Here is a 115,052-nt window from a genome sequence, read left to right as displayed (position 1 = left end):
TGTGAAGTCAAATTTTAGGTTCTCATCCCCATTCAGAGTCACATAATGCTCTATAATAGCCTAGTATCCTGCCGCCATGACATTTAGCCTGTGTTGTACTTGGCTTACAATGGAAAACATCTATTGAGTAAAGTCAATAGCTGTCACAAGCACTGCAGGGGGTCACCCTGTGTTTGTAGATTTGTGTGTGTGTGTGTGTGTGTTGTAAGGATGAGAATTCAGTGGTTGATTGGGCAGAAACCCCTGTGTGTGCGCGCCACTCATTCCTTAATTATCACTCATTATTGAACTTATTTCTAAGAGTCAACCTTATTTTCACCATAAAGAAGGCAGTGATAAGACATTTTTTTCAGCATAAATAACATGTTCTTAAAAGGTCTTTGAAAAGGACACGTTTTTGCAAATTTGAAATAAATATTTAGTTATCAATAGGTTTTTTTCCCCAATATCAATATCTATCACAATAAATTAGATATGTAAACATTACATATAAGATAATAAAATTCCTAAAATAAATAAAAATAAAACCCTTGACTTTGGTAAAACAAACACATAAATAACACATATTTGACATGATTGTACTTGAGTATTCTGATGTCATGCCACTTTATACTTCTGCATTTCAGGGAGAAATATTGTACTTTATTGTACTTCAACCACATTCATTCAACAGTCTTAGGTACCAGTTACACTTCAACACATGACGGTCTCATAAAATATGATGCACTTTTATAGATTAAACTAAGCAACAGTAAATAAAATGGTTACAGCAGTAAACTGGTAGTTTGCTTTTACTTAAGTGACATTTTCAGCATAAGACTTGTGCTTGTAATGGAGTATTTTGTATTGCAGTACTGCTGCGGTTTCATAAGGATCTGAATACTACGCCACTGACACTGCTGTCGTCGTACAAACTCTCAACTTCTGGCTCCCACGTCCTCTTTCTCTCTTTGCTCCCTCTTTCTCCACCTTTTCCCTTTCAGATAAATTGTGTGGCCCATTGAGAGGGAGTTAAAAAAGAAGGTGGAGAGACCAAAGAGGGTGAGCGAGGGAGGCCGAGTGTTGAGTGCAGGTGTCCAGCTTCAGTTCAGCAACCCCTCAATCCACAGAAAGTGGGCTTTTAAGAGCTGAAAAGGGCCATCCGGTCACCCTTTGCTGGAATGGGTAACCCCCTCCCAATCCCCTTCTCTCAGTCTTTGTCCCTATAGATATTTTTTAATTGTTGGCTATGACAGTTGAGCGGCTTTTTGAGTGCCTCAGTGAAGAGCTTTGTAATTAGAGCTATTGAGCTGCTGGAATTGGCACAATTAGGGTCAGCATTAATGATTTCTGTGTGCACCGGGCGGCTTCAGTAAAAGGGCCATTTTCTCAGGAAGGATGGGGAGAATTTGTGAAGAGGGTCAAGCCAAATGCAAGAGGAGAAAAAAGAAGGTGCAGGTGGTCGTGAAGGGAGGAAAACTGAGCCCTAAACGAACTGGAGACTGTGAAGTATCTGGATTCTTGTTTGTTGGGCCACCGCAGAGACTCAGCAAAGAGCCAGTGTAGTATCATGATCAGAGCTGCGAGAGGTGGGATGCTCCTCACTTGGGTGCTGTCTCTCACCCCAGGGGCTTCATCTAACCCCCTCCTCTCTGCTCTGTGCCGGCCGGTCCACTCATGTCCTGGTGTGAGTGGAGCAATGCTTGTGGGAGGTGAGGATGAGGAGCAGAGAGGGGGAACAGGAGCGTCTCTTGGAATGTTAACGAGATCAGTTTATATCTGCTCTTCCCTCCGGCTTCAACCCTCCACCCCTAACAAAGCAGACAAAGTTTTCTGGGGTGTAAAGCTGTTGTAGGGAAAGCATGGCTCGACACTTTAATTCTGTTGTCATTTGGCCGAACATGAAAGAAAACCTCTGACAACAAAAACAAAAAAGGAATGAATGGGCATGCTGAAAGGAAATGTATTTCCCAATTACTGCAGCGGCCCTTCCAAAGACGCCCCAGCCGCTGTCCCCCCGCCAGCTTACACCAACTACATACGCCCGAAAATTAGCAGGTGTCTGTGGACACAGAAACAGACGGAGCAGGACAGAGGCCACCCAGAGATCTGACGGTCGGGAGGGGGGAGACGGATTTAGCACAGATGTTCAGCCATGATGTCACATGTACGAAAAGTACAATTTAGACACACACACAGAGTTCAGATGTGGTATGCTGAGTGTTGTGGGTAAAAAGAAGCTCTAATGGAGGAGCACATTAGTTACTTGTCCCATTATTTTTACAGTTATTCACAGTGTTATACCAAATGAACTGCAGTCTTTTCAAAATAAAAGCTCCATTTTCATTTTTCCAGTGTTTTAGCAGCTTCTTGTTGTTTGTGCATTTTAATAGCTGGTCTCAGTTCTGTAAAACCATACGATCATTTTCATAAAATGTCCACTGTTCTTTGTAAACAGGGACACCAGGTGTTCCATAGAGGGAGAAGGACTATCCTTTGTACTATAAATTTGTACTTTTATTGTACTTTCTATTTCATGCAACTTTATATTTCAATCATATGTTTTAGAGGACTCAACAATTTATTTTACATCTAATTACTTCACTAATTGTCTTTGACATACTTAACATACAGTTTAATGAACTCAAAAAATCACTGTGACATTTCAGAGAGAAATAGCCTGCTGCACTCACGTTTATTTGACAGCTGTCGTTAGTCGTTATGTTTCAGATTAATTAATCAATAATTATTCTACATTCAAAACCAATGATTATCTTAGAAAACATGACAAATTGTTCAATAGTAAACAACCTTACAGTATATAAAGTTGGTTGAATCAGCTCCACTTTGACCACCCGCAATACAGAAATGCTGCTAATAATAATAGACGATCTACTGAACTGTAACAACAAAATGTTCTGGAAGGTTCCACTGTGCAAAATACTTTTACTTTAGTTAAAGAACATTTTGCTCATAATACTTCAAAATTCTGAATGCAGGAGGTTTGCTTTTACACTGTAGTATTTTCCCTTGTACTTAAGAGAAAAATCTCAGTTCTTCTTCTTCCACCACTGATAAAAAGTAAATCCCTAAAAAACATCCCTAAATGTCCTTGTACAGTAGTACTTAATTAGTAATTTAAAGCACTCTTAAAGGGACCACAATGATTGATACTTTTACTCATTACTTGTCAAAATACTCCATTACAGGTAAAGATCATGCAATTAAACTTGTATTTTGTTAATGCTACGTAGTGCTAACATATGATGTATTGTTATTGAAGAAACTACCCAACGACTGAATGCTGCTTACATGCTAATGCATCAGTATCAATAATTCAGTAGTATAATATAAATACTAACACTTTAAAAGAGCCCTCTCTGCATGATGAGTAGTCTTCATTTTGATGCTTTTGATGACTTTCTGCTGGTGATGAGAAGTTAAAACTGTACTTGTAATGGAGTATTTTTGCACTGTGGTATTGTTACTTAAGCACAGGTCTAAATACTTAAACTGCAGTTCTCTATTAACAGCCTGTGTGTAAGATAACTGAGAAGTTAGTACTGTCAAACACAACCAAACACAATTAGAGCACTGAATCAAAGACAGACGGGGGGGAAGGGGGCTGGGTGGTGTGCTGAACGGAAAAATCAGAGGTCAGATAGAAAGCCCACTCCTTTTAAAGTGTCATCTGGATTTCATTTCATAAATTCCACATATTTTACATGTACTGGCCGCAATTTTCACTAGCTCCTGAAAACGAGGAGCTGCGTATAGCCCTTGGCTGGCCGACGTCTCTGGACAGCAGCAACCTGGCCTCTTATTACCCTCTTCAAACACACACTCGCACATAAACACACTCAAACACACACACACACACACATTGAAGCTGGTGTAGGAGCATGCCCAGTGACGGAAACGCACAGCAACAAATAAATAAGCCCACAAAGCCGAATTATCCGTGACATTAATCAGAGATGTGAGGGATTTTTACGTAGTGAGAGAATGAAAGAGAAAGTGGCAACACAGAGCCAAGGGTGTGAAAAGGGCTATTGAGTCTGGACTGGGGTGTCCCGCACCTGCGCTGTCTATTCACCCCACTGTTTACACACTGTCATCCACAATTAATACCTCATGGGGACTGGGCTGCCTGCCCTCTACAGGGCCCCCGGACCCATCCAGGGCCCTTATGGATGCCTAATTGAGCATACCGCTCTCCTGATTGAATTAACAGCTCTGTCTCTGGGACCTTTTCCCCTTCCACCGAGGAGGGGGACTATTCCACACCCGCATGGGACCCCTGTACCGTCCCACAGAAGACAGAGCAGAGGGAGGAGGGGGGAGTTTGGTGGCTGGAGAAAGCAAAGGGTCAGAAGGGGGAGTTGTTGAAACTGTCCAGAAAACGTGTCCCTTTCTGTTGGCAGACCCAGGCTGGAAATGTGAACTGGGGGCAACTAAAGGTCTCAGTCTTCACAGGACCAGTGAGTTCCTGCAGGGCAGCGAGTGTGCAGGACAGAGCGAGTGAAAATACTGACAGTACTGTTCACTCACATTCGAGTGCTCATGCGGTCCTTCTAACTTTCTCACAATCTGGTAGTCTGTCAGTCTGTCTGTTACTGCTGTTCTAATGTTCTGCTTTTTCAGATATTGATCCATCAAGGTTAGATGTGTGGATTTAAAGGATAATACAGCAGCACCTTATTTTACAGCTACTTCCTGGGAAGTTTCCTGCAAAGTATTCTGTAATTCGGCCGTAGTTGTAGAGAGAATAGAGAGTTCAGTTGGTGCACTTCCAATGAATTAATGTCAATAAATTGCCAGACTGTTTTAATCGATGCTCAGTGGGCCAGCTGGACATGCAAATATGTCAAATTTGCCAATATGCAGATGTTCACTCCAATATATATGAATAAGGTTTCCAATAATATTTGCTTGGGTTTGAAGGGGTCTCATTAAAAACCATTAACATTTGACTGTTTATAGTTAATGGCCATAATAAAATACCAAATTGTATAGTTCCTAGGAAATTGGATATAATACAAACCCATAAAATAAGTCATCCCAGATAACAGCTTAGACTCAGTTGGTAGAAGATTACATGTTGTTCCAATTATCAATCAAATTATACATGACCAAACAATTATGATTGAAAGAATTATAATCTTGGCAGGACTTATTAAATATTAAAAATAATTTACATGATTTCACTGTTAATTTACTGCAACAGTTTTAATGGTGGGGGAAATCTGAGGATACATACAGCCTTTATTTAAACAAATTAATGTTTTTTTAAAAAAGTAAATAGTAGTAGTATATAATATAACTTTGGCAGAAACCAACAGAAAAACTTGCATATTAGAAGTGAATGATCTAAAATACAAATATCAGTCATCGAAGCCTATAATTTATAAATTATTCATATTTTTCAGTCTTTGCATCCCAGAAGCTGTTTGGTTTTGTAAAAAGTGACATGAATAACATTGTAGAAGTCTTTCAGGGTACATCATCACATTGGGTTCACTGAATAGCATCATACACTCAGTAAAAATGTTCCGCTCTGAGCGAACACCCCTACGGTGTTCTCTTGGCACGATCCACTACAATAGTAGTAAAATATAATAATGTGGAAAATCAGTAGCCTTCTGGAGAGGTGGAAACGCACTGAGACCGACTGTGTCTTCTTTATTTCCAGGTCTGTAAAAGAGTTTGCCATGTCTTTATCCGTACTTGTCAAAGCTCGGCACACGTGTAGAGCTGAAAATCAGATCTGCCTCTTGAAGGGAAATGAAATGGGTGAATTCATCTCAGCTGAGGCTGCTGAGTCATGTAGCCAAAAGTGGTTATTGTCTGAGTTTCTCCCTGCCTGTAATCTCTTGGCTGGATTCATTTGTTGCCTCAGTGTAAAAATAGGCACATAGATCCTCTTAACTGCACTGATACCACCTTCGCTTTGTTATTCTAACTTAAGACGTCTTAATCAATCATTGCTGTGAGATCTCCCAGTTCTCTAACGGATTTTCCACACAGGAGAACTGATATAGAAGCAGTTTGTACTTGGTGCACAGGAGCCCAGAGTTCTCCTGCATTAGCAGACTTATTTATTGAAGCACTGGACTTTATTACACTTTGTATATTTCACTGTTTCTGGTCATGAACTTTTAATGTTTAATGTGTTAGTTTCATGCTGTCATGCAAAATATGTGTATTTTTTTTTTTCCCAAAGATGCTGTTAACAAATCATTTTCATTTACAAAACAATCAAGAAAAACAAAACAGCAGAGTAACAGTAGAGTATAAACATCTTATTAGTTTAAGATGATCAATTTATTGATTGATTGCAGTAATTTCCACAGTGGGTTTATATTCAGAGAAAATCATTGCACTCACAGGCCTGTTTGTAAAAGTAAACTGTTAACCTGTGAATTTGATAATAGTGTTTCCTGTAGTATGTTGGTTGCTGCACCATCAGGGTGGAGAACAGGGCGAGTGGAGTTCATGCTACATTCATGCTTTGGTAAATTAAATTAGAGATTTCAGGGTATAAATGTGCCTTTAGGTTGTGCTTAGTTTGTGAAATATTGAAGGATGAACATTTTCTGTCAAATAAACTGCATTTTGTGTTCTTAAGAGGTAGTTAGAGTCCCGAGTACCACTTAAATTCCTGTACTTTAAAATGAACCTTTTTTCATTCCCTCATACTCTGAGTCAGGGTTTTGGTACCTTTAGACTGGTTCCCACCACAAAACCAGTAGATAAGGGAAGGCTCCAGGCCCTCACCACCGGCCAGGCATCGCAGTGGTCTCCATGACTGCACAGAGCAGCTCACCTCTCGATGAACCCCCAGTCCAGCTTTGGTGGTGGGGAGCATGACCTACAGTACCAAAAACAAAAACACAAAAATTCTGTGGAGCATACCCCTGCACCAGTGAACTGTGCAGCAACCACACCATGCCCTGCTCCCCTTTGGCCCCCCTCCCAGACCCCATGCCCCCGGTTAACAAGCCAGCCAGCACGTTCCCTGTTGTCACTTGTTTCCCCGCTGTCCTCCTGATACGGCTCACGGGCGGGGCCAATTAAACTCGCACTGTTCCTCACACCGGGTCAGGAGTTTAGTGGGTCATCATCACTGTGATTTTCACCCAGAGTTATCTAATCCTGATTCAGCTGCTCCGACTGGACCAAACCAGACCAGTCTGTCTTAGTGAATACACCATACATCATTCAGGTAATTGTGGTCACGGAAACACCCAACTACCATGATTTTTTATTGTCAGTAAACACAGTTTGTTTGCAAATGCATTCTGTTTTTATTCACGTTTTACACACCGACCCAACCTTATTGGAATCGGGATAATAGTAATAACAGTGGTAGGTGTTGAACAAGTAGAAGCACTGTAGTAGCTGCTGTTGATGTTACAGCACCAGTATTAGTGAGAGTGGTAGAAATATTCGTAGTTGCACCTGTAATGGCTAAGATACAAGACGTTGCAATGGCAAAAGTAGCAGTAACTGTAGTGATAGTAACAACAGTAATGTAGTAATGTTGTTCTCTGGTCTCTCCTGAAAAGAGATCAATCTCAACAACACTATTGCATTAAATAAATCTTCAATAAAAAACATATATCAGAGGCATCATCTTGACTCACCTGTCTGTGACCCTGACCTTTCACCTCGAACAAAATGTCCTGCACAGGTATCAGTTAGGCAACACAGCGCGTGTCCCACTTGTTTTTATTAAATAACTCCAGTTTATTCCTCTTCAGACTCAGTGGGGGTGTAGGGCTGCAGTGGGCCGATGGACGCTCCTCAACCCTGAGAGCTTCTATATTCTTTTAGAAACCATGGAAATTTGAGTTAGGCTCATTCAATAGAAATAAATTACAGATTTAGAAAACTGTATTTAGATTTAAGGAAATCTGCAACACTTTAAATCCCCTTATTTAGCATTTATGAGCAGTATATAAACATTTATTAAACGGTTTATAGCACATTGTAAAGTACTTGAAGGCAGATATAATTTTTTTTAATGAAATTTTCAACAACTATAACTCCTCTCGTGGGCACCTACTGTGGAGGCTGGGGTAGAAGCAGATATTGATGACAAGATTATGAAAAACATTTGTAATAATATAAAACAGCTCTTCATAGGAGAAGGTAATTACTGACAAATACTCTACATGAATAAACACCTGTACCTGCTTACAACTACATTATAGTGTGTTAGAAACAACTGTTGAATGTTTATATATATGCTTATAGATGCTGAGTAGGGGGCACTTAAAGTATTACCAAAAACTCTTAATTGAAATAAAAGATGTTGTCGTAACACATCTGAAACTGAAGCAGCTGAATGGAATCCAGCCATCATTAATTTCAGGCACATGTGTGGCTGTAGCAGCTGCAATGTCCTTTTTTCGTTTTTTGTTTTTTGTGTGAAAATGACCATAAACTTATGTCTCCACACATCGTATTTATAATGACAGTTCAGAGAGTTAATACAGTTGTAGCTCTATAAAAAAAGCTAAAAAAAATCACATTTTTTTAATTAATACATTTAGTTGTACAGATGCTGATTTTGTTTTGTTTTTTAAATGTAAAATAAAATAAGGTAAATAGTGAGCTGGGTATAAGTCATGTTGGTCATAGCCTGTTACAGACATTGAGTATCTCGCATTTAATAAAACCTGTTTTAGTTTAACCCCTCTGAGATCTCTGAAGCATAGATCTATTATATCACAGTGCCCTCTAGTGGCTGTGTGGCGCAATCACAGTCTGCTTCATTTGACACATATCCAGGATGGCAGATGGCAGCTTTTACATGTGATGAGACTTTATATGCACAGATTAAACAGACATGTAGTTTTAGACAGATTCGACTCGCATATAAAATGTTTGACATTTTCTAAGCAGATTTTTGTGTTGCTCAACCGCGCAAAAATTATACAGCGGGAAATAATTTAGGATCCTGACTAACATCATAATGAAGACATTTTCCTTCTGTAGTCTCTGATAGAAAAGCCTGTAGGAGAACTTTGCACATCAGATCAGATCAGATCAGCCTTTTGTTGTATGTTCCAGGCGTGTCAGAGCAGCGCAGAGGCGCTTGGTTCATTGCAGCGTGCAGACAGTATTTTTACCATATTTGCCACAAGCGGGCGGAGCTAAGGAGGCTGAGTGGAGGGATGCTGCCGAGTAGAGAGCAGGTGGATGTTTACGGGATGCACTTTGCTGAGGCAGGATCGGAGGAAGCTGGATAGGAGATTTCTTTTTAATCTCTTGAGAAGTGAATCTGACTCTGGGGACGGTTTTGTATTAATTTTTAATCGGACAGTGCGGATTGAAGCTCTGCTGCTCGGCCGACCGACAGGCTGCGAAAGGCTCCGTCTGTGTCTGTCGTGTCGATGGAGGTTGCGACGATGTGATGCTCCATCGCTGGATCGACGGCCGCAGCCTTTTCCCTGAAACCTGATATTATGCAGGGAACAAGGGGCGCTGGACGGATTCAAGGGGAACAAAGCACCGGTATAGAAAACGTTTTGCAAACTGGCAGGTCAGTGGATGTTTGCGTGGTGCGCCACCGCATGAAATCCATCCAACCCACGGGATGAAACAGCAGTAAATCTGTGTAAATATCGTCTTTGTAACACAACAGCAAACCGCAGCCACATCTCCAATGAAACGTGGCTTTGAAATGTGTCCTTTTGTAACGTGAGAGTGCAGATATTCTCTGCCTGTGTCCTGCTGATACAGAAAAGTCGAGGCCTTCACTGTTCACTGTTTGTAAGGTGTCAGTCCATGATGGTGAGCAGGCAGCTGAATACATTTGTCCAGTGCTTGTTTACCACATAGAATCTCATTCAGGTGCTTTAGATCAAGCGTTTACCATCAGCATGTATGTTGCAGGACCTGGTTTCAAAGGTATTTGTAGGTTGATTGTGTGATGTAGAGTGTAAAATGTGGCTATGAGTAATCAAATTCTCTCAGCCTAGTAACTCGGCCAAAAATAGACCCTCTATTAAAGGACTGTGGTGTTTTTTTGAATGTTATGTCACTTCCCTAAGGGGAAAATGTCTCATCTGGAGTAAAAATCTGTACATGAATATGTGCTCATGCATGCATGCATGCATCTCTGGACCTGCATTATGACCCTCCCCCACAGACTGCATCTCTCTTAAGCTTTGAACCGAATGCTGTAATCCTCTAATTAAAAACCTCTTCTCACTATTTTATCCACTCCCCCTCATGTATCATACAACCTCCCTCCCTCCATTGATTCACGCCCACCTCCCTTATCTCCACCTGCAGTATTAGCCAACTATGGTTGACCCCTCGGAGGCTGAGGAGCAGAATAAGTGTAAAGGCCCACAGCTCGAGACACCAGCCGTGGCCGCTGAAGACCCTCGACTGCCAGAACAGGCCGATGGCACGACAACAGAGGAGGATGGTGATGCCGGTTTTGAGACACCACCCACCGGCAGTTCTGAGCCGAGCCCCTGCCACGCTGCATCCCACCCGGGGCCAGACACCACCTCTCAGGGGACCCCACCTCAGCAACCACAGACTCAGACATCACCCAAGCTGCACCTGGACCTGTACAACTTCGACTCACCCGCCGCAGAGGGCAGCCGCTACGTTTTAACAAGCCCCCACTCTTTGGAGGCGTGTGCTCGATGTGGGGTCAAACCTGTGGAGCTTCTGCCCCGCCCGTTGGCTGACTTTGCCCGGGAGGCCCCCGGTCGGTCCATGCGTGTCGCGACAGGGCTGTTTGAAGTCTACGAGAGGGAAAGGCACGCCAAACTGAGGCAGTGCAGGGAGGAGAGGGAGAGGATTGTTAGAGAGGAAAAACGGAGGATTCTGCAGGCAACAGTCAATAGCAGCAGCAGTGCGTCATCCTCCTCTGTGGAGCAGCAGCACAAAGCCTCCTCTGCCTCCACGCAACCTCCTAAATCTGGGCCGGTGACCTCTAGCTCAGCCGCTGATTTTGCAGCATCCTCTAGAGCTACAGCATCAGGTCCAACCTCTAAAACAGGCACAGCTCTTTTATCTAAAGCCGCCACCACCAGTCTTAGTCCCTCCCAAAAATCTCTCCATGCAGGGTCTGCTCAGTCCTCAAAAACTGGTTCCACACCTTCTACACCATCCTCCAAGGGTGGCTTCCAAGGGCCTGCCAAGCATCCTTTGTCATCTTCAGCCGAACAAGTAAAAACCACCCGTCCGCTCTCGTCTGGCCCCCCAGCAGTAGTCAGGAAGCCCTCAGGCGGGAAATCTTCAAACACTTTCCCCAGATCCACACCAAAACCTCCTTCCTTCCCCAGAGCCAACTCTACGTTAACACCATCTGTGTCAAAGCCTACAGTTCAGAGCTCTGGGACGCCTCTGAACGGGGTAACAGGAGGACAGTTCTCGCAGCACAACGGACATCTTGGATTTCATTCCAAGGTGCGAGGAAAGAGCCATTCGCTAGAGTCCTTACAGCGGAGGATGGATCCCGTCTGCTCTTCCACCTCCACCACCACAACTACTACTACATGCACCTCATCAGAGTCAGGTGCTTCCTCTTCATACAGTTGGGATGGTGCCCGAGATCACTGGGCTAAAGTCTCCAGTCCTCGAGCTCGCACTATGGCCACTTTCAACTCCCTGATGGGCCGCAGCCTCAGCCTGGGCGACCTGAGCCACTCTCCTCAGACCACACAGAAGGTGGAGCGCATAGTGAAGGAGGTGAAGCGTCGAGGCCTGAAGGCCGTGTCCGAGCGTGATCGCAAGATTGCGGCTCTGATGCTCGCCAGATACCAGGAGGAGGACATCATGAGTCAGACCCGCTACGTGGCTCACCTTCAGTGGGATAGTGAACGCAGAATGGAGGAACTACGGCGGGAGCAGGAGGACCGAGAGAAGCAGCGCGCTGTGCTTGAGTGCCAGCGGGTGTGGCAGACCCAGGTGTCGATACGTCAGCGGCGGCTCAGCCAGCAGGAGCGACAGTCAGCAGCTGCCAAAATGCGCCAGGCTGAGGAGAACGAGGAGCGATGGAGGGAGCTTTCAGAGCAGCAGGAGCGTAGTCGCCTGCTGAGGTTACAGCAGGCGGCACGAGAGGAGAAGCATAAGAAAGCCCTTCAGGAACAGAACCTGAAGGCACTGGAGGAGGAGAGGGCGGCCATGCTGGAGCAGGAGAGGCTGCTGCTGAAAGAGAAGCTCACCATGGCCGAGCTGAAGAGGCAAGAGAAGGAGCACCAGGCCCAGGAGGACAGACGAGGTCTGAACAAAGCAGAGAAGAGACGTCATGCCGCCCTGATACAGGAGATCGCCCGCAGAGAGCAGGAGGAGAGGGAGGAGGCCAGGAGGGCGGCGGAGGAGAAGCTCAGCCGCTCCCTGGAGAATTACGAACAGATCGTTGAGCGTCGAGGGCAGGAGCTGAAAGAAAAGGCCAAGCGTGAGGAGAGGCAGATCCAGAAAGCACGCAAGGCGGCAGAGAAGCGTGAGAAGCAACAGCAGCAGCTTCTGGAAGCTCGAGTCAAGGAGGCGGAAAAACGAGCCCAGCAGGCGGCTCTAGTGGCCGAGGAGAGGGCCAAAGAGAAGGCTCAGCGGGCCGTCCAGAGCCGGCAGGAGAAGGAACGACTCCAGAGGCTCAACAGGCAGCGAGTGGAAGAGGAGGAGAAGCAGAGGCGCCTGGAGCTGCTGCAGTCCATCGAGAGGAAGCTGGAGAAGAGCGAGCAAATCTTCAAGGAGAAGAGGGCGGTGCTGGAGAGCGCTCGCTCTGTGGCCCGAGCCTCTTTTCATGTGCGAGACAAAGTGCGGGAGGAGACCAACATGCGTACTTTTGATAAAATGGCCCTGGAAGCTCAACTCAAAGCCAGCCTGGATGAGAAATAGACCCATAGCTTTGTTGTGGACTCCTTACTTCTGGTCATGTGCTTGGCTCTTGCCTCCATTGTGGCCCTCATCACTCAATGGCTTTACCCTTTTTCCCATAAAGACTCAGTGGGTTTTTTTTGTTCCTTAGAAATCTTAACCCATCAGCTGGTTTGATTACATTTTTGACCATCAGTTTTTCTTATAGATCCTGTCAAATCAAACCAAATCACTTTGTATCATGGATGTAATGAGACTACAAACTATATCGGCTGTTATAAATTAACAGCAAAGCCTGTATGGGACATACAGTAGACTTCATATTAGATGAGAGCATAGAGAGAGCCGCCTTGTGAAGCATCACAACCCCTCCTCTCTCCCTCTCTTTGCCCTCTGCTCAGTCTAACTCAGCGACTGGACTGAAAGCTGTGCGGGAATGAAAAGAGTCTTTGTTTACCAGGAAGCACAACTCCATGACAACTGCAGAGGCTTTTAAGGGAGCACTCCTGTAAGGGAGAATTAAACGCAAATGGTTCCAGACCCCAAAGCAAACGAGGGATCCTTTTGATACATGCACTGTGACACAGCTAGATATAGCATGGAAGTGAAGCCCTGGGCTGGACACTAACCGCTGACAATGCAGCCCTGTGCTGATGAAGCATCAGAGGACGCTGATTCCTGCAGCAAGGGCTGTTCTTCCGCCCTCTTATTCCCTTCAAGGACTCCCTCTGTTTCTCCCCTTCATGTCAGATCACAGTAAACAGCGAAGCCACCTTTCAACTGCGGCCAGTCTGCTCCCAGCGCAGCCGCCTGGTGGCCAAGTCAAGGTCAAAAAGGTACCACTTTTTTACTGTTTTTACAGATTATGCAACGCCTTCCGTTTTGTTACATGCTGTTGCCTCTCAGCACTTGCAATTAAAGAACACACAACAACCCTTGATCACACTGACCCTGACTTGACGGTGCGAAGAAGAAAAAAATATGCATTTACCCATGAGCCGACATGCGAGCCAACAACAGGCTTTAAAGGCCTCTGGCTGCGCTAATCCTACAATCTCTCAGATTAAAAAAAAAGGAAAAGGGAGATGCACATGGGATTTTGCCCTCAGATGTAGTCGTTGCCATAGCGATAGGAATCGGGATAGAGCAGCGAAAGGTGGATGACTGAGCAGAGAGAGAGTGCGTGGGAATATGAGGGGGCTGCCTGTGGGGAGCTGACGACTTGTTTTTGTTCTGTCTTTGCAGGGCGTTATTGGAAAAACACGCCATCACTTTTGTTGTATTCACCTCTGTGTGAGGCAGCGAAATTTACTGCAGCATCCACCCATTCAGGGAGAAATCCTTTAAAAAGCTTCACCTGTCCCGGCAGCACATCTGTGGCCAGGAAGTAGACTGGACCGAGCATTTCAGACAGGCTGATACCTGCTAATGTCACTAACCGCTGCGATAAAAGCCCGAATGAATTTGGGATGCAGCATTAGACCAGCAGACCAGGCTTATGGCACTGACCGAGCCACGCTGTTCCCACCGGATAATCACAGGGAGGTGATGTAAGGTTAGAGGGATGAGACAGCAGATTTGTAGGTGCTTATGACAGAGACTGAAAAGATGAAATCTAGAAAAGGTCGTATTAAAATGCAGTAACATGATAAAACCACAGATTTGTGGATGCATTTTAACTCTTTATATATAACATTAGTGGATCAGAGAAGCAGCTAACCTGCAGATGCTACTTAGATTTAACAGCTACTGAAAAATTATATCGAAGACACACGAGAATGCAATTTGTTGTTGTATCAGAGCTTGATATCCTTACAGACATGTTGAGGGATGTAATGCAACACTTAAGGTTGGCTTGTGGCTTTTTTGAATTATGCCAACATCACACTCTGGGCATAAAAAAAGACGCTGCATCTTTAACAATAATAAATTATTTCTAAGGAAAAGCGAAACAATGCAACAATTAGATAATCTAAAAATCCGAGAGCAAACTAACAAAAGCCTGTTGTATATTCTTATCTCCAGTCAGTGTGAACTGAGCCTGGATCAAACTGCTGTTAATGTATAGATTTAGTGTGTGTGTGGTTAAATTTAACATTTTGCATTTAGCAAATTGATTTTGCGATAAACCACACGAGGCCGTGCTCCACTGTCCACGTCATCCTCCAGTGGCTCATTGCTTTTATATTGTCTTTAGATAACACTGATCGTCTGATGTTAATTCCCAAAGTCCTATTAGATTATATTTTTTAAGATCTTTATCATGTGCAGACAAGTCGGCATCTTTTAATCTTGTGGAGGCTCTGGACATGAAGCTTTCCAAGACGAACTAAAGTTAGAGCCGTCAATAGGAAGAGTTCAGATGTGTGTGAGTCAGTCTTTAAAAAGAAGGAAAGTAAACCACATGCAACCAAATTTTAGTATTAAGTATTTTTATCTGAATCAAAACAGCAAAGTTGACATGATCGTTTTAATTCAATGATCTCTATTGATGTGATACTATATGTACTTTTTATTTTGTGCACTTAACCCTTATTTTTCCATACAACACTCTGCAATTCCTGAAATGTTACAGTAATAGTGTAACCCCCTGCTTAGTTGACTAGTTTGGTTTCTAACACATTATAAATGAGTTGTAAGCAGATAAAAGGACTTTAAACTCCTCATATGAAACATGTCTATCAGTATATAACATAGCTGTAATCATATATGGTAACTCATATGAGCAGTTATAGATGTCAAAGATAGCAGCACATGTAAGGATATTTTAATCTAACTCCAGTATAGTGTTAGAAACCAGTGTTTTTAACCGAGCAGGGGGTTAGAATAAAGCATTACATATATTAATATCTGTTTTATTGAAGTAAATGGACTGCAGCTGTACTGTTTACACTCACATTCATCACTCTCTGCTTTTATCTGTTGCAGGTCCTGGTGATGAATGAGAGCTGGCGATGTACCCTGCGATCCTCCTGACAACAACTTTTCTCCCCACACTGAACTCCTCTACTGGAAACATCCGTATCAAGAGTTTGTATTCATTTTCAGCTCGTGGCCGTGCCATCGATTGTGCTGCTGAGAACAGGAAATTGAGACAGCTGAGTCAGCTATGAGCCGACAGCCTTTTACCTGCATAAATGAAATGACATGTACAAGGTTCAAACACAGCTTTATTAGCATCAAGGCATGTTGTTCAGTCCATAATGTGTTCCCTCTTACCTTACCCTGACATGTGGGCTTCTTGTCTGTATCATTTCTGGTGTTAACTTATCATTTGTACATTATCATAAAATGCTTGCGGGTGAATAACATTGAGTTGCTTCGTCGAGGACAGATTTTCAGATGTAGCAATAATTGAATGGTGGCTATCAGACACGTCCGTGAGTTCATTGTTTTCATAAAAACCTCTGTTAAACGTGAAGGACACAATCTGTGCATACAATCAAAACCAGAATAATAAAAACAAACATTTTACAAGACGGATTTGCATTGTCTGTGCTATCGGCTACATATTTTCTGTGTTCTGTAAATCTATCATGGTGGTATGTTTTTAGAGAATGGTGAAAACTCTATAGGTACAAGGCTACAGTCACACACTGCCGACTGACTGATGATCAAACATGATCTGTGACATGTTGAGTGTGTGTTAATGTCAAGTAACATTACAGCATCTTATCAGGTGGAAACTCATGATCAGTGTACATCATAATCACTCATTGGTATAACCGTGTAAGAGGAAATGTCCAGATTTGGTTCGGCCGAACAGTTCCAGGAACTAAGAGGGCATTTTCCACTGCGGGAAATCAGAAACCTCACCTACACTAACTAAATGTAGTTCCTCTATAGGCCACATTTCCACCAAGCAGTCCAGTCCATGTTAAACATTGGAACGGTTATTTTCGCGTTTCTAAAAAGTTGTGAACGGTACTAATAGAAGTACTCCAGCCCATCCTGTTTTGCATTACTCCTCTGCTGAGGCACCATGCACGCTGAGCCGGTACTTAAAGGTGGAGCTAGAAACACTGCTGATTGGTCTCATCGTCTGAGCTCTGTTGTAGGATTTTCCCGACTCTCCAGCACTCTTTTGTCTTGTGCTTAATGTGTTTGTGGCCGAGCGAGTGAGACACGGCGAGCAGCAGAAAGTGTCGTCGAATGTGAGCGCAGCGCAGGAAAAGGTTGGCAGGAAGTTGTCTGTCTGACAGTAAATGTTAAAGAAATGCTGCAGCTTCTCAAGACCAAGACAAATCTCGTCTGTTGTTGCTGGAAAAGTGAAGGGTGTCAGCCCTGAAGCCCGGTAACAACCCTGCCGACATTTAAGAGTGCAGTCTGCGGTGGAAACAAACAGGTCGAGGAAGTGCATGTTGGTATCAGGTTTCAAGGATGCTATACGGACAGTGTTTGGTGGGAACGTGGCTCATGATGACAGCACTTTCTGACTGTGCTCAACTTCTTTCACAAAATATGGAAATCCTGGATTCTAACATCAGTATTAACACAAGAGGTGTAAGTTTCTTTAGATTTTTGAAAACCGGGTGAAAAACGGTTGAGTTAACGAGAAAACTAAAATCTGATTTGCTGGAGTCACAAAGCGTGAAAATTACGCTCTTCTCTTTCTTCAGACGTGATGGAAACACAAACAGGAAAGCTCAAAAGGGACTTTCAGTTCCTGAGTTCAGTTCTTGTAGTTCCTGGATCTGTTTGCTCTAAAGGGGCTACAAGCAAGTCCGTGAGGGGCTGAGAACCAGTGCTGTTACACTGAATAGGTTTAGAATGGGTTTTCGTCTGTCAAACTTCGTTTTGATCGCTCTCAAGGTTGCAGAGATGCCATCAAACAGATTTCTGCGTACAATCATCTACAGTGTTTTAATGGTGGGTTTGGGATCAGGATCTCTACGTCACTCACTGTGTGGACTGAGGTAAAGCTAAGGTCCCTCGCCCCCTCTCAGTCCTCAGTTGCATTTGTGGCGTCTTTGCGGGTGATGATCTTGTACACGCTCTGTCTGAAGCTGCTGTCAGAGGTCAGTCGTCGGGCCGCCTCCCGCAGCTCCTCCATGCTGCTGTCGTCAGTGTTGGTTACAGCAAAAGACTTTGAGTGTTTCACTGTGACCGAGCAGAGAGAAGAACATAATCACTGAGGTGCTTTACTCTCACAGGTGCCCCATTCAATAACAAAGGAAGACAGGAACGATGGGCTATCAACAATGAACTCTTTTAGGAAAAACATTTTGATCTTCTTTTATCAAGCAAACCCCCCAAAATAAATCTGTTTTCAGCTTCTCAAATGTGAATATTTGTTGTAAACTTTTTATAGAAAAACAATCAGCTCAACAGTTGCAGCTCGACAGGCTACAAATTTATGATATACAGCAAATTTCTCATCCATATACTACCACTGCAGCCACAAGTAGCATTAGTACAACTACTGCTGTTACTACTACCACAAGAGCACTACAAGAACCACATCCACTGCTACTACAACTGCTCCTAACAGTGACAGTAGTGCTGCTAGTATTACCACACCTGCAGCTGCTGCTAATGCTAATATTGCCACTAACAGTGCTAACACTAGCAGTACTACTGCAACTGTTGTTACGCCTGTGCGTCACTGCCAGTACGAATACAGCCTCTCCTACTAATAATACACTTTTGAGCTTGTGAAAAAATGTACGTTTGTGTGTTTTTCACCGTTCGATGCACAGACTTACACCAGTGGCGTCTGGAGGCTCTCCTCTGGATTCGGCAGCTCTTGATTCTGCGTGCAGCAGCTTTGTGCAGATACACGGCGTTCTTCATTATCGCTGGAAGCTTCGCCTCGATCTCCGCTGCACAGATACACTCCTCGAAGAACTCTGGTGACCAAACACACACACACACACATCATGAACACATCGTGTATCATACGGGATCAGCCACAGTCACTCATTAGATTTTATTCTCGAGACCTGCATCTTGCACATTTCTTAGACTGAGAGAAATATTCTAATATCCTCATGTATCATCACACCAAACTCCATGTAATATTCTGGCATAAAAAAAAAAAAAAATCCCTTTAACATCTCTGACTTTAACAGCTGCAGGTGAACTTAATGCAGCACACACTGTCTACCAGATGCACGTTCAGTCACGTCTGACATGGAGGTGTAGGTGAAAGCACTCACTCCTCAGATGAGTCACATCCCCCCTCATCTTCTCGTCGCTCTCTTTGGTCCGTTCCAGCGAGTTCAGGCCTTTCTCCAGGTCCTGCAGAGCCTCCTCGGCCTGCTTCAGTCTCTTCTCCAGCTCCATCCGAGACTCTATCTCCGCCTGAGACACACAGGACGACCACGGGATGTTACTCACAACTGAGTGGACCAAGAAGAGGGTGAAATCAATATTACTGTGATATTTTAGGTAAATGTTGGGCTTTTGGCTCAAATTCAATATGTCTCTTGAGGTTTAAAGGAGGCAACGCACCAAAAGGACAGTCATTTCTGTCATTATTGTCACATGATGAACTAAGAGCAGCATTTCCTGAATTTGAATATAACATGTTGAATTTGGATACACAGAATAAATACTGCTAATATCATTATCAACATCAGCCTGTTCCACCCTGCTAAGCACACATGATCTGGAGTATTAGCCTGGAGAAAGAGCTGAGGTGACTGGTGCAACCAGTCAGTTGAGGTTTGGGACTTTGCTCAAGGGCACTTCAACAAAACAGGAGGCTGTATCTTGAGCAACTTGTCTGTAGTAGTTACTAGCTTATAATTATTAATGCATTCATGTGCTCATCACTTGAATGCTGCAGGTGAAGGTGGAGCAAAATTTTAATCACAGGAAATATGATTAAAGATTCTAAAAAAAAATGTGGAAACCTTCTGTTTACTGTCAGGTCCAGTATTTTGAGGGATGTGGGAACTTAAAGCTCAGTGTGATCCAGTGGCCATAATCTAAGGTGTCATTTGTTCTACTCTGTCAGAGGCAACAAAGCTGACAGGGGGGTCTGGGAGGTGTCAGACTCAATCTGCACAGAAATCAGGGAACTCATTTGTGTGGCTTTAATAAGGGAGCAGCTACAGGCCGGACATGCTGACATTTATCATTTTTCCTCTATTTATGTGCACATAATATCAAAAACACAGTATATAGTTTGAGTGATTAACTGTAAAGGTTGAGCCAGTTCTTCCAGTAAGGCCACTTTTAACTCTTCTCACTCTGGTGGCCTTTGGGCTGACTTCGGGTAGAGTTTCGTTGCTGCGTAACCTGCACGCTGAGAACAGCTGAGTCACGCTGTGTTACCTTGAGCTCGGCCTCGGTCTGCTGCTTGTCCGTCGTGAGCTGAGAGAGCGACTGCTGCAGCGTCCGAGCCTGACACGAGTAGTACTCCCTCTCCTGCTGCAGGACTGTAGCCCGCTGCTCGTTCTCCCTGAGCCTGGGCGACAGAAACACCGTCAAACAGGGAAAACACTACACACACAAACACACATGCAACATGAAGAAACATTATGGCTGATCTGAAAATGGTCTCATTTCGGATTTCAGCCCCTTTAAAACCGCCATCATGCAGCTGAGCAGCTGTTTGGTTGTTAAAAGTTCTGGACTTTCAGGCGCTTCTGTGAATGCGCCTTTGCTGTCAGGACTGCGTATGCTGGTGACACGCTGTGCTCAGTGAGCTCTGCAGGACAAAGATGAATGCACACCTGTAATGTTGTTTCAAGGTTAAAACACTGCAGAACTTTATCTTCAAGAGACCAGTCAAAGGACTAGTTTGACCTTTTGGCAGATGCACTTATTTGCTTTCTGTGAACATGATGAGAAATGTAACAAACAGGATATTGAGTGTGACCTTAAGAGATGGTAGGCAGATTTTGTTCCCTTTGAAAGGGGGCGAAGCTAGCTCTTCTCTCCTGTTTCCAGTCTTTGTGCTAAGCTAAGCTAACCAGCTGCTGGCTGTAGCTTCATATTTAACAGACATGAGGATTTTATTGACTTTCACATTTAACTCTGCCAGAAAGCTAACTGTGTTGTTTTCAGATTAAGTTGATCCCATATTTTTTATTTATCTGAAAATCTGATGTTCTTTCAAATATCTTTTATTAATTCTGAAGCCAACTGTTGAATTTACCAGCTGAATGTCTCTGTCAGTTAATCTAATAACACTGTACGATATTGTTTTGTAGTTTGATATATTCTTTTATCACGATATGGCTGGGAAAAAAATGTTGATATATTAAAATTAATGACAAATTAAGATCTCAAACATATGTGGAATATGTTAAACCATGTAAATATAATAATTAATTCTAATTTAATAATCCAATGAAACCATCCTGTAATAAATTCTCCCTGCCACAGCAGCGCTGATTGAACTCTACAGTCAGATGAGACTGTATGTTCTGGTGTTGTATCTTTGCTTTATTTTATCATTATCAGGTGTTTCTGCTATTTTGCGCCTCATTAATATATAAACAAGGTGGACAAAATATTAGAAACCCCTCTCGGGAACAGAAAATGAAGGAAAACATGTTTTTTTTTTTTAATAGAAATGCTGCTGCATCATTGGATCTGTCTTTCCATTAACAATACCTGTTAAAATGGAGTCTAATTTAACTCCCTCAATACATATTGATGTGAGTCAAAATGCATTTTGACCTGTATTTGTTGCAGGGTTGTTGTTTTGCAGTGCAGGTGAGGATCTGGTGTGAATATGATCCTGTATGATGTTTGTATGTGTTTTTCCAGCTGCATCTGACAGTCAGAGGACGAGCGAGAAGACGAGGAGAGTGAAGGCAAAGAGCTCATGGAAACAGAAAGTTAGATTTCACTGTTCACTAGTGCTACACGGTCAATAGCAGCTGCCTGTAATATCCCACTTACTGGTGCTGATCAATGGGCTGGTTGTTAAGGGATCAATACACATTTCCACTAGTAGTTACATCCTCTGTGCCATTAGCATAGAGGTTCCCCGGAAAGGCCGCAGTGTTTGACCCTTTGGATGCCAAAATGTAACTGCAGCCTGAAGCACTGTGGTGAACCGACACTGCCTGTTTTTAACTCTCTGCATTGATCCAGTAATGTTTGTGTTTTTAATCAAGTTTTTAAAGGACAATAGTAAAATGCTGAATAACTGGTCTTTGTTCTGGTTTTGCAGCATCAAACCAGTATTCCCAGTCTGGTCCTGGATTCTGTTTCCCAGCTCTCACTCACTTGTCGTCAGCCTGCTCCTTCTCCTCCAGCAGGACCTTCATTTGCTCCTCGATGTGTCGCAGGTCCTGCAGCAGGTCCACGTCTCCGGGATCCTCGCCGTCCTCAGACTTCCTGCGGGCTGAGCTCTCCTCTGCCGCCGCCGCCGCCTCCTCCTCCTGCTGTCCCTCCTTCACCCCCAGCAGCTCCAGGGTTCGCTGTTTCTCCTGAGAGAGCTCCTGCAGGGCGAAACAACACGTTCAGACCCTGAATATGACTGAGTGCTGCATATTACAGTGTAAATTAAATTTCTTGTTTCAAGAAATTAACAGGGAGTTAAGACTGAACGTTGATTCTTTACACTGGAAGTAGTTTTTTAAGCTGTCTCATTCAGGGTCCATTCACTGGTGACTGAAAGCTCTGGAAAAAGCCAAAAAGTTAGTGGCCATTGAGTTAAATTTGGGTTTTTGGTCAAATGAGCTTTTTTGCTTTCTTGCCGAGAGTTAGATGAGAAGATGTATAAATATTCCGCCAGCAGCTGGTTAGCTTAGCTTAGCATAAAGAGGGGAAACAGTTGTTTTACAAGATAAATCTTGTTCAGTGAATCTGTAGGAAAGTTTAAGGAGGCCAGACTGTTTCTTTGGTGGATTGTGTCACCTTTAGATAGCTGTTTCCCACCATTTCCACTCTTTATGCTAAGCTAAGCTAACCAGCTGTGGCTGTAGTTTTATATTTATCTCACAGATATAAGAGTGGTATCGATCTTCTCATCTAAAATCAACAAAATGTCAAATATTATATTAATTCTTGACTTTTCTTTTTTCTTTTCCTCATGGCTTCCTCTGACTGATCCAGAAAGATGCATCAATATGAAATGTATTACGAAGCAGCGTGACCGGACCGTCCACTTCAAGGCTCCCTTACATAACTCGTTACGTCAGCAGCTGCAACATGACGCGATCCGAATCGAGCAGCGACTCGTCAATAAGGTTTTCATACCTCGATGGATTTCTGCAGCATGATGGTTAAACTGCTCAGCTCTTCTTTTTCACTCTCAACACCTTTCAGGGACTGAGCTGTGCCGTCCAGGTCTCTGCCGTCAACACACAGCAGACACACAGTCATTTACAGGCTCCAACAGTAAGATCAGCATCCTCTAACACAAACAGGAAGCAGTGTTTACAGTTTGATATGCTCCTGCTCCGCCTTCAGCTCCAGCACCACCTCCTCAAACTTCATTTTCTCCTCCTCCAGGACCTGGTTCAGACGCTCCAGCTCCTGCACATAAACCCAGCTGTTTCAGAGCGTCTATGTCAGAGGATTTCACCGATTAATAAACTGGATTTCAGGCTGGTTTCAGCCTTTTGATGTTACCTCCTATCATTTTATACACTAAACAATTCAGTGAGCAATCAGAAACTGAAAGATGAAAACAAAGTTCATGAATATTTGAATGATTCTGACCTAAAAATACAAGTTATAACCTTTTTATTCCCAGGCCAAGAATATCTCCTGTGCCCACAGAGGCTAAAAACACGCCGCTGCCGTCGTGTGATGGAGTAAACGCCGGACTCACCTCTCTCTGTGCTCTTTGATGACTAAGCTCCTCCGTCTCCTCCATCAGTTTATCTGGAGACAGAAAACCATTTCACATGAGCTGCGTCTGCTTGTTAAAGCTTTAAAAGGCTCGTGTCTTAAGGTGGACTTGCGCCGTGTTTACCCAGATACTCCTGCTTCTCCTTGGCCAGCTGCAGCCCCTGAGCCTCCAGACTCTCGATCATGGCCTCGCCCAGCTGGGCGTTCTTCCACGTGCTGTTGGACAAAAAAACGAGAGATGATTGGTACATTAAAACACTGTGAGCGCAGACTGAAATGCCTCAGTCATTATTAGATGGACTGCTGTGAAATCTTGCCATTCTTGGTCCTAAAAGGATGAATCCTCAGAGATACACATTTGCTTCAGTCATTAATGCTACCACTCTCTCAGACCTGGTCAGGTTCAGACCAAAAAATGTGTCCTCTGATTTCTTTGTTTTTTATTAAAATATCTCCACTATTGGATGGATTCTAATGGAATTGCTATACATATATTCATGGTCCCCAGAGGATGAATTCTAATAATTTGGATCATTATCTTCTAGCACCATATTTTGGTTGATAACCAAATATTTGCAGAACTTATGACATTCCTATCCACGTCTGCTGTACTTTGACTTAACTGCTAGCTACCAAATGTTAGCATGCTAGCATGCTAAGCTACAATAGTGAACATGGCAAATATTACACCTGCTGAACGTCATGTTAGTGTTGTCACCGCAGGAATGTTAGCTCGCTGGTGTTAGCATTTAGCTCATAGCTACTTTGGCACAGCCTCACAGAGCTGCTGGTGTGGACTCTTCATCTAAAAGCTGTAGCCGTTGAGGGGGAAATAATTTTTAAGAAACAGTCTGAGCATTCTTGTTTTGGTTTGTTTTGTTTTTTTTTGATAAAGTTGTACATGAGATGCTGTTGTTGTGGCTGCATCTGACTTGGTACTCTGGGACTGGGACCCGTCGCAATAATTCTACGATTCCATGAAAATTCCACACAAAGTGAGCTGTAAGAGTCACGGCAGCATTTAGAGAAAGAATTTGCGTCAGTCGAACACTCACACTTTCCCTGACTCCTGGAGCATCTCCAGCCACTGGACCTGCTCCTCCTCGGACTCAGCAGCCAGCACTATGGCGCCCTGGGGGATGGAGGTACAATATTTCACATCAGCTTGTCAATAATGAGCTTAGGCTGTAAAATAGACAGTGGATTTTCCATCTACAGGCTGCAGAGATAATAAAAATGGATGTAACACAGTTGTGTCTGAGTGTGCAGTTAAATTCACTCCATTATGTGTCCCATTTGTTGCAGGATTAGGCTGACATCTCACGTTATTACAGTTCTAAATGGACAATTTAGAAAGAGCTATTTCAGCTGGGCTCTGCAAGCTGATTTGTCAACTTTGACTCTGCACTGAATATATGTTTGCATTAATTTGCTGTTGCATGTCGTCTGTCTTAGAAATGATCCTTTAAACCTCGGTAAGGCTGATAAGAGATGAAGTAATGGGGGAAACGTTGCATGTGTGACACAGTCATGGTCTTACAGTGAAATCTTCCAGGTTGACCACGATGGCAAAGGGCATGGCCATGTTTTCATTAGCAGACACCACACATCCTCCCAGAGGAATGACTCCCTGAGACAGAAACACATCACGCCGTTATTTAGAAAGCTGCTTCTGGTGAATTCAGGTAGAAACCTTCTGTATATAAAAGCAGCTATTGATCTGAAGCCTCCGACATGTTTAAGTGCTCATCCAATAAAAACATCAACTCCGCCACCTTCTTCAACATCTTACAGGTGTTCAGAGAAGATGCAGCAGCTCACCTTTGGGTGGATGTTGAAGTACCTGTTGGTCTCAAAGTTTCTCTTCTCGCTCTCTGCATAGTAGAGCAAGAAGCTGTCTTTGATGATGAAGAATCTTTGTACCGAGGAAGACAATGAAAGCAGCAGTGAGTCAATCCTGTGGGGCTGAAAGGAACCAACGTCTGCCGATGTTCTCAACACAAAGCCGAGGAGCAGGTCTAATAACGTGCTACTGTGACTACATTTGAGTCAAACAGAAATTAGTAAAACAGAAATTAAACAGAATGTGATAACTTGGCACATACTCAACTAAAAACAGTCAAAGACAATATATTTAATGTTTGACCTCATCAATTTCATTGATTCTTGTAAATATCTGCTTATTCTGAATTTGATGCAGCAGCATGTTTCTAACAAGTTCGGACAGGAGCAACAAAAGTCTGGGAAAGTTGTGGAACGCTCCAAAAACACCTGTTTGGAACATTCCACAGGTAAACAGGTTGATTGGTAACAGGTGATAGTATCATGATTGGGTATGAAAGGAGCATCCTGGAAAGGCTCAGTCGCTCACAAGTGAGGATGAATGATTGGATAAACGAGATTAATGCATGGACTCAGGAACACCTCAGAAAACTGTTGTATTGTGGTTATATAGAAAGTAATTATTAAATGTAAACTGCAAAAACTACAACATTTATTGGAACACACAAATCCAGTTATCTTTACAGTACATACTGCACTGACTGAGCTAACAATAACTAAATTTTCTTAAGTTTAACTTTTTAAACCTGGTCCATGAATAAGCTAATAAGTTAATTATTAAGTAGAAGTTGGAGGGACAGTGCAGCTTCTCACTGATTGGCTCAGGGGTTGCTTGCATCATTGGTGACATATTTATATGTTTACTTGTCATTTCAGTGTTCTGTTATTGTGGAAATTAAAAGGAAGTTTGGATTAAAGATACTAAATGAGATAGAATAAAAAAAAGAGCAGGTCTTTGATACACTAGTTAAAGGAACACAGCAGAGGTTTAGTTCTGTGCTTCCATAAAGCTGCAGGATTTGGTTAAAGTGGTCAGATTGTCTGCAGCAGAGAATAAAAGTGAGAAATATCCCGACTTTTTGTTCCAGCTTCAAAAACCCTGGATCCTTTATTTCCCATAATGCAACTCAAATGACACCACCAGGGTTAATTTTTCAGACATTAGAAAGTTCCTCCAAAAAGTCCTTATACAGCTGCACGAGTGCCTCTTTAACTTCACCCACAGGTGACGCTGTTATTCTGCCACATTATCACTAAACTCATTCAAAGTCACATTTTTTGTTCCAAACAAACTGCTGTTTGTTTTTGTTTTTTGCTTTTTAAGCTGGTGACAACAACAAATACCACGAAATCACCGAGCTCAGCCGTCTGCAGTCTGGCACCGGAAACCAAACCAGCATTCACCGAAAAGTCTTTTGATCTTTATGACACAAGCAAATGGGAAAGGTTACAAAGAGTGTGCTGTAAATGGACTCTCTGGATCCACCGTGTATTGTCGTTTTAACTGTTATGTAAACTAAGAGCATTATCGTGACACAAGGAACCAATCCAGGCACTTTAACATCCAAATATATCAGGATACACTGACACTGGGATGTGGAGACGCCTGTGGATGAGTTGATCCTGTTGTTACATAAAGAAATCCAGTTTGGTTGACAAAATCCTGAATGTTCATCATTGCATCCGAGATATTAGAAGAAAAAACTTAATTTTCGGTCATTTTTGATATTTTTCTGAGAGGAAAAGTCACTACAGATGATTTCAAATACAGCTACAAAACAAGTTAAATCGTTTTTGCTCTCATTGCAGAGGAATAATGAGATTTTCTCCCTGTGATGTTGCATAAATATGTGTCCAAATGTGCCCACTCTGTAAGAATAATCAGCATTTTTGTCCAAAACAGAGGAAAAGCTGTTATACCAACTTTGAAAAGTAAAGAAAAAGCAGATTTGTTTCTAAAAGCTTCATCCAGGTTTTGACAAAGTTTTGAGAGGCTGAATTTCCCCCCGCCAACAGAAAGAAAGATGAAACCACTAAAGGCAGGTGGATCACACCTCACCCTCACCTGCGGGACCACTTGGCCGACGGCCGTCCGAAGGGCCTCTTCCACAGCACGCCGTGCAGCTGCACCTTGGTGCTGAAGTCCAGCGCTTCAGAGTCCGACTGCTCCATGGACGACCAGGGCGAGAACAGAGAGTTCCTGGACGAAGAGGAGAACATTCTCCCTGGCTTCCCACGCCCCGGGAGGTGGAGCCAAAAAAAGACAAACTGTCAATAGAATAAAAAAAAAAATGAACCACAATACAGTCAGTCAATAACAATTACCCCAATAACACACGCACACACACACAGAGGTGCATGCAGAGCTGCAGGGACGGCTTCAATACAAAACAGGAAAAGTAGTGAACAGATCTCAATAACTCAGCAGGGTGGAATGATGCAGCTGCCAATACGCTCATCAGCTGGAGGCAGAGTGACTGTACGCCACAGCAGAGATGAAAACAGGGAGCGCAGAGAGAAGGAGGGAGGGAGGGAGGAAGAGGAGGGATACTGGGAGGCGATGGGGGAGGGAGACAGAGGGGAGCTTTAGGAATGAGTTGCTAAATCTGAAGCCGGTCGATACGTTGCAGCCAGTAAAAGCTGTTATTCAGATTACTGTACTCGAGCAAGCAGCAATCTCCAGCTCTTGGCAGGTATGAACTCTCTGGTCCCTCCATCCATCCATCCATCCATCCATCACTACCTCCATCCGATACTCCATCTGTGGCGGCAGAGGCGTGGCTGCGCGGCCGCTAGTAAAGAGGATGGAGAGTCCGAGCGGTTAACACGCAGCTCAGCGTCGTGAGTATCAGATTAATTTACAGAACATGTGTCAGAGTGGATGGACAGCAGATTATAAAGATATTGACAGCTCAGCCTCAGCAGAGAAACGCATGAGCCCGTAGACTCTTTTTCCACGAGTAAAGCATCCCGTCAGCGTGGAAAAGCCTCTGCAGCAACCGTTACAAGAGACAAATCTGAGCTGTAAAAGACGTGACCAAAGGTGACAGTAAGGATACACAAATTCTTACCTTGATGAGCACAAGATGAAATCTGCATTAAAAGGGAACAGCAGCTAAAACCAACAGTTTAAGTGATTGACTCAGTTACATCAGCAGATGGTTGAAATCTGGCAAAGCAAACAGCTTAAATCATGAATGCACGAGCAAGCATTTTCACCAGTTAAAAAACTTTAATTTAGTCGTCATAAAACACATTGCTTTACAACTGATTTTCACAATCAAAAGTATGGAAATAAGGCAGACTCATTCTGGAATGACGGAAAAAATAAAAATAGAAAAGACACTCCTACCCCCACTGAAGCTATCACAAATATTACCCTGATCCTAAATCTCTCCTGATGCAAACTGAGACCTCCAAACAGCCCCGATGTGTGCGGTCATCTCTTCCTGTTTGTGTGGGAGAGGATCGACTCCACCTGCGGATATCTGCCAGTTTAAAGGCGTTCTTTTGTTCAATTTTCTTAATTTAAATGCAGAGATGTAAAAAAGAAAAGGAGCTTATTGCATTTTAAGATGATTTGAAGATGACTTGATGACTACCTTCAATTCAAGCCAGCAAGTTTAAACAGGTTTACATCCTTTTAATTTGAAGAGCAGGCGTTGCCAGCCAATCAGAGTCCAGCGTTTTGACTGCTTATGATGTAAGGATGAAGCTTTGTATTCAGTCAATAAAAACAACTTTAACTTCAGCAAACCGACAAGTTCAGGAACTAGACTTCACATGAACACTGTTTCTGTCGAAGATCGTACAACCCTGACGCTGTCCTGTGAAAACCACGTATCTCCAAAATGACAACAAGTGGTTTTGTGTATCGATGCATTTTTTAGATGAGATTAAAATGCTCCCTCTGTCGATATAGAGCTCATTCAATCATTCTATTCTAGATCTTTAAAGGGTACATTCACATTTTTTTCAAGTTTCCCTATGAACCCTGCATGTACCCTGGCTTGCTGTAATCATTCCTCCTGTTCATACTGCTCATGAAGACACCCCTTCCTAATTCCAATGTAACAGATGGGGGACGTCCTTCAATGTAAAAATACATTAGAAGTTCAGTTAATTAATGTTAATATGAGGATTTAACAGTCGGAGTTAGACAAATCAAGTGCTCATCTTCCAAACTTCTACTCTTCTGAATGGAAAATAGTAGCACAAGAGAATAATCTTCTAAAAAGACTGGACTCGTCTAACTCAGACCGCCTCACAGCAGCTCTATCTAAATTTTTAAAGGAAGACGGAGGACAGTGGATTTAGTCCCACATTACTGATGTTGGAATCTATGGAGCCCTGCCTTGGATTTGCAAACTGTGTTCACTGCCAGTATGAAAGAAGAAACAATTACATTCTCCAACCATAAAAGAACACTTTATCTATTTATCTGAAAAATTCAAAATCAAAAAATCTGGAGATACGTGGTTTTCACTGGGCAGCGACCTGACTAAAACTATGAATGGCGGCTCCAACGTGAAGTCACCATTTTCTGCTAAACTTAGATCAGTTGTGGGTATTTCAGGCAGATGATCTCACGTACTTCCATCCACCAATCAGAGTTCAGCATCATTGGAATCAAACTGTGCTGACAGCTGGCGGGTCGGTGACGTATTTTAAAAGAACTGCCAGTCACATCTGATCAAACCCCACCCACACAGTCCTGGTGAAGCACATTAGTTCAGTTTTTAAGTTTTAACTTTGTTCATTGAGGACAAATACTGATTTTAAGCCACGTTTTCAGGGACTTTAACAGCGGACATATTCCCAAAGAAATGCAGTTTGGTAAATCACACACAGAGAGCGTACAGAGCTGCAACGTTTGGTGGATTAATCGATCAACAGAAAATTAACCTGCAACCATTTTCATAATTGATGAGTTCTCATTTTCATTCATTCAATCTTCTCAATATATTTTCTGTGTCTTTGTCTTCTACAATCCTGATTCCAATAAAGTTGTGACTCTGTAAAACATAAATAAACAGGAAGTGAACATTTGCTCACCCTTGCTGACAGAACCTCAATTGAAAACACTTCACATTCTGTTTTTATATACATTTTACGCAGCGTCTCAACTCTTTTGGAATCAGGGTTGTGTGAGAATAAACTGGATATATTTGGGGTTCTGACAAAGCAAAACATCTGATTCTGGGAATTTGTGGCGGGGCATTTTTCTTTTTAACGCCAAACAATTGATGGAGAAAATAATCTGCAGATAATGAAAAGAATCGTTCGTTGCAGCCCTGAGCACAAACACCAGTGGACCCTGAACTCATCGAACAGTTTTTCATCAAGATAAAGAGAAACATGTAAATGACAAAACGTAGCAGGGATTCTGATGCACCGTGGTTTAGAAAGATGAAATGGCACATAATGGGGCTGTCCTTCATAATATCCGGGTGTAAAGCAACACAGTGGGGTCTTTTTTTCCCTTTTGTACACACATACAGCGTCCGGTAGAAAATAAAACGGCCATGCAGCTGCTGGTCTGCGTGCGACCCACCCGGGGAGGCCTAAAACCATCACGGTGGGGTTCTTCTCGTCACATAACTTGGAATCAATTGACAAGTTTCATGTGCAAAACCGTTCAATTTACACATAAAATAGAGAGACTTCGTAGACAGTCTGCAGCCTCTTGTGTCTGTGCTGCAATCAACAGTCCATCACTTCCAAAAATTGAAATAAAAAAACGATGCGTTTGTGAGTTAAGCAGTTCCATCATGAAGATTGTGGTAGGAAGGAGTTACTCTGTACAGCACACATACATACTTACATACATATACATGAGCTCTGCTGTGAGCAGGCACAGTGATACAGTAACACTCACGATGTCCACGTGTCCTGATAGAAGAGGGAGCAGCCTACTTACGTCGTAATGCATCAACCTGTTGCTGTTTTAATGGTACTTAGGCCGGGACGGGGGCGCTCAGGGCAGGGCTGCGTTCAAGAGCCGACAGATACAAGCGCTCTGAATATGACGGTAAACCCTCTGTAGCCATTTCAGACTGGGAAAGAAGAGATTTTGCCTCAATTTCATGTGTAGAATTATTGCTCGGGTATAAACCAATGAAAACGCTGAAAAAACATTTCGCTCACGGAAGTCCTCTGTAATGCAAATCATTCATTCATACAGAGCGGCTGAAATGACCCTCCACCTCTAAAGATGCTTATCAACACTATCCAATCACTTAAGATGATTCTATACAGACTTTTCCTCCAATCCCTATTTATAATTACTCACCAAGTAAAACAGAAATAAACACATCTGGTAAAGTAACAGATAAAAGTGATATATCAAGGCGGGTTGTGTCTTTTCCTCGACGCAGGTTAAAGCAGACTAGTCCATGAACCTTTGTCTGTGGCTTTACAGGATAGACGCACCATCAGTATTCATCCCACACGAGCTTCCCATCGGGCCAACAAACTGCTCGCCACAACGACTGAACAGGACAAACCTCCACCTGGTAGACAAACTCACAAGCCAAAGCATGAACCGTTAAATCTGGCTGGTTAGCGTGGCTCGCTGCCAGAAAAAGATCTTGGTAAGAAAATGAGTCGGGAACGTTTTCTACAAATCTTTCTCGTCTCTTCGGGTTCAATTTGCTAATATGGCACTTGATAATCAGTTCTAATCAATCTGGACTGTTGCTAAGAGATTTACATTCTGTACACTATTATTATTAAAAAAAACAAAACATTTGCTTTCTTAATATCACAGGCTTGAATCAAGACCATCTGTATCTCACTGTGCTACTGCCATCTAGTAAAACATCACTGTAATGAAATCAGGGCTGTTTCCTCAACTTTGGACTAGCACAACAATGCAACACTGAAAACGTCATGGTGACGTAAATAAACAGAGCTAAGGGTCCACCTCTGGCCTCTCAAAGAAGATCTCAGGTGGAATAAATGGACACATACAGTAGCTGTGAGATGTTTCCTCATCAGTGTGAGCAGAAAAACCTGCCTCGGTTGTCACAGCAACTCTGATTCCCCGAACGTCATTCACTCCCTGTTTCAAGGTCAGTTTCGAGTCATGTGACGTCCCCGCAACGAGCACCACTCTGGTCTACGGGGTCCATCAGCAGACGACAAGCAATAAGACATTTAGATCCCATAATGTTTGAAGTCTCTGTTTCCGCTGTACACCCGTCTTTAGTCCGTCCTGAGCTCTGGGTCTAATGGTGGTGACCGACGGACAGCACCAGAGGAATGAGGCAGCCCAGCACCAGAGCTACCACCTCCACCTTGCTCAGTCCTTTGCCCCCGTTCCCTCCGGCCGCAGCGTGGCTGTGGCCGCCACCACCTACCTCCGGGAGGACGTGGACGGTGGCCACGTAGAGGAAGGTGCCGGCAGAGAAGAGCATGGCGACACCGGTGGCGTTGATGTCCGACAGGGCCTCCTTGCTGCTCTGAGGGGGGAACAAACAAAAACACTGTGAGGCTAAAAATGTGTTTCCCCCGAAGGAACTTCTCCTTTCTGATGGCTCAAACTCTGATGAAATTAATCTGTTACAGTATGTTATTTAGATTTTTTATTCTTTGCTCGTGTCCATCTTATTTAGAACATGTCTGGTCTCTTGTGGAGAATCCTGAAGTCCTCCAAGACAAAACCCTGACTGGTATTTGACGGGCTCTCACAGTCTCTCACAGTAAAATGATCATTAAGTGACATTCAGGTGAGAAACACACTTCCTGCTGCTGCCATGAAGCTCCAAATTCTCCAAAAGCAACAGCACAGATGTTAACACTTACCTGACTGAGGCCTAAAAAGGTGAGCATGGCGAGGACGGGCGCTGCCAGGGCAAAGACCAGGAGGTGCTTGCGGATGCGGTTCCTCTCAAGACCAGCGTGCATCAGGAACGACACCAGGCCGAACGCTGCGGGGGCCTGCAGACGACGGAGCAGCAGAGTTCACATGAGTTCACATCTGCCACGAAGGGCTACAACTGAAACTTGTTTCCATTATCGATTCATGTGCAGATTATATTCTCAGTTTGTACGATGTCAAAAAGAAGTTAGTGCCAATTAGTTCACATTTAGTTTAATATGAAATTTCACAAAGAAAAGCAGAAAATTCTAAAAAATGTGAAGTGGTACGCCTTGACTAACCAGTCACGTTGCAATTTACATCCATGTCTGTCCAGACTCAAATAATATATGCAGTGAAGACTTTGAAATGGAAGTTCTCACTATATTGGACTGATAGAGCTTCATCACATGGTGCAACAACAATTACCTGAAGATCAATATCAGCAGAACCAATCAGCTCGTGCTGGAGTACAAAGCAACAAATATGGATGTTGCTGCAATGAAGCTACAAAGCTTCACACACACATCTTCAGGCCGGCAGCACAGAAGATCTAAACAATCATCACAGTTTCAAGTTGGACACTTATGATTAGTGTCACCAATTCAGTATCTGAGCAAATATGGTCAGTGTCTGCCTTCTGTTCCTGAGTGATGGTGTTGAATAATGGCCAGAAAAGTGTTTCTGCAGAACATGATGATGTCACAGTGAAGCTAACCTATGACCTTCGGAATATAAAATGTCATCACTTCATCATTTTATCCTCTGAGGCATTTGTGTGAAATTTTGTCATAACTAGCATGTGAATTCTTGAGTTATGGCCAAAAATGTGTTTTGTGAGGTCAGTACATCATTGATTAGAAGAAGTTCCTTCAAGGTGATCGTGAGATATCGTGTTCACGACAACAGGACAGACAACCGGAAAACATCAAAGGGAAGCTGAAAGCGCTGATTTACTTCAAAAGCTATGAACCATTATTACCTTATGCAGCATGATTGCTACAAAGACAATGAGCTGAACGCTGGTCTGAGACGTAGAGGCAGCAGCTCCTAGTGCCACCCCGTCAGCTGGAGACAAAAGACACAGTTACTGAGACACCTTCATTTGGTCTTTAGTACAACAACATTAACGAAGTTCTGATATATTTTATTTTCAATATTAAAAAAAATAAAAACTGCACAAACATTTGTAATAATCAACTCAGTGTTTCCATTGTCTGAATTACAGCAATGCTCAAACTCAGGTTAAAACAGGATTCACTTATCAATCAACGAGTAAACAGGTGAAGCAAAGAAGGTCAGTAAATGTTTACACAGCGTCAAAAACCACCAACAATTTGTGATTTTGACTAATAAGGATCATTTTGCCACAAAAGCCTTATTATCATGATTTTGAGAAATGAGGCTGAATGTTCAAAGCCAGACCGACCTGCGGCGTGGACCACGAGACCCAGGGTGGTGGTGATCTTCGAGGAGGTGACCCTTGCTGACTCTGGATCTAAACCAGACAAAAACAACCCGTCAGAACCTTTTTTTGCCATGACCATCTTTTATATTTGAGAAATATGTAAAAGTAAAACCAAATGATAAAGACAGATAACGACACTGTGTGGCGTCTCATGTTGGCAGATTTCATGACCAGTTTGCAGAGCGTTAGCTGCTCAAATAAAAAGCTCTGACACATAGGTGCATATCGGAAGACAGAATTTGCAGTCGATCGATCTGAAGATAACTACTTGATGGGGCTAATGACAAAACTGCTGTCACGGAGCCCCATTTTCACAAACTAAGTCTCCACACAGACATTCTGGACCTTTTTAAAATGCATAAAAGACCAGGGGACATATTCCCACCTATTGTTACAATGCCAAAAGTTGCAGTCTTTTTGGGGTCACTTATTCGATTCTTTGCCAAAGCTTTTGGCAAAGAGCTCTCCCCTGCCCCTCTAACTGAACTTTTTGGGGTTGTTGAGCCGGGAGCTGATGAGCAGGCATGAAGCTCAGGCCATCTCTTTTTCAAAGACTGTTGGCCAGAAAATTACTGCTGCAACTCTGGAAATCTGAGAAGCCCCCTACATTTGATATGTGGCTGACTATTTCTGAAAGTCTGGCAACCTGTCATTAGTTTGATTGAAAAGTGTATATGATTGGTTAATGACATGACGGTTCAACCATGTCTTAATGTCAGATGTTGATACTCTGCCACTTATGTGATCATCACATTGTAAACTCTTTATTGTTTGTTCTTGCGTATGCGTCACCGCTAAACTTTTTTTTCTTTCTCTTTTTTTGTTTTTGTTTTTCTTTATTGAATGTTTGCATTGTGGTTTTCTAACACAACATTAAAATTAATAAAAAGATGTTTTTAAAAAATTCTGGGCCTGCGTGCTGCTCATTTCTAAGAAGAAAGTGCTTTGGATGCTTTAATCTTTGCATTTGCTGTCCCTTGTGATACCGACCTTCAGTACTGTGCATGTGAGAACTGCCTATCTGGTCCACCAGTAGCATGAAGACGAAGCCCAGGACCAGAGACACTCCGATGCAGGCGTGAAGCTGCTCGTGACTGTGCTCATGGTTCCCGCTGGCACTCAGGGCTGCTTCTACTTCACCCTTCGCCTCAGAGGCTTCCACGACTCCAACCTGGCCGTGGCTGTGGTGTCCACCTGCAGAGACACGGGTCAGGGGAGAGCAGAAAGAGGCAGATGGACTGTTAAAAAAAAATCACACATCTGATTACTGATCCTGCAGCATCACCGAGCCATGCAGCATTCTCGTGAGACGCAGTTGACGTGCAAATACACACAAAACAAATATCTCTGTTTGACGAAGTTTGTTACACAAGAGAAATAGACGTCAGCATGGTTGCACTTTACCGCATGCTGACCTTTGCTTTGTTTGAGGGTTCAAACTGTTACAGTCTATAAAGGCAAATACACTGTATATGCATATATCACATGTCTATATGCTCTAGTCTATACTTAGTCTTAGTTGGGGGGCATTAGACATGGGATGGAGCTAACGCACCATAAACTGTTCACAAACTGACAGGAAACGGACAAAGAAAATGTCTGTTAAATGGTCAGTATCTTTAAACCCGAGGCAAATAATTTTAAGCACAGAGCTTTACAGGATAAACATGACAAAGACATTAAACTATTATTGTAACACAATCTGGAACCAGTTGGACGGCTCCCTGATTATTCTACAGGCTTTCAAACTGAAATCTGAACAGTGCAGACTGCTACTACTGTTAAAATATTTGCACGGCCTCATTGTTTGTTTTTAATTTATAGCCCAGCAATGCCTTAAAAGCAGCACTGATACTGAGTGAACTATCATGGTCACATAGAAGTTAATCGAAATTTAACTGAGAGCTGAACGTTTTTATTATTCAGACATGCAGCGACATTGAGGGAAATCCATCTTCACAAATGCAATGGCAATGCCAAGACAGAGGGGGCAAGGGACAGTCCAGCAGTAGGCCATAACCCAACACTTGTGGATGCCAACCGCCATAAAGATTAACAGAAGAAGGAAAGGTTGGGGCAAGGCTGACAGAAGACGTGTTTTATTTTCAGGAACTTGGCGGGCGAGGAGCTTTTGTCCACTGCCGATGTTCTTGGAATGTACTTACAAATGTGCAAGGCGAGAAATGTTTTTCCTGAATATGCTGAAGAGTGTGCAAACTCCTTCAGGCATTTGGCGAGACATGATTAGTAAACTGAAGAAACTGAACATATTTGCTAGGCTGTTTATTGTGGAGCCAGCTGATGTGACAACCTACAACACGAAAACACTGAGCTGCAAAGCAACAACCTGCTGCTGTTAGCAGCTCTTTTAAAAACGGACTCTTGCTGTTGCCCTCAAGACCGACTGACCAAAACCTGAAAAACCAGAAAAAAGGTTCCACATCCCTGCTTTACATGTTTGTCCCTGCTATGTTACAATCCAGTCTTACCGACATTTTCCCTGAAATGTCACTGCGTCTTGAGGCTTATGTTTTGTCTGCGTCAGATCTTTGCATTTTACACCATTGGTCAGACAAAACAAAAGACTTGCAGATTTTCCTTCGGACATATTGGCATTATTCACTATTTTCTAAAATTTTATAGATTGAAAACACACAAAAAAGATTCACCTATAATGAAAGTTGTCACTAGCTGCAACCTTATTAATACTAAAGCTGCTTTTCACTGACTGGTTTGATCACAATGAAATGAAATCTGAGGAGACACAGTTTTGATGGACTCTACCTTCGAGGATTTCTTCATAAAGTGCGTGGACCCCCTCAGGAATGATAACAGCCAGTGCAGTCCCACACAGCAGCCCTGCTCCCAGCACAGTGATCAGCTTCAGCCTTTCCTGGACAAACAGACAAATCTTCAGCACAAGTCTGTCTCATTGTCTTTACGCCATATCAGCACAAGTTGTCCAGATAGTTATCTGATAACTTTGATGATGCAATCAGTACTTCTGATCAAAAGGCACTGACAGATATGAACTTTTACCTTTCTGTAAATTTGGAAATGTGTTCAGTGCCAAAGTTAACCTAAACTCTGCAAGCTTACACGAAGCACTTTTTTAACGCTTTTCATGCCATGCACTTACCTCTGAGAAGTTGACTGCTAAGGGTATTGTTCCGGCCACATAACAGCCCACCAACATCGCCAGAGACAGCAGGCTGATCGAGCTGAAATCGTCCATGACTGCACTTTTCTTCGGCTAATCTATTGCTAAGCTAAACCATCAAAACCAACCTCCACCTATACTTTAACACGGACCTTTATTCGTGCTCGTCAAGTTAAATTACATGCCCCGAACTGCAGCTGTTTGTTCGCGATAGTTGTTCATTTAATAAATATCACGTCTCTCTTCTGGTACCAGCTCTACTCGCTGCCAAATATCCACGTTAACTAAACGCAGACGTTACAACCGCTGGCCTCGATAACGTTAGCAAAGCTAAGCTAACTAGCATCGGTGACTGACCGGCTCTCAAAATTCACAAAAGAGGAAACCTGACACGTTGACGTTCACTTGCAAACATCCGATACCCTGCATCGCTTCTTCCAGATTCTACTGTCAACAGTAATATTGCAACTTCCCGACTGGTTAGCAGCTAACAAACTGGCTAACTGGACATCTTCTTGTTTGGTGCTGATGAAAAGTACTTCCGGGTCAGAGTTCGTCTTCTCAACCTGTCCAGACGAACGTGCCACGTATCCGCGAGACGCGTTGGACGCACGAGAGACAGGAAATAATATGACATTTTTAGCCATAAACGGTGCTAAACAGAGACAAACACTGACTTCCAGCAGACTCTCCAACCTGAGATAGTTTTTAATAATTTCTGTTAATCCATTTCCATGGTTAATTCATTCAGCTAGTTTCTACTCTATTATATTTTACCGTGATTTTTTTAAATCGTATGTCCCAGACTTTCTCTAACAGGTGATTTCAACAGGTTTTCTCTACTTCCCCAGGAATACATCCTGGTGGCTTCTGTTGTTTTAACTTATTTGTGTTTTTTTTTTTCATGGGCTGAACGCTGTTATTTAAAGTTGTAGAAATTATAACTAATATTTAAAGCCCACCCAGAGCAGAGTAAAGTTACATACAGTTATGAATAGAACAGATACATACATTTAAAAAAGGGATTAACTATTTAATAAAAAAATTCGTATCATTTTGTTTTTAACTTTTAGTATATTTTTGATTTTTTTAAAACATTTAAGGAATTACTAATTTAAAAAAAAATACATGGCTGTGATTAACAGCATTTCATTGATTAATCTGTTGTTTATTTTTTCGATTAATCGATTAGTTTGGTCTATAGAATATCAAAATGGTGAAAAATGTCCATCAGCATTTCCCAAAGCCCAAGATTACCGAATACGTCTTGTTTTGTCCAAACTGATTAATTCAGTACTTGACAACTAACTGATCAATTGTTGCAGCTTTACTATTTTAATTTACATTTTGGTACAGGATGTTCCTGTTGTTTCAATTAAGGTACCTGAGGGCAGAACAAATGTGTATCTGGAAATGAGAGAAAAGGACGTTTTGTGATATTGTAGCTACAAAGCAACAGGAAACATATTAGTTTCCCCGGCATAACTCCATTCAAACCAGCCAAATGAAGCTAAAAAAATAACACATGAAAGAAAGACAAACACGATTTTCTAAAAAAGCATATTTATTAGTTCACACAATGGAGCAGTGCCTTAACATGACAACAGTAAATCAAAGCAGAATGTGTCCAACATATTGGAGGACAGATGGGTGAAATGCAGCCGTCTTTAGCCTCAACAGCATCAACAAAGGAAAAAAAATACAACCAAAGTTTTATCATGCAGTATGTTTGTGCAAACCCTTTCTGTTCACTGCTCAAGACTTTCCCTTCCAAACACAAACACATACAAGGCAGCAGCTCCTTGCTGATGGAATGGAGGGGGTGTACAGACACATGATTACAGTCTGCTGCACCAGAAAACTGTAGGTGGCAGAACTGTAAGCGAAGGAAGTCGGACTGAGACGTGGTCTTTATTTCACCAGCCCGATCTTCTTTGCCTCCGTTTCATATATCAACAGCCTCCACATTTTTACTATGAAGACTTCTGCTTCTTCATCGAGAACCTGAACACAAACAGGTTGGTTAGACAAACCTCATATCAAACAGATGAATAAATCTTTGTAATCAATCTGACTTGTTACATGAAAGTTACATGGATTGTGGGGGTCCAGTTAATTTTCGCATTATTAAGAATGTAGCATGCATAGACTGCTTCACCGTACATAACAGGGATTTTAAGCAGCAATGGTTGAAGGGGCGGCTTCAGCATGTGAGAAAAAAAAGCTCCACTTTGCACATGTGAAATTCTTTATCAGCACTTCCTGTTGTTGTAGCCCAGCTCTCTACTACGAGAGAGTGAATGGTTCGTTGTACCCAGCAACATATCAAAAAAGCGTTGGCAGGTAATTATTGAAGAACTGCTGGCAACTGTGAGACTGTACTTGGTGACAGTGGTACTTTGAGCTAAAGATAACATCCGCATGCTGAGTTAAGTAGGTATAATAACCATATTTACCATCTTAGTCTAGTGTGTTAGTATGCTAACATTTGTTAAATGGCACTAAACACACAGTACAGCTGAGTTGGATGAAAACATTTTTAGTTTTGCAGTTATTTGGTCATAAACCGAAGCCCCATGACGGCACTGGAGGCTAAGTTAAGAGGCAACCAGAGAAATTGCAATTCATACTGAGGGACGTGAATATCTGTACCAAATTTCTTGTAATCCATCCAATAATCATTGTCATATTTCACTCAAAAGCACAAAACACACCACACCGTGTGACGTCTCAGCCGTTAGAGCCGAGACAGAAACTTGTTTATGAATACATATTTTAGCTCTTTGTGACTATTTTATGTATTATATTCCGCCAGTGTGTTTTTAGTATAAGTCAATACATCCCAAATTAGAAGAAGCATGAATTGAAATTAAGGTCAACAAGTGATTACATTAGATTCAAATTACTCGTAATAGCCACGGCTTTGTGATCCAGAACCTGTTTTAACTTACCATAGCAACATCATCAAGAATACCCTGAGGAGTGCTGTGTGCCATCACCTGGGGAGAAAAGTAAAAACACTCTGTTAAAATGAGCTGCACAAAAGATTTCAACACACACATATAAAGAATCAAACATCAATTAAAATAACAGAGCTGATCACAAACCTTTGAACAGACAAAATCAACCAGCGTGGGTTCCTCCTCGCCGATGTATTCAATAATCTTCTTATTGATCCATGGTCTAATGCGGCGATCCATCAGAGTCTGCAGAAAGAACCATCAGAAAATGCAATAACAGCTGAGGAACTCAACTTTTGAACAAATTCACAAAGTTGAAAATTGTTTCTTAGAAAATGTCTCTTTACCGAGTCAACCATAGTCCAGTCCAGAGGGTAGGAGAAGAGCTCAGGCCTGGCTGTGGGGATCTTCTCAATAAGGCTCTTTATGTGCTTGCGTTTCTCCTCTGTGTTGATGCTGCCTTTGGCCCCAGAAATTTCTGCCCCATCCAGGCCCAGACTCTTGTCGTCATCACCGTAGTCCAGCGGAACCAGTTTCCTTTTGCGCGGCTGCTCATCAGCCTCTTCGTCGTCAAACTTGTTGAAAACGCTTTCCACGGTTGCCAGCTTCTTTCGCTTCCCGGCGTTGAGTTGGCTGGGGCTGTTGGTGGCACCTGGAGAAGAGAAACACCTGCTTATTTTTCTGGCTGGAAGCAGTAATGCTAAAGAAATCGATCCCTCTGTGTGCTTAGTTTGCTGCTGCACTCACCCAGTTTGAGGCTGAGACCAATCTTGGGCCGATGTTCCTCTGGAGGTTGGACCTCAGGAGTGTTCTCGCCTGGAATGATGATGCCGCAGGGAGATTCGTTGCCAGGTGTGTTAGGAGTCGCGTTCCCACTGGCAGAGGACACTGAGGGAGCAGTAGTGATCGGTCGCATGATGGGTTTGAGCTGCGGCTTGGCCTCTTGTGAGTCTTCACCGTCGGGGTAGTCATCCTCCTCTGCTTCTATGTCATCATCGTCTGAAGGCTGCTGTGGGGCTCGAGGCATCGGCTCCGCTGGCCTTCCCGACCCCCTCTTCTCCCGATCCCGATCCTTGTGGGACTTCTCCTGGTTCACCTCCTCCTCGGGTTCGAGTTTCAGAGGAGGCTGTCGCCTGCGCTCCGCCTCCTCCTCCATCTAAACAAATAGACGTGACGCATGAAAAATAACCTCACGATAACATGAAGTTTTCATTTATATATGTGAGGAATCAATATTTGGGTTAGGGTGGTGGTGTGTGAAAGGCAAGAGCTCTTTAAATAAAAAAACAAACCAAAAAAAAAAAAAGACAGTCCTTGAAGAATCATGTGCTACAAATACTTCCATCAGGAAAAATCATTTTAGCCTAAAATAGTGACATTTAATCAAAATCACTTTATTCCACGTGTCTCATTTAAAATTTAGCCAAAAATAAACGTTTGCACTAACTGGATCTTGTAAAAAACATTAAATTCTGTGATTCTAAGCTTAACTGGGAAACCCTGAATGAATCGCAACATGACTGCTGGTCACATGGCATTCAGGTACCGCAGGTAATCTGAAATGAGCTGTAGTAACCTGGTTAACGTAAACGCATACATGCAGCAGGTCAGTAATCAATTGTACCTTTCCCCTGACCTTATTTTGGAGCCACGATGATTAGAAACCCTGATCCCTGTATCTGTAGCAGTGCAATCACTGTTCTACACACACTTCTAGAGAACTGTATCAGGGAGAAAAAAAAATCAGGCTTTTCCTGAAAATCAGGTTTCTCCTAATTTTTGTCAACCCTGACAACACAAACTACAGCTCTCCTTTACACGACAGTTAAGAAATCAGCTTACTGGAGGAAAACAGATGTAACCAGGTTACTAAAGTGTACATAAACACTATGACCGACTCACCCTCTGCAGCTCAGCATCAGGGTCTGGGTGACCTTCAGCCAGAAGCCTCTGCCTGATCTCCTCCAGCTCCTCCTTCTCCCTCTTCCTGTCTCGCTCGTCCAATTCTGTCTCCTTTTCACGGTCACGAAGTCGCTTCTGCAAAGCGCTGCCCCTGAGGATGACAGCGAGAAGTGAGACTGACAAATACAAGCGCAAGCGAAAATGTGTCACTCACACTTGTAAATGAAGATATGAACCTGTAGTATTTTGGGTCGTCTCTGTCGTCGTCGTAATCTTCAAGGAATTCTTTCAGTCTTTTGGCTTCCTTCATCTGAGGTGAAACACAGTAACATAAGTGCATAAATCCAGCAGGTCAACATATCTGCCATTATAAATTGTCAACATTTTGATCTGGCGTGGTACGCTTTCATGTTTACCATCTCACGACGCCTCTCGTCCTCCCGCTCCGTCTCTTTGCTGTAATCACGAGCCTTCTTCCGCTCTCGGATCTCCCAGTTTTTCAGCCGCTTTAAGAAGACACAAAGAAATAATTCAACCATCACTGAGTCAGACATTAAAAAAACGACAAACAATTGTGTGCAATTATTCAACCTTATGTTTAATCAATCAAAATCAAAATGACAGGAGAGATGATATACTGTACGTACTTCTTGATAAGCCGCCTCCTTGTCTCGAAGCCTCCTCTCAAGTCTCCTCCGTTCGTACACGTCCTCCTCATCTTCTTCACGGTCTCGTTTCTTATCTTCTCTAGTCCTCTCTCTGTAGAACACAGTGCGTTACTGGTGTTAGCTTATTTCATTACCATAAAGTTGAAATGAGAAGAAAATATAAAGAATGGAACAAAAAAAAGTCAAGCACTTATTTCACGTGTAGTCACGTGATGATTTCATCTGAGCCACCAGCAACTGCTGCAAGCAGAGCTGCATGTCACCAAGCTGGTTTTATTATATCATGTTTACCGGAGCCAGCACACCTGCTTTTCTGTACACTGAATTACAGCTATTTTCTGCACCTTATGCACCCATTTCATAGCTGTTCACGAGCTTTCACACATATCAACAAACACTTCAGAACAGCGACTAAGCAGACCCTGAGATGAGATTGTTTTGTCAACTATCTTTAAAATGCAGATAAAAATAGAAAGTAATCATTTGCACGTTTTCACAAAGTGTTCCTAAGCCCATCTAGTAACATCCTTTATCCAATCATGTGTTCACAAAGTGGTGAACCTCGCTCCATCCTCGCTTGTGAACGACTGAGCCTTTCCAGGATGCTCCTTTCATACCCAATCATGATACTATCACCTGTTACCAATCAAACTGTTCCTGTGGAAAGTTCCAAACAGGTGTTTTTGGAGCGTTCCACAACTTTCCCAGTCTTTTGTTGCTCCTGTCCCAACTAGTTTGAAAAGTGTTGCTGCATCAAATTAAAAAAAAGCAGATATTTACACAAATCAATGAAGCTGATGAGGTCAAACATTAAATATATTGTTTTTGTAATGTGTTTAATTGAGTATATGTTAAAAACAATTAGCAAATGATCACATTGTGTTTTATGATGTTCTTCCATTTATGGCAATGGGGTTGTTTCATAAAGGTAGGAATCCTATGCAGGGCTGCTGTGGTGGATCACACTGGATGCAGCTAGATGCACCTAACAAACTGCCAACTCAAGCTGTTTTTCACTGTTCCAGACCTATCGGTGATTAAAATATATGAAAACACAAGATAATAGTAAAGTAATTAACAAACTTAAGGTCCAGCTATGGACCAACATGGACACACACACATCAGGGCAACTGAGCATCAAGCGTGACATCACTGTCCTCCCACTGACCTCGATCTGCTGCGACCTTCACTGATGTCTCGACTCCTCTCCCTCTCGCGCTCCTTCGTCCTCTCCCGTTCGCGATCTCTCTCCCGTTCGCGGTCGCGATCTCTGTCTCTTTCCCGCTCCTTGTCCCTCTCTCTCTCCCTTTCCTTCTCTTTCTCGCGGTCGCGGCGCTCCCTCTCGCGCTCCCGCTCTTTGTCCCTCTCTCTCCTTTCCCTCTCGATCTCCAGACGCTCCTTTTCCTTCTTTCCTTTTTCCTCCTCCAGTTTCTGTGGGAGCCCAACAGGAAGAAAAGGGGAAACGTGTTACTAGATTCTCAACACCAAAGAGATCAAACTAAAATACAGAAATACACAGGTTATCAGCACAGAAAATGATTTTGACTCCCTGGGTCAGGCATGCTCACATACTGCCATGACTCATTGCCTTGGAGAGGCTGGCTGCTGCAAGTGAGGAAGTCCTCTTATCCCTGATGTTTCCTCCTGGAGGAGTGGTCCGCTGCTTGAGCAGGTTTAATGCAGATACTGCTCATTTCAGGGCACTCTTACTTAAAACCATGAATCGCAGGTCAATGTTGAAACACACCTCAAAATTTGAGGCAGTCTGTGCTTAAGGAAGGAGTTACAGCAGGATTTGGGGGGGGGGGGACAATTGACTTGTAAAAGTTTTCTGGAATTTTTTTTGCTCTAAACATTCAAATTATTGTATTTTGCTACGTCAAAGTTACATCATTTCCTGTCCTGGCTCCAGTATTCAGCCTTCCTGTTAGCGCATACGCTAATGTTGAATGATTTTTTTTTCACATATGTAACAGGTCAGCTCGTCCTCTGCAGTTTGTATGTGCTGCATGGTGATCTGAGATTATGCTCTGATGTAATAAGAGGCCATTCCAATAAAAACTCAGCTGTAGGCAATTACATATTGGTCAAACCCATATCCACCCACTAGCCAAATCAATGTGCACTCAGGCAAATGACGAAACGTAACAGACTTGACCTGATGTAAGAGATACTGTGGGTTAAAAGCATAATGCTTAACATGACGGAGTTTAGCTACACCGCAGCACCACCGTGTAGATATGGTGCAAGTGGTGCTGACTGACTTAACGCGATATGATTCCTTGGGTTGAAGGGTTTAATTTGAAAATGGGGTTACTCATGCTATAATGCACTTAAGATGAAAGTCTTCACCAGGTCCCAAATCAGCTTTGAAGCATTAGGTCGACAAGTTCAGTAAGTTCTAACTATACACTTAAGATCACCGCTATATAATGCTCTAGTTTGGTCTTACCTATGGGTGCCAAGTGGATTAAAACAAGCCCAAGCTTAATATGGCAAACGGCCCAACTAAGTGAATTACATAATCAGCTCCCATGTGTTTTCCACATGGTCATCTGAGATGCAGGGGGACAGTGCCAGACTGCAATGCAAGAGCAGCAGTGTGGGAGTTCTGTATACAGCAGAGCGACAGACCCGGGAAGATTATATCGTAATCTTCTGCGGTTAATAGTATATAACTGCAACACAAGTGGACATTTTTTACAGCATGAAGTACATGGAAGTTGAAGAATGAGAGGGCTAATTCTACTAACTAGGCTGATATAAAGTTTTTATTTACTGAGATTCATCAAAGAATTGTGATGTGCAAGTTTTCAATAGTGATAATCAATATCTTTATGCCATCTTAGCTGGAACGTACTCTAAATATCCAAATAAACACTAAATATTGACCACTTGTCCGCTTGATAAATACTTGACATAGACATCATGGCATTTTCTACAGACCGTTTCAGAGCTACTGGTGTGCAACTTACAGGTGATGAACTACGGTTTCAGCGCTTCTCTGCCCCTACACATCCTACAGGCTACGCGTGGGAGGAAAAGCAGGTCAAGTGTAAAGTCAAAATAAACAGGAGAAAACGTCCAAACGATACCTGTGAAGCAGTTTATCTAATTACAGTTCATCCACATAAATAACATCAATCACAACTTGGTTTTTGAATTCATGTCTGAAACAAGTCAGATACTGTAATCCATTTTACCACAAGGAAATTAGTGAAGCAGTCTTACCGGTAGGTCGTCTTCTGGAGTCTCTCTGGCCTCTGCAACCCAGTAACTGGTTTAAAAAACCTCAACTGAGTCAGGCCCACAGTTCAAACACTCTAACTGATTTTACAAATGTCAAACAGCTGTTGGTGTTTAGTGCTGTTTATTTTCACTGTTTTGCAATATTAAAAAAACTGTTAGAAATGTGGGTCTGACAGCTGTTCAGTGATAAACAAAAATAAAAAGTAGGGGGATGGAGGAGGTCTGAACTACCTGCTCTACACAAGCTGTATGTCCAACATGGTAATTTAGCCAGACTTGATTCAGGTTTATAAACCATGGTTAGCATTTTTTTTTCTCCAAACTGGTGGGAAGGAACTGGAACATCTGGGCAATTCACAGCGCTTTTCAGCTCGTCGGTTAACTGCCTGGCTCTTGTTATACAGCCCTGTTTTCTTCCTCCCATCCTAGAACTTACCTCATGTTCTAAAACTCCATTTACGGAAAAATTAAAATTTTGTTGCTAATTTGGAACACACTATTTGAAATCAGCGGTTCAAACACTGTTACAGAGGTGGGCTACATTAAGCTGCATGCAAATTAGCAGAAGTTGTCAACCTTTAACCTCATCTTTTAAACTTTATGTCTGACTCATCCGTGTTGTTAAGTTTGCAGTTCCTCTTCGCTGATTCTGTTTGTTAGTTTGGCATGAAGTACAAAGTCCCTTTAGACTTTGACATAATAAGATGTGTTTATTTTTGCCACGTGCAGTTTTGGTACATATTTTGGCCTCTTTTCAGCTCTGTTAACTTCTGCTAGTTATTTTATACCACAGCTGCTAACTAGTGTTCATCCTAATATAACCCACCTCTGCAGCAGTGTTTCACCATTGTGATTAACCCTGCATTCACATGATGTCAGAATAATCGGACAAATGAGTTCCCAACTGGGAAAATTCACGTGAGTGGCGGAACAACAATTCAAAAAGGCTGCAAAGATTTGAGCACACGACTTTGACATCATATACACAGAAACATGGCAGACCACAAAAGTAAATGTTTAGTTAATGGTAAGAAACTTTTTATTAATTGACGTATTGTGTATCAATTTTTTACTCGCATGTAATTTGTCATGTGGTACTGTATTATATTGTATAGGTTGTAACCATTAGTTGAGTCAACGCGGAGTCACTTAGGTTAGTTTGAAAAGTTATTTACAGCACATCTGCTTTGCATTGTCCAGGTTGTTTCCACATTACCACTTAAAAGCTCATGGACACATCAAAGTCAGATGAACGACTTCTTACTCCGGAAATGGAACAATCCGAGCAGCACGTGAATGCAGCACAAGTTATAAACACCTCTCGAAACTGGACATATTATTTTGTCCCTGCAGCTTTGTCATCCTCACTCAAACACAAATAATGTCAATGTCATTTTCTAATACACTCATATTTGATTTAGTTCCATGTTCTGTCATGTTTAACTAAAGGGGTGCGGCTGGAGTCAATAAGACAGAAAAGAAAGAGAAAAATAATTAGGAAAAAAAACAACAAAAAAGAAATGGACTTACCTTGTATATCTTCAGACCACAGAGTGCTGTGGAGGGGCGCTCCCTGCTTTAGTAAAACTACATGCTGCAGTTTAAACTACTGCAGTGGTTAGGCTCATTCAGTCTGTGTGTGTCCTCCAAACACATGATTTATTACCTGAGGACCTGCAGAGGTTCACTGAGCTGCCCGGCCATAGAAAACAACTATAACGTGCTACATTTTAGACATCACTAGTAATTTGTACTTCCCAGTTCCAGCAGCATTACCAGTGGCAATTTGCTTCCCCGTGCCCACATGTAAATAAACATAATGTATGTGAACTGAGAGCCAGCTGCCCCTCTGCGAACCCTCCAGAAGGGAGCGCCCAACATGAGTAAAGAAGAAATGAAAGATCATACTTACATCCTATCCTCGCAACTTTTTCCAAAGCTGAGATTCTGAGATTCATCTTGCTCTAGTCACCAAATGAACTCTACCACATTGGTGGGGTTTAATCAATAGATTAGCTTTAAATGGAATTTAACATTGTGTCCATGCACTCTGTGTGATGACTTTAGCTTGTTCAGAGCTAAAACCTTTCGTGTCAAATCAGTATTACGAATAATAATAACTCTTGTCCAATTTGGAAATACTAACAGATACTATAAAGCCATCTGGCTAATGTAGTATTTGAATACTTTAAGCCTTTAATAGATACCATACAATCTTTGAATCAACATCTACTACTTTCCATTCCTTTCATGTATGAACTTGGCTAACTAACGTATGTACTAACAGACGACCTCCATACTATGGTTGACAGTAACAAAAAAGAATCATGGAGGAATTAAATTGCAGCTCCATTTGCTGTGGAGGAATTTCTAATTACAAATGTGGAGGATTTCTTCTCCAAAACCTAAACTACGGAGTAACAACAGCAGTTTGATACATTACCTTGTGTGTGTCACGGAATTTACTGATCTCTCTGGAAATCAAGTCTCTCTTGTCATCCTCCATCTCCATGGCATTGATATCCTCCTTGCACAAAGGAGAAAAAGACAGGAAGAAAAACACACTAAGTACTCAGCAGCTACCAACAATAACCAACCAGTCAGAGAACATCTACTTTATGCAGAAATTACCTCCTCTTTCTTCTCTTTCCGCTTCTTGTTGCGAGGCTGACTGTCAGGGTCCTGGGAGGGAGCATTGAGCTCATTTGCATACTCTCGGATCAGGACATCTATGGCCCCCTTCACAACCTGGTCCCGACGCAGGGTTTCTTCATCTAGAACTTCCTCCTCATCTTCGTCCCCGTTCTTTGACCCACCACCGGCTCCCTATATGTTAAAGCCAGAATAGTGGGAGAAACAAACTTAAACACAATTTCACAAATGATCAACGTGAAATATTCAGAGTATCTTTTACTCAGCAGGTGGACGCATACCCCATTGGCACTCCTCCTCTTGGCCTTCCACTCATCTAGCTGGGCTTTGGTCTTGGCATCTACCTTGACCAACAGCTTCTTATCCCCTAGGAGCAACTCATGCAGAAGTCTGAGGGCTCGCAGTGTGGATTCAGGCTCTTTATACTCACAGAACCCAAAAGCTTCCAGGATTTGAGAGCAGAAAGAAAGTTAGCTCCACAGATGCCAAAAAATAACAAAGTACCTCACAACTTGAAATATTTGCAGTGAAAAAATACAGAATTTGAAAAAGAATTTGATTTCACATTGAATTTTTAAATCTCTTTCTGTAAATTAGTGCCAAAAAGCCTAATTATATCACTGTGATTCAAAAAGAGTACAGCAGGATGAGTATGTTTTAATAGGTTTACAGCAACTCTAATAGTATCTATACTCTCAGGACTCTGCCACAGTAACATGCATTAATATCAAGAGAAAATGGTTGTGCCCTTTTTTTTTTTTTTTTTTTTACCTTGAAGTTTACCAGAGGCACCTTGGACCCTTTTCCAGCTTAGAACAATTCCACATTTCTACATCGGAAGAGAACAGGAAAAAAAGGAGTAATTTACTTTCACATAACAGATGCTTATGTTTCCTTAATGATCAGTTAAATTCATGACTGAGCAGAATGTTGGAGAAACACTATTTGTGCATTCCTGAGACATTAGTACCCATGGGTTAGTCAGTGGATACCTGAGACAAGCCAGGAGCAGCTTTGATCAAAACCTGTGGTTGTTGATACAAAGTGCTGTTTACCTTGATGAGCTGGTGGGGGTTTGAGTTTGTAGAAACTTTCTGTCACCCACAACTCTTAACCTAAGAAGTTCACTGTTGCTGCCTGAACATGTGCACCCGGTCAACTCACCGCTAGAAGTTGTCTGACCAGCATGTCAGATGCCTTTTCAGAGATGTTCCCGACAAACACAGTGGTGGTGGGGCCTCCACTGTCATCTGTGTCCTTGGCTCTGATGGTGCCAGGCTCCTTCTTTGGTGCCATCGGCTTCTGTGCTACAGCAATTGTGGTCGGGACAAGAACCTGCAACACCAAATCATATTTTAGTTACTTATTTTAGCATTGCTCTCAGCCAGAGCAACAGCAAAGGCAACAAACGCAAATGTTGTAAGACTGTGACAATAAATGTAAGGGTCAGTTAAACTGCCTCTGTTGAGCAGCAGACCTGCTCAAGATCTGTGCTGCACTGTTTATGTGTAAGGGTTAGGTTAAATAGGCAGATCATGCTGGACAGATGATGTTTCAATTTGCATAAACTAGAAACTTCTGTTTGTAACTCACTGTGGGTGTGGGGGTCACTACGCCCATGTGAACTGGGATCATGGGAGTACCTGAAAAGAGAAACAAAATATGATGCTCAAACCATGTATTGAAGCACACAACCAAAGACAATGACGTGATATTGTGTATTCAATTACCTAACATAATAAGCCATGAGGTTTACTAAACAAATACAGGCAACTGCCTTACTATTTGTTTATGGAAGAGGTAGAATTTATGACATGATTACTTAGTATTTAATATTAATTACAGCTATATTTATTGGTATATCTCCATAATTTTCAAACTGAGAAACTAAGAACTTAAAAATGCTGAGTCTTCTGGTCCTGAGAGTGTTTCCACTAAAAATCATACAACGGACCCAGAGCTTGATTTACAAACACACAGCTGTTACTGCTGACGTGACGGCACAGGTGTTCATTAACGTTACCTGGGGGGACGGACGGGGCAAATCCCCCGTACTGAGGAGGTGGGATCCTGGGAGGTAACTGCGGGATGCCAATCTGCTGGCGGTTGATCGGAGGAGGGTAAGACATCCTGAAATACACAGGAACCTATGGAGGAGAGAGAATATTAAAGTGAAGACCACCTTCTCAATGTTAACGTCGTTCGGGGTTACGCTGGGTAAAGACAACGTTCATCATAGCATTGTTTTTTTTAAACGTGGATAACCGCAACTGACTGCTAACTTTGCTAACAGCTGCTCAACAGAAAAGTGGGCATCCTCCCCGTTTAACGTTAATTAGCTAAAGTAGCTCCAGCTAGCTAACGCACAATCTGTGGCCTTGCTAGTTCACATTAGCTGCAGCGGTCATGTAACGTTACGGATTTACTCACCAGTCAGGTGTAAAGTAAAAACCAGTGTTTAATAATATTATGGGTTATCCGAATAAAAGCCCATTGATATCGGGAAACGGAAAAACGGAACGCCAAAGATTAGCGTTAAAATTGTCACCGGTGAGCTACACGAACCCGTTTGGATACAAATAACTGGGACCTATTCTTTTCGAAATGAATCATGGGAAAGCACGGTAGTAATCGGCTGTATGCCCTAGATTTAGTCTGTCAGGCAGACGCTCCTTCCTGACCGGAGGCTCCTTTATGCCTCCAGTTCGCCTCCTAGCCCGATCTTGTAACTCTTCTACAAACAAGCAATGCAGCCTCCCTCACCAGGACTGGCAGGCCGTTGTCACTTGCTCATAACAGGAGGTATGGCCAAAAGAAAATGACCCTTGTAGCACATAAGGTGGACAACAGTTCCTGGGGGACTGTTAAAGTCTAGTCAGATTTTCAGTTTTAAACCTTTTTCTATCTCCCCAGTAAAAACACGACCTTGCAATAAAGTATTAATGATTCATTCAGATCAAAACAAAGGGCAGAATATTCAAGAAGCCTGACTATATTTACATAATTTGTCTAAAAAAACATTGCCAGCACAAAGGTACTTTAGAGTACAGATTCATTTGGCATAAGCTTATATCCAAAGCAACAAAAAAAAAAAAAAAAAAAAAACAATGGACAGATAATTTGAGAATGAAAACAACTGCAATTACTTGCAGTCCTACATTCCACATGATGCCTGGCTTTATTTTGTTTAAGTTACTTTCATCAATTCAAACGTTCAAATCTTTTTAGGTCTGTCATAGTGTAATAAATCAAATCAAAAATGTGCAGCATGCCTTGGAAATGGTCTTCAATTCTAGAAATCTTAATTCATGCCAAATTGAGGTCCAATGCGTTTATCCAAGACTGCAAGCCCCACCATATTTTATTAGTCAAATAGTAATGTGTAGTGCTTCGTCGGACTACATTCGTATGAGGCTGAGATTTGACGCATTTTAGGAGTAGGTTTTGCCTTTCAGGTCATAATCAGGGCATGTGCCTCCCTTTACCCATATTAAATACTCTACAGCCTCCATTTCCAAACGCTTGGTGGCGCCAAATGCTTTTCTTTATTTTGTAGCGAGGGAGAGCCGCTTCACTTCCGCGATGTGTTCGTACGTGAGTTTTGAAGCCTCTGACCGGGCCACACTTCACAGCTCAGTACAGGTCGATTATGTAAGGAGAAAAACACTTGTGTGTCCGGTGTCGCTCAGCAACCACTGTCCTCAGATCAGGCTCTGAGCTACATCACGAAGTGTTAACAGGCGATGGATTCACTGAGTGGGTTTAAAAAAAAAAAAAAAAACAGTTCTATGTTCAGTCTTTGAATGTACATGGACAATGAATGTGTTTTCCCTATGAATTAGATATTCTGGCTTTGTTTTTGAATTGTGTATGTTTTTTAATGAACGGTACATTTATCACAATAATATAATAATAAACTATTTATAGCACTTTTCTTGACAATGTCACAAAGTGCTTTAAAAAACAAGTAAAGTAGGAAGTAAAGACAATAGAATGAATAAGATCAAATAAATATGAATAAAAAGTGTATTTCGGCTATTATGATCAAACATGAGTAAGACTTCACATGAAAACCAGGATTAACATGGTTTTCATCATTACCCCCCACCACTACAGCAGACACTGAAGTTGGCAGTAATGAAATGTCACAAAGTACATTTACGCAAGTACAGCACGTAGCACACACAGCTGCAGTGAGGTCACTTTGCATATCATGATTACATTCAAGACATATGAGCTTATAAAATACATCGCATTGCTATAAACTACCAGACAGTTTGTACGCAGGGCTGCAACTACTATTTTCATTGTCGATCAATCGATTAGCTGTTCGTTCTATAAAATGTCAGAGTGAAAGTGAAAAAAGTCGATCAGTGTTCCCTAAAGACAAGATGACACATGTCAAGGTGTCTTTTTTTGTCCACAACCCAAAAATATTCAGTTTGCTGTAATAGAGAAGGGAAGAAACCAGAATATATTCACATTTAACAGGCTGGAATCAGAGAATTTGGACGTTTGTTCTCAAAAAATATATACGATGAAAACTGATTAATCAGTTATCGAAATAATCGAATATATTTGTAAATTAGCTCTGCCTCGACCTCTACCTCACTTTCAAAGAGCTTTCAAATAAGATTTTGACTGTAAAACCTTCACTTGTATTAGAGTAGCCTGTTTCAGTGTGGTTTAAATAATACTTGTGTAAAAGTAAAAAAAGAAAAAGAAGACGAAGAAATACTTCTTTCACCACTAATAGCGGGACCCTATTAGAAAAGACACCTGTTGCAGGACCCTAGATAACATAAGGAAAGAAGGGAAAATGTTTTCATGATGGCCTGAAATCCGATATGTTTTGGCCGGACCTGAGACCACGTGTGGACACACGCCCAGACCAAATGCTATAGACCAGCTAATGTAAACAAGCCTATCAGTCTCGCTCGGCTGGGTCTCTGGAAATTTCCACGTAGACGAAACCGCAGTGCAGCGCTTCACAACAAACATTTCAAAAAGCCTCTTGGCCTACATCAGCGCGCAGGCCACGCCCACGGAGCGAACCCACTTATTTCGCCATTGCCTATTGGCTGCGCCGAAGGTGTGTCACTCAACATGACGTCAGACGCCTCGGCCGTGCCGTGCGGAAGAAAAGTTTATAACATGTTTAAAACACTTTCTGCCACAGCTCGCTTCAAACGGTGCGGGTCTCTGAATAAATTAGGGTGTGATGATGCGCGCCATTGATCCCGGTCCTCCCGATCAGCAGCTCATGAATATTAAGCAGATTTAGGAGCCATAAGACCGGCCCCCTGCACCAACGCGGCCACAGTCAGCATCCACCAGTGCAACATCTCACAGATCTTTCATAAGACTTTTTCTGGTCGGCCGCTCGTGACGGGCTCATTTGGACTGGGTCGATTCTGATTGTTCGAAGAGAGAAAATGGCTTTGAGGGGACCTTTGTTCCGTCTTCTCAGAACTCAACTGGGCCACACTTGCCAACAAAGCAGAGCTCAGTCCGTGGCGGTGCTGGGCGCCCCGTTTTCAAGAGGACAGGTAAGGAACGCTTTGTGTCTCCGTGCTTTTTATTTATTTATTTATTTAAACTTAAAAACATTCACATCTGATCAAACTCCTTCTTTATATGACTGGCAGAAAAGAAGAGGAGTGGAACACGGTCCTAAAGTCATCAGAGATGCGGGGCTCATCGACAGGCTCTCCGGTTTGGGTAAGCGAGGGAGGCAGGGCGGGCTCAGGAAGCTGCCGGTGACGCCGCGTTATGTAACGCTGGCAGGGATGAAACCTGCAGGGTCGCCCGGGCAGAGATCTGACAGATTTAACTGTTACCTCCGGCCTCCAGCCAGACTGTTACATCAGCCGGCGGCAGTAAATATAAACACCCGCCCTGTAGCCTTGGAGAGGTTATTCCAGCACACATGCGTTAGAGAACAAAGTGATCTCTGCTTTAGTCTGATTTCAACGAGCGGCATTACGACAGACGCGTTACAGTGAGACAACAAAACGTACATCACAACCTTTCCTTTTTTCTGCTTTTGCGCACAATTTGATAGCTGAATAAAATCAAGCCAGGCGCAACAATGAATGAATATAATGGCGGCTGTAAACGCATGATGCGCCGCGGGGTCGCCACGCGGAGCGATGCAGACGCATGACGGCGCAGTTAGGTGTGAAGTGTTTTTTCTCTCTCATTCGCGGTGGCCACATGTCCGCTTTAGTCATTCTTGTACGCGGCACATGCTCTATAGGGCGCAGGAAACGGATGGCTCATGTATTTCCACTCTGTCGTCACGGCCTCACCCCACTGTAACAACTCCGGGGTTTTTTTTTGTTTTGCGCCTCCTCCCTTGCAGGGAGGATAGCTTTGAAGCTGAAAAAGGACACCTCGGGCGGAATGAATCCCGGTCCTCAGGTCAATGAGGTTGCTTTGTGCTCGAGCTTCCTCGCATGTATGACAAAGGAGATGAATCAGCGCAGAGGAATGAGCTCCAGCGACGGTCACGGCAGGAGAAATGGCACGATAGCGTGCTGGAGCAGGGTTAAAAATACCACCAAGTATCACTTTAAAATCTATAAAGTCTACTTCTGTCTGTGGTCCAGACTTAAGTCTATATACCAAGGGCACACTGAAGAATAACATTTGCTACAAGAAAGTAGTGATTGTTCCAATGAATCTGTTTTATATTTTATTAAGAGAAGACACATTCCAATTATAACTAGCCCAAAGTTGTGTTGAAACAATAAAACACTTTATCATAATAGTCCCAGGAGTCTGCAGACAGGATTATCTGACAAACATCATACAGCAAGAAAAGGTAAAGTACAATAATCGATGAAAAGGTCACTGCAGGCTGGGTGGCTCAGCATGAGTCAGTGGTGCTTACTGACTCCACCAAAGACCAAAACTTGTCTACCACCTGTGTGATGAGGTAGCTATATATAGACTATGCCACAGCCTGATTATAAATCAACCATGAACACAAGGTCACTATAATGCCACCGCTGCGTTCCAGAGGCTGTCGGCGCTTATAGAAATAAAAGGCAGCTTTATGTACGTCCTCGCACAGTGTGCAAGGTTAGGGGGCGTGGTGCCTGTTCCAGCAGGCACACACAGTTATGGCATGTTCTAGGCCATCCAGGTTAAATGCGCAACATACAGCCGTCCCCGTGCTCACACAGAGTATTTATGTGTTTATTTTTTAACACACTTTTATTAATTTCCAATGGAAACATGAGTGATGCAGTTTGCCATCATGCAGATCACTGACACGCAGATAGAAATTAATAAAATAAATTAGAACAGCATCTCTTGACCTGAGCACTACACACAAAAGCTTACATACAGACCACAGCTGCAACAATGAATCGGCTAGTTGTCAACCATTAAATTAATCGCCAGTTATTTTGATGACTCATTAATCAGTCTGAGTAATTTTTAAAGAAAAAGAAGTCAAAACTCTCTGATTCCAGCTCTTTAAATCTGAACATTTTCTGGTTTCTTCACCTTTTTCTGACATTTTCAAGACTAATCGATGAATTGAGAAAATAACTGACGGATTAATCATCTATACAGATCTATACAGACACATCATTGATTAGTGTAGCAGTATATAACCGAGTATTTCTACAGCTGGGACATCATTTTATCTTCTGCAGCTGATAAATTTTAGCCCTTCTGGCAGAAGCCACAAAGTTTTTAATGCATGCAGTTATTAGAAATGTCAGTCAAACATTATCCATAAGGTAGGAGCTCCTTATATGTTTAAAAATAACTACAGTTATGTTCCTCATATTTAAACTTGTTCCAGAATACAGATGTGGAAAATATGTTCCCAGTGCTCAAAATCCAACGTGTCATTTATTAACTAGATTTTTTTTTTTTGCTTATTTCTTTGATCAGATTTTTCAAAGCCCTGCTATGATAGGAAATTACATCATGCTCCACAGTATCTAATATACAAAATTATACCAAAATATTACGTTACAAGGAAGTTTTTGGACCATTACGTCAGCCTGTTCTAATGTTTAAAAGAAAAAAAAACCATAAAGCTTATAAATCAGAGGTTTAAGAAAGTCTGCTGAAGCTGCAGCCGATGAGTTAGCAGGGAGTCATTTTTGTGATCTGAGCAGGGAAAAAAACAGCTGCTGTCACTAACCGAGCTCAAGGCATGAAGCCACACCCTGACTGAACTAAATAGCAGGTCGTCTTGACTCTTCAGGGTTGGCGTCAGTTTGTTTTGCAATGACATACATGATCAAACATGTAATCTTTGAAATTGCAGTACGGCAAACAGCACATCTAACCTTGCAATTCACAGAAAGCACAACTCGCAGCCTTTTCCTGCCGTAACAGACTTTTTGACTTTTTTGCCCTGCAACAGATGCTCCCAATTGCACCAAGACAAGGGCTATTCCTGTCCTGTCTACGAATGGTAATGAGCCACATTGGTTCTCCTTAGATCAGCAGAGTAACACAACACTGCCACCACGGCTCACGTCGCCAGATGAACCCCAATATGGTGGATCACATCACCTGTTTACTTCGCAGTCCGTCGCCTAAACTAAGTGGAAATCTTTCGGTCTTTACTGCTCCGACCTTGCAGCTCAGGGCGAATTGACCGAAACCCGAGCTGACACGGGAGATGGGACCAGTGGAAAGTGCACCGTCACTAATGTTCCACTGGCATTGAATGACTCAGCCTCCTCAGACTGCAAGGTAGACAGATGCACGCGAACTCGGACTGTCGAGGCTACAGGTCGTGCAGTCTTTTCAACTGAAAACGCCACCTACAGTATTCAGAGCGGGGCGGCGTCTGAACAATTAGATCAGCCGTCCAGAAAAACAGGCTGCAGGTTCCTTCCGTGCAGCAGCCAGTGTTTGTCTATCAGCAGCCAAAACGCTGAACCTTTTCTCAATGAGTCAGTGCAAACCTCACCGAAGCACCGACTCAGACTTAAAAGCATTAAGTGCTCGAGTTGATGGCAGCTTCTTGTTGCTCCTCCTCAGACTACTCCATCCACGACTTTGGCGACCTCAACTTCAAGCACTTTGAGAAGGACGAATCCTACATGGATGTGCGCTTCCCTCGCAATGTGGGTGCAGCCAATAAGATGCTGGCTGGCGCGGTGAGCAGAGCTGTCGGCGCAGGACACACCCTCGTCATGCTGGGAGGCGATCACAGGTATTTATTTAAGAATGCAGAATATTCTGTATGCAAACAGCACCTGCCCTGCACAACTAGATGAGTATTTCAGTGCCAAAATGCCACTGTATAGCATTTTGTTATATGTGTTAATGCTCCTTTGTGGGGTAAAGCTCAGCCTCTGAACTTGACTGGTATAAATACAACATATTCATGAGGCCGTCCTTCTCCTTTCACAGCCTTGCCATTGGATCAGTGGGAGGCCACGCCCAGCAGTGTCCTGACCTGTGTGTCATCTGGGTTGATGCTCACGCAGATGTAAACACGCCCATGACTTCTCCATCAGGAAACCTCCATGGCCAGCCCGTGGCATTCCTGCTTAAAGAGCTGCAAGACAAGGTGAGGAGAAGGCTTCACCAAAACAGACCGGAGACGAGGTCTCTCACATTTCAGGCGCTATGTGGCAGAAGACAAGTGCTCAGGGAATCACTTTCACTCAGCGAAAAGTGCGTCAGAAGGCTAGTTGATACGAGAAGATAACATTTACTGGCACCACATTGCCAGAATCACATCATTTGACTGTGATGTTTTGATAAGGGTGCAGCGTGATGAAGCAAGAAGTGGCTCGAGACTCATTTTATTGATTCAGAAACTAAACTTTACAGAAAGGTGCTTGCAGTAATCTAGAAACTCTAAAAATTTCTAACAACCACTAATGCACTGACAGAACATCTTCCTTTGCAAACGTGGAGGGAGTACATCCACATCCAGACAGAGAGAGGCACATTTTGATATTTTGCAGGTGAGCCGTGACTCTCAGGTGCTGCTGTTGGCTCAGAAACCTGCATCTGAACTCCAGTACTTGCATACATACATGCATACAGTTAAAACTGATTTAATGTCTAATGTTGCTGTATTTTAATAAAACGTTACCGTAGCCTCAGTTGGCTGTGCAGCCCTAATATGAATGAAGACTTAAACACCAGAACAAATATTTGATTGGAGTTGGTTGGCAGATACTCAATATTAAAATACTCTGATACTCAGGATCAGGATCAGGAGCAAAAAAAACAAATGTCACCAGTCAAATACCTGTTTAAGTGCTCAGTAATGCATCTGCAGTCAAGTATATGTCAATAAAGAGGCACAGGAACAACCAGTCGTGTCAGGTTAGAAACAAGCCTTTCTTGATATTAAGGTTGCAGCAGTACACCAGTTTTATGGTACTGTGGTATTAAAATCCACAGACATCATACCACACATTTGTGCATTTGCTTGTCAGTGGCATTGGATTCTACTCTCTGTTAGTGCAAGAAAGAAAAGTTTCAAGTTTATATTAAGTTTCATGTTCAAGTTTAACCAAAAAAGTCTTCAGTTTTCATTATTTTAAAGGTCACTGTAACATGATAATAACAGATTTCTAATAATAATTGTGTAACACAACAGTGATATTTTCTGAGACGGTGATCATACTGGGAAAATGTCAAACTGTTGCAACCCTATTTGAAATGCATGTAGGCGGTCCAGTGGTGGATGTTTTTTTCTGTTCCTGTCTACGTACATGTTCCATATTACATTACCTCCATCCATCCACCACAGATGCCAGATATCCCAGGGTTCTCCTGGATGAAGCCAGTCCTGTCCTCGAGGGACCTGGTGTACATCGGACTGCGGGACGTTGACCCCGGAGAGCAGTAAGCACATACTATCACTTCTAAAAATGTCACCGTACGTGGCCGATGACTTCATTATAACATGTGATCACTGTGAAAATGGTTCCTGATGTGTTTGTTTATTGCAGCCACATCCTGAAGAACCTGGGTATCCAGTACTTCACCATGAGGGATATCGACAGACTAGGCATCCAACGGGTCATGGAAGTCACTTTTGACCACCTTCTGGCAAGGTATGCTTAAAAGATCATGACTTTCACTGACACTTTAATGTGACTGTATGATTATTTTTAAGGTTTAATACACAACCCTGATTCAAAAAAAGTTGGTGCGCTGTGTACAACGTAAATAAAAAGAGATATTCAATCTTTTGCAGACAAACTGTGTTTACTGACAGCAGTTTTATGAAGTGTCTCCAAGCCCATGTTTTAATATCCTCTCCAAACAGGTGTTTTTGGAGCGTTCCACAACTTTCCCAGTCTTCTGTTGCTGCTGTCCCAACTTGGTTGAAATGTGTTGCTGCATCAAATTCAGAATAAGCAGATATTTATAAAAATTAATAAGCTGATGAGGTTCAGTTTTCAATTGAGTATATGTCAAAAAGGTGATGAAGATCACTTTCTGTTTTATTTATGTATTACACAGTGCCCCAAAGTTTTTTGAATCAGTGTTGTACTTGGACTAAAACTCAATTTTTGTTCTGTTTATTTGATAAAACCAAACGATTGCCCTCGTCTGAGTTGAAGTGAGCATTAAATTCACACTTTCTCACCTTCCTGAGCAGAAAACAGCGACCCATCCACTTGAGCTTTGACATCGATGCATTCGACCCGTCTCTGGCTCCAGCCACAGGAACGCCAGTGAACGGAGGTCTGACCTACAGGGAGGGAATCTACATCACAGAGGAAATCCACAACACAGGTACAGAAGACTGCAAATATGGTTGCAACACCCTATATAGACAGCTTCATGCTGCTTTCACAGACACCTTACTTTGTCTGGTCCTCAAACTGTCAGCTGCTGACATCTAACTTGTGAACGTGTTGCTGTGCAGGTCTGCTGTCCGCCATGGACATGGTCGAAGTAAACCCCATTCTGGGGGCCAACCGCGAAGCCATGGAGGCCACCGCCTCTTTGGCGGTCGACGTCATCGCGTCGTCTCTGGGACAGACAAGAGAGGGCGCTCACTCGTCCATCGATGAGATTCCTCCTGTGAAGGACGACACAGAGCAGCTCCGCCTCTGAGAGCATGAAGCAAAGTGACGGACTTTACCAACATCATCCCTGAGCATTCCACAAACAGACTGAATCTAATCGCTAATCGCTCCTTCCCACCTCTTTGCTGTTTATTATGTCACAGTGAAGACAAAATTATCTCTGGATTCATAAAGCCATGAAATGGCTTTACAGATCTGAGGCCAGACACATTAATAATAATTCACATTACTAATGCTGAGACTATAACTTTTGGCATAATTTAGAAACCACTACGTGTAACGATGGGAAAACTCTTCATTTTAACAGCTAAATTTATTTTTCTCCTGTATTTAATAAGTTAAGTGTTAGAAGACACAGCTGTCACATATTTATTGTGAGTTTGGTTTATAAGAGAATGAACCTGCCGCAGAGGTATGATAAATTGAGTTTGACTTAGTTTGCAGTCCACAGTCTAATGTGGACTCTCCAAACTGTTTTGAGGCTGTGCCAGTTGCTAAAGATGTGTTTGCACTTTCGAACTAGCCGTGGTTACTGTATTTTATTTAGAGGTTGCTTTTATATTTTCACAATGAACCCCTGAGTACCTGTACTAGAATTACTGAGCGAATACATATTTACTGACGCCAGTATTCATTGGCTTGAAAATTGATATCCAGCTTTGATTCAAATGCTGTTTTTTTTTGTTTTTTTTTTTTGCTTGAACTATCTAATTCTTGGTCCATGTTTGACTTGACGTGGCCACTGGATGACAATTGTCCTTGTAACAAAGAGTTTATATTTTGGTCTTCCATAAACGTGATTACATTTTTTGTTCATGTGTCTTATTTCTTCTTTGGTTTGTTTGATGTTGTCCTGAAGGTGTATAACTCAACTGTTCCACTATTTTAACAAGAGGTCTGGACATCTGTCCTGTTTACAGTGTAAACAACCTGTGATTTTCACCATGTTAGCTTAGTGTGTTAGCATGCTAACATTTGCTGACTTGCACACAAAGTAAACCGAGTCCGATGGGAATGTCAAAGCTTCTGCAGGTAAACCCAAGAGCTGAACAAAGTAAACTTAAACTTATTAAACCTGATGGTGGCGTTAGATTAAAAATCAGAGAATGACCAAAGTAATAACATTTCACCCTGAAGGGAACATGCATGCCTGTACCAAGTATTATGCAATCAATCCAATAATCGCTGATACTTTTATATAATGACAACTGTCTGGACTTAGATATAAATTGTTATCAGTATTACTGGCATCATACAACCCCGATTCTCAAACAGTTGGTAATATCCTTTATCTAAACGTGTTCATAAAGTGGTGAACTTCACTTGCTTGTGAACGACTGAGCCTTTCCAGGATGCTCCTTTCATACCCAATCATAATACTATATATATTCCACTTCTTTCCCAGTCTCTTGTTGCTCCTGTCCCAACTTGTTTGAAACGTGTTGCTGCATCAAATTCAGAACAAGCAGATATTTACATAAATCACTGAAGCTGATGAGGTAAAACATTAAATATATTGTCTTAACACTGTTTTCAATGGATGTCAAAACGATTTGCAAATTTTCAAGTTCTGTTATGTTTTACACAGCGATCCAACTTTTACAAGTTCTATGAATTATTCGTTCAAATTAAAATATTACATAATTTATATGTCATTACACAACTTTAGTTACTGCAACAAATGTGCTTTTTCTGTTTAGTTTTTTTAGGAATGTGAGGGAAATGTTTCACAGATGACAATCAAATATTTTCTTCTGCCCCAAACCTCACTCTGTACCTGATTCGCTGAAGCCGGTCACCAAACATGTATTTGTCCTTGGCATCACACCAGGAAGGCATGATATCTACGTGGAAGAAAAACAGTGTGGCAGATGCGCCACTTCAAAAACAGAGCACTAAAAACAACCTTATCAGCTATTATTTGAGAATTAATTTTATAGTAACAGATGGTGTTTACACAGCACTAACCTGGCCTGGAAAAAGCCTTCAGCCTGTGACAAATATTGGCGAGGTCAACTCAACAGCGGATGTTTTTTTCAAACTGTTTGGATGTCGTCCATGGAAGTATTAGATAGAATCCAGACTGAGGTTAAAGATTAGCTTTAATGGTTTGTCGACCGTCAAATAAGGAATACCGAAGCCTATTTCTAACAGTGATTTCATATCATACAGTGATTGGACGACAATCATTTTTAAGAACGTGTTAAGAGTTTCCAGTCATTTCTTACATTCACACATCTGACTGATGAATTTGGCCTCAGGTTTCAGCGCCCAGAATAGGAAAAATTCACTTAAGACAGCAATTTGGATACTAGGCATGATGACACGACAAAAAGACGGTGCCATTTCATCACATACTGTTGTTGATGATAAAGTATCCCAAATCCAAGAATTCATAAACCTCTCAGAACTGCTACGCCAACGACTAACAGTAACATTTCTGTTAGCAGAGTAGCTACACATGTGGGCGTAAGATCGTACTCATGCTGAATGAATCCTTGCATCCAGCAGAATCATCTCTGGGGTCTGTAGCAGCCAGCAGATCTTCCTGCAGGCCATCCTTGGCATTAACAGTCTGATTAAAAAAGTGCAAATCTCAGTTCATAGTTTGTCTGCAAAGTTTCTGAAGGTTTGGTCCATTAACAGGTTCAAGTTTTGTTAAATGAACTCCACCTGGACACGGACAGAATCTCCTCCCGGTAAAGGTTCACTTTAAGACTGAGCCATCTCATTGCACTTACAGAAACAGTTGGCTGAATACAGCAGAAGAACATTATTGCTACTAGATGGTCAGGGGAGACATGTTGAGAGTCTGGGTTTGCCCTGGATCCAGAGCGTAGACTGTTCTCAGGGGGTCTAGTTTGATGGCCGGAAGAACTTCAGATAAATCACAGCTCCCAGAATGGCCAGCTCCATTATGATGATGACACCTAACAGCAGCTTGTTGGTCACCACCCTACCAGACAAAAAAAAAGAAGAAAGTCAACAATAAGAGGAGGTTTGGGTCTTTACTGCTATATTTTATATATATTTACATTTCATGATTTGATCACATTTAAGGAAAATACAACAGGACTGCCAGGAGAGGCCTCAATATGCATCAATAAAAAAGAACAGGAGAAATGAAATATAAAACCTCTTGGGTGTCACTTACCGCCTTGCCATGGCACGAAGGATTTTTCTACTTCGACTCAGGTTTTCTCCGGTATTCACCAACTACAGAATAAACAAAAGACAAAACAGATTTAAAAATCCAAATTTTGACGTACCAAAAAAAAAAAAAAAATCCATCTACTATAAATCATATTGACCCAAACCTGAGCTGGACCACCTGTTATTGCCCTTAAACTAAGTACACCTGCTGGACTGCTTTCAGAAATTCTATCAGAAACTGAATCAAGTGACTAAAATATCTTACATACAGCATCTACCCTGAACACATTAAACTCAATGCTGTCCCGTACAGTAACATAATAACAACTGAGAGCTCACTCTGTTTCTGGCGCGGTCCAGCTGTTCCCTCTGCTCTCCCAGCTCCTCGATGATATCTGTGCCGATCTGCTCCGTCTCGTTGGCGATGCGCTGGCTTCGTTCAATACTCTGGCTGGCGTTATTCAGAGATTCTGTGCCCTGGAGAAGCAAGGCTCTCTGGGATTGCAGGTGTGTCTGCAGAGGTGGGCAAAAATGACAGATCCAACAACGGTAAATGACATCAACTGTGACAGAGGAGGAAGAAAAAACATTCTCAGATAATTCTTTTCATATGAATTAGTTTTGTTGAATATAGTCCAGTGGTTATTTCACAGTGAGATGTCCTTCTAAATGTGCTAACACTTCAAGTTACAAAGACTAAAATTTCCTTGTAAGAGCACTGTAAATGTATCAGCTTGTTGTTACACCAATGACTTCTTTATAGCTGCATTTTGACATAATTAAGGTATAATGACACCACGCTCAAACAGCATTTATAACATATCAAAGTCCACAGTCTCACACTCACACTTTGTTGGTTTTGTGATGAATAGATGCCATGATGACTTCCTCCCACTGGCTGGTTAGAAGAACCAAAGCCAGGAGCTGAGTTCTTCATGTCCCGCTGCAGCTTGCCCAGATCCCGGCGGTACAGGCGCAGCTTTGTACTCATAGCATTTCGGTGTGAGGAAGGGGCGGCACGCAGCTCTTCTTCCATACCTTGTAACTGAAGACAACATACCAACAAGTGCTTATAATCTTAACTCAAATATTAAGTTAAATATGACTGAAATAAAGTAGAAATGCCATGGGCCAACATCTTAAAACGTTAAAGTTCTACTGTTTTTTTTAAATGATACAAGCAGCCGAATTTCTGCTCGTCGTTGTTTACTTCAATAATGGGAAATACTACAGACAGCATTTATTAAAGTTAGCTAGTAGCTAGCAGATATCATTTCCAAAACACAAACAGGGGAGCAGCTCACCACTTCCTCAGCCTCCCCCTGCCTCTCATCGAAGGTCCTCACCAACCTCTTCCTCTCTTCTGTGAAAACAACACGAGTTCCCGTTTTATCAGCACAGAAAACATCTCCTGAAGAGTTTAGGACTTTAGTTACTCAGTTAGCTAACGGTAGCATTAGCTGGTAAAGCAACAACATGAACTGTTTACCTCCGTAGCATCTCAGGGCTCTCTCTGGCATTAGCTTGAGCTCGTCATACAGTGATCTGTAGATTTCGTGCAACTTTTCGAATTCTTCCGACGACATTTTGCATTAAAAGTAGCTCAGCTGCCTTTCCTTGACAAACTACTTTGTCTCCGGCTATAAAACACAACACTAAAGGTACAACTGTAAATTAATGTAATAGTTTTGCTTTGACGATAATCAGATCCCCGGGACTATTCCGCATGATGGTCCTCGTGATCCAGTGCCTTAATTTCCAGACCAAAAATCAAACACAACCATGTTTCGGTATTTTTACATTTATTTTTACTAAAAAAATAAAATAGACTAAATTTTACATCCCTCAAAGGCATATATGTTCCGAAAATAATGTCAGATCTTGGTGAAAACAACTTTAAAAGCACCCAGATAGCAATTTTGTTCTGGCACTACGCAGGCAGCTTTCACAGCGCCTTATGGGAAACGAAGTTTTAAACACTACTATAACTCAAAAAACGGGTAATTACTTAAAAAATACGTTGGAACAACTAATTTCAGTTTTTTAATAAGTGAAGTCCTGATTTTTAAATATAAATCTATTTTCTTCACCCATTTATATATGAATTAATAATATTTACTTCTTTGTTTTGTTCATAGTTGTTGCCTTTCATTCGTTTTGTCGCAGGTTTGTGTTGTTCTTGGAAGCGTTTTGTATTTTAAGGTAAAGTAATGAAAAAATAAGTTATCTGAAACTGTCTTGTGTTAATCAGCCTAATAAAATCATTATGATTCCCGAAAACTGTGTACTTCCTGATTGCCTGGGAAAATATAATTAGTCTTCATTAGTCTCATTTTTCAGGCCGTAAAAACTACAATCCCATGATTCCGTTCGCGGTGGTTCTTTCAGCCCCTCTACGCTCTGCACCCCTTTATGCTTTGACATCAGCTGTTCTGGCTCCAGAGCAGAAGCTCCCTGCTGGAGGACGCAGAAAAAGCGACGATCCGTGTTATGATGTTGCTTTTATTAATCGTCGCGGGCCTCGGAGTGGTGACGTTACTGGTGCTTTTATTTGCACCGCATATAAGGTAAGCAGCAATTAACACACTGGGTCATTCTCACACATATGCTTAACACATCGCGGCTTTTAGACGCTCTTAGAATCATCGCGGATTGGTCGTTCCTTGGTTGACAGGGCATTACATTGCACTGATGCAGCTATTACGACCAGGTTCATTTACATTGTGGAAAGCACTGTCCTGCGCTGTAAGCCCAGCTGATCGTCATTTTAAAGGTTTTATTTTCATCAGCTACTCTGTCACACGACGCTGAGTGATTTTCTAAGCAGAAAATCAATGAAACAGAATGATGGAGCTGTGGGAGTTTCTTCACAGAGATGAGCCGGGAGTCTTCCAGCAGAGCCGCTCGGGCCTATCAGGAGGCTGCGCGTGGGAGGAGTTATATATGGACGCATTACTCCAGCGCACCTATTGGCTATGTGGCGGCTCTGCTCAGTGGTGTGGGTCGTACCACTCCGCACTGTTCATTATCCGAGTTTCTCGATGAATAATTAAGCCAGGCTGTCCATGTGTCCGGTCCTAATGAGGACATAACTTGCAATGACTGCACAAGGGGCCACAAGTCATTGCAACGGAGCTGTCTGCTGTGGTTCAGCCTCAGTGGTGTTAATCAGTGGGTGTTGTGTATTAACAGAAAATATGCAGCTGGAGGAGTGTGTCAGTCCACAGCTGATCTGCATGGGAAGACAGTCCTCATCACTGGGGCCAACACAGGGATTGGGAAGGAGACTGCTCTGGACCTCACAAAGAGAGGTGACTTAATGGTTTTATGTTCAAATGCACAGCACAGCAAGCACAGTCTAAGTCTGATAACAAGAGGAAATTGTAGTCTCCCCTGAAGGGCTCTGTGTAGTGTAATACGGGATAATATATCATAATAAATTGATATACAGTGTATTAATGACGTACTATATCTTGATATATATACAATGATAAGGGAATCATAATAGTCTCTACACTAACTTTGTTTTATAACGTCAGACAAAACTCTTCAATTTAACTCTTAAACTCTCAATTTGCGCAAAATGATGCAAAGAACAGACTTTAGAAAACACTGTCATGATGTGATCACATTTTTTACAAAACGATCCTTCCAAAACTCAATAAAATTCATCATTCATTTCGATTTGAGTTCCACCTCAACCAACTACAACAGTAAAATCCTGCTTTTACATGAATGCATGATTCATAGTAATCTAATGATTGAATATCTAACAGTGTAACAGTCACAGGGGACATTTTTCTGCATTGAGTACTTTTGCTTTTAATGCTTTAATTACATTTGCATACTTTTACCTGAGTAGTATTTTCAATGTAGTGTCAGTACTTTTACTTAAGCAAATGACCTGAGTTCTTCTTCCACCACTGGATTTTATGATCTTTGGTTGATCTTGCCATCAGTGAGCAACAAGCCTAAACCAGAGACCGCCTTCAATAAACGTCTCTACGCGCCACAAGCCAGCAGAAGCACCCTCCATCTCTGTCCTTGTCCATGAATTTATGTAGTTTCTGTTTTGTTCATAGTTTAGCTGTAGCTTGTTTTTCACGCGACAGGGGCTCGGGTGATCATGGCGTGTCGAGACGTGGACAAAGGAGAAGAGGCTGCGGCCAGTATACGAGCTGCGTGTCCTAAAGCACAAGTGGAGGTCCGAGAGCTGGACCTGGCAGACACCTGCTCGATACGAGCCTTCGCACAGAAGTTCCTGAGAGGTGAGCGCGGAGCAGCTGTTTGACACTCACAGCCCTGATCTGTTGTTACTTAGCAGGCATGTGTTTCCTTTTTTTGTGATGTGCTCTTCCTCAGAGGTCAACCATCTTCATATCCTCATCAATAACGCCGGGGTGATGATGTGCCCCTACACAAAGACGATTGACGGCTTTGAGATGCACATTGGAGTCAATCACTTGGGTAAGACTGCGCTGAAATGTAGGCCAATTAATGAATAATCAAAGTTTAAGCAGGACTTAAAAGACCAGGGATTAACTGATTGATTTATCTATTGGATCAGAAGATTTCGTGCATGATTAATCAGCATAAAAAAGCAGAAATTACTTAAATTAAAGCTGATAATCCTAATATTTTATTTATTCTGCCTGTTTGGAACATTCCACAGGTAAACAGGTTGATTGGTAACAGGTGATAGTATCATGATTGGGTATGAAAGGAGCATCCTGGAAAGGCTCAGTCGTTCACAACAAGGATGGAGCGAGGCTCACCACTTTGTGAACACTTGATTGGCTAAAGGAGATTAATACATGGACTCAGGAACACTTCAGAAAAATGACTGCCTCCTGTTTTTTCTGCGTTTTAAAGATAGTTGACTGAACATCCTCAGCTCAGGATCTGTTCAGTCGCTGTTCTGAAGTGTTTCTTGATATGTGTGAAACCCCTGAACAGTTACGAAATGGGGGCATTAGGTGCAGCAAATAGCTGCAGGCAGGTATGCTGGCTGGTGCAAACATAAAATAATGTGGTGACATGCAGCTCTGCTTGCGGCGGTTGGCGCTGGCTCAGATCAAATCAACGAGTGACTACACAAGTGCTTGACTTTTTTTTCTTCCATTCCTTATATTTTCTTCTCACTTCAACTTTAAGGTAATGAAACAAGCTAACACCAGTAATACACTGTGTTCTGCAGAGAGACACATGACTCTATAAAGGAGAGTAGTGCATGGGCTCTGTTAATTGCATTTTACAAAAAGTTCAAACCTCTTTTGAATCGGGTTGTAAACGAGGAACATACTAGTCCTTCAGTCTGTAGTTTTAGATTCACATTTCATCAAATCATTTGGGGTTTAAGTCTTATTTAATCCACTTTTGGATCCTTACACACTTACCAACAAATACCTGATATCTTACAATACCTGATATCTTACAAAAATATTCAAGATAACAAATGCTAATTATTGAGACTTTGGCTTCTGTCTCCGTGTGTTCAGCACTGACCGTAAACGTTTCTTACCTCTGGCAGGGCACTTCCTGTTGACGTCGCTCCTGATCGGGCAGCTGAAGCGCAGCGCGCCGGCCCGGATCGTGGTGGTCTCGTCCCTGGCACACAACTTCGGCTGGATCCGTTTCCATGACCTTCACAGCCAGGGAAGCTACAACAGCGGATTAGCTTACTGCCAGAGCAAACTGGCAAATGTGCTCTTTGCCAGAGAGCTGGCACGTAGACTCAAAGGTAGAGAAAAACAGAATATATTATTATATTAATATACAATATATGTTATTGTTAGCGTTTCGTGTAGTGCATGTAAAATGTTTAAAATCATAGGAGTTAATGAAACTGTGACACTACTTTCAGTAAGTAAAAGTATTTGGATACAGCAGAAAGTAAAAGCAACAGTATTTTCCAATAATCAGCCTGATACTACAGATTAGAAAGAGGAAAAAATGTCGCCCACAGTGACGTTGTTCCGTCCTCCTCACAGGCACCAACGTGACGGTGAACTCGGTCCACCCGGGGACGGTGAACTCTGACCTGACCAGACACTCGACCCTCATGACGATATTTTTCACCGTCTTCTCCATGTTCCTGAAAACCCCTCGAGAGGGAGCACAGACCAGCATCTACTGTGCCGTGGCAGAGGAGCTGCACTCAATCTCTGGGAAACACTTCAGGTAGGCGACAATGAGCCGGAAAGGTGTTCGGTTCACCTCAGAGACCTCAGCGTTTGTTTCTTCTCTTTATCGTGCTGAATCATTAACATTTTAACAGCTGAGGGGAAAAGCGCCAAGAGACATCAAACTGTGCGCCAAACGTTTTCCTGCAGAAGCCGTTTGGTAACCTGATCTCAACTTATTTATTCAGAGTGTTTCATCCCCCAGTTTCTGGTGAAAAATTACACAACCCACAAGCTGTAGTGTTACTGTGGGAAAGCTGCCACCTTTAGTCCACATCAGTAACTCCTACATGGCTGTTCCATTAGACAGCTTGTAATGTTTTTATATTATTTTATCACTGCTCTCGAGGGGAAGGGAAAGGATTGTCAGACTGACATGTAAGACGTGGGCGGCAGTTCAGAGGTCTGGAGCAAAGATGCGGATGAGTTTTATTCCCTTTAAATTCCCTGTTTCCTGGTTTAGCTGAACGCTTTAAACTTTTCATTGTTTTATGTAATTAAAAAAGAGAGTAAATCACTTTCATCTCTGCTCGTTTCATCTAATCAGGGTCGATTTAATTCCTCTTAAGAGTGATTTCTCCATTGTGAGATTAATAAAGTCTTATCTTATCTAATCTCTTCTTGCATTCCAGCCAAGCTAGCTAAAAGCTAATGCTAACATTGCAACATGCTCACAATGACAATGCTAACATAATGTTTACCATCTTAGTTTAGCATGTTAGCAGGAGTATATATTAATGTACTAGAAATATAATTTAAGGATAGAAAAGTCATTACAAGTACACTTTTACTTTTTGTGCTTCATTGAAAGTATGTTTGACACCTACTTTTAAAAAGTGTACTTCTAAACAAATGTCCTTAGGTTCTAGTTAAATGTATTAAAAATTAATGTACTGATTCTGCAATAGTGGTTTTTCAAAGTATTTATAAAAAGTGTGTTAAAAATCGTACTTCAGTGTACAACATTACAAATAATTTTAATAGTAATAACGTGTACTTATGAGAAGAAGAAGTGTACTTATGAGAAGTGTACTTATTTTCAATACACTATAAGCAGCTTAATTAAAGTGTACTTTAATTTGAAGTATATTTAAGTATATTTCCAACACATTGGTGATATAATTGTACTGCAAGTGTGTTTTTGAATGCTCATGAATCCTGATTTTCACTGGTGAACTTCAGTTCACTTAAAATTTGTAAAAAGTTGAGCCAATTTAGCAACTATTTACAATTCAAGTATACTGAAGTATTACTCATGGACAGCCTGAGTACATATAATACTTGACAAAAATAGCACAAAGTGTTCTGAGTACATTCATACATTTTTTCACCTGGTTCAGACATGTACAAGCAGCTCCTTGTTTCTGCTCTTCCCAGAGTCATCATACTGAGTGATGATCCAAACCATCATCAGCCTCTCTGTAATAACCGCCCCCGTCCTCTCTTTCAGTGACTGCGCCCCTGCCTTTGTCGCCCCGCAGGGAAGAAGTGAGGAGACAGCGAGGAGACTGTGGGACGTCAGCTGTGAGCTTCTCGGTATCGAGTGGGACTGATTCAACTTTTAACCGCCATTTATCTCAGTTCTCAAAGGAGTCCTTATTCTTTCTGTTATCATTCATTTCATTATGGTTTTGATGTTCTGTACTTTGAACGTTTCTCGCCTAATAAGCAGTCAGGTAATACTGTAAGAGGTACTGTAATGTGAAGTTGCTTTTTTTGTAATAATGCAGCAATTACATTATAATAACTTGAGTGTTTTGGCATCTTTTCAATCCAAAACCACTCAACTGTATTATCATGTAACCACAAATAACTTTTTGACTCTATATTTTTGTGACACAATGTGAATACAGTGTACGCAAAAAAGCAACTAGATGTATTTTAATGCTGTAGGATACTTTGAAGGGTCAAGTCAGGGTAAACGACCAGCATCTTTATCAATATCTTTTGTTTTTTTGAATCTCTCCAGAATCTGCAGCTAAATTCTTGACTTTTGTGCCAGCGTTTCTAAACAATTGCAGGGCTTCTTGCGGTATTTCCAGGTATGATAAAAATTAGTAAACTATCGAAGATCAGCAGCAGTCTGAGCCATGATTACCGCTTGAATTGCATAGATGTATTTTCTGATAATTGTAGTCGATGTAGATTATAAGGAGGTTTTTCTATTTAAACCAAATCAGTTAGAATCACGTCATTGCAATACTAGCAGATATTGTTTGAATTTTTCTTCCATCTGCATTGCCAAAAACTGCACATTCCTGGAGGAGCTACAGTTTTACATTATAAGGATCTCCCCGCTCATGTCTCCCTCTCAGCATTCACATGGAAAGGTTGCCAAGAGTTTACATTCTGTGTTTTATACAAGTCAAACATGCCTTTTACTACACTTACATTCATGTTAAGAGTTGAATGTTTACAATTGATGTAAATAAACGAAAGTATTACTATAAGGGTGCTTGTGTCCTTTGAAATTCTGCCAATCAGAACTGGATTAGTGCACAAAAACAGAGAAATGGGTTATGTTCAGCCAAGAAATGTTGGATAAAGTCGAATCATTGCACAGAACCAATGAGTCAGATTTGATCACAGTCTCACTGGGGAAGGAAAAATTTGACATTTTGAGAAATACGCTTATTCGATGCATTGCTGTGAGTCAAATTAGTCAGTCAAATCAGTACCATTTTCAAGTTTCGATGCTAAAGACAGTATGAAGCTAAGGCCAGCAGCCAGCTACCTTTACTTAGCATAAAGACTGGTAAGCCTGGCTCTGTCCAACGGTAACAATTAGCCAGGCTAACCATGTCACCTGCTTCCAGTCTTTATGCTAAGCTAAGTTAGCCAGCTGGTGCAGTAAAACGTATTTCCCAAGGGGTCAGACTTGCCTTTCGTTTCCAGAAACTGGGCAGCGTGAAGCTCAATATTCCATACTTTTTTTTTATTATTTCATTTTCTTTTTATTGTACAGGGGATGGAGAAATCAATTACATTTCAAAATCATTAGTGGCTCCCTCATCAAAGCAGTCACTGTATTACATATTGTACAATTTTTACCAAAAGAAGTTTCATTTTCTAAACTCACTAAGTATAAAGTGCGGCAGTGATGCGACAACAGTCCAAGTTAAGGAGGATTAGAGTGCAAGAATGTCGTACATGTGCATCTCAAATGTCTTCTTTTCATCGCTTGCCAATCGACGCTTACTGTCACAGGAAGATTTGTCAGTCTAAGTCTTCAGACGAGTGCAGCGGAGGGAAGTACGACAAAGGGACAACACAGTATTCTAGTATCCTTGAAAAGGCAGCTTCAGCAACATAGGTGATTGTCATTTAAATGACTCAAAAATGTGTTTTATGGTGACAATATATTTGTACCGTTACGTGGTTTTGGCGAGCGTGTCAGCTTGTGAAATAAAACAGGCATAAACAAAATTACACATCAAAGAAAACTATGGCAAAAGTCCCTTTTTTACACATTATTCGACTGAGTATCTGTGTGAGTTAAGTATTACAGATTTCTAGAGTTCAGACAGATGTGGGTCAAGTCTCCCGTGAGAACAAAGTGAAAAGCGCGATTTAAAAGTAGCGACACCAAACAAAACGGGAGACACAAGATGAGACTCAAAAACTAGCCATCCAGACACAAAACGAACGACTCGAGAGGTGATTTCCTGGATAATTAATTAAGCTTCATCGATAAAATGATCGATGAAGAGGGTCCCTTTCTGTATCCAACCCAAAACCTTCATGGTTCTTGTACATTTCTCAACATCTGAAATGCCCTTAAATACTGTAAATTCTGTTTGGTATTAATTTCCCTTACCAAAAGGGAATATACCCTGAAAGCTGGCCATAAAATGTGCTACACAATATCAGGTAAAACAGGAAAACAGGATTCAGTTTCGTTAAGGATTGAACATTGGAGGACGTCTCATTACATTTATGTCCGAGTAAACATCTTATGTGCACACAGAGACAATAAGGACACAAAAAGGAAAAAAAGCAACACATTTGTCAGAGGCCTTCCAGTCAGCTTAAGATATTTTCCCTTTTGGCTGAGGTAGGAGATTAATCTTAGTCAGATACTGAGTTACAGATATGCTTATATTTTGTAAGAGTCTGCTTGTACTGCAGTCAGGAATTTAGTTATGTAATAGTTATCTGGTGACATTCTTCCCTCTCAGCTACAGCACAGATGAGATACAACAGCCAAATATTTTGGGAGAGGAAATAAAGCACGGTGGTGATTCGTTAGTTTACAGGCCGCACAAACACCAAGTAAAAGTGATCATCAGGGTTTCTAGTTTCCTCTGAAATACAACATCATATTACTTATCTTTAAATAATCTGCAGTAGCAGCACAACATGTAATGTGTGCATCAGCTGCTCCTCTTCTGAAATCTCTCCACACATTTTCCAGAACTGTGTTACGTCAGAAACCCTGGATCCTCTTATTCGCGGCTCATCTGTTTGCTGTGTGCTGTGCGTGTAATCCCTCGCTACGCCGACCGTGCCTTTACCTGGCGCTGGGTCGGCCCTGGCGCTGCTGGGATGACTTGCCGTGGTGTTCGGACAGCCACTGGCGACAGATATTCTGCATCACTGAGTCCTGCGCTCCCTCGGCGGCCTGAAGGACGTCCTGCACCAACGGGCCGGCCCGGCTCGGCTCCAGCTTCACCGCCTGCAGGTACGCCGGTCGCAGTTTACTGCACAGCAGGTAGGCTTTGATCTGCAGACAGAAGGATGGTGTGATGGGACGATCAATGAGCTTTTCTTTGCCTCTTTTTGAGGGTCTAGAAACATTGATTCCAGAGGTGAAGGTCAAACCAGTGATTACATGAGAAGAACAGGCTTCACAGAAAAAACGAAGTGAGTAAGAGGGAAAACAAGAAGAAAAGTAAAGGATGACGAAAAGCCGGCTGGGAACATGGTAATTGCTGTTTCTGTATTTAGGAGAATGGCCTCAGGCAAGCAAAGCAGAGCCTGGCAGAGAAGAATAAAAAGCTGTGCAGCCAGTTTTACCTTGCTTTCTGTGCTCTTGGTCTCCAGAATCAAAATCTCCAGCTCCTTGGCCTGAGTCAGATCAAGGACAGACAACATGGAGCCAAGTCATCATTTGTGATAACGCTACATTAAATGCCTCAGTCTTGTCTAGCTGTCACTTACGTCAGCAGGCCCCTTCTCGGCAACGGAGACACAGCTGAGGATGAGGGCATCGCAGTCGTTTTTGGTGGCAGTGCCCGATTCACAGACACATTTGAGCAGCTGCCGTACGGCTCCGTACTGCCTCTGTCGGACAAGCCTTTGGCCGGCCCGCACGTACACCGCCTGGGCCTCCAGCTGAAAGTCCTGCAGCAGGAAGAGGGGGCGAAAGAGAAGGCAAACACGACCATTAACCAGATGCTGTTTGCACTTTGAGGTAAATTTGCAATTTAGGGCAATACAAATAAAACTCCCTTGACTTTGCTTGACTGTGTATCTTCAGTGTGTCAGATTTTTGTTGCTGCTGTATTGTATTTTTGTACAGTGCGGTAATCAGTTAATCAAAGTTTAATCTTACTGTTTTTACTGTCTTCAGCAAGACTATAAAATGAAATCACTGACTGTATGTTACATGTGGACATCTGGTTGAAATGTAATCAGTATCTGAAAACATTAGCCAGATAAGGAAAAAACCCATGTGAACACAAAGTGTAACTGCATTGTGATCGGAATGTGATCAGCTCTGCGTGACCGCACCGGGAAGTAGTCTGTCTCACAATGTGTTCAGACCTTATTGGTGTAAACACGATGCATAAGATAAGATGAGATACACTTTATTAATCCCCAGCTGGGGAAATTCGGTTGTTAGAGCAGCAGGTGATGGCAGTTGGAAAAAAAATAAAAAACAGAAATAGAGAAATACAAGATACAAAATACTAAATAAAAGCGGACTATATAGAGTATATGTGCAATTATACAATTATACATGCACGGTGCTGGCATCTGTTCACAACATAGCACTGATACAGGTATTTGTTTTTGTTTGCTTACATAACTAACACACAGTCTGGGGCTGATTTGCTGCCACTTTGAGTTACACAGGTGCAGGTTTTGTTTGAGGACAGAGATCTGCATTAAAAACACATTAAATATACCAGGTGCAAACGCAAAGGTAAGACTGGATCATTTATTATCCAGATAAAGTATCCGGACACAGATCCCATTTTAATACAAGGTGTAAATGTTTTAACACCAGGTATAAATGTTTTAAAACCTGGTAGAGATGTTTTAACACCAGGTATAAATGGGGTGAAAAAGTTCTGAACGGATTTACGCGACAATTTCCGGGAGTAATTTGTCACAAGGATGGAAGGACTGATAAACTTTTGGTAAAAATCTGATGTGTAAAGGTAATATGGTAAGCAACGTAACATGTTTGCAGAGGATCATCTCACATGCAACATACCTGTATGACTCTATATGCAATGCCAAAACCCTCCTCTATGTTTTTTCCTCCAAGCATCACCTGCAAAAACACAAATTAAAAACATAATATTAAAATTTTATGTTACGTTTACATCCATCATCAGGCATTTAATATTCTACATTAATTACACATGTTCTTAATGAGTTCAACTTGAGCATATTCAGCAATGTTACGTGGATTTTTTTTCTTCCTTTAGTTCCATAACCAGTAAACCTTTCACATGCAGGAGGCACATCTCAAAATCAGGGTTCAAACACATGAATAAAGTCAGCAGTAAGGTAGCGGCCCATTTTACCAAACTCAATCCGTCTTAAGTGGATTAAACATCTTTAAGCACAGGGCGTTAAGTACTTGGATAATCACAACCGGAACCTCACCTTGCAGGCAACCTCAACTTTCATGGGGCTTCCTCCAAACAGTGTAGGTGGTGCGCTGGATCCAGGGGACTTGGAGGAATGTGTACTTGTCTGTGGAGATCTGGGGGAGGCTGGAGTCTCACAGCGGTGGAGGAATCGGGTCACCTCCAGCTGAAGCTCAATTGTGTTCATGTGTCTGATGAAAATAAGAAGGCAGACGTCCAAATTAAAAAAAAAAGAAAGACCAAAAAGTCTATTTGACAGGTAGCAAACACGCATGAGGCAAAATTAGTTGTAATGAAGCACAAAAATGAAAAATAAATCTAATAAAGAGGCAAAAGTGCAGGAAATATCAAATAACCTGGACACGTCATTGGACGACATCATCTTCCTGAATGAGTTGACCTGAGACTTTCTCCTGCCAGCACCCCGGCCTTGCTGCTCCTGCAGGTATGTCCTCAGGTGCTCTTTTGCTCTGACCAGCCAGCGCTGTACAAGGTCAAGCTTAAGGTCAACTTTCTCATACGTGCAGGGCCGTTTATTTTAAAGTATTGCAAACTGCGTTACTGTAGAAAAAAAGAGATATACCTGCTGTTCTCCCAGCTGAAGGTACGAACTGGCTCCATGAGTGAAGAATCGGATACAGGTCATAGCCGCACGCACGTGATCCTGTACAGGTAAACAGCATTTTACTAAAAACTGCAGCTCAGGTCAAGATGAATCTAATAAGTTGTGACATGATTAGTGTGGAAGGAAAAAGTAAACTCAAGTAAACACAAAATGGTTTATTTTTCTCACATCTTTGCTTTTTCCATATAAAATATAAGATCGTTTTACCTCTTTAGGCCTCAGACATTTCTTCATATTAAGAATTCATAAGGAAAAAAATTTGTGTTTAATCTGTAATCTGTAATTGTACATTTATTAACCACTGGGCCATGAGGACCCCCCCCCTTTGGCACATCTGCACGGTATTTAAAGTCATGTCTGAATGGAAAAGAGGCAAAGACTGTGTACCTTTGATTTCTGGTATTTTTATCAAGCCATCAAACTTTCTTTTCACTTTCAAATGATGATGAAAATGCTTACAACGAAGCTTATACGAAAAAAAGATGAAAGCCTCTAACCATCATGAATTGCTGGAGCTGGTACAGAGTGTTGTAGTACCCCCGCCGCTGCAGGAACTGGCAGGAGGCGATTAGGTAGCGGCTGCATGCCTCCAGACCGGGGTCGAGTTTTTCCAGTATCCCCTGCAGCGCGCCAAGACGCCCTCGCTCCAGGCTGGGCTGCAATACACCCTCTAGAAACACCTCATCTGGGCTGTCCTGAAAGTAGAAGGTAGGTAGTCCTCAAGTAGAAAAACAAAATTAAAAGCTATGGCACGTGCAGCAGAGGCTTATTCACTTTATGTTCTTGAGTGACAGACTCAGTACAGGTAACTGACCTGCACAACTCTCAACCCAAGCTACATTTAAGTCACATGGACTTTGTTAATGGACAGAGTTTGGGTAACCTGAGATCCTGCCACATTTCATATCTTGGCAGCAGATGAGTGTCAAATCATATCTGAAGTTGGGTCAGATGATCTTCTGACTCCAGACAAACGACACCCCCAAAAAACTATGAGATTTCTATTTTCAGACACACCCGTTGCCATTTATTGTTCAGACTCGTTCTATTAAATTAAACAAAATTATTTAAACATACTGGATGTTTAATAAATACCTCAAGGCATGCTTAAACTTCCTTAGTCTTTCAGGATGAGTCTCAGCTGAAATGAAAAAACGCTCAGCCTCACCTTGTTGAGGAGGTACGTGAGGGCCTCCGTCATGCAGTCATGGCGCATGTAGAAGCTGATCAGAGCCAGGTGAGTGCCGTATGTGTTCAGGTAGTAGAGACACTCCTGGTGGAGGTTGCCGCTTGGTTTCTGACCCTCAGGACGATCCAGAGGACCGGTCTCGGCCAGGACGTCCTCCAGCTCCCGCAGAGACGCCAAAATGTCCTCACCACAAGACTGACACAAACACAGAAACACACAGAACATCAGCCAAAAGATCAAAAACATATATGTGCACATAAAGTAATTCATTCTTCACATAATAACATAACTTTTATTTTATTGCAATTTTGTTGCTTTATCCAAAGCACAGGATGATAAGGTTTGATTGAACGGGTGCCACTGCAGCACTACTATCAGTTCCTGAAGAGTACAGAACCACACACACAGACGGGAAACTCCCATGTAATCCTGTCCAATAGAAACCACACACGCTGGTGCAAGTGCCACACATTCCTCGTGATGCAGCCAAGACCTCCTGACATCAAACAATATGTGAGGGACTCTGGAGGTGTCATGTACCACAGTTGGGGGGTAAAGAAGTCTTCCACATTCTGTACAGTATGACACACAGCTGACCTCTACTGTGTTAGTACAACACGTACAGAAAGACATAAAAAGAAATGGACAATAAAATCATTATTTCATTGCTATGCTAAGGATGTGAATGTTCTTCTGCTTTCCCAGGTCAAACAGTAGTCGACTTAAGTGTATTAAAAACATCATTTAAGAAAAGTCATTACAAGTACACTTCTATTGTTTGTACTTCATTTAAAGTATGTTTGACAGATGCTTTTAAAAAGTGTACTTCTAAATGAATGTCATTAAGTTCTACTTAAATGTATTAAAAATAAATATACTAATTCTGCAACAGTGGTAGTTCAAAGTGAACCTAATACTTTCAATAGTAATAAAGTGTACTTGGTGAAATAATACAATTGTACTGCGAGTGTGTTTTAAATGTTCATAAATCCTGACTTTCACTGGTGGACTTCAGTAAACTTAAAGTTTGTGAAAAGTTGTGCCAATTTAGCAAAAATTTACACTTCAAATATACTCAAGTGGTACTCAAGGACTACTTGAGTACACTGAAGTATACTTGAAGGGTATAACAATAGCACAAAGTGTACTTAGTACATTCCTCAAAAAGTATAATTTGCAAAAAAGTGCACATACTGTCTGCTTCAGTGTGAGCTATTAAAAACGTATTTAGGTGTGAATGTGTACAAATGAAGGTGTAGCTGATGCTAATTAGATTTCAGATATGTCAAACTTGTTTACGGTGCTGTACTCATGCAGGATAAGCAACAGTAATTAAAAAAGGATAGCGTGATACAGCCCAGCACATACTTTCTGCTTCTGCATGGGCTATAATGGAGGTGTAGCATTCCATTGCAGCAGTGATGCTGGTTGGATTAAAAATAAGTCTAGCACCATGTTGAGACTTCCTACCGTGGCAAGAGTGGGTTGTACGTTGGTCTCCAGGTGCTGGACAACCTCCTGCAGCAGTAAGGGACCCAGGTTGAGCTGGTTACGGTCCACCGGAGGCTTCAGGCAACGGGTAAACTTCTCCCTCGCTCCTGAAAGGTTCCCTGCCTTGAGAGATGCCATCCCCCAAGCCTGCCACACACCGCCAGGGTCCAGGCCACTCTTGGTAGACACCTATAGAAATAGCAGCCAAACAACCAGTAACAATTAGATTAGATTTCAAATACTTCACTCTTTTAATGGTCTTGTCGACACTGATCTACTTATCAACTAATAATGCCTTGTACATCAACATGCAATGTTAATAACAAAGGTTTGGTGTATAAAATGTGAGAATCACTAGTTTGACAGATTTTACTAGCCAATCAAAAGTCTTAGCAGCCAGTAAAACAGATTTTAATATGACTTATTTGAATTCAGTGCAAATGCATACCAGAGCTGCAAGCAGCATTAACTTATGAAACAGAGCCTGATTGTAAAGGCGTTTACATTGCATAACACTGGGTGTGCGATCATTGTACATGGCACTTACTATTGATTTACCCTTGTTTATAATGTTTGTATCTGCCCAGTAAATACAGGTGAATTTGGCACAATACAAACTAATAAACCACCGACTGCCTCACCTCCACTGCCAGCTGGTAGTGCTCTGCTTCCAACAGCTGGTTACGGAGACGTGTGACAGCAGAAGTCTCCAGAATGTCATCCAGAGAGGGAATATATTTGTAATTGGCCGTCACCAGAATTTTAAGCACGTCTACTTTGCTGATATAACTGTGGAAACAGAGAATAAATAAAAGAGGGAGCAACACTGTGAAAAATCAGGTGCATGTGTGAGACAGATAAAAAGACCTCTAGCTGCAGTGCATGAGAATACCAGGTAAGGAGTGACACATTGAACCAGGTAATGATTAAGTAGGTTTAGATCTGCTGCAAGTCATTTTAGCACACTTCCTGTGGTTGACAGCTCATCTGACAAGACCTCAGCTATGCTTGTTTGGTGAACCACACTCATCTGGTGAGTAAAGAGCCAACAAGTAAAGCTGCTTTAATCAATTTAGCAGCCAAAGAGTGATGTGATGATAATGCTGCTCTATACCTACTGGTTATGTAAGAACACAGTTGTTTCCAAATAAACAACTCTGTAAGGCAGGCATCTCAAACCGGTTCCATAAAGGGCCGCGTGGCTGCAGGTTTTCATTCCAACCCAGGAGGAGCACATCAGGCCAACCAATCAACATCAAGGGATCACTTAGGTATCAGCTGAAGACTGAGATCAGCTGATTAATTGATTCCAGCCTGGTGTGTTCCTCCTGGGTTGGAATGAAAACTTGCAGCCACACGGCCCTTTATGGAACCGGTTTGAGATGCCTGCTGTAAGGTGATATAGTGTCAGTGATGTGTGCCTGTCAGCTTGGGAGGGTTTCTGCCCACTAGTGGCTAATAATAGGTCTTTTTCACAGCAGACATTTGACATGTGATAGTACAAATACACAGGTGTTATTAATAACATTAATGACAGCTCTGTTCTACTCAAGTCATTCAGTAAGCTCCAACTCTGATTCTAAACAAGTAGTGAGACTGTGTAAACCATAAATTAAACTGCACCTGTCTGTGCCTACACAGGTGCTATGTCTTCACATTCACCTGTTGGGTTACATCTTACCTGTCACATAAAGCGAGATCCTGGCTGCGGCCAACCTTGACGAACATCAGCTTAGCGCTGAACAGCAGCTGCCGCATGATGTCGGTGAGGAGGCAGGCGTCCACCTCTGGATTGGTCAGCTTACGAGACAGAGAGCGGCAGTGGCTGATGAGCTGATGACCGCAGGCCGTCTGGTCACTGTGCAGAGATAAGACCGCCACGCACAGATACGCACTGGGAGCCTGGGGGTTTTAGAGAAGGGCCCTGTTTAGTCTTTCTGCATTCCCTGGGTTACTTCTATTAGAAGACAACTGAACAACAGTGTAGAGCTCTATTTACTATACAAAATGCTAGAAATAACCTTAACTCTCACTCACGAAGACATGTGACTAGAACTTATTTACAGGGCATGGAGCCTAATTCCATAATGTTTACACTCAAGGAATTTAAGATCAATAAATTGCTACTCCTGCTGCATTTAAAGTCACCTGTAGTGACCTGAAAATGCCTGATCCTGTGTAAGGATAGAAGTTCAAATCCAGACCTGCTCGTAGTAGAACTCGCTCCTCAGCAGCTGGTTGTCGGCAGGGTTTGTGCTGAGTTGGATCTGTCGTTGGACCACTTCAGGCAGGTGCAGCATCCCATCTAGAGCTTCTTCTGTGACCACAGGGCTTCCATCCACTGCACAAAGATCATCATTATAGCCTCTATGCATTACTGATTTGAGCATGGCTGCATTTTGGATGAAGATCATGCATGTATGAAGATCAGGATCAGAATCAGGATTCTACAACCAGCATTTAGTGATACATAAAAGGTTTCTCACTCTGATATAGCAAAATGGAAATTGCTTACAAGAAAATGACAACATATAATTTCTGATGGTGTTTAATTTACCTTCAGCTGGTTCCAGCTCATCATCTGACCTGCACACAGAAAAAAAGAAAATGAATAAATTTCAAAACATGGTCTTTTTCACAACTTTGCATGATAAAAACTGAGCCTTTTCACAAAATCCCTCCAAATTCTACACTTAACACCAAAGCTGAAAATGGTACAACATCCAATTTCCAATGAAGTGGCTTTAATCCAGGTAAGTACCCATAAACAGTAACTGACAACTACCTCTCAAATGCTCTAAATGTTCACAACAAGTTGTAAAATAAAACCTGCTATCTTCATCTTCATGCTTCAAAGTTCATAAGGATTTTTAAAGAAGATTTTAATTAAATGAGGCTTGCTGTGCTTAAATCTCCAGGGTCTTACTCTGGGTGAAAGTAGGCGTAACACTGGTCACAGACTCTGACTTCTTCTCCTGGGCAGCCCTCCACTGGCATCTTATGCTCTGAACACGTGTGACAAACCAGACGGCCGCATCTCCGGCAATGATGCCGTCTGTTGAACTGAAATCAGAGGAAAAAAAGTGAAAGACAAATTAACATTAACATTACATTATTAATATTGTATTCTATTATTTTTCTAACAACCATTTTAGCCATCATGTTATTCTCATAATAGTTTAATAGTTTGTTTTTCTTTGTATGCACTATATACACCTCCTTATTTTCATGACAAAGCAAATTCCTTTTAATTTAAGGTAATTTAAGATAAGGTAAGGTATTGTCATTTAAAGAAACATTATACAAGAAGAAGGCATTTTTTGCACCTTGGCTCCCCTATTGGTGGTACTCTTCTTTGCTTCCTCCTCTTTGCCTCTGCCATGATGTCTGTACTAAGAATGCTGAGCTGGCTGGAAGTTATTGCATAAAATATATTTTGTATGTCAATAATTTCTAACAACACCAGGGAGTTTTGGCCACTCACCATTGTGAACCTCTCACGCTGGCAGACCATGCACATGTGCTGCTGGGTGTCAGGGACCCAGTCTTTGCGGGCTGGGGGCTGGTCTGGAGGCTGGAACTTGGCAGGCGAGCGGCGTTTTCTCCCTGCTGAGCTCCGATCCCTCTCCCTGTCTGTGCTGTTTGAGGAGGGTGTGTGTGTGGGGGTGCTGCCTGTAATTAAACATAGAGCAAACAATCAGAAAAATCAAGAGTAAATGTCAATCAATCATTAGCAGGACACTTAACACTAAATTCACACCAGATGCCACCAAAATAGGAAGTTCTAGAATCTAAAAAACCACTGTGGTTAAAGAAAATTATCCTCAAATGGGAAAAAAACGGCCTCAAGTATCTACCAGGCTGACGTAAGAGCACTACATGCAAGGGAATTCCCACTGGAGGATTAATCTGTACATCATATCAATACTGAGACATGTGCTCACCTGTAGAGGCTGTTGGAGATTCCATTCGACTGGACGATACGGAGCAGCTGTCTTGAGCAGGACACTGCATCAGAGCATCCTGGAGGCTGATTACAGAGTCTGAAAAATAAGCAGTTCAGGCACAAGTTGCTATTTATGGAATGTGGTTTACAACAAAGTATTTCTTTTTTACATGACTCCAAACCAAAAACAAATCCTTCAAAACCCTCTCCACCTGTCTTAGGGGGACAAAGTCCTTATCAGTGTGTGTCGGTTTGTGTGATCTTGTCTGTTGTCTCAGCTCTGTGCATGTTCCAGCTTTGGATGACAGCTGATAGCTTTTTTGAGGAATGTTAATATGACTTTACAAATACTTAAGTGTTTAATTGCAGATATAGAAGTACTTTCCAAAATAAAATGAGCTTAACTATTATTCAAATTGGGATATATCTCATCAAAGAATAAGCAAACAAAAGTAAGAATAAATCAAATTCAATGCCAGCTTTCAGTACTCAACGGGTTTCATAATCTGTACTACGCACACGTTTCTGCCAGCCCTACATGCTGTTTGTGTGCATGTGTTGGTGACTGTCACTGTAAAATGTGCACTGAGCACTGACCAGATCGAGACCTCTCTCTGGGTGCGCAGGAGAAGTCGAGGGCCCTGCAGGCGTAGTCTGCCAGAAGCTTATCGATGTCCTCGGCACTGAAACCAGCCTCCTGGCCAACCAGGAGGCTCCGCAGGGTTCGCACCGCCACTTCTGCCCAGTCCACCTTTAGGTTCATCAACAGCTGCTCGAGCATCAGCAGGGGCTCTGACAGCAGGGGGAAATAGTCCTGCCTGGCAGCTGGGGGCAGAGTCAGCAACACCTGGAGGATAAAACAAGTCCACTGATATAACACAACCTGAAGATATGGAGCAATTCAGGAACTGTTGGAGAACAATGCTTTAATGTAATAAAACCTGCATGTTTAACCAGATGCATTCATAGCTAACAGTGATTCTAATCCTAAAACGGCCGTCTGGTGCAGCACTCATCTTGCCATTTGCTGCAAACTGGAAGAATTTAGATTTTGGATTAGAAGACTTTTAACTTGGCCATATCAAAAAATATATATTTTTTGAAATGGAAGAGCAAATCATTTACTGTGCAATGATAAAATTTTAAGAATAGAGAAGTTATCCAGGGAGGGTCAAATCTAGGGCACCTAGACTTGGCTGCTGATCCAGGTTGAAGGTCCAGGTGCCCTGGATTCAACCCTCCTTGGATAACCATGACCTGGATGACTAACAAGTTTCAAACAACTGAGAAGTTTCTTTTCACAAGCCAGGGTTCCCAGAAACACGAGAACAGGCATGTAACTAAGATGCAACAAAGGAGTGAGCCCTTAAGAGAAATGATAACAAATGTTGAGAAATTGCATTTCCTGGAAGAGAGTGTACAGTATCAGTGAACTGTGTGTCAACTTTTGTGGGTAAAATACAACGTAAAGATGAAAGAGGAAACGAAATTTCCCGCAGAATTTTCAATAAATTGAATCAGATTGATTAAAATGGAGTAATAACTGTTTAATACTTATTTATAAATTATTATATAATCTCCAGAAAGTACAACAATAATTATATCTCTTCAAGCGGTTGTCATTTTACATTCGTGTTCAATGTGATTGAAAACTACATCAGTGCACTTCTTTACATTCACGAACCTTAGAGCCCAGATGGAGGGCGCGGATGTGTTGTCGACGTGCCGGAGACACCTGCCTCTGGAAATGCAGAGTGAGGTAGTCAGCCAGGAAGTGACAGGCGGCCAATCCGGGGCGGCGGTCCAGAGCGCGCTCACAAACGTCTAGGCCAACCACAAAATCTGAGAGGCCCTCAAGTAACTAAAACAAAAAAATTAAGTGACACAGGAAATTAACAAAAAGAGAGGGAAAAACTCCTCAGTAGTCACAGAAATAATTGAGAAAATCACTTTTGACATTAAGACAAGCATCTGCTTGTTAAGTTAATTAGAAATCAGTATTAGCTAATGACTCTCATTTGAGTGTCCTGGAACAGGTATGGAAAGAAACTTGGTACTTTTGCACAGAGATAGATCAGCAGTACGAGTTAACGTCAGCTCAGGGATCAAATTAGTGATGCCTGGCAACGTTCTGACACATTTATCAGTGCTTTAGTAAATGGATTTCAGTCTAAAGTTAACCAGAAGTTGAGTGTTCTGGACCTGGAAAGCCTCATCTGTCTGTCCCTTCTCCAGCAGATGAAGCAGATGCTCCGTGGTTAGATGCAGTCTCAGCTGGTCAGATACAGGATAGAGCTCAACCCACTGTGCACAAAGAGCAAACTCCTGCAAAAAAAAAAAAAAAAAAAAAAAAAGAAAGATGAATCATTCAAATAAACAAATGGGCATTTTGGAGATTAAGGTGTGTATTAAATTGTGACAATATTTACTTTTTATTTGACATCCTATTTTTTATGAGTCCCTGTTTACCAAGTCACCTGCTGCAGGTGTGATGTACCTACTTTTGCCTCCAGCATCAGAGATAACATGGACTCAGAGTTTGTCTGAGACTCAGTCCTCAGCTCCTGCCAGGTAGCCCAGGGCAACGGGGGATGCAAATTCAACATCTGTGAGAAGAGAAGAAACATCTATCTCTCTCGACCACTTTGCTGCAGTACGTATATTTCTCTTGAGATTAAAAGTTAATAGTGTCAATTCAGCTCTGAGAATTACCCAGTGATATATCTCCAGCTCCTTCTTTTTGAGCTCTAAGTCCGTTCTCAGCGAGGTCTCTGTGCTCGGGTCGTTAAGGCAGAACTCGAGCAGCTCCAGAGAGGCTGATAGAGGCCAGCACTCCAGAGCTTGGAGGGCAACACGGGCTCGCAGGTTAGCATCCTGTACGCGGAACAGCTGACCTTTACCTTCACCTCCATCTGAACACAGAAAACCAGACAAACAGCAAACATTTCAGTTACGTCTAAAACAGCTGTAAAGCAAGTGCTGCATTCAACATATGGTCTGTCCAGGAATCTTAAACAGATCAATAATAACAAAAAGCAAAAACAAGACGAGCAGTTGAGAGCAGAAAAGTGAGAATAAGTTCCCAAACATGGAAACTTCACGGCATGAAGAGCCCAGACGAACAGCTGCTCTGCGCTCAGGCTGCTCCTTTCACACTTTTCTGCATTCAGTGGCTCCTTCCTTCGGTTAATCTGATGATTTTTTAATGAATAATTGATTGTGTTATCTATAAAATGTCACAAATAAAAAAAAAATGTTTCCCCAGAACACAAGTTAGCATCTTCAAGTAGCTTGTTGTACAAAAGCCAGTATCAGTTCACTATGCATATTAATAAATATGCTAATAATAAAACACAGAAAAGAAGTAAATCATATATGAGAAGATGGAACCAGTGTGTGGCATTTTTTCTTAATAACTGTTAATAATTCTAAAAATTGTTAGTTGTTGTTTAGATGTGTTTACCCTCTAAAGCAGCACAGGCAAGCAGACGGTCTCTTAGCGCCCCCTCCTGGCTGCAGCCTTGCCCATACAGCTCCAGCAGACGCAGGGCTTGGCCCAGGTCTCTGGAGGACAGGGCCTTCTGGAAGGCCTCAGCAGCCACAGCCTGGGCGCCTCCTTCTTGAGGCCCAGACAGCAGGAGACTGACGAGGGGTTTCCCGCAAACAACCGCCCCGAGTCCAGCAGAGCCCTCCACGCCCTCACTCAACAGGGTGCCCAGCACCGGTTCAGCCATGGTGTGCAGGTAAGCCCGGAGAATAGGAAACTCCTTCAGGAGGTTATCTGCTTCACGGGAAATCTGCTCTCCATCTAGGACAACCTCTTTACGGCCGCTACGGAAGTAGCCAGACCATCCGGAGGATTGTGTCCGGGCGGTTTCTCCTTTGCTGGCGCTCAGACACGCCAGAGTGGCCAGTAAAGGGGAGCGAGACTTAAGGAAAGACAGGGCTGACGGTGTGAGGAGAAAAGAGTTTGAGGAGGATGAGTGAGATGGTGATGAGGTGGGTGAGGTGGAGTGGTTGGTGGGTGTAGCGGAGTGGTCTTCCACTGAGGCCTCAGAGTCAGAGCTTGCATCAGACTGAGGCTCGGTGATTCCCAGCGCTGACATGTGCTCCGGAGCGTGCTGTTGGAGCAGGACAGACAAGCGGGCAACACTGAACACTCCGTCGTCTTTCTTGGCCTCACTCGAGTCTTCATCATCAGCCGGAGAGGACACCCACACAGGAAGAGTCTCACAGCATCGCTGGACAATGACCTGCTGGACGCTCAGGTGCAGACCTTCCTGCTGCAGCAAGGACAGCACTCTGGAGATAAAACAGGACACTCAAAAAGTTTTATCCACCAAGTTTTACCTTCATGCATTCATTTTTCACCTTTGTCTTATATCCTCTCTTTCACACCATCACTGAGGTTTGGCGTCTATCGAAGAGTAAGATTAAAGCTGAAACCTGCAACTTTCTCCATTTTGCTACCCTGAAACAAAGCAAAGTCTCACTGTGGCACCTTATACCTCCTCTCACCTCAATCATGTTGGCATTAAGCTATCTAGCAGAGTAAAATAGACAGACAAAAACAGATAGATGGCTTGATGATGATGATGTCTTTATGGAATACTGAGCCGCAAGCAACTGGAGATATATGATATGAACTTTTTTGTAATGAATTAAGTAATTTACTAAGAGTGTCAGAGCCAAAATATTTTTTGGTCACTGTGGTTATAAACACTAAATGTAATTTACAGTGCTGTTCTAGTGCTGCCAGGCCGCCAGTGTTTGCCTCCCTTTGTGTGCAGCAAACAGGAGAGCAAACAGTTTGACCACAGTGAAAATGTTGTCTCTGAAAGGCGCAACACCAACAAATACTGACTGAAGCAAGATATTTTATTAGGTAAAAATACAGGAATTGTGAAAATGATTACATCCATCTGTCCTAAATCAATTTTGATTTCTGGACTTTACAGCACTCAATAGTTTTTGGAAATTGGAGCACATGAGTCGGAAACAATCCTACACAGGCACCACTGGAATCTTAATTCTTAATTAGTGTAGCCTTATCTTTATCTGCAACTGTGCAGAAATGCCTGCTCAGTGGCTGCTTGGTTTCCCTAATATACAAGTCTGTGCATTCCTCACTGCACTGGACTGCATACACCAGATTGTTCTTCTGAGTGTGAGGTGTCCGGTCTTTGGGGTGCAACAGCCTTGTTTTTGTGGGTTGGTCTCACTCAGGGGATAAATACTTGAACCTAACATCATTGCATTGGACTAGAGCTGTCCTATCTAGTCTGGTTGCGTACGAACTGATGAAGCCTGCTCGGATGAGAGGCGAAACGTCTTCTAAGACAAACTGACGAAGACCGTTGTGAATGAAACTTCAAACTATTCAGTTCAGCCCTAATAAATCAAAATATATATTACAGTTTTATTCATAGAAATTATTATTCCACTGGGAAAGAACATTTCTACAGGTCTTGTGAGGAACAACATAACATGTAAACTACAGGCTTATGTCCATATTGATGGGATTTAACCACTGTGCGTACCTGTCAGGAGACACCTGTCTGTCAAACAGCAGGTGGGACAGTAGCTGAAATGGGGCTTGAAGTAACACCAGCAGTGGATTCCCAAGCTTCACTTCACTGCTCTGGTCTACGAGAAAACAGGAAAAGAGGCAAATCAGGACATAAACAGGAATAAGAACAAGGGATAGTCATCATTTGGGTAGAATGGTTGCAGTTTGGTATAAAAGTGAGCTTATAAAGAGTCTGCTGATTCGATTCACAAAACCAACCAGGATAATGTAGGTGGGGAAGTGAGTGCAAGAAGTTATGAGGGAGATAGTGAGGTTTTAAGTAGCAAGACTGTCTAATAAAACAGAAATGTGCACTTAAACTTCTAAAGAGACGTTGCCTGGTCCAAATGAATCAGGCAGAAGAATTTAAAAACTGTTTTCAGATCAGCAACTCTTTCCCATCATCTCTCCTCAACGACTGGTGGTTTTACCTTCTGAACCAAGGCTGCGCACTAACACAGATGCTAGTGTGTTGACATAGTCGAGGAAACTGCGCACATAATCTGGTCTGGCAAGATCGCCATCTGGCTCAAAGGGGCAAAGCTGGTCCAGGGAACGAAGCAGCTGCTTCATGCTGGAGCGCACAGGGTGAGCGTCCAGCTCCGATTGCTTCAGACTGGCCTGTTCAACCAAGAGTGCCAGAAGAGCGTTGCCCACACTGCCCTCTGCAAACGAGAGAGAACAATAAACACACAAAACATTCAGACTTTTTCATAGAAAGCTAAAAACACTGCAGGCTCCTGGAAAACAAGCAACAGAGCTCTGCAACATGAGAGTGTTAGAAAATGCTTTGATTGATAGGATTATCTTACTTGAATGGTTTCAACATGTTAGAAATTCTGAGAAGCCACAGTTACTGTGCTGACCTGAGCCATCTGTAGCAGCACTCAGGATGTGCAGGGTGGTCTCCAGACGCTGAGCGAGGCTGAGCCGAGCAGCGATGCACTCTTCACTCAGCCTTGGGTGGCAACACAAGAGCACTTCCTGGATGCAGCAACCAAATGGGCTGGCAAACACTTGGTCGTCCCCAACAGCTTCTGTGAAGAAGAGTGAATCATGAATAAAGAAACTATTCTGTACATTCGGTTCATTTTTCATGCTTAAGTTATTTTGCATCTGCAGATCATTGTGTGACTGTTGAATTCAATTATTCTACCAGCCAAAACAACTCCAAGCAGTAACTGGTTACCTGTAAACATCGCCTGTGAAGCATAAAATAAACCACTGGTGTGCTGGTATGTAAATAAATACACATTTTCTTATTTCCCTAATGAAAATCTTGAGAATTTTTATTCACCTGTTTTGACAGAGCTCTTGTTAGTGGCAGAATGATTCAGGATCTTGCTGATCTGCTGTAATACCATGGGGAATCCGCAAATCCCCTCAGAATGGGGAACCTTAGGGTCAACTCTTACTCCTGAGGAGGCACACACGGAATGAAGATGAAAACCAAAATTAGTCTCTATGCAAAGCTGCTAATAAACACATGACATTGTAGTTGGTCTTGTTCCAATCTCCCATATTAGAATAAACCTGTTCTATAACCTGAACCATGTTCAATACATCACCAACATTAAATTCAGGCTCTATACCTCCAGCCTCCAGGCTGCTGTTGAGCCGGCGCTCTGCCGTGTCCAGCAGCTGTCGGGACGTCTTCCAGAGCTGACAGTGACAGCAGGCCAGGTCGAAGGCAGCCATGGCTGCTGGGCTGAGCTCCTCCAAAAGCGAGTAAAGGATACCAGAGGGGTCCGAAGAGCAGCGGCTCAGCCAGTAGCCTTCCTCCAGGGAGGGCATCGGGTGAGCAGGGGTGCTGAGGAGACGGTCTGCTATGTCTGAGATGGAGTAGAAAGCCACACCTGCAGGGAAACACACATGTAAGTCAGAGCCTGAGTTGTACATGAGATATATCCAACTATAATGGAATTTGATTGACTAATCAGGTGTCAGCCCCTCAAAGTCAAGGAAGAAGATCTTTTTTCTACGATAGACTCATTTAGAACCAGTGTCCGACAATAACACAGGGAAAATCCACAAAGAAGAGGTCCAACACATAGTTTCTTCAGTGCATCTCAATGCAAACTGTTTTGTAAGCTCATGAAAGGAGCTCAACTTGTTCATACTACTTGCTCTCATCACCTGCATGTCTGTGCCATAGCCATACAGCAGCTTCACATTCATTCTATGGACATTATTTAAAGAAATTGTGATATCAAAACATGAAATTAGCATTTTCATTCCTCTTATTAACATATAAAATAAGTCGGGAAAAGATGTCGAACCTGCAGCAGCAGCACTTCCGATGGCCTGCAGGGTTGATCGCCCACTGCTGCCCAGCCGACTCCTCCCCGCGCCCGTCACAGCTGCTGTCCCAAAACCCTCCGAGGAGGATGAGGACGAAGACATAGACTGGCTCTCCATCTTCTGCTCCACCCGTCCCAACTCCACCAGGACTTCTTTGTAGCGCTCCATGAAGACCAGCTCACCACAACAAGCGGACGCCTCCAGATCAAACACCAGAGACACCTGCAGAGAAGTCAAGAAATCCCCAGGACTGAGCCAAGTAGTCTCTGTCCACATTACCTCCAAACAATTCACATATTTTCAGACTGCTGCAAGCAACAGTAGTAGTCGCACTAAAACACAGTAGCAGTTTTTCGAGTCCAGCTTGCCACACAGACCTGATGCGCCTCCATGAAGTTCCCTCGGCGGATGCAGGACATGAGTAGAGACTCAGGAGGGGACAACATGGCGGGGACCAGCCAGCTGTGGGGACCTCCGCATGGACACACTTCCAATTCCACACAAGCTGCTCCTGGCCCTCCTCCACCATCTGATAAAGAGCAAATAAACCCACAAATACAACAGTCTTCAATTCACACTGCCTCTAAAATGAATGATCCTTTAGTTTTAATCTTCTCTCCAGGAAGGTGAAAGCAAACATACAGAAACATACTCCTCACACAGTTTCTTAAAACTGACATTTTTGCATAAAAAAAGTAGATCTAATTCAATGTGCTTTACACAGACCAAATCAAAGCGTGTCTGTATGTAAAGGACAGGATGTTTATGTCTTACCTGATGCGCTTGTGCCAACTTCTCCATTGTGTTTCTCCACAGAGGTTTGTCTCTCTGTAGCATGTCTCCCTGGTTTCTTCCTTCTCCTCAAGCTCGAGCTCTTGCTGTGTGCCAGAGAAGTGGTGGGACAGCTGACGGCCGACATCTGGAGAGGACTTTCTGCACCTGAAAGCGAATTTACCATCAAGACTCAAAGAATGAATGCCAAAATTCAATCTGAGCTCCATTCATCTCTGATGCTAACATAAGCGTGAACACACAGGCAGGCGTACTGGGTCGGACATGATGTGAAATGTAGTTGCCCTTTATGTCTTGCATGGAGAAAAGGTAAATCACAAAGCAAAAGCAGGAAATAAAAGTAAAAGCTGAGGAAATTTTCAAAGCTTGTCCCTCTCACCGCTTCCACTGCCCTGATTGCTGGTGATGATCTGCAGCCTCCACTGAGCCTCTGCAGTGCGTTTGGACAACCTCTGCAGGCGAGCGCCGAACGTCTCCGCCATCACCGAGCAGCCGAGGCTCTGCACCGCCTCGGCCTCTCGGGGCAACGCTCTGCCCGCCTCCTGTCCCTCCTGCTGGCCCACCACACACATCCCCTCCAACCCTTCTTTCAGCAGCTTCAGAAAACCCTTCATGGCCGTCACATCAACCAGAAACCCCCTGCAGCTCTGGATAAAGTGCCCCAGGTCCAGGTGGCTACGGTGGGCTGCTGTTGATGAACCTGAACGCTGCTTCTGGTTCTCTTTCCTGCTAAACTCAGTCTCATCTGTCTGCACTTTGGTTTCCAATCCTACAGTTGTATTTCTTGTATCTGATAAACATTCTGCCTGAGTGGCACTGCTTGTGTTCAGATTTGAGTTTGTCTCTTTTTGGATCTGCAGGGCAAAGTCAGCAGTGGACAGGAAGAGAAGGGAGAAGATGTTCTCCAGCAGCTCCAGGCGGAACATGGCAGGAACAGCCTCCAGGTACAGCTGACACTCGGATAGGTAGTGCTGGAACAGCAAATGGCAACCTGGAAAACACAACAAGCAAGAATGTGATTCAGTACTATATGAGAAAAAGTCAAAGACAAATATTTGTCACCTTTAAACAATCACACATTCTAAAAATTCATTACTAAAGCTCTCTTTCGATGTGTTTGCAAGTGCTGCCATCAATTTTGAATCCTATCATATCAACACCATCGTGTCTATACCACATTATGAACTACAGATCTTTTTATTGTTCATTAACAAATGAGCCACAAAGCCTTAATTAGCCAGGCTCTCCACCATGGGAGACCGAGCCTTTTGCTTGGCCGCACCACGCCTCTGGAACAGCCTCCCAACCCAGCTGAGGGCTATTCAGAGCCTAGACTCTGAAAATCAGGCCTGAAAACTTTTTTTATTCAGAAAGGCCTATGAATGTTGATTATGAACTGATTTTAACCTGTGTGTTGTTTTCATTGAGCATTGCTTTAACTTTTATTTTTGTTGAACTTTTTAACTTTGTAGCACTTTGAGATCCTGCCGATGAAAAGTGCACTAGATATTAAATTTATTATTATTATTATAATGATTTGAATACATTCCATGAAAAGTGAAAACAGGAAGAACATTTTGAGAAATGTGCGGCTTATTATATAACCATTTCTAACATTACAAACTTCAAACACTGTCCTCATGGCTGTGTCATCAAGAAAGTCCTCATATCCCATCTAATCAACTATCAACTCTTAATTCAACATGAACTAGCATTTCACAAACAACACAAAAAAGTATTTGCCAGTTTAAACTCCTCTTTCAAAGCAGTGGTCGGAAAATGTGCAGATGTGGTGGGAACGCAATCGGACAGTGTCAAGGTTCCCCAGAAAAAAATCTACACAGACATGGCATGCACAGTTTCACAGTTTCAAGATTCCCTAAAACCTTTTTAATTTTCCCTGCTGGTGGATCTAAAATCCATTTCAATATATGTGGATCATTATGTACTAATTTTGTGGCACCTATACATAAGTCTAATACTTTTAAATATTTGTTTTTTTGTGAATTTTGGACACATTAAGAAAAGTTCAAGTTTCAGGTTAAAACAATGACATTTAGGCTGGTTTTACTGCTATTCAAATGTCAAAACGGGTCAAATTCGACGGAAACACTATGTCAGGGTTGAGATTTTTTATCTTGCCTATACTGTTTCTAGATTTTTTCAACATATTGTATTTTTTTGTTTTTTAAGTCACTGCACTAGTATGATTTAACACTACCAAAACTAACTACACACACTCTATATTCAACCAGTCCACCCATGACATCAATGTCTGCTTTGTTTTTTAAGTGAGATTTCTGATCAGCTAAAATTAGCAGAGAGGAAACGTTTCTATCATCCGCCATCAGTCTAAAGCTTCACAGCAGAGAAGAAAGCCAGCCTTCGTACCTTCTGAGGAAGCTGAGGTCTGGTGTTGGTCCATTTCTTCTTCGCTGGGCTGCTGATGTTGCTGCTGCTGCTGCAGCATGGACTCACACTCGGTGCAATCTGAGTATTTATGTGCATTTACACAGAGAGCGTAGATGGCATACTTCATGGCACAGAACCCCTGGAACAAAACTATGTTCCTCTGCCCACCAGGACTGACGGCTTCAGTGTCTCCTGCAGGGGAGAAAAAATGTACATTATTCTGTTGGCAATTAACCCCAAAATTAATTTCAGACTGTAATAGATGAGAGAGAAGACGATGAAGACACTGACCTGTTCCAGGTGAATTTGGCAGTTGCTGCAGCAGATCCAGGATCTTGCGCTCTTCAAACTGAGCCAATGGAGTCAGGGAGTGCAGAATATAGAGAGCAGAGTGATTGTCCAGAGAGTGAAGCTGTGCCAGCAATGCCTCCATGGAAATCCCTCTGAAGAAACCAAACACAACAGAAGTTAAAATAAAAAATAAATCATGAGTAAGACAGAATTAAATGCTTGTCAAACTTCAAAATGAAAAAAAAAACAAGCACTTACTGATTGTTGTTTTTACACCACTCAAGTATTCCAAGCTGAGAGGACAAAAGATTGGCAAACTCCTGCAGAACAGAGTCATTGGCTGGTGCCTGAAAAGAAGTTGAAGACCGTATCAGCAAACAAAACAGTAACACTTCAATAACCATAAAGGAGGGGATGCATGTAGAGGTCTGGACAGCTGCATGATCTCAGTTCTGACCTGCTCTCTGTGAAGGACGCTAAGCAGCGTTTGAGCTGAGCTCAGACTGCGACACTGAGTCCACCCGAGCAGCAACAGCAGCCGGGACAAAGGCTGGAACTCCAAATTCAGTAAGTCTCTCAGCTGAGAAAACTCCTCGTGTTTAATCAGATCGAGTCCAGTAACCTACAGGAAGGAATCAATCTTATTACATTATTAAATTTCCTCACATGTGGCGGCAAAACCAGCTTTACTTAACCATCAGGATCCAGTACAACGCTACTGAAACAGACTGTCTACACATATAAGTCAGGATTAACATTTTGCCAAAGATCCTGCTTCTCTTACCAAGACCTGTTCGAGGAAGTGCTTTCCACTACTAAGGCACTCAAAATAAATGGTCTTCCAAATGGATGGACGATCCTTGTGGCAACATAAACTGAGGGCGAGCTTCTCTGCTTCAGGAAGGTCCACTGAGAAAACAGTGAAAACAAGCCAATAAGTCAACATCCATAACAGGCCATACTATTATTTAAAAAACATCGGAACACAAAAGGTGTTGAAAGTTGGATAAATGTCATATAGAAAGTTATGTGAGTGAATTGAAGCAGTCTTGCAAAGGAATGCAGACTTATAGCAGCAAAAATGTTCCCATGTTGCCTCTCAGAGACCCTAAATAAGATATTATGGAGGCATTTTATTGCAAACCACTGTAGAACATTGCATTACATGTCTCTCCTCATATTTACATTCATCGATGATATAAGATTGATCTGTGTCATTAGTAAAATACACTGGGTTGAAATAAGAATCAACCATTTATCACCACTATAAAACCACAATGTCAGCAAATTTAAGCTATAAATAAACAAACTCTTTCGAAACTCTGAATTAACTCTTCAGAAAACAAAACATATGTAAAAGAAAATCTATGGAGACATTAACACAAGAACAGCTGCCTGTCACATGGAAAGTTTTCGCGGCCACAGAAGCAGAAGTGTGATTAAACGAGGAAAAGGGATGTTGACGTTTGTTCTTTAAAACTAAAAGTGAAGAAGGCCAAAAGTCAGGCTATAAATCTTATCGTATGGGTCCTATAAAACAAATTGTCTGACAACTGAGAGAAGGAACCAATTTATAGGAACTTTCAGCTGTTTTACAAAGCATACTGATTAACCTGAAGACAGCCAAATTCTGATGACGCCAATACTCATCAATATCAAAGAATCTGAATTCTGAATTCAAGAGTCTATGGAGAAAGAGGTTTATGTGGCACCGCAACCAGTTTAACATCAGAGGAAGTGAACAATCTTGTCATGATCTGAGCTGAATGCACTACCTCGTGTGTCGGGCGTGCTCCTCAGCAGATGATCCCTCTGAAGCCTCAAAGCGGTGGAGCAGTACACAGAGACGAGAGCATCGCATCGTGGGCGAAGCAACGAGCTCAGGATCCTCTCCTCTCTCAGGGGCCCGTCTCTGGCTGCCCACAGGGCCTCGCACAGCGCCTCTAGCTGCCCGCTGCTTCTACGAGAGCCCCGCGGCATCACGGACAGCACGGCGTATATCTCCTCCACCCACTCCTCCACCTTCTCCTGCCTCCTCTCCGGTTTTCCCAGTTTCTTCATCAGGTGTTGGATGAATGTGTGCTGCAGAGTGTGGTCCTCTGTGCACGGCTGGTGCTGTAGAAAGTGGGGAGAATAAAGAAAATGGAGCATGCTGCTGTTTTAAAATGAGTAAATGTTTGTTTCTTATTGCACAACTATAAAAATATGAACCTTAAAAGCTCTTTAAAGACGACCCTTTAAGGACTGCAGAGAATATATTTAAAAAAATACAACTTTTTTTTTATATTCAAACATGGCAGACAATAATATATATTTAGACCAACTGAAACCATTTCAGATGATATATTTATCATCAAAACACCAGAACATTGTTTATAATGTGTATGTATTTTGTTGTCTTTTACCAACATCCAAAGCCATCAGTTTTATACTTATGTGCACATATACAGGTAGATAGAATAGAGACATTTCTAAATTTCTATTCTTCCATTTTTATACAGAACTTCATATATTTTTTAATCACTTTGTTGTGCTTTATTGTTACAATATGTTTGACTTTACCTGTAAGAAGTGTGCTAAAGACTGGGCAAGTCTGGGCTTCTTTTTCTCCAACAAGGTTCGCAGGCAAGACTCAACAGCAACATCTGTTGTCTGTGAAGCGTCCGGGGCCTTTTGCTCAGACTGTGTGTCCAAGAAGGCCTGATGCAACTCCTGCTGGAAGAAAATTTATCTAAATTATCCTAAATTCTGTCTATAGTCACAACATGTGAAACAGCAAAACAGAACAAATCAAGTTAATTTCAGTGCACTTAGCCTGTGTGAACATAAATTTCGGTCTCAATCTAATCAAAAGGTAAAATATTTTCTTATCTAGTTTGTACTACTTCATTATTATCTGTATGTTAGATTACAGACAAACATCAAAATAACAATAACCTTGAGAGCAGTCTCTGGTATGCCCTCTGACCCCAGTTCCTCCAGGAGCAGCAGGAACTCCAGCTCTCTCCTGATGTGGGGAGAAACCTGAAGTGGAAAGCAAACAAGAGTTATTGTGTCACACTGTTGTTGGTGTTTCAGGTGCCTTTTCACCCCATTTCACAACACAATATTGTTTGCATTTTGAAAGGGTACAGTGTAGCTTTAGAAATAATCTCACTGGTTCCAACAAAGATTTGTCTTTTTGAAGTTAACACAAACAAAGAGGGTATCAAATGTCAACATAACGCCTGAGGCTGGCAAGATTAAACGTGTTTGGGAGCAAGTCAAATAAGAACAATAGAGAGAGCTGCAATAGTTGATTCTTTAAGGTATTACCTGCTCTTTTGTCGACTTCTCCAAAACCTGAAGCCAATACCAAGCTAGTTTGTGTGGACTGCCCAAAGACTCCCATCTACAAAGTAATAACACAGTAAATCCACAGCACAAATATAAAAGTCAGTTTTAATGCAAGGAAAAACCTAATGTCTTGTGAACATGCAGCTGTGTGACTCACTTTAACTTGTAAGGATGGCAGACAATGGCTTTCATTATGTGTCGTAGGTTTTCTGAAAGTCCTCCCGTTGAGTTAACCAGCTGTGGCACACAAGCACTGGCCAGCTCCCACTCTCCATGCTGCAGGCACCTCTTGAAGTACTCAAACAGGTCCTGAAGGGAGGTATCAGACTCACAGCCGAATGGATGCATGGCCACTGTCACCGTCACGCTCCTCTGCTCAGTGGTCACAACCGGAGAGAAGCATCTTTACTTCCAGTAGCTGAGGAGGATGCTTCAGTGTTCTTCACCTGAAACAGAAAGAAACAGTTGGCTGAGTTCGTAGTTCGACAAAACAAAGAAGGCATAAATAAAGTGCGCCAGACATTTTCAGTTCCTCACCTGTTTCATAAATTCACTCCTTTAACAAAAACACACTGATTTTTAGTTATTTTTGGATAAGTTCCGGAAGTCTAAAGTCTTAAAGTCTATTAGTTAGTTAGTTGATTCTTGATAAGCAGCTTTGTTTTCAATTCTCATAGCTCTCTTTTTAAGGATAAAACTGGATTTGCATTTGTTTTACATGTAATTCCTCATACTTTTACAAAGCAAGTCAGGTGCGGCATTTTAATGTACATTATGTTTTAATGTTTGAATTAAGAAGTCCTGATATTTTTGCATTAACTCAATTTAGACCAGTTTGCAGCATAATTTATTAACTGTAATCACTTCTGAAAAACTCATCTCAGACACTCTTTCAGTTTCAGATCATCACTGGTCTCAGATCAGATCGTCACTTACCATGAATCTGCTTTGTACATGTGTTACACGATTACCAAAACTGATAATATGTAGAATATTTTAATTGTTTTCAATTGATTATCCATGCATATTTTCTTAATGACAAGCAACGCCACAGGTAGCATGTGTATTATAAGATGTTAAATGTTGTACACAAGTTAATTCCATCATCTGTACCTTTAATTGTTAGTGCAAACAAACCAGCTAAGTTGAGACAGAAACATGGATGCTGCTGCTGCGTTCAGTCGGCGAGACTAAATACGCTTTTTAAATGCTTTTAAAATGTCATATTTCCATCCTCACCGTTCGTCTCTTCTGAGATTTGACAGATAATTTATCCTTATGTCAGTGTTAGCGTTAGCATTAGCTAAAAATGTTGCTGAGTGGCTATAGCTGAAACATTAAGTTAGCTAACTCCCGCAGCAGCTGGCAGACGCATATTCTAAAGCGGTTAGAAGTTAGCAAGTATTCACTTAAGTTACTTACTCATTTCTTTGTGCTGTTTCCCCCCAAAAGTGGGGTTTATATTCACTCCTAGCTACTGCTTTCTCTTGACCTGTTATGCTAGGAGGCTATGTGCATGACGATAGTCATGTGACTTAATCAGCTGATCCGCCAACGCTGGTTGGTCAAAGGCTGGCACGCGGAGGGCGTTCCATAGCCGAGAGCCAGTTTCTTTTTTCTGTTTTTTTTTTGCTTCCTTCAGGTGCTGTCGGAAATGTAGGAATTTACAGAGGAGTATTCACAAATAAACAATCCAGCAAACTACCGTGAAACATCTAAGTAATATTTAATTGGAGTTTGTTTGGAGACCAGCTAATGTGCTCTATATCTGTACAAAGGAGTAAAAAGAAAAGCATTTGTTGTGGAAGTTGAATGTTCATCTGCGAACTTGGAAACCGTAGTTGTCACAAGCGTTGTTGTCAGCGTACTTGCTCTGGAGCTTTCAGCCGCAATGCATGGTCCTCGCCAGCCGATTGGGCTCGCTCATTTTCCACAGAGCTGTAGGTGTTCAAACTTTGTGTGAATTTCACGCATGCTGATTTAAGTTACAATGAGTGAGAAGACCCGTGGCTCAGTCACCATGGCAACTTCGCAAACTCAATCTGCTGATGTGGACCATGTGATGCAGCTGAAAAGATGCAGAAAAAGAGAGCTTGCTTGTAATGTTTGGTTAGGAGATATGAATGCAATAATGCTTTGTGTGCTTTTTTTAAGTAAGAGTTGCAGAAGTAGACTTGTCCAAGGGACTGACTGCGGTTCATGGTTGCAAGGGCTTGCTGCACAAAGATGGATTATGGACTTAGATACGAGAAAATGCTCCAGGGAGGCCAGGTTCACTGCTTGTCCAAATGATCAGGATTGAGCTGTCTCTTCATGTTTTAATATACCCCCCCCCCCCTTCCCTCTCTGCCTGTCTTCCACCATCATCACTGCCAAACCGGGAGCCTGTCTCTATGACAACGTAGTACAGGCGGGGTTTGCCAGCTGGAGGCAGAGTCAATCAGTCCTCCGCTGGCATCACCGCTCGAAACCTCCACACCGCATCACGCCCTGAGTGGAATGGAAGAAAAAGACAAGAAAGAACATGTACGTAGCTGCGTTTTGTTGAATTTACGGCATGCGTTGCAACATTTCTGCAAAACTACCATTTCATTTTAAGATATTCGACTTCGGCATGGCTTGCTGAGGAAGGATAGGCATAGTTTGTCCAGCTGAGTCACTGATTGTTGAAAATGTGGATCAATAAAGCTATTGTTCCCATCGGTGCCATAGGTGGCAGCTCACCGCAGATTAAGATACCAGCAGGCTGCATGATGAAGGACCTAATCCTGCAAAAATAAATTAACAGCGCTGCCCTGTTTAGCGGTAGGCCTCATCCTGATCTGTGCGTATAAATATCTCTATTGTTTCACAGGGGGAGTATATCGGAGAGATAAAAGGTGGCATGCGGCCTTCAATGAAGCTGGTTGTTATGGGAATTATTAACCAAAAACCCAAGAGGTTAGTGCACACAGCTGTTTTTGTTTTGTCATAAAAAGAGGATTATACATTATTCATATACTGTTGCACAAATGACGTGGCGGCCAATTAGAGTTAGTGTTAAAATGCCCCGGTCTGCCATAAAAGCATGTAAAAGCCGATAGGCAGCTGTTGCCTGTGTGTGAGTGCAGATGCCAACCACCCAGCTCGTCCCTGTTTTGGGAAAATATCTTTGTAATGCCAGTGCGTTTCCTAATTATAGGTTAGTCTGCGAATGTGCGTGGGAGAGTTGCAAATCTCATGAAATCTGGGGAGTCAAACTGGAATTTCTTTGGATGATAACATCAGCTGGCTTTTTATTCCTTCAGTCGTCTATTATATCCAGCTAAAGATGACAATTAGGATAAACAAAAAAAAAAACAAACAAACCCTGATGTTCAAAAATAAACTATGATGCAGAACTTTTTTATGTCGAGAAACTTATTTTTAGCTGCAGAAACATCAGGAAGGTTTTAAGGACAGATTTTCTCAAAGGACCCTGAACACGACTGGTTATTTTAGAGCTTTTCATTCATAATTTTATTTTCACTTTGACACCAAATCAACTACCAATGTCACCCAAAATCTGCTCAGATCAGGTTCAAAACTATAATATTGCAATGCCAAGAACCAAAATTACAGCTTTGCATGTAATCAGGGCCAAACATGACGTATGTGCATGTTCGCAAAAAATGTTCAAATCAATTGCTTAAAGTACTAATATCACATTGGAAAAATACTCTGTCACAAGTAAAATTCCTGGACTCAAAATGTCATTTAAGTAAAAGTATCAGAAGTGACAGCAACTTAATTTACTTAAAGAATCAAAAGTAAAGGAAACCTTGAATAATGCACAACGGCCTTTGGATTATTATTATTGATGGATTAACATGTCAGCAGTACCTTAATGTAGTAGCTGCTCGAGATTGAGCTAATTTTAATTAGGCTACTTTATTTTGAATAGCTTAATGTGTAGCAGCGCATCATATGTTTTGACTGTAAATAATCAGTGAGGTAACTAACTGTACAGTATTTGAGTAATTGTACTTAGTTATTTTCCACCACTGAAAAGTGAGAGCAAAAATGAACAGTATTATAAATTCTCCTGCAGGAATAAACCAGCGAGGCTTCCACATATTTTTAAATTCACGCTGTTTGCTCTGGTGACGGTCAAGTCGTGCACTTAAACTCACTGTTGGTCATCTCGATCATTTGTTATTCAGTCTTCTTCATGAAATACTTTGCTGCTAGATTACAGGTGTCAAAAAGACCAGAAGGTGTCACTGTTCTCTAAAGAATTTACACAGGTTTATAACCCATCTGATCCCATCAGAAGAAAAGACTGAGAGGCAGGGAGACAGTAAAGCTACACGTCAGCAGTGCTGGAGGAAGTATTCAGATCTTCTCCTTGAGTAAAAATACTAATACCACACTGAAAATAGTGAGAAAGGCTGTCACACATCACCCACCTTCACACTGGTTTCTTTTGTCCAACCAACAGTCCAAACCTCAAAAGTATTAAACCTAAATTACAACTATTAAAAATGGAAACGCAGCAAATCTTCAGGAAGTGTTTTTGCTTGAAAAATGACAAACGATTCTCTAAATAGTTTCCAGTTAATTTTCTGTCAATCAGTTAATTGATTCATAGTTTCAGCTGATGTGCAAAAATCTTGTAAAGTAACTAAAGCTGTTAAATGAGAGAATATACTCTAGTACATCAAATTTGCACTGAAGTGCAGTAGTTGATTAAATGTACTTAGTTAGACTCCACCACTGCACGTCAGCGCTGTGTTCTGCCGCTCTTTCATCGGCCCCTGATCTCTCCTGTGTCTTTGAACAGCATTGAGGTGACTCTGTCCAGTCACCCCCAGGAGGAGGACACAGAGGGCGACGTGGGACTTCAGCTAAAGGTCAACTTCACGGACAAGGCCGTCCAACGCAACGCCCGCCTGGCTGGAAAGTGGGGTCCAGCTGAAAATACCCTCTCCTTCTTTCCCTTCGCACCTGGAGAATCCTTCAAGGTGATCAGACATTGGTGTATTGGTGGCCTTTATTTTTTCACTCTCTGATCTCTGCTTGAAATTTTATTGCAAAAACAAAAGTTGTTTTGAGAATTTCTGTATTTCAATCGCCACCCACCTCTCGATCATCTATTCCCTTCCAGTCCTGTCCAACAAGGACTCATCCAATATGCATGAAAATTCAAGCAGGGCTAATGCAAAAAGCCTCCAGGTCCCACTGAGACTGTTAAATGCACTTCTTTCTGTTGGCTGGTTGCAGTGTGTGTGATCCGGTGGTTACTGTATGCTGCTGTGAATCACCTTGCAGTATGAAGTCAGCCTGAACATTCACCACAGGCAAATGTGTCTGTTAAGGGCTTCAAATTCCAGAAAAAAAAGTACCAGGAAAGGAAGATTCATAAAGATTGAGTTCATCTTCTCACCCTGAATGCAGCATTACATCACTATGCTGCACAGGACGTTTCTATAGAGTAGATTTTAAAAAGCCCCTAAAAACGTGGTTTTAAAGTCTAAATTATTTCTCTATAACAGGGGTTTCCCTTAGAGGCCCAAAACTGAAAATGATGGGACATGGGTCAAAGCAAACGCCTACTTTATTCTATTTAAGATGCAAAATTGTAATTGTACTTCCCTTAATTACTACTTGCACAAAAGTGTCTCGCAGATTATGAAAAATAAGTATGGATCCTATATATTTAAAGAGCATTTTACTTTTGGCCCACGGACCCTACTTTCGGCAGCCCTGCTCTCGAATATCAAATATTGATGAATAAGCAACAAAGCTACAATACAGAAAAAATTGTGACATAAACAAAACTGTTCCAACTTTGGCAAAAAGTGATGTTCATGTTGGACTACACTCATCTAGTAGGACTCCTTCCTCTGATGATCCACCTCTCATATATGTGTGTATTTGCATAAAGCTTTCAATATGCAGCAAAGTATAAGAAAACCCCTGACCGTCTCCTCCTCTTCCTTCCCCCTGACTCTTAGATGGAGATAGTTTGTGAGCACCAGCAGTTTCGTATCTTGGTGGACGGACAGCCTCTGTGTGGATTCACCCACCGGCTCTCCCGGCTCGCCTCCCTCACTGCCTTACGGGTCTTTGGAGATCTACAGCTCACCAAGGTGGCCTAACACCAACATCAAAAAACAAAAAAACACACATGAGGATGTTTCGGGACAGTGTTCAATACATACGATTAGAATAGAGCTAGATTTTGAGTGAATAAATTAACCCACGGTGGGGATGTTCAGCGTCTCCAGCTCCAAATAAAGTTCCGCCTGCCTCGTAATCACGCGTTAAGACAAAGTGCCTTCACTAGATTATCTGTTTGGGGACTTGAAGATAATGACTGAATGCAACAGTCATCAATGTCTTAAATAAACTGAAGAATGTGATTTGAACTGAAGTGAATTAAGTTTTAAGCAAACGTGGTCGAAGCTGTAATATCCCCCCCTCCGGTGGACATTTGCACGAACATGATGCGACGCAGATCTCAGACGTTTGTCTTTGATTTCTCTGGAGTTAACCTTTGAAAGCACTTATGTTTACGAGCGCCTGCATGAAGATGAATGTCTCTGAAATCAATCGATTGTCATTCTGTGCCCGACTAAGTACTGTAACAGGTGTAATAATGTAAAACAGTTTCAGTAGCCTACATTAGTGCATGCCAGTAAAACTGAGTTTGCCTCCAGATTGAACGTAAAGCTGGAAGGATTAGGTTGTGTCAAGCTTACTGCCCACTGATTTGTGTACTTTTCATTTACCACTAGCACTTTTTATGTGAGTGTTTCCTATTGACTTTACTTCACTGCAATAAATCACCTTTGTTGTTACTCTTTTGTTGTTTTCCGCTTTGTGGTTAAGTTACATGGAAACGCGCTCTGCGTTATCATATACTGCACTGTGTCATGATTTCACAGGAACGAGGCTGTAAAACCAACACCAGCTCAGCTTGAGTCATTCAGATAAAGGCCCGACTCGGCTTGCTGAGTGGGAGTGCCTGTCTGTGACTGCTGGGAGCAGCCGGCCTCAGCTCGAACATGATGATTGTGACAAATACCTCCTGAGGCTGTTCTTGTCTCTACTTGAGCTTCCTCATGGAGTCAGATCCTTTAGGTAAAAAAATACCACATAAAAATACTCCCCTCTGGGCTTCTGCAGGGTTCACCAAGTTAAATTTAAGGCTTTTTCAATTTTATAGCTCATAGAGTACAATTCCATACCTGTCTCATGGTCATACTTGTATGAAAGTGATGGAAAACAAGTAGGGACGATATGGCTAAGAATTCTTTTATTATATCACATTTTTACTCCACAGCAGTATGCAACAATGATTTCTAATGATGTAATTCTGGGTCCGAGTAAGTGGAGGAAAAGTAATGGATGGATGAACCAATGAAAAAGGATGAATTCATTAAAGTTAATTAGCTTTTTTTATGACTGTAAAATCACTGTCACAACAGTCAAAGCAAATTTTATAACTGAAACTACTGCATGTGGCATGCAAAGACTTCTGTAAATTCAATTTAAGACTTTCTGATACCTTCTAAGGCCTTTTCTGAGGAAACCGGATTCATTGCTTTTTATGGTTATTATGACCTGCAGAAACTCTGCTTGATACAAGTAAAAATCCGGAGTACAGGAAGGTGCTGGAAGTTGGATTTTATAATTGGGAAAGAAAAAAAAAGAAAACCAAATAAAAAGAAGGGAAAATGATACAATTATACAGATTATATACAACTGTTGAGCTTTTAAAACCCTTTAAATCCTCACTGCACAACCATTATGATGCAGAATAATCAAGTTGAAAACATTAACATCTCACAGATAAATGAAGAGAAATGTTGATTGTATGTCTCCAGTTTGTTGCTACCGTGTACATTCATGGAATGTGTAAATTCAGTCTTCTTCATCGCTGGTTTGAGTTTTAATCCGCTGCTCTATGTCTGCTCTCGAATCGCATCGATCCAGTCCATCTTCTCCTGGTGGGTCGGAGCCTGGATGAAGTAATGTGTGTCTGACTGAGTGATGATTTTAAACAGGTTGCCTTGAACGTTGCCTTTCACACCTGATTAGGAGGAGAAATTAGGATTCATTAATTAGAACTGAGACAATGAGGTTAAATGGTGCAGTTATGAGTCAAAATGATGCATTTTCTCTGTGAAAGTGATGAGAAAACTTGACTAAAAAGACATGATGTTGAAATAACAGCAACCTCTGTCACTTTAGTGTTAAACATCATAACTGAAGACTCACATTACGGCAGGAGTGAGAACTACAGGTGTGAACTTTAAAGGACAAGTTTGGTGTTTTTCTCATTGTCAACAAATCACATGAGAAGATGAGAATATGATCATGTGTTAGTCTCTCAGCGACGTCCCTGCTCTGTCTGTGGCTCTCTCACTGACTACAGAATATTTCTGATTTACAAAAAAGGCCAAATAATTAACTAAAAGTGCCGTCCGCTGCAGTTTTTAGCAAATTTGACTATTTATTGGGGACAATTTCAGATGTGGACTTTGTATGTGGGATAAAATTTAAAGCGCCCGTGTTCTTTGTAACGAAGGAGAAGAAACATATAGAATGTTTATACTTTACTATGTAATAAATGTATCAAATTCATACTTAATTATTCTACTACTACTGTTTGATTATTACTATGTATTACTCTATACTTTACTATTGTTATTATATTATAGTATTAACAGTAGTAGTATTCTATTACGCTATTAGAACGTTGCACAACAGATATATTTCTATATAAATGGTAGCATAGTACACATAGTTGACATATTTACATTTACATATTTCAAATTGTTTATTATTTATGTCTGATATTGTAATATAATGTACAATTATATTATATATCCGCTTGGATATTTCTTATTTCCTATTTCTATATTTATTTACTTGTTCTACAATAGGAGCAACTGGGATCAGTCATTCTGATTCTGATCCGATTTGCTTGTTTAGAAATGACCATGTTTCTGAGGTTGTTGGCATTGGAGACGGTGACTCACCTGAGGGAACTCCGTTGTCATCCAGAGAAGACACCAGACAGCTTCGCAGGGAGAAGCCGCCAGCAGGGCTGATGTCATCCTGACAAGTGATGTCAGACAGGAAGTGGATTAGACTGAGTCAGATTTGTGGAAACGAGTTACTGAGGATCATGAGCCGGCCTGGGGCGAAGGCAAACATCACAGCCGCGTTGTTGGGTCATTCTTCACACTCTTCATTCACACTCACCTTGGTGGGATCAAAATAGTGAAGAAACGCAGGTTCTGAACGCAGCACAAACAGCCGCACCTTCCAGTTCTTCCTCCTGTGTCCCTGTGTTTCAAGTGGGTGCAAGTGTTAGTTTGAGGTCTCCATTTGATCCAGCGCTTATAAGTAATTGCTAATTAGGGCTAGGTTTATAAAAGGTTTGTAAGATGTAGTACCAATAAGAACAAATTTTGAGTTGCCAGGTTGTGAAAAACCCTCTTGGCTAAACCTTTTTATTCTGTAATAATGCTTTGAGAAATGCTGGTACGAGTGTGGTTCTCTGTTTGTAAACCATCCATCAAGCCTGCAGCTGTAAATGTTAGTTGTAAAAGTCGTCCAGAAGGTAAGTGCTCAAACAGTTTGCTGTCAGTGGCTTATAATGGATCAATAAAGCCGTAGAAATCCATTATGTATAACTTATCAACCGTTTTCAGCATCTTGACGCAGAAATAATTCAGTGTGTTTACCTGTTTAAGTAGGTATCCTCTCTTTATCACTTTTCCACTCAGCTCCACTGCAGACAGCGACGTCTCTGCCTTCACGCTGCCTCTCTTCTTTAAACTGTCAGACTGAGGGAACAGAAACACGCTGCGGCTTAATCACTCCTCCAACCTTCTATCTGCCACCTCAGCAACTGGATTCACACTGAAAACCTGTGGATAAACGTATGCACGCAGGCATTATCCAGCAACAGTTTACTCACAAAGCTGTACAGCGCAGTGGAGTCGTCCATGAACTGCTCACTGAGGGCGGCGGTGCGCAGAGCCTCCACACTCTTCAGGCCGACGGTCCGCAGGAAGCCCTCCTCCAGCAGGGCCGAGGCCAGCGTCAGGGCCTCCACGCGGGTCAGGGCCAGCTGCATGAACACCAGCCAGTCCACCACTGCTGAGCCTGCAGGGACATCAAATATAGGTCTACACCTTATTGTGCAAATATACACAAAAACAAATACAGCATATATACATATGTGTTTCTAAACATTATTCCAACGCATTATGCTTCCTTATGTCCCTGTAAAGCACCTCAAGTTGTATCTAGGTGCCATAAGAAATGCCTAAAAATGCAGTTATACAAGATATTTAATTAAAGGTGCAAAAGCAGACAAATAATAGCAATAATGTCAGTTGTTTATGTTGTATATTGTCTCTCTGCAGCACTTTTAATTGTCATTTCATCGTCATTGGCTTCATTGGTAGAGATTATAACCACGTAGACAGTGACTAATTAGTGCTACAGTCCTATTCTGCAAACTGACCGATGAAATGTTTCCAAGCAAACACCACCCAAGATGACAGAGCAGAATACAGATGTTGGAGAGGCTCACCTGAGAAACAGTTGCTGTATGTGCTGCCCTGCTCCACGTGGTTGCTCATCTTGATACCACTGTGGACGTCATACATGGAGTCCAACACCTTGCTTTAAAAGAGACAAAGAAGCTTGAGGGAGTTAGAAAGAGATCTAAATATAGTCCTAAACAAGCAGAGACAAAAGCAAGCTGTCTGCAGGGCGGGACAGTGAACGCAGCACAGGGTTGCTGCAGAGTCTGTGAAGCTCACCACAGGTTGATGTTGTGCAGCTGGGATCCAGCAGGCTCTTCCTGCTCTGTGACCTTCCCAGCGTCGGCCGTCCGGAGCTTGTCAACCACGGCGGTGATGTCAGCCGCCCAGTCATCTCTCTCCTCCCGGGAGCACGCCTCCAAAAAATGGTCCACCCCGTTCTTTGTCTGGAGCTTGAACACCAGCTGGGAAAAACAAAAAAAGGAGACTGATGTTCAGTTTTGAGGGCTTGATGAGGTCGGCCAAAAACGAAGAACAATTGGTAGAAGATGGAGATCAGGCTGTGACAACACGGGAACCTGAGGCGAGTGAGGTGCGAGAGAATCAGAGAGAGGCCCAGCGAGCAAAACCACACCTTCGATGTGGTTTCCACCAATAAAAACATAAACAAAGGAGAAGACCGAAGGGAAAATGTGGTGCATCCGTGTGATAGACAGCATCGGAGGCACGACAAACAAAACCTGAAATCTAATTTTATAAATGAGAAAACTGTAGAAGTTTGTGATGAAATGTTTTAAACAGTGAAAATACAACAAAATGATTCACTTTTGATCCATATAATCACTTCCATTACTTCAATTAAACGAGGAATACAGTGAACATTTCTTTGAGGTCTTAATGGGGTGACTTTCCAGTGTGATCTTCTGCTTCTGTAACCTTTTCAATCCCTTCATTTACCTCTAACAGAACACAAGCAGTAGCACCAGAGTGTGGATTAACTCACCGGCCGATTTTCGTGCTCCAGAAAAGGACAAGTTATCTCACAGTCCTTCAGGAAGATTTTCCCTCGCTGACACGAGTCCCGTTTGCCTCCTTCGTACTTGTAATACAGCAGCTTGTCTGACATCAACACAAACCAGCGCGCCTTCCAGTTGTGTACAAGATGACCCTGTAATCAGATTATCAAAAATTATGTAAAATTTGCTATCGTCTCAGAAACAATATACTCATATTTATCTGCTATATCGCTCGCTATATGTGACACTGACTCTATTCATTTCCAGTTTACTCAGTTTATTTCTCAGGAACACTGCATAGTAATAAACATCACTATAAATATGCCAGAAATAGCCAAGAACAAAGTTTTAATCTGTGGTTCCAGGAGTTAAGTTTGCAACCTTAAAATTTAAAACACTAATCATGGTAAATCTATATTTTATAGCATTTGTTTTAATATTTATTTGACTAAAAAATGTCTTACCCTTTTCACCAGGAATCCTTCTCTGAGAGTCACTTTTTTCTTGTCTGTATCCATACTGATCTGATCTTTGCCTGTTCCTGCCTGCTCAGGTGTTTGAATGTAGAGGGAAGAGGTTTTTTTTTTTTTTTTGCTTAAATAAGTGCGTCACCCTGTTCACACCCACACCCACACCTTGCTCAACACTTTTACACCAGTCCAATCCTGCAGTGTCTGCCAATTATCACATGAGGGCGCAGCGGCTCCTTCAGCGGCTCAGCGTGGAGGGTGAATGTTGTGAAGACTCTTGAATTCTGGCATGTTTGAAAGATGGATTTCTGAGGTGAGGAATGTTCTGTTCAAACACACGTTGCTTTGCACTTTGAACGTCATTTCAATTCACCTGCAGTGTGTGTGTGTGTGTGTGTGTGTGTGTGTGTGTGTGAGTGAGTGTGTGGCAAAGCAAATCAGACAGGAAAGGGAAAAGGGAAAATGAATTTTCACTCTATCAGTTTCACTATGTGAAGAATTCGAATCCAGGAGATGAAGCTGTAGGGAACATCCTCCAGATGGATGAGAGTTTTTTTTTTAATCCCGTTTTGATGAAAAACCGGCAGCTGGTGGTCGACCACAGCTGTACCCAACAGGAGGACAAAGTGTGCATATACCTGGTTAATGAGAATAATGCGGTTGGTGAGCCTGAAAGAGTATTTTAGAGTTCAATTACCGAGACTGTGACCATGTGAGGCCTGCTGGATATTATTCTCTGCTCCGTCTCATTTTCCTTGTTCCTGCCGGTCACAAAAAAAAAAGATCATGAATGAGTGGATGGCAGCAAAGTGACTGCAACTTTGTTAGAAAAAGTCATCTTTGGTTGTTTTGGTAACTCAACATTCACCCTTAAGTCAACAAACTCTTTTTAAACCACCAGTAACGGATGCTATGGCCACTAGGAGGCAGCAGAAACTGGCTGTGAGCAAAAAACTGCAACACAGTTGCTTATTAACACATCCAGCAGATACATTAACGTTCATTTGGAATCAACATTCCTGCCCACTCGCTTTTACCTCCGTTTTGGTCTACACCATCTCCTGTGGAAAATATCAGCCTTTTTAGCTGCTAGATGCTCCGCTATGTTCATCAACTAGCTGCTGGCTGTGTCTGTCTCTCGTTTAGTGGTGCACAGGTAGAGGACAGTGGGTTTTTAAGAGCTTTTTCTTTGATAACCGCTGCCTGTCGCAGCTGAAGACGATGCAACGAGAGTGACTGAACTGAAACAGTACAGTTGCAGGGCTGAAAACCAAAACAACAGGCTGAGAGATGCTAAAACACTGTAGAGTTCAATACATATGAATTTGATGTGATTCTAAAAATATGAACTACTATTAAAGCTACTATGTGATGATTTTAAGTTTTATGACTATGGTTCCCCCCAGTGGTGGCATAACAAAATACAAAAAAAATCCTCATTTAATGGTTTCATTGTCTATGTGACACCATTTTTCAGGTTTTTTGCAGTTTCTAACATGCTAAGGTGCTACACACTATGCTCTTTGCTATAGCTATCTGTAGCTCCTATCTGCCATTAGCTTGCTAGCTCAGTTAGCCGCGCAGCTAGTGGATGTATTAGCTGTCTAGGCTGAGAGCTCCGAGTACCGGAGGATTGTTGCTGTTTTCATGTCTAACTCAGTGAATGAAGGGTTTATATTAACCTAACCACAGTCGGTGATTGTTGTAACAATGGAAAGACAGATTTGTTTCTGTTGAATTTGAATTAAAAGTGTATTTTATGATGAGTTAGCAAGGCAAGTAAGGTGGTCTTAGTTCAGTAAAAGACGAATTCAGAAGGAGGATGGCTTTTTTTTCCTGTTTAGTATAAGAACATTTCCTTCCTTGACATCTAATGAGTTTAATTCTGTTTATTTATCAGACTAAAAGAACTAAGACAGCTTGTGAAACGCGGTGAACTTGCCGCTTGCATATATCTCCCGCCTGAAATGACAGGGGAACAATACTGTCGTTAGCATGCTAACTACAGTAAATACCTCTGCAACATAGACTTCGGAGACACAACATTAAAACTGTTAATTCTTCATATTGTGTTGATGATTTAAATACATTTTTTTCATGCTTTAAACCAAAATCATATTGCACCTTCAAAGGGTGACGCTGGCAGTATTCTATAGCTTTGGTCTGGTTCTTCTCTGACAGTAATATACAGAATATCACCATCTGCATCCTTTAACATCTCAAAAGCTTCTTGAGGACAGTTTTAAATTTATAGTTTCTTCAGTTATGACATTTTGTGACATGGACAGCAACAATTTCCATTATTACTGTCTTGTTTTGGAGTCATGGGCTGCAGCAATGGCTCACTATAATCCCTTTTACAGTTTTGACTGTCTGCATACATATTGACAACAGGTTATCAGCAAGTTTCAATAAGTTTAAGGGGCTGTATGTCATGTTATGTCATATAACACTTTATTTTGGATGAACGCCAGATGGCGTGCCTTCGTACGTTGAGGCACGCATCTTTCAGCTCTCCTCTCTGCTGCAGGATTCCTGTAAACTCTCCATTCTGTCTCCCAGGTGAAGGAACCAGCACATACAAGCATGCAAGTATGAGACAACTGGAATGTGCAGCAGATTCAGTGTGGCAACCAGTCAAGAGAAGAATCTGTTAAACACATGGCGGAACAATAACCCAAAATCCGGCTTCTGAGACTCAAGCATGCTTCTTGAGAGAGAGTCAAACATGCTCCTCTGAGCTGAGTGTTCAGTCAAGTCATGGGTTAAGGTGTGTCTGGAATGCCCTCTGTGTAACATTAACCATAAATCAAACATTCATTACATAAAAAAAAAACGAGGGTGTTTTGGCACGCCAGGATATGAAGGGTTCTGATGCAGGCTGGCTCACGTGGAGTGGCCGGTTGTCCTGGTCACACACGCTCAAAACGCAAACACTCGCCGGACTCTGTTTTCCTGGTCCACAGGCTTATTGTTCACTGGGTGTGTGTTTGCGTGTCCACATCCACAGCTGGTTATACAGAGCACATCGCTGGTCAGTCTCATGTTTTGTGAGACTGAGATGGAGACAGGAATCCCTCTGGGATAATCCCAAATTTACCTGTTAACAATGGTGCTTTATGTTCAAAGTGATTATTTAAACAGTAAAGATGCTTGCAATGTAAAGTAATAATGATGTTTTGTTTTTCTTTGCAGGAAAGTGAAGGCATTGCAGTTTCTCAAAACAAAATTCAAATTAAACTCCTCCACTTTTGAAAGCGCTGCAACTGAAAGGAAATTGCTTTCTATAGTCACTACTCACATGTTGAGGATGAGACTGCAATTGCCTGTAAACACTAAGATAGCTAAATTGCCTTTCATAATACAGTGTGAAATTGAAAAACAGGATGTTCCAGAGTCAGGAGGAGAAACGTGTGGCAGATTATCCTGCTGTTTGCCTTGAGATTTCTCAATCAGTGGCCTCTTCAATAAAAAGTGAACATGGTGACACAGCGGTTTATGGATGTTGACCTATTTTACAGCTGTTGCAGA

At 42.1% G+C, this 115,052-nt stretch overlaps 10 protein-coding genes across 12 annotated transcripts; 4 read left to right on the top strand and 6 right to left on the bottom strand.

Annotated features, from left to right (window-relative positions):
• Positions 1-10,296: 10,296 nt before the first annotated feature.
• Positions 10,297-12,849, top strand: ccdc177 (coiled-coil domain containing 177). Its single transcript, XM_041954588.1, has one exon. The coding sequence runs from the start codon at positions 10,297-10,299 to the stop codon at positions 12,847-12,849; it is 2,553 nt and encodes an 850-aa protein (XP_041810522.1).
• Positions 12,850-15,981: 3,132 nt separating this feature from the next.
• On the bottom strand, positions 15,982-27,651 carry plekhd1 (pleckstrin homology domain containing, family D (with coiled-coil domains) member 1). The gene is made up of 15 exons (XM_041954049.1): positions 27,497-27,651; positions 25,411-25,504; positions 25,130-25,219; positions 24,645-24,721; positions 23,714-23,805; positions 23,570-23,622; positions 23,177-23,271; positions 22,993-23,086; positions 22,161-22,232; positions 22,018-22,124; positions 20,110-20,242; positions 18,987-19,131; positions 18,534-18,677; positions 18,146-18,151; positions 15,982-17,928 (listed from the first exon to the last, which is right to left on the bottom strand). Exons 1-15 carry the CDS (start codon positions 27,649-27,651, stop codon positions 17,771-17,773), a joined length of 1,515 nt encoding a protein of 504 aa, XP_041809983.1. The 3' UTR covers positions 15,982-17,770.
• Positions 27,652-28,648: 997 nt separating this feature from the next.
• slc39a9 (solute carrier family 39 member 9) lies at positions 28,649-38,439 on the bottom strand. The gene is made up of 7 exons (XM_041953117.1): positions 37,900-38,439; positions 37,545-37,653; positions 35,751-35,954; positions 34,722-34,790; positions 34,275-34,360; positions 33,238-33,372; positions 28,649-32,894 (listed from the first exon to the last, which is right to left on the bottom strand). Exons 1-7 carry the CDS (start codon positions 37,993-37,995, stop codon positions 32,661-32,663), a joined length of 933 nt encoding a protein of 310 aa, XP_041809051.1. The 5' UTR covers positions 37,996-38,439; the 3' UTR covers positions 28,649-32,660.
• A 1,033-nt stretch (positions 38,440-39,472) lies between these two features.
• rbm25a (RNA binding motif protein 25a) lies at positions 39,473-51,931 on the bottom strand. Of its 2 annotated transcripts, none has more exons than XM_041953115.1 (18): positions 51,782-51,931; positions 51,375-51,498; positions 50,945-50,994; positions 50,516-50,686; positions 50,123-50,180; positions 49,633-49,793; positions 49,331-49,525; positions 49,143-49,226; positions 44,619-44,881; positions 43,430-43,541; positions 43,199-43,288; positions 43,019-43,092; positions 42,783-42,933; positions 41,628-42,036; positions 41,228-41,532; positions 41,028-41,126; positions 40,872-40,919; positions 39,473-39,924 (listed from the first exon to the last, which is right to left on the bottom strand). In XM_041953115.1, exons 2-18 carry the CDS (start codon positions 51,478-51,480, stop codon positions 39,832-39,834), a joined length of 2,469 nt encoding a protein of 822 aa, XP_041809049.1. In that variant the 5' UTR covers positions 51,481-51,498; positions 51,782-51,931; the 3' UTR covers positions 39,473-39,831. The 2 variants fall into 2 exon arrangements, with proteins under 2 accessions (XP_041809049.1, XP_041809050.1); XM_041953116.1 differs by having other exon boundaries at positions 49,143-49,223.
• A 2,714-nt stretch (positions 51,932-54,645) lies between these two features.
• Positions 54,646-62,205, top strand: arg2 (arginase 2). The gene is made up of 8 exons (XM_041954338.1): positions 54,646-54,900; positions 55,000-55,072; positions 58,370-58,544; positions 58,745-58,904; positions 60,105-60,199; positions 60,307-60,411; positions 60,963-61,099; positions 61,233-62,205. Exons 1-8 carry the CDS (start codon positions 54,787-54,789, stop codon positions 61,421-61,423), a joined length of 1,050 nt encoding a protein of 349 aa, XP_041810272.1. The 5' UTR covers positions 54,646-54,786; the 3' UTR covers positions 61,424-62,205.
• Positions 62,206-62,920: 715 nt separating this feature from the next.
• On the bottom strand, positions 62,921-66,281 carry vti1b (vesicle transport through interaction with t-SNAREs 1B). The gene is made up of 6 exons (XM_041954340.1): positions 66,038-66,281; positions 65,853-65,911; positions 65,396-65,593; positions 64,888-65,061; positions 64,550-64,611; positions 62,921-64,351 (listed from the first exon to the last, which is right to left on the bottom strand). Exons 1-6 carry the CDS (start codon positions 66,132-66,134, stop codon positions 64,252-64,254), a joined length of 690 nt encoding a protein of 229 aa, XP_041810274.1. The 5' UTR covers positions 66,135-66,281; the 3' UTR covers positions 62,921-64,251.
• A 704-nt stretch (positions 66,282-66,985) lies between these two features.
• On the top strand, positions 66,986-73,163 carry rdh12 (retinol dehydrogenase 12). The gene is made up of 7 exons (XM_041954339.1): positions 66,986-67,115; positions 67,741-67,859; positions 68,661-68,816; positions 68,911-69,015; positions 70,079-70,288; positions 70,539-70,728; positions 72,181-73,163. Exons 1-7 carry the CDS (start codon positions 67,039-67,041, stop codon positions 72,281-72,283), a joined length of 960 nt encoding a protein of 319 aa, XP_041810273.1. The 5' UTR covers positions 66,986-67,038; the 3' UTR covers positions 72,284-73,163.
• A 495-nt stretch (positions 73,164-73,658) lies between these two features.
• zfyve26 (zinc finger, FYVE domain containing 26) lies at positions 73,659-101,023 on the bottom strand. 2 transcript variants are annotated; one of them, XM_041953547.1, is made up of 43 exons: positions 100,929-101,023; positions 99,664-99,952; positions 99,486-99,561; positions 99,108-99,194; positions 98,733-98,882; positions 97,946-98,285; positions 96,955-97,079; positions 96,628-96,792; positions 96,429-96,517; positions 96,171-96,322; positions 95,859-96,071; positions 93,847-94,458; positions 93,450-93,614; positions 93,053-93,204; positions 92,654-92,897; positions 91,967-92,230; positions 91,672-91,791; positions 91,241-91,411; positions 90,806-91,039; positions 90,346-90,451; positions 88,269-89,107; positions 87,518-87,717; positions 87,307-87,411; positions 87,008-87,130; positions 86,490-86,666; positions 85,403-85,652; positions 84,804-84,902; positions 84,344-84,531; positions 83,786-83,922; positions 83,417-83,445; positions 83,064-83,200; positions 82,541-82,761; positions 81,501-81,648; positions 80,839-81,048; positions 79,348-79,563; positions 78,677-78,874; positions 78,138-78,218; positions 77,911-78,038; positions 77,571-77,745; positions 77,173-77,232; positions 75,891-76,073; positions 75,747-75,797; positions 73,659-75,453 (listed from the first exon to the last, which is right to left on the bottom strand). In XM_041953547.1, exons 2-43 carry the CDS (start codon positions 99,852-99,854, stop codon positions 75,241-75,243), a joined length of 7,824 nt encoding a protein of 2,607 aa, XP_041809481.1. In that variant the 5' UTR covers positions 99,855-99,952; positions 100,929-101,023; the 3' UTR covers positions 73,659-75,240. The 2 variants fall into 2 exon arrangements, with proteins under 2 accessions (XP_041809481.1, XP_041809482.1); XM_041953548.1 differs by having other exon boundaries at positions 91,241-91,408.
• Positions 101,024-101,937: 914 nt separating this feature from the next.
• On the top strand, positions 101,938-106,327 carry si:ch211-10a23.2 (uncharacterized protein LOC567812 homolog). Its single transcript, XM_041954504.1, has 4 exons — positions 101,938-102,032; positions 102,361-102,446; positions 104,308-104,488; positions 105,482-106,327. Exons 1-4 carry the CDS (start codon positions 102,006-102,008, stop codon positions 105,623-105,625), a joined length of 438 nt encoding a protein of 145 aa, XP_041810438.1. The 5' UTR covers positions 101,938-102,005; the 3' UTR covers positions 105,626-106,327.
• Positions 106,328-107,266: 939 nt separating this feature from the next.
• plek2 (pleckstrin 2) lies at positions 107,267-111,605 on the bottom strand. Its single transcript, XM_041954515.1, has 9 exons — positions 111,516-111,605; positions 111,039-111,203; positions 110,315-110,499; positions 110,083-110,174; positions 109,462-109,649; positions 109,226-109,327; positions 108,741-108,824; positions 108,515-108,593; positions 107,267-107,562 (listed from the first exon to the last, which is right to left on the bottom strand). Exons 1-9 carry the CDS (start codon positions 111,567-111,569, stop codon positions 107,435-107,437), a joined length of 1,077 nt encoding a protein of 358 aa, XP_041810449.1. The 5' UTR covers positions 111,570-111,605; the 3' UTR covers positions 107,267-107,434.
• Positions 111,606-115,052: the final 3,447 nt, after the last annotated feature.

Source organism: Chelmon rostratus, chromosome 15 (genome assembly GCF_017976325.1).
Source record: "Chelmon rostratus isolate fCheRos1 chromosome 15, fCheRos1.pri, whole genome shotgun sequence".
Classification (NCBI taxonomy): Eukaryota; Metazoa; Chordata; class Actinopteri; order Chaetodontiformes; family Chaetodontidae; genus Chelmon; species Chelmon rostratus.
This window is presented reverse-complemented; position numbering and strand designations above follow the sequence as displayed.

Coding starts and splice junctions, on each gene's coding strand:
- ccdc177 (XM_041954588.1), top strand. CDS start 10,297: ATGGTTGACCCCTCGGAGGCTGAGGAGCAGAATAAGTGTAAAGGCCCA.
- plekhd1 (XM_041954049.1), bottom strand. CDS start 27,651: ATGTTCTCCTCTTCGTCCAGGAACTCTCTGTTCTCGCCCTGGTCGTCC. Junction 23,623..23,713: donor GGAGAAGCAGGAGTATCTGG/GTAAACACGGCG, acceptor TTCTGTCTCCAG/ATAAACTGATGGAGGAGACG. Junction 20,243..22,017: donor AAGGAGCAGGCTGACGACAA/GTGAGTGAGAGC, acceptor TCTGTCGCCCAG/GCTCAGGGAGAACGAGCAGC.
- slc39a9 (XM_041953117.1), bottom strand. CDS start 37,995: ATGGACGATTTCAGCTCGATCAGCCTGCTGTCTCTGGCGATGTTGGTG. Junction 34,361..34,721: donor TCTCGTGGTCCACGCCGCAG/GTCGGTCTGGCT, acceptor TTTTGTCTCCAG/CTGACGGGGTGGCACTAGGA. Junction 32,895..33,237: donor CCTTTTTAGGCCTCAGTCAG/GTAAGTGTTAAC, acceptor TTCCCCCCTCAG/AGCAGCAAGGAGGCCCTGTC.
- rbm25a (XM_041953115.1), bottom strand. CDS start 51,480: ATGTCTTACCCTCCTCCGATCAACCGCCAGCAGATTGGCATCCCGCAG. Junction 44,882..49,142: donor AATTCCGTGACACACACAAG/GTAATGTATCAA, acceptor GGGCTCCCACAG/AAACTGGAGGAGGAAAAAGG. Junction 43,542..44,618: donor GAAGGTCGCAGCAGATCGAG/GTCAGTGGGAGG, acceptor TGTGTTCTACAG/AGAGAGGACTAGAGAAGATA.
- arg2 (XM_041954338.1), top strand. CDS start 54,787: ATGGCTTTGAGGGGACCTTTGTTCCGTCTTCTCAGAACTCAACTGGGC. Junction 54,901..54,999: donor CCCCGTTTTCAAGAGGACAG/GTAAGGAACGCT, acceptor TATGACTGGCAG/AAAAGAAGAGGAGTGGAACA. Junction 60,412..60,962: donor TTTGACCACCTTCTGGCAAG/GTATGCTTAAAA, acceptor CTTCCTGAGCAG/AAAACAGCGACCCATCCACT.
- vti1b (XM_041954340.1), bottom strand. CDS start 66,134: ATGTCGTCGGAAGAATTCGAAAAGTTGCACGAAATCTACAGATCACTG. Junction 65,912..66,037: donor AGCCCTGAGATGCTACGGAG/GTAAACAGTTCA, acceptor TTGTTTTCACAG/AAGAGAGGAAGAGGTTGGTG. Junction 64,612..64,887: donor TGGACCGCGCCAGAAACAGA/GTGAGCTCTCAG, acceptor TTTATTCTGTAG/TTGGTGAATACCGGAGAAAA.
- rdh12 (XM_041954339.1), top strand. CDS start 67,039: ATGATGTTGCTTTTATTAATCGTCGCGGGCCTCGGAGTGGTGACGTTA. Junction 67,860..68,660: donor TCTGGACCTCACAAAGAGAG/GTGACTTAATGG, acceptor TTCACGCGACAG/GGGCTCGGGTGATCATGGCG. Junction 70,729..72,180: donor ATCTCTGGGAAACACTTCAG/GTAGGCGACAAT, acceptor CCTCTCTTTCAG/TGACTGCGCCCCTGCCTTTG.
- zfyve26 (XM_041953547.1), bottom strand. CDS start 99,854: ATGCATCCATTCGGCTGTGAGTCTGATACCTCCCTTCAGGACCTGTTT. Junction 89,108..90,345: donor AGACAGGTGTCTCCTGACAG/GTACGCACAGTG, acceptor TTTTATCTCCAG/AGTGCTGTCCTTGCTGCAGC. Junction 85,653..86,489: donor CCCTCCATCTGGGCTCTAAG/GTTCGTGAATGT, acceptor TTTATCCTCCAG/GTGTTGCTGACTCTGCCCCC.
- si:ch211-10a23.2 (XM_041954504.1), top strand. CDS start 102,006: ATGGAAGAAAAAGACAAGAAAGAACAT. Junction 102,033..102,360: donor AAAAAGACAAGAAAGAACAT/GTACGTAGCTGC, acceptor ATTGTTTCACAG/GGGGAGTATATCGGAGAGAT. Junction 102,447..104,307: donor ATTAACCAAAAACCCAAGAG/GTTAGTGCACAC, acceptor GTCTTTGAACAG/CATTGAGGTGACTCTGTCCA.
- plek2 (XM_041954515.1), bottom strand. CDS start 111,569: ATGGATACAGACAAGAAAAAAGTGACTCTCAGAGAAGGATTCCTGGTG. Junction 111,204..111,515: donor AAGGATTCCTGGTGAAAAGG/GTAAGACATTTT, acceptor ATCTGATTACAG/GGTCATCTTGTACACAACTG. Junction 108,594..108,740: donor ACTATTTTGATCCCACCAAG/GTGAGTGTGAAT, acceptor ATCACTTGTCAG/GATGACATCAGCCCTGCTGG.